Source organism: Rhamphochromis longiceps, linkage group LG9 (assembly GCF_057381845.1).
Source record: "Rhamphochromis longiceps isolate RC_006_pf linkage group LG9, R_longiceps_female_GT1.1, whole genome shotgun sequence".
In the NCBI taxonomy this organism is placed as follows: Eukaryota; Metazoa; Chordata; class Actinopteri; order Cichliformes; family Cichlidae; genus Rhamphochromis; species Rhamphochromis longiceps.
This window is the reverse complement of record NC_140565.1, coordinates 34,073,605-34,175,517: the sequence shown is the minus strand read 5'-3', so window position 1 is coordinate 34,175,517 and position 101,913 is coordinate 34,073,605. Positions and strand designations below refer to the sequence as shown.

Sequence of the window (101,913 nt, the reverse complement as noted above, 5' to 3'; positions counted from 1 at the left end):
GGACTTTACAATTTTACATTAAACCAGAACTTAAATAGAAAAAGACGAAATAGCACCATGGTTTGGACCCTGCGACCCACCGCGCCGCTATCCAAAAAAACCAAAAAACACTGCAATACACTCTCTCACTCTCAACGTGTTCACAGACACCGAGGAGAGCAGCAGAAGACCTCATTCAGGAGCTAAACTCAACATGAACTGAACTCACAGTAAAGTTAGCTCGGTGCTTACCTTTAGATGAGCCCACAAACCGAGAGAAACTCCGCGATGAAGCTGCAACTCTTTCCAAACACAGGAAACAGATCAGGGAGCGGAGACCCACGTGGTTCACGCTGATCTCAGCTACGATCCAGGAGACAAGGGTGGGCAGATCGATGCAGTTATCGATCAGGACGTTGGTAGTGGTTTATGATCGATACTTTAGTTTTTTTCTTTCCTCTAAGGTCACTACTTCACTCCCGCTTCATGAAAAAGCAGCTCTCTCTGCTCGACTACTCTGCTACTTTGCTCCGCCCCCTTCTTCCTGCTCTGCTTTAAATCGTTGCTGTGCGGTAACGTGACTTGGAAACTACATTTGGGCTACAGAGATGGAGGAGAATCGTGTGGAGATACTTTACTGCTGTAAATGCAAACGACAATCCAGTCAGAGGTCACTGACACTGACAGAGTCCTCTCAGAGAGTGAAAGAATATTCAGGTCGCTCATTTAGTGCTAAAAGTAAAGTTTCAGTTATGTCTCATGTTGGACCTTCATGGGCTGATTACCTATAAACTAAAAGCTAACATTAAAAGTAATGTCAGCTTTCGTGTCAATGTATAATTATTGTATTGGAATTTAATTAAAAATTTTCGGAATTCAAACTTTAATTGTTTTTATGTCCGAATAATGTAAACACTTTTTGTGTTTCTTGTAAAAATCATTCTTATTGATGTAGCACATTTAAAACAACAGAAGTTGATCCAAAGTGTTTTTCAGACAAACACATTTACATTCCACATCTCCAAAGATCACAGTTTCAAAATGTGAAAAACTGTGAAAGCTGCATTGGTTGTTTTAATCAACACAACTGTACAAAAGGCCCCATAGTTATGGTTTTATTCTGTTCAGTTGTTAGTTCACCTGTAGTTTTTAGAGTGGCCAGTAGAGGTCACCCCACCGCTTTGTATGAGAGACTATGTCCAGGGAGAAACGTGGGCAAAGCACCTGAGCTTTTCTGCTCCAGATTACCGGCAGAGAATTGGTTATTCCGTGAGAAGTGTGCGTTAATGAGCAACGTAAGTTGGTGATGTGTGAGGATGTGATAATAAGATGTGTTTGGGACTGTAACCAAGGTTAGGGGGGAAATGACTATTGTGGTGTAATTGCATTGTACAGTAGATGTTAATGCAGCCGGTCAGTGTAGTTAGGCTGATGGCAGCTAGAGGGCGAGACCGGTGTGTTTCTGTATAGAATGTTATGTTATGTGGGGCAGAGCAAGAACAAGAAAATAAAGTGTGGTTACGAATCGTACAGTGGACCCGCGTATAATTGAATAACACGACATGGTGTCAGAAGTCCTGTACTGATCCATATAACCTCGACTGAACGAACCTGTGTCTGGCGGAGCTCGCGGGATAACGAGGGGAGAATATGGCGGATGAGACTGCACAGAGAGCACCGGCGGGGCCGAGCGCGACATTCAGCATCCAGCCACCGGAATCCTTCGACTTTTCAAAACCGCAGGAGTGGTCCAAATGGATACGGAGGTTCGAGAGATTCCGTCTCGCCAGTAATTTGAACGTCAGCTCGGAGGAAAACCAAGTCAACACGTTGATTTACTGCATGGGAGATGAGGCGGACGATGTGCTTCGCGGTCTGAGTTTAACAGCGGAGCAAAGGACAACGTACGAGGGGGTACGTGATGGTTTCCAGGCTTTTTTCATTGTGAAGAAAAATGTGATCTATGAGCGCGCCAAATTCAATATGCGCCGACAGGGAGACAATGAGACAGTGGATGCTTTTGTGACAGCACTGTATGCGCTAGCAGAACATTGCAACTATGGAGTGCTACATGATGAGCTGATACGTGATAGGCTCGTTGTCGGTCTCACGGACAAACGGCTGTCAGAACGCATGCAGCTTGACCCAGATTTGACTTTGCAGAGGGCTATCAACATGGCGAGGCAAAGTGAAGAGGTAAAGCGACAACAATCCTCCTTGCGAGGTGACTCTAGAGGTGAGGCTAGCGATGCTAAGTCAGTAGATAGAGTGCATAAAATCAGTCGTAAGCCTGTTAGAACCAAACTGCTCCAGACTGATAGTCGTCAAGCTAAAACACGTGGTTTCCGAGAAGATGGCAGAAAAGGGCCAACCTGTCAGAAATGTGGTGGCACTCCATCCCATTCAAAGCAGGATTGTCCAGCGAATGAAGTGAAATGCCATGCATGTGGAAAGAAAGGACATTACAGGCGTGTATGCAGGGCACCAAAAACAGTGCATGAGGTTGAAGAGGATGAACATGGTTTGTTCCTGGGCAGTGTTAAGTGTGAGGGTGAGCCGTGGACTGTCGACTTAAGCATAAACAACAAAAACGTGTCATTTAAAATTGATACAGGAGCCGATGTGACAGTCCTACCCCTTAAGGTGTTTAAGGAGCTCTACAGACACAACCACCCCCCCCAGTCTCCACAAATCAACCAAGGCTCTGCTGGGTCCCGGGAGGAGTCGTTTGGATGTCGTTGGTGTCAGTGAGCTTGCACTGAGGAAGGGAGACAAAGAAATACTTGAGGATGTCTTTGTCATCAGACACCTGCACACTGCTTTGCTGGGGAGACCTGCTATTAGCAAGCTGGAGCTTGTGGCTCGTCTGGAGAGCATAACTATAGAGACGCTTAAAAAGTGCTACCCAAAGCTGTGCAGTGGTCTCGGTGAAGTACGTCAGCCGTACGACATCAAACTGAAACCTGGAGCTCAACCTTTTTCCTTGAAGACGCCACGGAGAATCCCGTTGCCTCTGATGGACAAAGTTAAGCAGGAGCTGGCCCGTATGGAAGAACTAGGGGTGATCAGCAGGATTGAGGAGCCAACTGATTGGTGCTCAGGCATGGTGGTGGTACCGAAGAAGACAGAAGATGTACGCATATGTGTCGACCTTACACACCTCAATGAGTCTGTGTGTCGAGAGAAGTACATACTGCCATCGGTGGCGGAAACATTGGGCAGATTGGCTGGTGCCAGCATATTCAGCAAGCTGGACGCTAACATGGGGTTTTGGCAGATACCTCTGACGGAAAACTCAGCCAAATACACCACTTTCATCACACCGTTTGGGCGTTATTACTTCAAGAGACTGCCCTTCGGGATTGCTTCAGCACCGGAGCATTTCCAGAACAGGATGGTCACAGAGGTCACAGATGGTATGGAAGGGGTGGTTTGCCACATGGACGACGTGCTGGTCTGGGGCAGAACGCAGGAAGAGCATGACTCTCGCCTACACGCTGTGCTGGGCAGGATCCAAAAAGCTGGCATCACCCTGAACATTAACAAGTGCGACATCGCGAAACAGCAGGTGACGTTTTTAGGGCATGTTCTCTCAGCCAGCGGTATCAGCCCTGACCCAAGCAAGACCCAGGCTGTGAGGGAGATGAAGGAGCCACAAAGTGTGAGTGAGTTAAGGAGCTTTCTGGGAATGGTTAACCAGCTTGGAAAGTTTATCCCACAGCTCGCAGAGAAGGACAAACCTCTAAGAGACTTACTGTCTAAGAAAAACTGCTGGAGATGGGACATTGACCAGGCTAGAGCATTTCAGAACCTGAAAGATGCGCTCACATCACCGCCAGTGTTGGCCATGTATGACCCAAGCCGTGACTGCAAGGTGTCAGCGGACGCATCATCGTATGGCTTAGGGGGTGTGCTGCTTCAAAGATGGGACGAGGAGTGGAGACCCGTTGCCTACGCGTCACGCTCCCTCACTGCAACAGAACAGAGATACGCTCAGGTTGAAAAGGAGGCTTTAGGTCTGACCTGGGCTTGTGAGCGGTTCCGCAACTTTCTTATTGGCAAACACTTTCAAATGGAGACAGACCATAAGCCGCTGCTAAGTCTGCTGGGGGCACAAACTCTGGATGCGCTCCCTCCCAGAATTCAACGCTTTAGGATGCGCCTCATGCGATATTCCTACTCGATTTCGCATGTACCAGGCAAACACCTGTGGACAGCTGACACGCTCTCACGATCTCCAGTGAAAGCAAAAGAAACACTTCAAGACAAGGAGTTGTTGGAGAGCACAAATATTTACGTGGACATGTTGATGGACAATCTGCCAGCTAGCAACAATTTCTTGGAGCAGCTGAGAGAAGAGCTGGAGAGGGACAGCGTATGTGCTCGCGTGATGCAGCTGTGTGAGGAAGGATGGCCCACACATTTCAACAGCGAACCAGCGCTAAGACTGTACTGGGCAGAACGGGCGTTCCTCACCGTACATGATGGTCTGCTAATCAAAGGGGACAGGTTGGTTATACCTGCAACTATGAGAATTGATGTGCTCACCAGACTGCACGAAGGTCACCAGGGAGTGGTTAAGTGCAGACAGCGAGCACGACAGTCGGTTTGGTGGCCAGGGCTAAGCCAGCAGATAAATGAGCTTGTCCTTAACTGTCGGACATGTTGCCAAGTGAGAGAAAACCACACAGAACCGCTGATGCCATCACAGTATCCGGGGCGGCCGTGGCAAAAGCTAGGAGCCGATCTGTTTATGCTGAGAGGGAAAACCTACCTTCTTGTCGTGGATTATGCCTCAAGATTTGTTGAGATTGCCCCTCTCACACCTTCAAGGTCAGAGGACGCGATCCATCATCTCAAAGGGATTTTTGCACGACATGGGATCCCCGAGCAGCTGGTAACAGATAATGGGCCACAGTTTTCAGGGGCAGCTTTTGAGACATTTGCAAAAGTGTATGGCTTCTGTCACATTACAAGCAGCCCGAAATATCCCCAAAGCAATGGCGAAGCCGAACGAGCAGTTAAGACTGTCAAGAATCTATTGCGGAAAGCTGTTGATCCACACTTGGCTCTGCTCGCTTACAGAGCCACCCCACTGCAGAATGGCTATAGTCCAGCCCAACTCTTGATGGGGAGACGGCTTCGCACCACAGTGCCAATACTGCCATCTCTGCTAGACCCCGCACTTCCTGATAGTGTGGTTGTCACCCGGAGGGAAAAGGAGAGGAGGACTAAAGAGGCACAGTCATATAACCTTCGTCATCGCGCACGCAGCCTCGGCAGGCTCACTCCAGGCCAAGAAGTGTGGATAACAGACCAGAGAGCCAGCGGCACCGTTATTGGCAGCCACTCCACACCACGATCATATCTCGTGGAGGGACCTCGTGGGACAATTAGGCGGAATCGTCGGCATCTTGTTCCCATGAAACACTCTCCAGACCAAACTGAGAGCAATAATGGGGAGCCAGAATCTGCAGAAGCCGGGGAGCAGTGCTCCACGGACATGCCAGAGACAGTTTCTCCAGAGCTTCCATCTACACCCAGAACCAGATCCGGAAGAGTGGTTGTGAGACCAACCAGATTGGACTTATAACGGATAAGATGGAAAGGACTGTTTTATACAAGAATACCCCTCTTTCGTAGTATTGTTTGCACAATATGGGTAAAAGTGTAAAAGCTAAAAGGTTGTCATTTTCAAATATGCATGTTCAGAAGTTGGGAAATGCAGGGGGTGTGACAAGTTAGCATGTAAGAATTTGTGTTACTTAACGGGTTAATTAGAGTTAAGATTTTCATTATATAGTATTCCTTACAGGTAAGCGCAGGACCAGACCTTCCAGCCACAGAGGCAGAATAACCCTCTAAGGTCTGGTGAGTCAATGGTAGTCTACCCATTGATTCTAGAAAGGGGAGATGTGGTGTAATTGCATTGTACAGTAGATGTTAATGCAGCCGGTCAGTGTAGTTAGGCTGATGGCAGCTAGAGGGCGAGACCGGTGTGTTTCTGTATAGAATGTTATGTTATGTGGGGCAGAGCAAGAACAAGAAAATAAAGTGTGGTTACGAATCGTACAGTGGACCCGCGTATAATTGAATAACACGACAACTATGTTTCTGTCTGTGCCGTTAGCGGGTGCTAAGCTAAGCTAAGCTAACTTTCCTGCCGTGTGGTTGGGTATAGCTGTGTACCTGGTTAGCTCTCTCAGGGGGTCTATGTGTGAGTCGTGGGTAATATATGGCCTATGGTATTAAAGGGGATGTTAGTTTATTTCCCGCCTGTGTTTATGTTGATGTACTCTGGAGATATTGTTGTGAACACTTTAGTAATGTAGTATTTTCTTTCTGTTCCGTTCAGAGACCACACACACACACACCCATGCCCACGCACCTAAACCTGTATGCAATACCTGCTCCTCTGACAATCCCTGTTACCTTCAACTGTGTGAAGTCAATACAAGAGTCTGCACTATCCTCGGTGTCTTCATTGTCTCCCTTCTGAACATTCATCCGGGCCTTGAGCAGTGTTCTGGCCGACACTCCGGGGAGTGGTAGCTGCAAACCTGAACTAGCACCTTACAGTCCTTCCAGTACAAGCTATCTACCCAACAACAACAAAACACACAAACAGTGGAAAGCAAAATTCACACACATTTCATTTATTTATTTCACACTTGGTTCAACAGTTTCAACAGTTTTCTTTCAGACAAACAAACCATACTTTCTTTCGGTATAGCACTGCAACCATGCGTGGAGTGGGAGCAAGAAGAAGAAAATATTCTTATTAAACCCTGCCCCCTGTCTGTGATCCAACTTATATTACAAGTGGACACCAAAAACCGAGGAACAAACGAACATATATCTCCAGGTCCTAACGCAGACAAAACAAATTTACAATCAGCAATATACCACATCACATAATAACAAGGAGAAAAGATAAGTGAATAGAATAAAATGAGGCAAAAAATGTAAAAAAAAAGAAAAAAAAGAAATCTTCAATTTTCAAATTTCAATCTTCAATTAACTCCAATTTCATTCATATTCTTCATATTGAATTATCATCTAACAATTTTTAAAACAATGTAAATTTGTACAATTCTTTAGATTATAAAGAAGAGAGTTCCACAGTCATATACCCCTAACCGTTGGACTCATTAATCTTTGTGTAGTCCTAGCTAGCTGATGCTTAAAATGAAATTTCCTTCTGTCTTCTCCCTCCAAACACATTGAAAATAAACTTTGTAACTTGAAAGGCAAAATATTATTTTTAGCCTTAAACATAATTAATGTTGTCTGTAGTTTCAGTAAATATCCTAATTTTAATAGTTTTTTTCTATAAATAATTTATTTGGATGTTCTCTATATTTAACGTTATGAATCATTCGTATCATTTTCTTCTGTATTAATTTTAGAGGGTTTTTAGTATTCACCAATGTATTTCCCCAGACTTCCACACAATAACTAAAGTATGAGAAAACCAACGAAAAACGTTGCTCATTGATTTGTAGTCTAATAAATCTTTTACATTTCTCAAAATATAAATGTTTTTGACCATTTTCTTTCTAATGTACTCAATTTGTGATTTCCACGTCAAATTTTCATCTACTATTACACCCAAAAAGCGAAACTCTTTCAATCAGTTCTCCATTAATGGGCATAATAACTTCTTCCTTTACACAATTGTCAAATATCATCAATTTCGTTTTTGTCAGATTCAAAGATAATTTATTTACATCAAACCATTTCTTAAAAATTTACATCTCAGAAACCATGATTTCATATCTTTCAAATTCTCTCCTGAGCAATTTGTGTCACCTGCAAATAAAATAAAATTTAACCTTTTTACCTTGAGGAATGCCCAATACAATCTTCAATCTTTCAGAGGTGTTCTCGAAACAATGTACATATTGCAGCCCATTTTCTAAATAACTCCTTAACCAATTCAATGCCACTCCTCTCACACCATAATTATACAATTTAGAAATCAAAATATAATGTTGTAACGTGTCAAAAGCTTTTTTGTTTAAATCAACAAATACCCCAACTGTTTATTTATTATTATGGGTTGCAGATTAAATATCTTCAATGAAAGTCAATAATGCCAATGCCGTTGATCTATTTTTACAAAATCCAAATTGATTTTCATTTATATGTTGTTTTTTCTTTTGTCAATAAAACTATCAAGTCTTTGCGCAAAGAGTTTCAAGCACTGTTACTACCTGGCTCAAAAGCCGCAACACAAAAAAGGAGATGAATACCAGAGTGTTAGTGAGAAGAGGTTTTAATCCTAAAATGCATAGCAGGTTGGCTAACATGGCTGCTACCACCCAGGCATGGCTAGTAAGGCTTCCTGAAAGCCTGCCTCAGATATGCTTTTACCAACACCTGCCTAGGTGGGGCCAATTAGCACCAGCTGAACATACTGAGGAGATTAGGGGATGCAGAGGGACGTAACACCTCCTCCCTCAAAAGGGTTCCTCTAGGACCCCTAATTTTTTTTGAAAAGCCCCTCTGGACCTTGATCCCTCCAAAATAAGCTTGAGCCAAAGCACAAACTTGAGTACTTTATTACCAGCTCTCCTAACACAACTAAATATTCATATGGTCTTAGTTGGCATTTTTAAACATGTCATCTTATCTGCACGATATGGCTTCTGTCAGTCTGCCCCAGGGCAGCTGTGGCTACAACTGTAGCTTCCCTCCATCATTGTGTGAATGTGAGAGTGAATGAATAGTGGAATTGTAAAGTGCTTTGGGTGCCTAGAAAAGCACTATATAAATGCAATCCATTATTATTATTATTAACACTATCACTCACCCACTTAAAAGTAAAACAAACTGATAGTGATGGTCTGCTTGAAGCTGACGCTCCGGTGCGTGTGTCAAAAAAATCAACACACTGCTTCAGAAGCTCTGTGTCGAAGCTTGATTCGTTTGGCCAGAGTCACGTGATCAGTGACGTCCGAAGCTTCGTTTAGAACGTGACTGCTTCGGTGTCTCGTTCAATGGTTTATAAGGAAGTGAATCTTTCACAGGATTTGTGGAGCGTTTTGATGGTGACAGATAGCAAACCACTGATATTTCTACTGAGAGACATGGAGCCAGCGAGGAAGAGAGGAGGTTCTATTGTGTGGGAGAATTTTGAGTTCATTTTGGTCAATCGGGTGGGTTTTCCAGCTTTGTGTTCTTGTTTTTGTATTTGCTTTGTGCGTTTTTATTTTATCTGAAAACGGGAAAAACTTAAGATGTCAACAAATCTGCTTTTCATAATATAAATATAATTAAATAACTTTAGAAAGACTTCTATTTGACTCGTTACATTTAATGTTATAGAAAGATATATTTAATTTATTAAATAATCTTAAACTGTTAGTCTGCAAAATGTGCAGCAATTTAATGTATTTAATCTCTTTAGCTGATAGTTTGTGGGGCCCAGGTAGACTGTATAACTGCATCTCTACCAGTTTCTCTGCACTCCAGCCTCCTCTGTTCCATGTGAAGGGATTTTCCTTAATGCAGGAGAAATTAGGAGCTGCTCTTTCTTTTTGGCTTACGTTTTACTTTATTGACCAACGCCTGAGTTTTGTTTGTTTTCTTAAATGGTCATAGTGGCTTGTCTGTCTCTTTTAGTTAGTATAAATTGAAACTTTAATAAAACTCTTTAATTTAACCCTTTTGCCTCCTTTTTCTGACCCGGTCACTTTTTGTTACTTCCCCCTCCCCGCCTAGACCCCTCAGGGGAACGTAACACAGCTTCACAAAAACAACCTTGAGAGCAAACTGCTGCTGAAGCGTAACCATCACCTCACTGAGTGAAGAAATGGCACATTTTTGTTAAATATGCAGAAATAGACACACACCCAAACAATTTATGGTAAACTGGGCTGCCTTGTATGTACATATGTTCAAGATGAATGGTTCTAATGTTTTCTGAGGCTGCTGTGCCATTTGGAGCAAAAATGAATATGAAGTTAACAGCATATCTTGTCACTGGAAATTGTTTGAACTGTTTATATATTTGTATTATTTACTGTCGGTATTAGTGAAAAAAAAGCTTCATGTTGTGAAAAACTGAAATCTGGAAATTAGTGCCACGCGTTGCTTAAAGGATCCACTTGCAGGACTCCTGGGTAGCGTTCAAACAGAGATGTTTATTACAGATCTTCACCAAGTGAATGTACAGACAGTGCAAGGTTAGTGCTATATACAAGACGTGGGGGGCAGGGGTCCAGGGCTCCAGGGAAAACGGGGAAATCACACACGTGCTCAGAACAGCCTCTCTCCACTCCGCTAGCGACCTGTCACACCTTCCACACGGGGAAAACACGGGGACGGGTCCGGGGAATCTAGGAACAAAGGAACACGTTAAGTCTGAGGCAGAGGCACGGCAAACTTGAGCTAGGTGTGTACTGACAAGAGCCTTCACAACAATCCAGCGTTGAACAGCTGATCTCCTTCTCATATACCGGCTGGTCTGATGAGGCCCAGGTGTGCACGATCCGGGAAGGCGTGGACCGAGGGCGTGAACCCGCCATGAGTTCTGCCCCGGCAAAACAGGGGAGAGGGAGAGGAAAAAGAGAAGAGAAGGGGGGCTAGGAGTGGAGAGATTCTGACCAGCGCCTTGCCGATCCCGCAGGTTGTGACAATAGTTTAAAAATAAATAAATAAATCTGACGTTTCAAACAGTTACTCGCTACTTGAGTAGTCTTTTTTACTCTTGAGTAACTTTTTTGACAACTACTTTTCAGTTTTACTTGAGTAATAATATTTAAAAGTAATGCTACTCTTGAGTACAATTTCTGGATACTCGACCCACCTCTGGTGAATGCCTTGTAGTGGAATTTGCTGAAAACAGCAGAAGTAGTAAAACTGTGTGCTGAAGGGAGGGGGAAAGAAATCCACTGAAAACTGGTGTAGAAGCTGAAATTTGTATTGAAAACAGTTAAAAAGTTTAAATGTTAAACTGAAAAAATTGTTACCATAAGCGGGATTTGAACCCGGGCCTCCCGCTCTGAGAACAGCTGCTCATCTCACCAAGCTAAGAACACAGCTCAACCCCACAAACAAAATCAGTGACCACACTGATTATGTGGTCCATTTATTTCAATGGGACCGGGAAAAAAAAAAAAAAAAAAAAAAAAAAAAAAAAAAAGCACAAAAACGAATTATCTCGAAAAGTATAGAAGTTATGAGCACCAAAAGTCATAGTCGGCATTAACAGAAATAGCATAATAGTTTAAAATTTGAATGGTGAAAATCGCACAAAAACTGCGAAAGTAGTTCCATGGCAAAGAAGAAAGAAGCAACTAGAAAAGTTTGCATTTCCTGCGAAAATGCCTTGTAGTGGAATCGGAAAACAGCAGAAGAAGGAGAACAATCTGCTGAAAAACTGATCTAAAAATTATATATATATATATATATATATATATATATATATATATATATATATATATAAAAAAAAAAAATGTATAACAGTTATGAGCACCAAAAGATATAGCAGGCTTCAACTGAAGGAGCTGAAAAATTAGCTGACAAAGTTGAACTTTCTGCAGAAATGAGGTGAATAAACTTAAATTTGTGCTTGAAACAGGTGAAGCAGAACTTTGTGCTGAAAAGAAGTTAAGACACTTAACCTTCTCGGTCATACTATGATTAAGCAAAAATACTACCATTTGGCACCAATACTATGCTTTGGCAGAATTACTATGTTTGAGCACAAATACTATGATTTAGCAGAAATAATATAATTTGGCAGTTTCTAGATCAGTCAACTGTGTGTCTGCTAAGTCATAGTATTTGTGTGAAATAGTATTGCTGCTATTGACAGAAATACTATGTTTTAGCCTATATACACTATGACTTGGCTCAAATACTACAATTTAGCAGTAATATTGTGATTTGGGTGAAATACGTTGATTGACCCAGCCCAATTTTTACTCTTTAAGTGTGTGTGTGTTCACATCATTTATGTTAATGAGAGTGTGGGGAGTGAGTTGGAGGGTGGGGTGGGCTGCTTTTAACTATGTAAAGCACTTTGTGCTACATTTTTTGTATGAAAAGTGCTTTATAAATAAAGATTGATTGATAGTGCTAAAAAAATAAAAATAAAAATACTTTGCAGTGTCAAATACTATGAATTTGCAGAAATACAATGATTTAGCAGAAACACTGACTCTGTAAAAATACTATGATTTACATGAAATACTTTGTCTTAGCAGAAAAGCTATAATCTAATCAAGCAAGTTTTAGCAGAATTTATAAAGTTTCTCATTCATTTCAAATGGGACCCAAAAAAAAAAAAAAAAAAAAAAAAAAAAACCCACACAAAACAAAAAACACAACAATCTCCAATAATCGTCCATCTGTGTTAGGGGGAGAAAAATAAAAAATAAATAAAAATTGGATTCAGACTGTTAAATGTTACCATTTGTCATGTCAGTCTTTACTCAGACGGTGGAAGTGAAATCATGGCTCAAATATTTGTTATGAAACCAATTATTTATTTTTTTTACACCAAATTAGTGTTACCTTAGTCATATTTGATGAACATCCCCAGAACATTTAAAAAGAAAAAAAAAAGTCTTCAAATCTTAAATTGGCCTAGAAATGTTAATAAATAAATTACACCCAGCATCCTGGACAAGTCTCAATGGAAGCGTTTGTGAGAAGACAATCATGTAATGGCAAAGCTGCAAAAGTAACAGGCTAACAGTAAACCACTAACATTAAACATCTACAATACTACATAAATTTTGTGATGAAAAAACGCCAAATTTTAATTTTTTCCCCCGTCAAAGAACTTGAGAACTCGCCACCCTTTCTAAATGTGTTTAAGTGTAATATGTCCCATTATTTGTAGTTTTCCCCTTCTGAAGCTCGTTGGCAAAATTGTCTCCCCAGAAGCGCATTGTCTTTTGTGATTTTGTATTCTACCGTTGTATCAGCAGTTCTCCCCATTCGCTAACATTTTCTTACGTTGCATTTGACCTTTCTGGATCAGTTCTGTGAAAAGTAGTGGGGATTACCACAGCAGGTTGAATAAGCATTTAAAAAGTTCTATACAAGATAAAAAATAAAATTAGTAGGAAATTTCTATTCATTTAAAGTTTAAAAAAAAAAAAAAACAATTCTTAAAGAAACTTGGGAACCTTCTCTTTGTGGAGAAAAATAGTATAAGCACCACACAGCCACACTTACCAATATTCAACTTTAATGGTAAGCAGGACAGTGTGTGGAGGTTATACCACATTTAATTCCTCAAAGATAAAACAAATTATTTACACTTTAAAATACTTTTAAGATCAAACTCCTGTTACACTAGTCACAGGTGTAGTTTTATGTGTTCTTTCATGAAAGTTACGAGTACTTGAATGTGAGAAGCTTTCCTCACAGTGACTGCACTTATATGGTTTCTCTCCCATGTGGATTTGTCTATGCATGTTAAGGTTACCTGCAGTGGCGAATGATGACCCACACTGGCCACAGAGGTACTTTTTAATGCCACTGTGTATAAGTTCATGATGTCGTAATTTACTTGGAGTGGGGAAGCCTCTCCCACATTCTTTGCAGTAGTTCATTTTGTGTCCAGTGTGTCTACGTTGATGTAATTTTAAGGTCCTTTCCTGGCTGAAAAGTTTTTTACAAATGTCACAACGAAATGGTTTCCCACCACCACAACGATAGCAGTGTTCAAAACTGGATCCTTCTGGGTTGTTCTGCTTCTAAACAAAGACAAATACATTTAACATAAGTTACACGTTTAAATAAACTTTAAAATAAATTTTGTTTCTATGACGTAGAGGAACAGAAACAAGCGTTGATACCCCAGAAAGAAAAAAAAAATAAAAAAAAATACATACCTCACAGTAACTGCACTTGTGGAGTTTCTTTCTGGTGTGGATCTGATGGTGCATTTTAAGGGACGATGAAAGTTTAAAAGTCTTCTCACACAGTTCACATTTATACGGTCTCTCCTCAGTGTGGGTAAACATGTGTTGTTGTAAGTATCTTTTTTCTGTAAACTGCTTGTCACACTGATCACAGCTGTAAACATCATGTCCCGTGTGAATGCGTTTGTGTCTATTTCTGTTCCCTAAATGGTTGAAAGTTTTCCCACAAATGTCACAGCTGTATGCCTTAATTCCAGAGTGGGTAACTCCATGCCTCCGTAAGCTACCACTTTGAGTAAAATCTTTACCACACTGATCACATCTGTATGGTTTAACTCCACTGTGGATGAACTTGTGGTTTTCCAGGCCTTCTTTCTGAGTAAAACGCTTCCCACAATGATCACAACGGTATGCTGTAATATCACTGTGAGAGACTTTATGCTTTTTTAGGGCACTTTGCTGAGTAAAGGACTTCCCACACAAGTCACATCTAAACTGTTTATATCCCCTGTGGATTAGTTGGTGTCTTTGCAATTTACCAAAGCAAGTAAAACATTTTCCACACAAGTCACAGATGAACAGAATCTCTGCAGTGTGGAAGTCTGTGTGTTTTCTTAGGGACTCCTTTCGAGTAAAAGCTCTCCCACACTCATTGCAGCTGTATTTTCTTCCCCCGTGGGGTTTGTCAGCCTCCTGAGAGGGCTGACATCTTTGCCCATTTCGATCCTGCAGTAACAGAAATACCAACAGAGGCATTGAGTTAAATACAGTCATGGAACAAACTGAACAGTCAAACTCCCTCCAGTTTTCTGTATAATTTTAAACCAGAGGCCCATTTCAACCATCTACTAGTGGTAGTACATTATATACAAATGGTCAGAAGAACCAAACAATAATTTGGTAGTATAGTCTATGGAACTATCAGATTTAAGTATTTAAATATTCTCACGTCATCGCCATTCCTAGTGCTTGTACACACAAATATTCAGTCTTGTTCTTGTCTTTGATTTGACTGCTTAGATTAGACAAATTTAGCTGAAAGCCAACAAGGATACCCAACGGATCATCACGGCCTTGCCGTTTTGGTCCATTTGATCAGCCTTTGTTGTTATTTTTCATTTTATTTTCAGTTGTTACAGACTGGGCAGACATGGCTGGGGGATAGGAAAGGGAGAGGTCTATATTTCTACAGGTTTTTAAATTGTATTCTAGAACACCTTAGACTGCTGACACCGTCATTACACCAGCATTTGTTTATCCCTAGAGTTACATTTAATGAGACTACTAGGCCAAACCCTAAAATAATTTCACATTATTTTGACAAGAATTTTATAAAGAATTACAATAGTAAAATGTGGAACTTTTGCAGGTTCTGGTTAGAGTGACCCTAAAGCATGTAGCAGAGCAGAGCAAGTACTACTGCCACCAGCTGCACTCCAACACAGTGGCGTTCAAGTCTGCTGAACTACAGGATGAGAGACTAGGGATTACAACAACTACTGTATAACATTTCCAAACTGTAATACAATAATATCTAATGAAGGAAAAGTAAATGTAATGTGTGCTACAACAGTAATTAAAATTATATTATAGAAAGAGTAATATATACAAATAACATTACATGATGTACTATTGGGGGCTTAATATAAACCTAGCCTGTGTTTTGGTGCCCGTTAAAATGAACTTTGTGTCATCTTTGTGTCAACTTTTGAGCAAATTGTGACCATCATCAAGCAAACCAACCGAAGACGATGAAGGGCACAGTTTCAATAGTAGTGAAACATATTTTCCATACCTTTTCTGTTGAAGTCATCGTTTCCTCTGTGGTGGCTAAACTGAGCCTAAATGACTCAAAAATGTTGCTCTGCTGCTTCGTCAGACTCTTCTCCACTTGCTAACCAGCAGGGACACAAACAGATCTGGTGGCATTTCAGTATCGAGGCATGTAAAAAATAAAAATACGAAAATATTTCAGACACATGCTTATTCTACAGAACAGACTTTAGACCCACCTACTATCCAATCACAGGTCTCAGTGATCTTCTACAGATTTTGACCATCATCAGAGAATTTATTGGTCTGTAGGCAGTGTTTCATGCTTATTTGCCCCCAAACTTGAACATAAATTGCTTTGAGCCAGTTAGTGACAGTATGCCAGTGTAACCCAGTAACGGGTGAACCACTCTTATGACACAGAAAACTTGGGTTTTTTAAAAACCTAACAACAATAAAAATCTTGCCTTTTAGTGCAGACTTCTGGAGAAGGCATGTATTCCTGTTGGATGCTGCGTTTTTAAGGACCAGTCATGATGATGACCACATGCTTCGCCATAACAGAGTGAACTCTCTGTAACTAAGACCCAAATAGATTCTGGCACATTCAGAAGTTCTTACATTGTCAGGGCTCAGCAAGGCATAAGTCAAAGCACAGGACTCACAGGGATACAGAATAAACACAAACTAACCTTTATTTGGGTTATCCACTCAAGTCCACAATGCAAGGAAAACGAAGAGCAACAGAATCTCAGGAAGCATAAACTAACATGTTAACTAAAAAGATATGAGACAGGGCTACAAATACTCTCTCACACACTCAGGGCTAATTGGGAACTGGACACAGCTGAACATAATTAAGGAAAATGACAGACAGAACTTTGAATCCTGACTCAAGTAAGGCTTGAGGTAGTCCTAGTGCCTGGACTAAAGAATAAACCTAAAACCTTCTTATGATGAGTTCACATTAATCCTACTCAATTAGACCAAAATTATTTAACCCTGTGATGGACTCGGGGTGGGCAGATACCGTGTAGGTGACCCTGAACTGGAACTGAACTGAAAGTTAAAACTGAGATATACAATGATTATTGTCAAAAGAGGCACATTTGTGGAATTTCTGAGTAAATAAATCACATACAAGAACATCACACATGACATTAAAAATCTAAACTTTCCACTCGACACAATTTAAGATAAAAAAAAAAAGTGATTTAGCTACTGGGAAAAAGGATGCTTTCATGGGTTTAAAAATAAAAATATATATGTTAAAAGATTATTTTGTGACCCAGAAAGATTAATAAGAGTAATATTAAAACTTAGTAGTGGCCGCCGTTGTTGGAAACTGGAATTGGCTGGGCCATGCTATGAATTCTGGAATATGGTGGACCACAAAGGACACAACGACCCATCCTTCAAATCTGGGGAAAAAAACAGGACACATTTGTCGGGCGGATTCGTAGGCTGGACACAGCTTATGTACCTTGATAGTTATGGATCAAATGTTTAAAAATGTTTGTTTGCATGTTCCTATGTACAGGCCCTGGAACAGCACCTTCTTAATGCTACAGCGCTACCTGATGAGAGGCAGACAGCTCAAGGACTTCGGGCATTCAATTCAATTCAATTTTATTTATATAGCGCCAAATCACAACATAAGTCGCCTCAAGGCGCTACATAGGTACAGAGAAAAACCCAACAATCATATGACCCCCTATGAGCAAGCACTTTGGTGACAGTGGGAAGGAAAAACTCCCTTTTAACAGGAAGAAACTTCCAGCAGAACCAGGCTCAGGGAGGGGCGGGGCCATCTGCTGCGACCGGTTGGGGTGAGAGAAGGAAAACAGGATGAAAGACATGCTGTGGAAGAGAGACAGAGGTTAATAACAGATATGATTCAATGCAGAGAGGTCTGTTAACACATACGGCATCACTCAGAACAGAAGTTAATCTTCTCTCTTCCAAGGACCATGAAAAATAGCATCTTATTTAGCATTGCTCAACCCATTTTACATGGTAACAGTGGAAATGTTCCAGCAGAAGAGAGTCACGGAGACATAGATAGACAGATAGATCTTTATTAAGATGGCCATAATGGGCAATACCACCAACATGACAGCAGAACTGATGGGAGAGAACATGTCCAAGCAATTCCTTACATTTGTTTGTGGTAGCAAAGCAACACCAAGCCTCATCAGTGCCATGAAGAAACTGTCAGCAAAAAATGAAGCAATTCTAAAAAGAGGAAAAAATATTATTTTTTAATAAAAACTAAATGTTCGGCACCTCATCCCTTCTCACACCCTGCCCTAGTTACATGAGCACACCATACCATCCCAGCACATCCTTCCTTCAGCTACAGTACGTACATTTACAGAATCAACTGACCAGTAAATCCATCTTTACACAAGTATATTTGTATCTTTTGCACAACCCCCAGTTATGCTTAGTACATGATTATTTAGACTTTTTTTTCCACTGTTTCCCATTTCGCCACTAGATGCGCTGAAACAAAGCATTGAATTAATGAACCCATTTTCAGTTCAGTTGATGAAATGGTTCTTTGCTTCATTTGCACATCACTATCCTATACCACTGTGTTGCCTAGATTGGTGGCACTGGGAATTCAACAGACAGTAAAAGAAAAAGACACAATAGAGTTAGTAACACAATCATCTTTATCACCTCTTTGCTAGACCGAAGTCTAACTGCGGTATAGATCATCTTATGAAATCCTTCTGAAGCTTCGTGTTTAAATGAATGTCAAAGAGCCTAGTCACATTCAGCTTCTTAAAAATTGCTATTAATGCCTTGTTCCTTTCTTGAACATAGACCTGACATTCTAATAGTACATGCTGAACAGGTTCCAGTTCACTGCAGGGCAAATAATAGTGCCGAAGGATTTTGATCTCCATTGCCGTTTACCTTATACACCTCAGATTTCTAGTAGAAAGCAGAAACATGCCACCTGTAAATGTTTATCTAATGACACTGCAGTGATTGGGTGTATTAAGAGTGGGAATATATCTATTTGTCTATTTATCAAGCCATGATGGTTACTGGTTATTAAACACCAAAAGCATCCATGGAAGTACTGAGACTAAACACTACTTTTTGTAGGGGGATAAGTGTTAAAATTCCTTTTAAAACACACACGCACACACACAAACTAATGTAAATATTTATACTTGTGCCTTCCTAGTTATAACATTCAGGTTTATTCACTGCAGGTCCAGATATCAGAGCTACCGCATCAGATCCAAGTGTGTCATCAGCTGACACTTTTTACAGCAGATTCCAGCTGAACTCTGTGGAGCCTGATCTCAAGGTTTTGAAGTCTGACCCTGAAACCAGAAGAGGATCTTCAGATTGATTGTGATACAGTGATTTCAGTCCTGCGTGATCACGCTGATGTTTGCACAGAGCAGAAAATGAAGTGAATGTTTTTGCACATTGGTAACAGTGAAACAGTTTATTTACAGCGTGGGATTGTTTATGTTCGGAGTATGAATCGAGATTCCTGAAGCTCTTGTCACAGCTGAAGTTCTCTTCCGTGTGTACCTTCATGAAGGTTACGACTACTTGATTGTGTGAAACATTTCTCACAATGTCTGCACTTGTATGGTTTCTCTCCTGTGTGGACTCGTTTATGTCTTTTAAGATCATCTGCAGTGAAAAATGATGACCCACACTGGTCACAGATGTTCTTTTTGACCCCACTGTGAATGAATTCATGGCGCTTTAATTCACTTGGAGTGGGGAAGCCTCTCCCACATTCTTTGCAGAAGTTCATTTTGTCTCCAGTGTGTCTACGTTGATGTATTGTAAGGTTCCACTGATGACTGAAAGTTTTTCCACAAAGGTCACAACAAAAGTCTTTCCCACCACCACAGTGATGACAGGGTTGAGAACTGGATCCATCTGTGTTGCTCTGCTTCTAAACAAAGATACAAAGAGTGTAAGTCAGGGAATTCCTTCAACATTTTTATCCTGAACGTCGCCTCAGATAAAGAGCATTTCTGCCAATATCCAATTACATTTTACTGTTTACATTATAACACTCCGCTCACTGGGCTACAATAAATGTCTTTGATGTAGAGGAACAGCAACAAGCACTGGTACCCTGTCTGCAGACATCCTTTCACCATACTATGAGGACATGTAAATAAAACTTACAGACCATTAAAAAGAATTTGATTTTGAGGGGGTCAGGTGGGATGCACTGATTGGTTTTAGTTAGATGACCCTCCTGTTGTTCAGTCAGTGAATACAAGTAAAATGGACTGGTTCTTACAGAGCACTTTTCTACTCTGTCTGAGCGCTCAAAGTGCTTTATGCAACATACCTCATTCACACTGTTAGATCCCAGTTACCCCTGTACAGGTGGTCTGGACAGCTCTCCATCCTTTGGATCAGAGTCGCTTACTCCCTACGGGTATTATCCTGATAGGTGAAGTTGAGACTAGTTTAAGCCGGCGGCGAGGAGATTCGCTCAGCCTCTAACTGCCTTCATCTAAGTGCCCGCCCTGCACTTCCTTTGACTCTATGCTCTCATTTGCAACCTTAATGAAACATATTTGTAAGCCACAGTTATTAACGGCAGCTCTCCTCTAATGATCTATAGCACTTGTTATTGTGCTGAGTAAAATTTTGTGACCTGGACAGTACATCCCAAGGACGTATTATAATGAAGTACTAGAATAACCTATAAGAACCTAAATCTGATGTTATGGGTTAACACACAAAGTCTTACCATTTACTGTTTTAAGAAGGTAATAGAATCAATGTCCACAATTCTGACTTTGAATTAAGATAAATAATTTTTATTAAAGCAAGATTTCAGCAGGCGTTAGCAAACAGCTTAATTGCAATTTAATCAATCAAATCCAAATAATCAATTTATCACACTATAAACTAACTATTTTGTTGCTGAGTGACTACAACCGTTGTTGAGGTGTGTCTTCTTTTAGGAGGGAAGGAGGATCATCGTGCGCACTGATAGAATCCAGTTTCCAGTACAAGGCTCCCCGACTTCACCTTCTTGACTCTGATCCTAACTCAGCATACGATGAGTACGCAGTTTAAAATTCATAATCCAATCAATCGATCCACAGTGAAGGGCTATGACTTCTCCTCTGTTGTCCCTCTCTCTAAGTCTTTTCACCGCAGATCTTCAGTCTTCTCGTATCCTACTTACCGGCTCGGGACTAGAAGAAAAAGCCCCTCTCTGCTTTTGCCTCCCATCTTTAACACCTCTACGGACACCATATAATACAGATAGTTTTTCTATACTTGAGGAATTTCTAGGGCAGTGGTTCTTAACCTGGGTTTGATCGAACCCTACGGGTTCGGTGAGTCTGTTTCAGGGTTTCGGTAAAGCCTCCGCCGTGACATGCACGGCTCATCTATGTCTTGAATTTGAAAAAAAAAATTGTATTTTATTTTTCGCTAAAGAGGTGCATATGGAACTGGTAGCGTTCGGTACCTCCAACAAGGTTAAGAACCACTGTTCAAGGGTGACTGTAGCTCAGAAGGTAGAGCAGGTCATCTACTTCAGCGGTCCCCAGCCTTTTTTGTGCCACGGACTGTTTGATGTCTGTGTATATTTTCACGAATCGGCCTTCAAGGAGGGGAGGATAAATGCAACAAAATAAAACCAGTACCCAAAAAAAAAAAAACGGGAAAAGACCCAGGGAAACCCAGTTAACGATAAAAATGATTAGTGGCGACTGCTGATCTACATAATCCACTCTGCATGTCACAAGATACTAACCCCAAGCTGTTCTCCGATGGATCCAATGGAGTGTGAATGTTAGATAGAAGAGGGAGAAATTTTCACTTTGTATTATATTAGGAATGTTTTAAGAGATTTGTGAGAGTTGACTGAATATTCTGTAAATGAAGTATTTTTATATCCCATTGAGATTTTAATTTAAGGTTAATTAACATAACGCTTCAAAAGAATTGCAACTGTAAATCCTCAAATATGGCTACAAGGTAACAGTAACCGTTGTTTTTAATTAGATGACTTATTATGTTCTTTACTGACACTGTCAAAATTCCAGCAGCCATGGCAAATGTAATGCGGGCCTAAATATGGTACAACGTGGATATTGTGAATACAGAAAAGTAATAATGAACTTTTTTCATGATCATGGATGAAAAGAAATAATGATTGAAATCTGATCATCAGCCAGCACTGCTGTTATAGCTAGCAGAATTACTAACTTGCTAACAAGTTACTTACTTACTGAGCAGAGTTGATCCAAACAGTGACACTGAAATTAGAAGATAAAAATATAAATACATACCTCACAATTACTGCACTTGTAGAGTTTCTTTCTGGAGTGCATTTGGTGGTGTTTTCTCAGGTAACGTGGAGATTTAAAAGCCTTATCACACAGGTCACATTTATAAAGTCTCTCATCAGCGTGGGTAAACATGTGGAATTGTAAGTGTGCATCTGTTGTAAACAGTTTCCCACACTGATCACAGAAGTAAACACCATTTGCAGTGTGAATGCGTTGGTGTCTATTTCTGTTCCCTAAAAGGCTAAAAGTTTTCCCACAAATGTCACAGCTGTACGCCTTAATTCCAGAGTGGGTAACTTCATGCTTTAGTAAGTTGCCACTGCAATTAAAAGTTTTACCACACTGATCACAGGTGTACGGTTTGACTCCACTGTGGACAAGCTGGTGTCTTTTTAAGTTTCCAGGTTGGGTAAAAGATTTTCCACACAAGTCACAGCTGTGCGGTTTATCTCCACTATGGATGAGTTGGTGTCTTTTTAAGTTTACTGTCTTGGTAAAAGACGTTCCACACAAGTCACACCTGAATGGTCTCATCCCAGTGTGGATGAGTTGTTGAATTTTCAGGTTAGACTTTCCAGTAAAATCTTCTCCACAATCATCACAGCTGTATGTTTTCTCTCCCTTTCTTCTGTGAGGTTTGTCGGCCTCCTGAGAGCGCTCACTTCTCGCTCCATGTTGGTCCTGCAGTGACAGAGATACAAACAGAGGCAGTGAGTGAAATGCAGTCCTGGAACAAACTGAACCTGCCTCCATTTTGGAATCAAAGATGTCAACAAACACATTGTAGGTGTGTTACCACCACCTTCTGGTGATAGTTTCACATTACAATTATGTGCTACAATGAGAGTTGGACTGAAAATGACATTATTAAAGAAATATTGATTACTTGAGAAAATCTTGTACTTCATAACAAATTCTGAGTCCAACTGATGACATTGTTGTTTCAATGTGTTCTGATAAAATGTGATCTTTGTATTTTCTTGTAACTTCTGTGGTTTTTGTTTGTGAATGTAGCTTCTCTATTTATGGAGGAGCCCAGGATGGAAAAGATAAAGCTGCTGTTAACATCCAGCTGTGCACAGTTTCAATAACAGCGTAACTGAGATATTTTTCTCACCTCCTGTGTTGAAGTCATTGTTTCCTCTGTAGTGGCTGAGCTGAGTCCAAATGGCTGAAACTGTTCCTCTGCTCCTCCACCAGACTCTTCTCCTCCTGTTACTCAGCTGGGACACAAAAGTATAGATATGCATTTTATCCCTTATGTGATAAGGCATGTGATCAAAAGTGGGTCAATTACACTTCTTTAGGGAGAACCCCTACCAGGGTTTAAAAAGCTGGTACTCTCCACCATCCACAACTGGACAATAAAGTTTATTGTGACCCTGATACTGCAGCAGATTGCTCTGATTGCCCATGTATGTCAATAAACAAACATTATGCTTGTAAATAATTAAATGTGCTACTACTGCCTCTACTTCCGCACACTTGGGATTTTTTTTTTCATTCTAATGTGAAGTGTTTGTTGTGTACTAAGAAATGATGGCATAACATCACCTGATTTATGGGTATCATCTAGGCAGAGTGGAATTAAGAATTACACCTACAGGCCACACTGACCTGTGGATGTGAACATAGGTAGCTCTTCTGTGTTGTGCCATCTGCATTGCCAGAGGTTGTTTGGTTTCCTCAATGTATAAATCACGGCATTCCTCCTGACACTTAGACTACATTTAGAAAAAAACATGTCTGAACTGTTTCAATACTGCTGACATGAGGGATCACTAAGAGTTTTCATTTAACCAGCAGCTGTCCTTCTCTACCGCCTGGGGCTTACTTTAGGTGCCTTCTCAGCTTAGGCTTTCCTCAACACTGTGAATGGGTTGGATAATGGCAGGTATTATGTATCCTGAAACAAGATAACATTCTTTAGTAGGGCCAGGACTCTCCAGTCAATTTGCACCTACAGGCCAGTGGGAACTCTTTCAATGATGAGACATCCTGGACCGGGAGGAACGCTAGTTTGAGCAGAGTCAAGGAGGCCATTTACGCGAAAATGGAAAGACCATCTCTGAATCGAGGAGGGGGCCTAAAGGCACATCTTTCATGATCACTAAATTTCCCCTTGTGGGACAACTAAAGGTTTATTCTATTCTATCTTACAATGTTGTGATTCCAGCCATTCCCCAACTCTCTGTGAATGGTACTCATGGCCATTGATCAGTGGTTTTTGGTCAGTGGTCATGAGAATTTGCATATTAATGATCAAGGAACTGACCTCCCAGCCCATTGTTTATTCAGTGGGTGAATTTCAGTCATTGTGCAAAAGTATTGTTTATGCAGTCAGCTGAGACTGAAGAAGTCACTTGGAATTAGTGATGAAACGTTTCTCCCGGTATGCAAAGGTTTTGGCACCCCTGATAATATTCAGGATTGTTCTTCATAATTCATTGTTTTTTTGGATCAGTAATTTCATTTAAATATATCATATAGCAGACAAACAGTAATATTGAGAAGTGGAATGAAGTTTATAGGATTTACAGAAAGTGTGCAATAGTTACTGAATTAGGCAGGTTCATAAATTTAGTCACCTCAACAGAAAAATGACATCAATATTTAGTAGATCCTCCTTTTGCAGAAATAACAGCCTCTAAATGCTTCCCATAGCTTCCAATGAGAGTCTGGATTCTGGTTGAAGGACCATTTGTCTATACAAAACATCTACATTTCAGTTGGACAACTCATAAAACTATGAAGTCATATACAGTGGGATGCAAAAGTTTGGGCAACTTGTTAATAGTCATTATTTTCCTGTATAAATCGTTGGTTGCTACAATTAAAAATGTCAGTTAAATATATCATATAGGAGACACACAGTGATATTTGAGAAGTGAAATTAAGTTTACTGGATTTCCAGAAAGTGTGCAGTAATTGTTTAAACAAAATCTGGCAGGTGCATAAATTTGGGCACTGCAAAAAAGGAAATAAAATCAATATTTAGAAGATCCGCCTTTTGCAGAAATTACAGCCTCTAAACGCTTTCTGTAGGTTCCAATGAGAGTCTGGATTGTGGTTGAAGGTATTTTGGATGATTCCTCTTTACAAAACATCTCTAGTTCATTCAGGTTTGATGGCTTCAGAGCATGGACAGCACTCTTTAACTCACACCACAGATTTTCAATAATATTCAGGTCTGGACTGAGATGGCCGTTCCTGAACGTTGTACTTGTTCCTCTGCATGAAAGCCTTAGTGGATTTTGAGCAGTGTTTCGGGTCGTTGTCTTGTTGAAAGATCCAGCCCCGGCACAGCTTCAGCTTTGTCACCGATTCCTGGACATTGGTCTCCAGAATCTGCTGATACTGAGTGGACTCCATGTGTCCCTCAACTTTGACAAGATTCCCAGTCCCTGCACTGGCCACACAGCCCCACAGCATGATGGAACCACCATATGTTACTGTAGGCAGCAGGTGTTTTTCTTGGAATGCTGTGTTCTTTTCTCTCCATGCATTACGCCCCTTGTTATGCCCAAATAACTTTTCGTTTCATCAGTCCACAGCACCTTATTCCAGAATGAAGCTGGCTTGTCCAAATGTGCTTTAGCAAACCTCAAGCGGCTCTGTTTGTGCTGTGGGCGGAGAAAAGGCTTCGTCATCTCCTTGTGTAAAGTGCGGCGAATGGTTGAACGATGCACAGTGACTCCATCTGCTGCAAGATGATATTGTAGGTCTTTGGTGCTGGTCTGTGGGTCGACTCTGACTCTTCTCACCATTCGTTGCTTCTGTCTATCCAAGATTTTTCTTGGTCTGCCACTTCGAGCCTTAACTTGAACTGAGCCTGTGGTCTTCCATTTTCTCCATATGTTCCTAACTGTGAAACAGACAGCTTAAATCTCTGAGACCGCTTTCTGCATCCTTTCCCTAAACCATGATGGTGAACAATCTTTGTCTTCAGGTCATTTGAGACCCTCATGTTGTTACTCTTCAGAGCAAACTAAAAGAGGGAAACTTACAATTGACCCCCTTAAATACTCTTTCTCATTATTGGATTCACCTGTGTATGTAGGTCAGGGGTCACTGAGCTTACCAAGCCAATTTGAGTTACAATAATTAGTTCTAAAGGTATTTTTAGTATGTTATTTGCAATTGTGTTTGTTCTGGGAAAGATATTGCAGACTGAGCAATAATGCATTTCGTGCATTTCTAATGGGTCTTAATGGGGGCCTTTCTTAAAATTATTGGTCCCAGTAACAAAGGCACTTGACTCAGAAATTGAGGGAAAACCAACAACACACCCGGCAGAACATTATGTTATTTACACGGGTGCACATAAGTGGTGCGCATTCGCTGTCAAAATAAAAGACGCACCAGATAAGAAGTTGCAGCGCGCGTTTGCGTACATATAAAAAGCACTGTTTTTGTCCACTAGAGTGGGATTTTCACGGCACATTCTGCACCACATCTCTGTGCGTTCATCATTTGTTTGAAGCCAGCTCACCTCCTGCAAATACTTTTCCGAGAATACGCGCTTCTTTTGTGGTTTGTACTCCTGACATTTCTTTGGAGGTGGAGGAAAACCAAAGTAATTGCTTAAAGGAGCTTCTTCGACATCTTTAAGAGTTCTAAACAAATGTCTGTCCTCCTCCAGAAAATCTTATGTACGCAAACAGGCGTTGCAACTTCTTATCTTGTGCACGTTTTTTATTTTGACAGCGAATGCGCACCTGCGGACCACTTATGTGCAGCCCTGGTTATTTAGCTCGTCATATTGCAGCCACAGAAATTATTTTGTCCATGAAACCATAAAGCTGCACTTTCTTTTTGCCTTATAGTCTGATTTGTCATAACTTTTCTGTTTTGTGGTAAGCTTTTCTTTGGCTGTCACTTCTTCACCCTGACCTGTCTTATTTGGCTCAGCAGAACTGAAATATATATCCTGCTGCTTTTACACACGCACTCACATACAGGGAGTGCAGAATTATTAGGCAAATTGTATTTTTGAGGAATAATGTTATTATTGAACAACAACCATGTTCTCAATGAACCCAAAAAACTCATTAATATCAAAGCTGAATGTTTTTGGAAGTAGTTTTTAGTTTTAGCTATTTTAGGGGGATATCTGTGTGTGCAGGTGACTATTACTGTGCATAATTATTAGGCAACTTAACAAAAAACAAATATATACCCATTTCAATAATTTATTTTTACCAGTGAAACCAATATAACATCTCCACATTCACAAATATACATTTCTGACATTCAAAAACAAAACAAAAACAAATCAGCGACCAATATAGCCACCTTTCTTTGCAAGGACACTCAAAAGCCTGCCATCCATGGATTCTGTCAGTGTTTTGATCTGTTCACCATTGACTCCATCCTCAACCCGAAAAGGTCTCACAAGCTCATCTTTGATGATACCAGCCCAAACCAGTACTCCACCTCCACCTTGCTGGCGTCTGAGTCGGACTGGAGCTCTCTGCCTTTACCAATCCAGCCACGGGCCCATCCATCTGGCCCATCAAGACTCACTCTCATTTCATCAGTCCATAAAACCTTAGAAAAACCAGTCTTGAGATATTTCTTGGCCCAGTCTTGACGTTTCAGCTTGTGTGTCTTGTTCAGTGGTGGTCGTCTTTCAGCCTTTCTTACCTTGGCCATGTCTCTGAGTATTGCACACCTTGTGCTTTTGGGCACTCCAGTGATGTTGCAGCTCTGAAATATGGCCAAACTGGTGGCAAGTGGCATCTTGGCAGCTGCACGCTTGACTTTTCTCAGTTCATGGGCAGTTATTTTGCGCCTTGGTTTTTCCACACGCTTCTTGCGACCCTGTTGACTATTTTGAATGAAACGCTTGATTGTTCGATGATCACGCTTCAGAAGCTTTGCAATTTTGAGACTGCTGCATCCCTCTGCAAGATATCTCACTATTTTTGACTTTTCTGAGCCTGTCAAGTCCTTCTTTTGACCCATTTTGCCAAAGGAAAGGACGTTGCTTAATAATTATGCACACCTGATATAGGGTGTTGATGTCATTAGACCACACCCCTTCTCATTACAGAGATGCACATCACCTAATATGCTTAATTGGTAGTAGGCTTTTGAGCCTATACAGCTTGGAGTAAGACAACATGCATGAAGAGGACGATGTGGACAAAATACTCATTTGCCTAATAATTCTGCACTCCCTGTATAGCTCAGCGATTCTCTGCGCGATCAACCTCTCACATGTTTAAGCTGCGGGAGATTTCACTCGTCATGTTTGCATAGTAAGCTAACGATTAATAAGACGACGTCAGAGGAATTGGTGCACAAATAATCGTCACTCACCAATCAGTGCTGTCGCTCTCTATACACAGTTCGCGCGATTGCAACGTGAAAGCAAAAAACAAGCGCAAATTCAAACGTGATTTCAATATGTCACATATTGGCAGTGGCTCACCGATGCCAAAGACATAATTACCCAGCTACATTTCCGAAAGAATGCAAAAGCATTGACATATATTTTTCCTTCCTATGACAGCCCGACGGGCAGAGATAGATTTTGTTAGCCCGACTGGAAAAATCGCTAGCCCTGCTTCCGTGCTTACCTTTAGATGAGCCCACAAACCGAGAGAAACTCCGCGATGAAGCTGCAACTCTTTCCAAACACAGGAAACAGATCAGGGAGCAGAGACCCACGTGGTTCACGCTGATCGCAGCTACGATCCAGGAGACAAGGGTGGGCAGATCGATGCAGATATCGATCAGGACGTTGGTAGTGGTTTATGATCGATGCTTTAGTTTCTCTTCTCTAAGTTCAGTCCTTTACGTCCGTTTCATGACAAAGCAGCTCTCTCTGCTCGACTCCTCTCCTGCTCACACACTTTGCTCCGCCCTCTTCTTCCTGCTCTGCCGTGGTTTGTTGGTGTCCGGTCACGTGAATCAGCTGCACAGCGCAACATCGTGGGGTGTGTTCCAAAGCGACCCCCTTTCTTCTTTTCCTTGTGTTCTATGAGAAAGTTATCGTTGGAAGTAGAATTGTTAAGGATTAAGGAAAAGAGAAGAGCGGGCTGAGAATTTGAACAGCCTTACTCTCATCTCTCTTTAACAATGTGACACCGGCTGTCCGCCCTGTTGAAACTACAATGTGCTGAAGATTACAAAACAAACATCTTATTTCGCCACAATATGTTCTAACCCTGTTGTTTTATGGTGGTCATATAAATGAGAACCGTCTCTTAAAAATATTCCTTTACAAAGTTTGAATTTTAAAGAGGAAGTAACATTTTGGGTCAGATTTACTAACGTCTGCAGCAGCAAAGACTTCTTTTGATGTTAAAAAACTTCTGGATTTACTGAAGCGGCTCAGTGTTAGTTTGCGACTAAAAGTTTTGGCATATGTTTTTGTAAGAGGTTCACTTTCAGGAGAAAAATAATTAAATAAGTCACACAAATGTAAATTACAAAGTCTGTGGCACACAATTTACTGCAAATTGCACAAAATCCAACATTGAAAAAAAAAACGTATCCTGTCTTATGCCTGTAGGTGTTAGGACAGTTTAACTTTATGATGGGAAATGTTTGTGGAACAACTGTGTAATTTGGCTTAAGTTTTTATTTCAGTTCCAAAACTTTGGCTCTGTCCTGAAATTCTCCAGTCAGTCCCAACGCTGAGTGTTTTGAGGCTAGCCCCATTTATTATTTCTTAATAACACAGTTTTTAATGAAATCAAGCAGAAATGAGTTACACTTCTTTTGTTTTTGCAGTGCACACAGCTAACTCTCTCTGCTGAATATGTAAAAAATAAAAGTTTTACTGTGTTACATGCCTGAATGTTGCTCATGGTATGATGGGAAATAATGTTTTCCATTCTTTAGCACATTGAACAGTCAGTTTTCATAGAGTTCAGGTTTATAGGATGAAACAGTTTGTACTGATGCATCTGTCCTCTGGATAAATCTGTACCTGGGTCCTAATCCTCAGAACACTTTGCACAGTGCTCAGGGATTTCTATCAGAACAGTTGTCTCTTATATCAAAAGCATTTTGGTTCTCCTTCAGCCTCCTCGTATTTATCTCAATTTCCTCGCTGTTGTCGGGGAGAGACTCATATATGAATCATGAGCTTATTCTGTATTGTTGAACCACTAAATTGTGCTGCTCTTTGCACACTTAGAGGTGAAGGGACCAGAGGCAGCAGCAGCAAAAACATCGGACAGCAACAGCAGCCCAAGCCTCATAGTACAGGAAGGAAGGCGCACACTGAGGGCTGTGAACCCCAGGAAGGCCGCCGGACCAGATGGGGTAACCGCAAGGGTCCTAAAAGAGTGTGCAGACCAGCTGGCTGGGGTCTTCACTAAGATCTTCAACACTTCACTGTCCCAGTCCTGCGTCCCGCCGTGCCTAAAGTCAGCCACAATTGTCCCACTGCCAAAGCATACTAATATTAGCAGCCTCAACGACTACCGACCAGTTGCTCTAACACCTGTTATAATGAAGTGCTTCGAGAAACTAGTCCGATGTCACAAAATGTCCTGCTTGCCACCCACACTCGACCCGCTCCAGTTTGCATACAGAGCTAACAGATCAACTGAAGATGCCATCGCTACAACGCTCCACACCACCATCTCTCATCTGGAAGTGCAGGGCCGTTACGCCAGGCTGCTCTTTGTTGACTTTAGCTCTGCTTTCAATACGATACTTCCAGACAGACTAATAGTTAAACTGCTGGAAATTGGACTTCCTTCTACCACCTGCCGCTGGATCAGAGACTTCCTCTCAGATCGTGTACAGAGAGTTAGGGTGGGGCCTCATCTTTTCTCAGCCCTCAGCCTCAACACCGGCTCTCAACAAGGCTGTGTACTGAGTCCCCTACTGTACACTCTGTACACACATGACTGTGTTACACATTCACAGCACATTTCTGTGCTTTCTTTCAGTGCTTCCCCCCCCCGAGATGTAATATGCTTTGAATTCTAGCCAATCATTTTACCTTTGCGAGCGTAGTAGGCGGGCCCAGGTACGTACGTTCTTTTAGAGCAGAGCTACAGAGTAAAAATGCCCAAGACGAAGCGGTCAAAGTCTGGCTGTACTTCACAGCAAAAGATGCAAACTCAGCAGCAACAAGTGCTTCAAGCTGACACTGTGCAAAGGAGGTAACTCCTCGAATCTGATGAAACACCTGGTGACGTATAGCATTTTGTTAAAAGCCGAGAAATGCGCCGTATTTGATAGCTTGCTGCGAGACCTCACACCGAGCACATCTACTGTGGGTGTGGTGCCTGTTATCGGACCCGGAGTTAGCAACATCCCCAAAAACCCGAAGAGGAGAGTCCTGGCCCCTAGCCCTGCCAGTGTAGCAGAAATGATGAGGATGATGATGCAGCAGCAGCCGTTCTTCTCTGCGTGGGCAGCTTAATGTTGTTTGTGTGTAATTTACGTTGAGTAGGCTAACCACGTTATTACATTAATGCATGTAAGGTGAACTAGCAAACACCATCATAGCTACATGCGGCTGTCTTCTTGTTTGATGGCAGATACTCCCTTCACCCTGGCCAAAAAGGCTAAAATGACCAAAGAAAAAGTGGAAAACAGCTAAACATGAGAGGTTTTTGGACAAAGTTTGTGTTTTTTTTCTCCATTGATTATGCACTACTTCCAGCCGAAAGTGATACTATTTATGCCCCATATCTGCAGAAAAGGTTAACATTGTTATCTTTTCACAAACCCCCCCCCCCCCCCCCCCCCCAGCTAAACGTGAGAGTTTTTTGGACAAATTGTGTGTTCTCCATTATTTAAGCACCGGCACTGTTTCAAAAGTACCGGTTTGGTACTGGTATCGGATTAAACCAAAACGATACCCATCCCTACTCCCTGTCCAAGATGTGTACATCCTCATCCTTGAAAGAGTGTCCACTGGCCTGTAGGTGTAAATAGACCAGAGGTTGTTTGGTTTCGCCGATGTATAAATCCTGGCAGTCCTCCTGGCACTTAACAGCGTACACTATGTTACTCTGTTTGTGTCGGGGGACCCGATCCTTGGGGTGGACCAATTTTTTGTGCAGCGTGTTTGGGGTTTAAAAGCCACAGAGACCCGGTGTTTAGAAAAAATGTGTCTCAACTGCTCCAATCCTCCTGACACATATGGGATCACTACAGGTTTTCGCTTAGGCAGCGGTTGTCCTTCTCTCCTGGATCAGCTGGAGCTTTCTTTAGGTGCTTTTCCAGCTTTGACAAAAGTCCAGCTGGGATAAACACATTTAGTCAGTCAAACCTTAAATACTGATCCGTATGTGTAGGTTTACGGTACACGTCAGCTTTTAGATGTCCCCCATACTGATGGAAGCTGGCGTGCACCGTAAACCTACACATACGGATCAATATTTAAGGTTTGACTCTCATCATCCACTGGAGCACAAACTGGGTGTCATTAGGACGCTACAACACAGAGCGAACACCATCCCCACTGACACAGCGGCCAGCTGCATTTATTGCATTGAAATGCAGCCAAAGCCGCGGAGTCAAGGAGGCCATTTATGTGAAAAGGGAAAGACCATCTCTGAATCGAGGAGGGGGCCTAACGGTACATCTTTCCCCATCTTACAATGCTGTGATTTCAGCCATTCCACAATTCTCTGTGAACGGTACTCATGGCTCGGTACTTTTTGATCAGTGGGTTTTGGTCAGTGGTTGTTGATCAATGGTCATGAGAATTTGCATAATCATGATTAAGGAACTGACCTCCCAGCCCATTTGTTCCTTCAGTGGGCTGGTTTCAGTCATTATGCAAATGTACTGTTTATAAGATTGGGGAAACCTGCAGTCAGCTGAGACTGAAGAAGTCATTTGGATGAGTGATGAAACGTTTGTTCCACAAAACGCTACGTCCAGATGAACAGAATCAACTGTTGGAGATACACACTTCTCAGTTACTCATTATATATGCTCTGGTATTGATTACTTTCTTATGAATGTAGTGAACAGGCATCAGAACAATTAGTCTTCTACCAACACAGCAGATGTCTCTGACCATAAGACAATCCATTTATCCAGGAGTAAAATGACTGATCATGAGTATACTAAACAATGAAAGTATTATAAAAGACACTAGGAGAGAAATCATTGGATATTTACAAGAGAATAAGAATAGCCTGGTTGAGCCCACTTTAGTTTGGGATGCAGTCAAGGTGATAATGAGAGGCTGGAGTATGATGAATGTCGCGAGAGAGGTGATATCCCAAGTGAAAGAAGTTAAACAACAGATCTAAAGAACAGACCCAATATTATGTCACAGAGCTTGTTAATGATATTAATTTATCTTCCACATAAGTAAATCCTAAAAAGTTTATCTGAACGTAGTGTTTTCAGCGGTAGAAACATTTAATCTCTCATCTAAGTGACTTCAGTCTCAGCTGAACAATATTCTGTGAGGTCAGTTCCTTGATCATTAATATGCAAATTATCATGTCCATTGATCAACAACGACTGATCTCATAAATGACTGTTTTATTTTCTCCCTCAAGCCTCCTTTCTACAACAGTCTTTTTACATATCCTCTCAGTACGCATTATTTTATTTCCTCCTCTGTCTTACCTGACATCAACAGGTTCCCATACCTTAGAATTCTTGCTTGTTTGACATTTCCTTTCATCTTTTTCAGTTCTCTTGATACCACAATTGGACTTAATCGTATGTTCTCATTCTTCTTCTTCTTAAGGTTCAATATTAATTTGAATTCCTCTCTTACTATTTGAAGCACTCGCTTCATTTGAACCAATTTCCCCTATCGCCCGTTTCCAACTTAGCGTTCCAACCAGACTTTCATTGTCGTCAATTCATTCATTGTAGTCCAGTCAAAGGCCAGCTTATGCTAACTGCTGTCTACCTTCTTCCTCCAAAATTAAGCCAGCCTCCACGAGAGCTTCTCTAGCTAGGTAGGTCACATCTGCTTCCAGCATCTCACCCTGGTAGAAACTCCGTGATGAAGCTGCAACTCTTTCCAAACACAGGAAACAGATCAGGGAGCAGAGACCCACGTGGTTCACGCTGATCTCAGCTACGATCCAGGAGACAAGGGTGCGCAGATCGATGCAGATACCGATCCAAATATTTGTAGAGGAACCAGAGGAAAAGGCAATGGTGACTGAAAGAATTGTGACTGGAATTCTTTGTGTTTCTTCAAGCATTTTCACCTATAATTTGAGGGACTTCTTCAGTTCTGAGACCAATTGATGGAGATCCCAGATTTTACGCTATAGTACAAGCGTTTCCTTTGGAGAGTCATTTACCAAAGTTGAAAGAGTAACCTTTATGTCACGGCTGGGGGCAGTCGTGTGGTGTATTGAAAAAAGGATCCAAAATGCAGGTACTGGCTGGGGTGCGAGTGAGTTTTTATTTACAGCGGTGAGAAGGTGACAAAACAGGAAGAGCAGAGCAGGGAGTAAACAAACCTAAACTGGGAAAACTAAAGAACAAAACTTAAAGCAGACACTCACGGGAGGAGGAGCAAAATGCACAAAGAGAGATGGCAGAGAGACGCAGAATGAATACCGGGTAACAGAATAATGCAGACTGACATGGAACTAAACAGACGACGTGACAGAGCACAGGAAAACACAGGGCTTAAATACACAGGGAGTAATCAGGGAATGGGCCACAGGAGGGAGACACAGCTGGGAGCAATTAGGCTAACGAGACAGGGAGAGGTAAAACTTAACACACTGACATGAGACATGAACTTTCAGAATAAAACAGGAAACTAACAGACACAGAGAACCAGACAGGACACTGAACTTGACAGGCAGACTCATGAGCAGACACAATAACACCATGGACAGACAGAGGGAACACAGAGAAGGGAGCAGCCAGGCAAAGAACAGAAACCTAACAAATGGCAAAATCACAACAGAATACATACTCGGAATGAACAAAAGCATAAGGAAACACAAAACACTGAGTCCTCAGACTCAGGACCATGACACTTTATCCTTCAAGAAAAAACAAAAAAGAAAAAAAAACCCTCCACACTGCACAATAAGAATATAGAAACTGATTTATTCATTTGACTACTGAAAAAATGTTTTAAAGATTTTCTTTAGCATCTTTATCACTGTCAGCTTTGCAGTTCTTTTGCTGACAGAGACATCACTCATGTCCCTCACACTAAACAATTAAAGAACCAATTAGAAATAAGCCCTGAGCTGACAAACAACAGTCCTCTGAGAACTTTAATCTCTAACAGTTCTTTGATGCTTTATCCAAATTTTCTAAAAATACTTTACCCTCTGCAGGCCAACACTGTATATATGAATGTGTTCTTTGCTTGATTAAATAAAGCATAAATAGACTCACTGCTCCACCTTGTGGTATAAATTTCTTTATAAATTATTGCATTGAAATGCAGCCAAAGCCAATTCAGATTCAAACAGAATTTTAAACAGTAAAATAGAAATAAAGACTTCAAAAACAATGAAAATATAAAACTAGAAAAATATTGAACTGATTAGATTATTGCAGTGTTCTTCTTTAAACATGAAGTTTGAACTTTTGCTGTAATAGTAACTGGATGTAAAATATATTTCTATAGATTTATATTACAAGCACTACTGCTAAACACTATTGTTTCCTGAAGGAAAATTATTTGAATGTAAGAGGGATAACATTTTAGAGCAATAAAATTTCCCACGCGTGGGACAAATAAAGGTTATCTTATCTTATTTATGCAAAATTAAAAGAAGGAAAATTGATGTGCATATCTTTACTTACACCTTCCCAAATTAAACATTCAGGATTACTTCCTGCAGGTCCAGAAATCAAAGCTACATCATCAGATCCAAGTGTGTCATCAGCTGACACTTTTTGCAGCAGATTCCAGCTGAACTCTGTGGAGCCTGATCTGATTTTAAGTCTGACCCAGAAACCAGAAGAGGATCTTCAGATTCATTGTGATCCAGAGATGGGAGTGATTTCATGATGACGCTGATGTTTGCACAGAGCAGATAATGAAGTGAACGTTTTTACACATTGGTAACAGTGAAAGAGTTTATTTGAAACGTGGGATCGTTTGTGATCGGAGTATGTAGTGAGATTCCTAAAACTCTTGTCACACTGGTCACAGCTGAAGTTCTCGTCCATGTGTCTATTTTCATGTTTGTTACGAGACCCTGGATGTGAAAAGCTTCTGTCACAGTGTCTGCACTTGTATGGTTTCTCTCCTGTGTGGACTCGTTTATGACATTTAAGCTCACCTGCAGTGGTGAAGGATGACCCACATTGGTCGCAGATGTGCTTTTTAACACCACTGTGGAAGAGTTCGTGTTTTTTTAAATCACCTAATGTGGGGAAGCCTTTCCCACATTCTTTGCAGTAGTTCATTTTGTCTCCAGTGTGTCTACGTTGATGTATTTTTAGGTTTCGTTGCAGAGTGAAAGTTTTTCCACAAAGGTCACATCGAAAGTCTTTCCCACCACCACAGTGACGACAGGGTTGAGAACTGGATCCATCTGTGTCGCTCTGCTTCTAAACAAAGACACAAAGACAGAGTAAGTCAGGGAATTCCTTCAACTTTATCATCCTGAACGTTGCCTGAAATAAAGAGCATCTCTGCCAACGTCCAATTACATTTCTTCTGTTTACATTATAACACTCAGCTTACTGGGCTACAATAACTGTCTTTGATGTAGAGGAACAGCAACAAGCACTGGTACCCTGGCTGCAAACAGAGGCTCACCATACTTTGAGGAAATGTAAGCAAAACCTATAGACTATTAAAAGTAATGCATTAAAGAATAAAGTTACATTGAAACCAAGCACACCATTGTTTTTCTTCTGACATTACCAATAAATCTGATGTGTCACATGGCCCTCTTCCTATTGAAAAAACAAAAGTTGCATCCAAGATGGCCGACTTCTAAATAGCCACTATGGTCACCTCCCATCTTGATGAGTTTGCTCCCTCACATATACTAATATGCCACAAACAGGACTTTAATATCACCAACCATTCCCATGTTATTACGGTGTATCCATATAAATGGCCCACCCTGTCTTTACATGTAACATTGTTATGAAGAAAAAATGTCAAAAGCAACCACTGGCCCCCGTGCATCTTCACTTTATAAAATTTGGCCCTTTTTACAAAAAGTTTGGACACCTGTGCTGTGCATAAAGCAGGGGTGTCAAACGTACGGCCCCCGGGCCGGATCAGGCCCACAAACGGGTTTAAAACGGCCCGTGAGATGATTTTGTAAAGTATAAAAATGAGCAGCAATTTTTCAATAAAGAAGCTGCTGTTCCAATTGTGTCCATTGGATGGCGCAATAGCAATTGTGAGCTACTTTGTTTTGCCCGCGAAATTTAAACCTGATGTGCTTTGGCACCCTTATTGCCCCAATATGTCTCTGTCAAAAAAGAGAAAAGTGGATGCAGAGTGCAGAGTGTTCCAAGAAAAATGGTCATCCTCCTATTTATTCACGGAAGTGAATGGGAAAGCTGTATGTTTGGTGTGTTCCCAGCATGTTGCAGTGCTGAAAGAATATAACCTCCGTCGCCACTATGTGAGTCTTCATGCCGACAACTTTCAAGGACAGCGGAGAAGAGAGAAGGTGAATGAACTGTTGGCGGGTCTGAAGAAACAGCAGTCTGTGTTTACTCACAGCCGAGACATCAGTGATGCTGCAGTGAAAGCTAGCTACCTCATTGCTAACGAAATTGCACTAGCTTCAAAACCATTTAGTGAGGGTGAATTTGTAAAAACATGTATGATGAAGGCATCGGAGATTGTGTGCCCTGAAAAGCGCCAGGCCTTTGCAAATATCAGCCTGACAAGAAACACAGTTGCCGACAGGGTTCCTGATCTTTCAGCGGATTTGGACAGCCAGTTGAAGCCAAAAATAAAGTCATTTATTGTGTTTTCAGTTGCAATTGATGAAGGCACGGACATTACAGATGTTGCACAACCGGCAATTTTCATCCGCGGAGTTGATGACACATTGACCGTCACCGAGGAGTTCGTGGAGTTGGTACCGATGACAGATACAACGACCGCAGCTGATATTTTCACTGCACTCGTCGGCGCGCTGGACAGGGTGGACTGGTCGCGCGCTGTTAGCCTGGCTACAGATGGTGCACCCTCAAAGCAGGCGTTGTAAAAAAGTTCAGAGATAAAGTGCAATCTGCAAATGGAGGACGTGATTTTTGGACTTTTCACTGTATTTGGCACCAGGAGGCTTTGTGTTGCAAGTCACTGAAAATGGATAACGTCATGAAAGTGGTCATCCAAACTGTTAATTTCATCCGATCCAGAAGCCTCAATCACCGTCAGTTTGACAGTCTTCTCAGAGAGAAAGACCACATCTATGGCCTGCCATGCCACACTGAGGCAAGATGGTTGAGCCGAGGTGCTGTGCTGAGGCGCTTCTTTGATTTACGAGAAGAAATTGAACAGTTTATGGAAGAAAAGGGCAAACCAGTGTTAGAATTTCATTCCGCAGAATGGATGCAGCACCTTGCATTTATGGTGGATGTTACAGAGGACCTGAATAACTTGAACAAACAGCTGCACGTTGTCACGCAGTATTATGACAGCATACGTTCTTTCAAGTTGAAGCTGTTATTGTGGGAGACGCAGCTCGCTGGTGGTGATGCAGCTCACTTCCAAAGTGTGGCAGATATGAAGCGGTTTAAAGATAAAATAACGGGACTGTTACTAGTTTGAGCAACGATTTCAGATTTTTGGTGAACTGGAGAAAGACTTCAAAGGTTTTTGCTCGCTGTTCACCGTGAATCCCTTTGATCTGCCTGTCAGGATCCAACTTGAAATAATAGACTTGCAGTGTGACTCGGATTTGAAGGGCAAATTTGCCGCAGCTGGCTTGAACACATTCTATCAGAATCTCTTGCCAGGTTACCCCAACTTGACAGCCCTCACAGCAAAACTGTTGTGCATGTTCGGAACCACGTATCTTTGTGAGCAAGTTTTCTCTGTAGTGAGCATAAATAAAACAAAACTGCGCTCAAGGCTCACGCACAGGCACTCGAATCACATCCTGAAGTTAGCTGCCGCTCAGGATGTGAAGCCTGATATTGATGAGCTGGTGAAAGCTAAAAGATGCCAGGTATTAGGAGTCAAATAAACTATGCAACCCCACTGAAAGTGCTGCATGAGACACCCTGATGTAGTTCTGTGATCTGTGATATACTTCTGTGAATCACTGAGGCACTGTGTGCTTGTGTGTTCTTAGTCCTCAGAATTTTCAAATAACTTGAGGTGTTTTGTAATTAATAGCTATGTTGTGCCTGTACTATTTTGAACATACTGTCCACAGGCTCTAGCTTTATTTTTATGTTGATCGTATTAAAACAAAGAAAACAATTTGAACTTGTTGTTTTTAAGTTAGTATATACAATGATTTTACCAGTCCGGCCCACTTGAGAATAGACTTTTCTCCATGTGGCCCCTGAACTAAAATGAGTTTGACACCCCTGGCATAAAGTTTTTATGTCCTGTTGAGATTTGAAAATTACAAATAATTTAAATAATGAATCAGAACAAGTGCAACTGTAAATCCTCAAATATGGATACAAAGTTACAGTAATGATTGTTCTTAGTTTGAAGACTTATTATGTTCTTTACTGACGTTTTCAAAATTCCAGTAGATGCCATTGAGTCCAGTAGAATTACTACATGCGAACATAATTTAATGAGCAGAGTTGATCCAAACAGTCAGTCTTAAATTAGAAGACAAGAATATAAATACATACCTCACAGTAACTGCACTTGCAGAGTTTCTTCCTGGTGTGGATCTGTTGGTGTTCTTTCAGGTAACGTGGAGATTTAAAAGTCTTCTCACACAGGTCACATTTATAAGGTCTCTCCTCAGTGTGGGTAAACTTGTGGTTTTGTAACCGTGCATGTGTTGTAAACAGTTTGCCACACTGATCACAGCACCAAACGTCATGTCCAGTGTGAATGCGGAGGTGTTTATTTCGGGTCTCTACACGACTGAAAGTTTTTCCACAAATGTCACAGCTGTATGCCTTAATTCCAGAGTGGGTAACCTGATGACACTGTAACTGGCTACTGCGAGCAAAAGCTTTACCACACTGATCACAGGTGAACGGTTTAACTCCACTGTGGACAAACTGGTGTGCTTTTAAGTTTCGAGGTTGGGCAAAAGATTTCCCACACAAGTCACAGGTGTATGCTTTAACTTCACTGTGGATGAGTTGGTGTGTTTTTAAGCTTCCAGTGTGGGCAAAAGATTTTCCACACAAGTCACAGTTGCATGCTTTAACTTCACTGTGGATGAGTTGGTGTCTTTTTAAGTTTCCAGGATCAGTAAAAGATCTTCCACACTCGTCACAGTTGTACACTTTAACTTCACTGTGGATGAGTTGGTGTGTTTTCAAGTGTTTAGAACAGGCAAAATCCTTCCCACACTCATCACAGCTGTATGTTTTCTCTCCCTTTCTTCTGTGAGGTTTGTCGGCCTCCTGAGAGCGCTGACTTCTCGCTCCATGTTGGTCCTGCAGTGACAGAGATACAAACAGAGGCAGTGAGTGAAATGCAGTCGTGGAACAAACTGAAACTCCATTAGTGGAATCAAAGATGTCAACAAACACATTGTAGGTGTGTTACCACCAGAGATGGGCAGTAACGCGTTACTTGTAACGAGTAAAGTAAGGGATTACTATTGCAAAAACGGTAATTAGATTACCGTTACTTTCCCGTAGGAACGCTGCGTTACTGCGTTACTAAAACTGTGATTTTTTGCCAGAATGTCTCATGACAGTGACGTAAGCGAGTGCGACGTTCGTGGCAACAGCTGTGTGCAGATCAACAATGAATAATATATCGAGTGCAGAGAGAGTATGAGCGTGCAGCGTTTAAAGCGTGGAAGTACTGACCTTACTTTGAGTTTGATTCCATAAAAAGTGACAAAAACATTAGCGTCCATCGTGCGTTGGAAGAAAACTTATTTTTTACAGCGAAAAAACCCCTAAACTTCCAAACAAGCACCGAGTAGCTACGACGTAATGGGAAACTCACAGAGAAAGTCGCGGATTCTTCCACTGACCGCGGCACACCTGCACCAGGGTAAACCTCCGCCTACCCCAGTCCTGCTATACAGGTGAAAATAGAGCAACAGGACCGCTGAGTCTTTGACTTTATTTATTTTCTGCTGTGTTTTACTTGCATCTATTTGAAAGAGTGAGTGTAAACAAAAAAAATATTTTATTTTATGTGCTGGAATGTGCAGAAAATAGGTTTAAATGTTAAACTCATTTATTCAACTCAGAGAATGTTGCAGATAATTACATTTTTGCTTGATGCATAAAGTTAAAAGATTAAAACTGATAAAACAAGTTTTAAAAAGAGACTTTTCCATTTGATCACATTTTGTATGATGGATTATGCAGAAAAAGTAGAATTGGGCTGAAAGATCTATCACTTTATCACCTCTTCAGGTTGTAAATCGTGTTTTTTTAAAAGTAACTAAGTAACTAAGTAATTAATTACATTTGAAAATAAGTAATGAGTAAAGTAACGAGATTACTTTTTTGGGGAAGTAATCAGTAATTAGTTACTGATTACTTTTTTCAAGTAACTTGACCAACACTGGTTACTGCCACCTTCTGCTGATATTATCACATTACAATTATGAGCTACAATGAGAGTTGTAACCTGCACACAGTTTCAATAACAGAGATATTTTTGCTCACCTTTTGGGTTGAAGTCATTGTTTCCTCTGTAGTGGCTGAGCTGAGTCTAAATGGCTCGTCTCCTCCTGATGATCAGCTGGAACAAAAAAATATATTTATATGTATTTCATCCTTGACCAAAAGAAGCTGAGATGGAAAGCTCAAATCCACTCAAACTAAATATCTTCAGTCAGTGTGTCAGCCTCCAGTTAACGACAGTGATGAGAAACTGCACTACTGAACCTCCACTGACTGAATAACTTTAGTTTGGTGCTTCATTTGAACCTCATAGATTTTATTAAACAAATTGGATAAAAACTTTGAAAAACTGAAGGTGAGCTGATAGTAAGAGGGTCATCATCTGACACTAGGGCTGCCACGATTAGTCGGCTAGTCACAATTACGTCGAAAATCAAAATCGTCGACGAGTCGTTTGAAGCTTTGTAAGATCCCAAAAGACGCAGGAATAAGTAGTAGGATTTAAGAGTGTAATAACGGACTGAAACAGAAGATGGCAGCACTGCATGTACAAGGATGCCAGCTGCCGTTAAACCCCGAAAAAGAGGTAGCTCTGTCCCAGAATTCATAGCGCAGCCCAGCTCAGTTTCCAACAATGGCAAATATTACTCTTATTATTCTTTCTGGGTCACAAAATAAACGTTTAACATATTTTCAGGCGAGAATGTAGCTGTGGAAACCTCAAATATCTGCTCAGTTTATCAAGACACCACATGTTTTCAATAGCTAGCCGGGGGCAAGGCTAACTAGAGCCCGTGGGAACACCGGACTCCCGGCAAATCGTTTTCAAACCCACCGCCGTCTTTCGCTACTCAGGTTAAACATGATATATAAGTCACTTAGATAACTTAAACATGTTATTGTTTGGCTTTTTTTTAGTATTTTATTTGTTCCTGAGTAAATCGGTTTGGCTGAGATTAAAGTTATAGTTTTGTTTTTTTTTACAGCTGAATAAACGTCAAGCAGACAACTGATTATCAGAAGTGTGAGATGCTCGAGAATATACTCCGGTGTCCCGTTATATTTTAGATAGCAAGGAGTTTATTAAACTTCACCGAAACAATCTGCAAATTTCATTAAAATTTGATAAACTATCATCTTGTCTTTATTTTTAGTTAGCACATACCTTAAACACTTAAAGCTATAAGCTAATGATAGTTATATAAGAGCAGATGCTGCTGGTGCAATAAGCTCCACGTTTTACGTCCAATGGATGCATGATCTGATTAGTCGACTAATCGCAAAAATAATCGGTGACTAGTCGACTATCAAAATAATCGTTTGTGGGAGCCCTACCTGACACTACATCAAGATTCTTAGAGCATGTCATGGTTCACTTGATCCCTGCAAGCAGGCACAAACTGAAACTGTCTAAAGCTTTTGTGAAGACACTGAAGCAGTGGACTGATGAGGCTGTGGAGAATCTGCAGGTGTGTCTGGACTGCACCGACTGGCAGGTTTTCAGGATTGTTATTAACAGTTTGGATTATTATAGAGATACTGTGACGTCCTGTGACATCAGCATCTGTGAGGAAGCTGCACAGCATCACACACCAGGGTGAGTTAGAATAATGGCCAGCCCTGGTTCTCTAATATATTCATTGGGCTATAAAGCTGAAGACATGATCACTTCAATGAACCTGACCGAAAAGGAGGTGAGTGAGTACCACACTCTCAAAAACAAACTTAAGGCACACTTTGTAGTCAGAAGAAACATTATCTTTTAAACGTGAAAAGTTCAACCGAAGGCAGCAAGAAGTGGGAGAGACGGCAGATCGGTTTATTACATCCCTATATGCCTTGGCGTAGCATTGTGACTACGGGGCGCTGTACAGTGAAATGATAATTGACAGACTCGCTGTCGGAATGAGAGACAAGAGGCTCTCGGAGGAACTGCAAGTGGATGCAGAGCTCATGTTAGAAAAAGCAGTGATAGGGATTCCCCAAAGTGAGCTTGTTAAGAAGCACCAGCATCTTCTTAAAAACAACTTCAAGCAGGAGAATCCTTGCAACGTGGACATCATTAGCAAAGATAAAACATTTCAAACCAGAACAGACTGTGCCACAAAACACAGAGAGGAACATGAAACATGACACAAGGCAATGCAATCGATGTGGAAAGACAACACCTCACAGCAAAAAGCTGTGCCCAGCCAAAGAGGTAGTCTGCAATCAGTGTAAAAAGAAAGGTCACTATGCAAGAGTGTGCAGGTCGGGGGCACTGGGAGAAATATGGGCAGCAGGTGGTGACATTGAAGAGAGGGAAGTAGCACAGTAGCATCTGATAGAACTGAGGATGCATGGATGACTAAAAAAAAAGTTAACAATATAGACCTGTTGGCTCAAAATTGACAAAAGAGCGGATGTAACAGTCTTGCCTGAAAGAAAAAAGCAGTTACAAAAGAAAGCAGTTAGCAGTTACAGAGAAATTTACAGCTAACCTGAGTACTCCGGGCAACACTACAATACTGTGTATGTAGTAGCAGACCTGACACAAGGGTTACTTAGCTGCCCAACAAGTGTAGAGCTTGGGTTAGTGGACAGAGTAGAAGCAGCGTCACTCCCTTCAGCAGAGGCGGTAAAGCAGCACTTTCTGAAGCTACTTAGCTGTTTAGGACAAATGGAGGGGGAATACAAAATTGAGCTTAAAGCAGATGCTAAGCCATTTACCTGTTGACCCCAAGAAGGGTCCCACTTCCCTACTGCCTAAAATCAAAAAGGAGCTAGCTTGTATAGAAGAGTTAGGGGTAATCTCCAGAGTGTAGCAGTCTACTGACTGCTGTGCAGGAATCTTTCCAGTACCCAAACCAAACAGAGAAGAAGTGTGTGTATTGACTTGACCAAACGTAACAATTCTGTGAAAAGAGAAAGACACATGTTGCAATCAGTATAGCACACCGTAGGACAGCTAGAAGGCGCGAAGTTCTTCTCAAAACTCGATGCTAACTCAGAATTGTGGAAAATACCTTTTTCCAAGCAGTCAGCTCTTTTCACAACCTTCATCACGCCATTTGGAAGGTATTGTTTCAATAGACTCTGTTTCAGCATATCTTCAGCTCCTGAGCATTTTCAAAAATGAATGTCTCAAGTAGGGCTGGGTATCGTCACTGATTTCTAGAATCGATTCAATTCCGATTCACAAGGTCCCGAATCGATTCGATCCACGATTCGATTTAATTCGATTCGATTCAATTTAAATCTGGGAAATTTTGACAGTCAGAAATATAATTCAGATCAGTACATTTACATATTTTTGTATCTATAAAAAGGAAGCTGACACTCGCAAGACTTTATCCAAGCTGTGAGCATCACAGCAGATGCCTTTGTGTCAAAGTAGCTGAAGATAAAACACAGAAAAACATGTAGGTGATTTTCCTGGCCTGGGATTTTATAAAAAATATTCTGCAGTACATCAAAAATGAAAGAAAACCATTAATTAATGAACATTACCTCTGACGTTACAGCGGTTTTATTAGAGACACGGCTAAGCATTTTGCATTTTGAATAATTTTAAAAAGTTTAAATTTGTTCAGTATTGAACAGCAGAAATGAGGTTTTCTTTTCGGAAGAATGTAAAAGGGAAAAAAACAGTGGCCGACAGCGCTGTAAGCAACAGTAGACTTGTGTGTAACAAGCAAGCGAATAATGAAGAAAGCGAAACTGTTCGAGAGAGAGGGGGGGGAGAGAGGGAGAGAGAGAGAGAGCTGCGCATCGCAATGGAAGCAAAACAGTAAAAGAGTGAATTCATGACGATGTTTATGTGAAGCGTTTGGATCTTCTTTTGCTGCTGGTTCGGTCAATATTGTTTGGAGAGAGATCAAACTAACAGCCTTAGAATCAGCGCATAAAGGGCGTGAACACAAAGCGCGGACCCGGATCAGCGAGCTGTCGGCTTTCAGCCCCGACTGTGAGAAAGGCGACATCTAACTGATTCAGATCCGCGGGTCACGCCCTGTGTTTAAGTCTATGTGAAGAATCCCTGTACCTGCTCTCATTTACTGTTTGGTGGTTCTTGAAATTTTGTGAGATGTCACCAGAGATTCTGGCATTTCGGACAAAATAAATTTATATTAAAAAATCGATTCAGGATTTTAATGAATCGATTTTACGTTATCCAAGCCAGAATCGATTTTAATCGATGAATCGATTATAAAAACCCACCCCTAGCAAGTCTTGGAGGGGCTGGACGAAGTTGTCTGCCAAATGGATGACATTTTGGACACACAGGCCCAGCACGACAAGAGACTAGTCGCAGTCCTTGTGTGGTTCACAAAAGCAGGTGTGACATTGAAAAGTGAGAAATGCGACTTTGCAAAAACCTTGATCAAGTTGCTTGGACAGATCATTGACAGTACAAGCGTCAAAGCAGACCCAGAAAAAGTGAACATGGTCAGCAACATGGAGGCTGATGTAAGTGGAGCGAGACAATTTCTGAGAATGGTTAATCATCAAGGCAATGTTTCCCCACCAAGCAGAAAAAACACAGCTATTGAGAGAACTACGCCGTAGCAAAAAAGTACTGTTGGAGTGAGGCTCAACAAACAGTGTTTGACAGCATTAAGTCAGTACTGAGTACCTGGCAGTCTACAGTCCCAAAGCACAAACAACAGTATCAGCCTTAAGCATCCTCCTATGGACTGGGAGCAGTGCTACTTCAGAAACAAGAGGAAGACTCAACCAAGGTAGTGACCTTCACTTCAAAAGCATCAACCCCCACACAACAAAGATATACTCAAATAGAGAAGGAGGCATTAGCCGTTAGGGCTGCCAGGATTTGTCAACTAGTCACGATTACTTCGACTATTAAATTTGCTGACAACTAATTTAATAGTTGACGCATCCTTTGAAGCTTTGTAAGATCCTGAAAGACACAGGAATACGTAGGATTCAAGAGTGTACTAACGGACTGAAACAGAAGATGGCAGCACTACATCTACAAGAATCCCAGTTGCCGTTAAACGCCAAAGAAGAAGAAGCAGTTTCCAGTATCGTAGGTGATAACAAAGGCTGTCCAAACTAGAAGACTTCTCCAAATGCAGTCGACAAATGCGTGCTTCATTTCACTAGATTTGAAGGATGGGTCAGGTGTATTCTTCGTGACCAGCCTATCCCAGAATTCATAGCGTGGCTCAGCCAATTCCAGTTTTCAACTATGGTGGCAGCTACTTAGTTTTAATTGTGTGAATGCCACACGGCATTCACACAATTAAAACAGCAGAAGTGTGAACGATTGTGTTCCTGTTTCTCTTTATTCTTTCTTGTGTGAATGCAGCAGCTTTCAGAAAAAATCAGCTTTTACGCAGTGTTTTTTCAGCGGTTTCTCCTTCTTCTGCTGTTTTCAGATTCCACTACACGGCATTCACACTGGATTTTCGCAGGAAATGCAACTTTTCTAGTTCTACCTTATTCTAGTTGCTCAGACATTTGCTGGTTAACTACTCCCTCAGTTTTCATCTGATTTTCACCATTCACACTTTAAACTGTTCTGCTCCTTCTGCTAATGCCTGCTATATCTTCTGGTGCACATAACTTTTATACTTTGAGATATTAAGCTTTTTATGCAATTTTTTGGCCCACTTTGCTGAATGGGACCACATTATCAGTGTGATCACCAGTTTTGCTTGCACAAGTATTTGGCCCCTTGAACTTTTACCCATTTTGTCCCATTACAGCCACAAACATGAATCAGTTTTATTGGAATTCCACATGAAAGGCCAATACAAAGTGGTGTACATGTGAGAAGTGGGACAAAAATCATACATGATTCCAAACATTTTTTTTTTTTTTTTTTTACAAATAAATAACTGCAAAGTGGGGTGTGCGTAATTATTCAGCCCCCTGAGTCAATACTTTGTAGAACCACCTTTTGCTGCAAGTACAGCTGCCAGTCTTTCAGGGTCTGTCTCTACCAGCTTTGCACATCTAGAGACAGAAATCCTTGCCCATTCTTCTTTGCAAAACAGCTCCAGCTCAGTCAGATTAGATGGGCAGTGTTTGTGAACAGCTGTTTTCAGATCTTGCCACAGATTGTCGATTGGATTTAGATCTGGACTTTGACTGGGCCATCCTAACACATGGATAGGTTTTGTTTTAAACCATTCCATTGTTGCCCTGGCTTTATGTATAGGGTGGGTGCCCTGCTGGAAGGTGAACCTCCGCCCCAGTCTCAAGTCTTTTGCAGACTCCAAGAGGTTTTCTTTCAAGATTGCTCTGTATTTGGCTCCATCCATTTCCCCATCAACTCTGACCAGCTTCCCTGTCCTTGCTAAAGAGAAGCACCCCCAGAGCATGATGCTGCCTCACCATATTTGACAGTGGGGATGGTGTGTTGAGAGTGATGTGCAGTGTTAGTTTTCCGCCACACAGTGTTTTGCATTTTGGCCTAATCTTTTTGTATAACTGGAAAATGCCAAGTATGGACAGTTGTTGTGAGATACCAAATCTCCTTTTCAAAACACTGAAAATTACCTCCATTATATTTTCCCACCAATTCCGAAGTCCCGAACAGCTCCATAAGATATGTAAAATCGAAACATTTTGACCATCACATCTCCAACATTCGTCCGTAGAGGCCAGGTTCCATTTATACAATTGTTGCGGTGTTCGATGCCACCAATGGATTATTTTAAGTTGAATAAATCTACTGCCTGTTTCTTTATAACTAGTATTAACATTTTGAAAACATGAATCCCATTCAACTGAAGATATGGCCAATGCCATGTCCTGGGCCCAGTAGCCCTTAACTTTAAGGAGAGGGTCAGCCGACCGTTCTTGCGATAAATGATAAATCTTAGAGGTAATGGTCTTGAGAGCAGGACTTCCACAGGGCTGCCCACAGGACAGGTTCCCAACCACTTTGATAATGAACTATGTATTTGGACATATCTCCAGAATTGATTACGCTGCAACTTATATAATTCCACAATTTTATCAAAGCTTAAAAAACATTTAGTCCCACAATCAAATAAATCTGATACATTAAGGATGCCTGCCTTACACCACTGTAACCAGTCAACCGATGTCCCTCCAATTAAAATTATTTTATTTCCCCATAAGGATGCCGAAGGAGATTTAATAAAGTCCCAGCGACCCACCCTATGTAATTTACACCACAATGTCTTTGCATTTGCAATTATAGGATGGGTACGTTTATGACTGGTATCAAACAGCTCCCTCCAAGGAGAAATACCGCCATTAACTTCCGTCTCCATATGGGACCAGATGGGTTTAACTGGTGCAGTAGGTAACCAAGCTCTAAGTCGTTTCACATTCATCACCCAATAATACCACTGGAAATTAGGCAATGAAAAACCTCCTTGTTTTGTACTCGCTTGAAGTTTCTTAATACTTAAACGATGTGGTGAGCTACCCCAAAGAAACTGCCGAATCAAAAAATCTAGATCTTTGAAATACTTATCTGGAATGTGTAATGGAATATTGGATAAAATATAAAAGATCATGGGTGCAGTCATCATCTTAATACAACTCATTTTACCACATATTGTGAGACGTATTCCGGACCATCTACCAAATTCCATTTTTATTCTTTCAAACATTGGCTCCATATTTGCTCAGACCATCTTAGTGTAATCTGAGGTCATTTGTATCCCCAAATACCTCAAACCATTCACAGACCACCCAAACTCCCACTGTTTAAATAAAGTATGAGGGCAGTGTCCTGACATAGGCATTGCCTCTGATTTATCCCAGTTGACGCAATACCCTGAAAGCAGCGTAAAGCTTTCTATACATTCTAATAGGGCTGGAATTGACTTCCCAGACTGGGTCATAAGTAACAACATATCATCTGCAGTGTTGGTCAAGTTACTTGAAAAAAGTAATCAGTAACTAATTACTGATTACTTCCCAAAAAAGTAATCCCGTTACTTTACTGATTACTTATTTTCAAAAGTAATTAATTACTTAGTTACTTTTTAAAAACACGATTTACAACCTGAAGAGGTGATAAAGCGATAGATCTTTCAGCCCAATTCTACTTTTTCTGCATAATCCATCATACAAAATGTAATCAAATGGAAAAGTCTCTTTTTAAAACTTGTTTTATCAGTTTTAATCTTTTAACTTTATGCATCAAGCAAAAATTTAATTATATGCACCATTCTCTGACTGGAAGAAATTTTTTTTAATATTTAAACCTATTTTCTGCACATTCCAGCACATAAAATAATTTTTTTTTTGTGTTTACACTCACTCTTTCAAATAGATGCAAGTAAAACACAGCAGAAAATAAATAAAGTCAAAGACTCAGCGGTCCTGTTGCTCTATTTTCACCTGTAAAGCAGGACTGGGGTAGGCGGAGGTGTGCTCTGGTGCAGGTGTGCCGCAGCGGTCAGTGGAAGAATCCGCGAGTTTCTCTGTGAGTTTCCCATTACGTCGTTGTGCACTCGGTGCTTGTTTGGAAGTCTAGGGCTTTTTTTCGCTGTAAAAAGAATTTTTCTTCCCACGCACGATGGACGCTAATGTTTTTGTCACTTTTTATGGAATCAAACTCAAAGTAAGGTCAGTACTTCCACGCTTTAAAGGCTGCACACTCATGCTCTCTCCCGCACTCGATATATTATTCATTGTTGATCTGCACACAGCTGTTGTCACGAACGTCGCACTCGCTTACGTCATTGTCATGAGACATTCTTGCAAAAAATCACGGTTTTAGTAACGCAGCGTTCCTACGGGAAAGTAACGGTAATCTAATTACCGTTTTTGCAATAGTAATCCCTTACTTTACTCGTTACTCGAAAAAAGTAATCAGATTACAGTAACGCGTTACAAGTAACGCGTTACTGCCCATCTCTGATCATCTGCATATCATAGAAGCTTATGTTGACTATTAACCATCGAAATTCCAAATACGTCCGCACCTACACGGGTATGTTTGAAAACGCAGCTGTTTCGTCCACACGTAAACGGCGTTTCGAATCACCGAAAACAGATTTTTTTTAAAACTCATTTTTTTCTGTTTACGTGTGGACAAGGAATACAGAGGTCAAAGGTATGTGCCTTTTTTTCACGTCACGCTGTGCGCCACGTTATTGTTTACAGGAGATGAATTGCAGAATGGCAGGTAGTCAGATTAACAGTATTTTGTCTCTATCTTCAGGTTTTACATTGGGTTTTTTTGGGTTTTTTCCCCCCTTTTCATACTGCTCTCCCCCTGCAATGGCTCTGTGACCCCCTAAGGGCGGGCCCCACACTTTGGGAAGGTCTGTCTTAAACAAATAATCCTACTCAACACAATCAAAAGCTTTAGCAGCATCCAGCGATAGGGCCACTTTTGGATATACTGAATCATATATATAATTTTTTCGCCATTACTACTTTTAATCGACCCACGAAGACCCTTGACAAGATTTTTTGGTCAGAATTCAGCAAAGATATGGGGCTCAACCACTTGGGTCTAAAGGGTCTTTCCCAGTTTTAGGAATAAATGTTATAAGTCCAGAGTGCATTGACTGAGGTAATGAGCCTACTTTAAAAGCCTCATTAAAAACATCAAGCAACAGGGGACTTAACATATCCTCAAATGCTCTATAGAAATCCAATGGTAACCCATCTAATCCTGGAGCTTTATTAAGTGGCATACTGTTAATTGCATGGGTAATCTCCTCCACTGTAATTGGAGCATCTATAATCTGCTGGTCAGTAGCAGAAAGCTGTGGCAGGTTTAAATCAGTAAAGAATGCTTCAAATTTCTGTTCATCTAAACTACCTCGTGTAGAATAAAGATTATTGTAAAAATGTTACCGTTTGGTAAATCGGTTTGGCTGAGATTAAAGTTACAGTTTTCACACAGCTGAATAAACGTCAAACAGAAAACTGGTTAAACAGAAGGGTAAGATGGTAGAATTTACTCCAGTGTCCTGCTATTTTTTAGACAGCAAGAAGCAGGAGGCTGAGGTTATTGAACTCCACAGAGGCAATCTGCAAATTTCATTAAAAGTTTAATAAACTGTCATCTTGTCTTTATTTTTGGTTAGCACATACTTTAAACACTATAAGCTAATGATAATTATATAAGAGCAGATGCATGCTGGTGCAAATAGCAGTTCATTTTCCATCCAATGGATGCATGACGTGATTATCGCAAAAATAATCTAGTCGACTATCAAAAGAATCATTTTTGGCAGCCCTATTAGCCATAACCTGGGCGTGCAAGTGATTTTCTCATCAGCATCAAGTTTCATGTTGTGACAGATCACAAGCCTTTAGAGCTACTTTTAGTCTCCAAGAACTTAGATGAACTACCGCCACGAGTACAAAGACTGAGAATGAGATTACCGTATTTTCACGACCATAAGGCGCACTTAAGTCTTAGATTTTCTTCAAAAAGTACGGCACGCCCTATAGCGCAGTGCGCCCTGTGTGTTGTAAGGAGGACGTAGTAGAGAACACCATGAGAACGCTAAAGGGTGAAGTGTGGGCGTTGATCGTATATACCGGAAAATCGCACATACCTGTATAAAAGGACAGGTATGTGCATTATGTGGAACATCGTTGTTTTAACAACCCTGAAAATGGCAAAGAGACACGTTTATTAAGCACAGTTTAAACTGAAGGCCATCAGCTATGCGGAGGAACATGGAAATCGAGCAGCGGCGAGAGAATTTAAGATTAACGAATCGATGGTTCGCAAATGGAGGAAGCTAGAAAACGAGCTCCGGCAGGTCAAGAAAACGCAGCTGAGTTTCCGTGGACATAAGGCGAGGTGGCCCGAGTTGGAGGAAAGACTCGAGCGGTGGATCATCGAGCAAAGAGCGAGCGGGAGAAGCGTTTCGACGGTCACCATTCGGCTAAAAGCAGTTTCACTAGCTGAAGAGATGAACATTGAACATTTCCAAGGAGGTCCGTCTTGGTGCTTTCGTTTTATGAAACGGTGCCATTTTTCCATCCGGACCAGGACTACGGTAGCGCAGCAACTTCCAGCGGATTATAAGGAAAAGCTGGCCATCTTCCGCTCCTACTGCAGCAAACACATCGGCGACAAAAACATCCAGCCCAGCCACATCACTAACATGGACGAGGTCCCGCTCACTTTTGACATCCCGGTGAGTCACACTGTGGAGAAGAAGGGGACCAGCACGGTAGCGATACGCACAACGGGGCACGAAAAGTCTTCTTTCACTGTTGTGCTTGGCTACCATGCTAATGGACAGAAACTGCCGCCTATGGTGATTTTTAAGCGAAAGACTTTGCCTAAAGAGAAGTTTCCAGCAGGAATCATCATTAAGGCAAATGAAAAGGGCTGGATGGATGAGGAAATGATGAAAGACTGGCTGAGGGAGGTGTATGTAAGGAGACCAGGTGGTTTTTTCCACGCATCACCATCGCTCTTAATCTGTGACTCTACGCGTGCCCATCTCACAGCCGATGTGAAAAAACTAGTGAAACAAATGAACTGTGAGCTTGCTGTCATTCCGGGAGGCCTGACAAAGAAACTCCAACCGCTGGGCATCGGTGTGAACCGCCCATTCAAAGTAAGGCTGCGAGCGGCCTGGGAGCGATGGATGACCGATGGAGACCACAGTTTCACCAAGAGTGGAAGGCAGCGCCGGGCGAGTTACGCCACAATTTGCCAATGGATTGTAGATGCTTGGGCTAACATGTCTGCTGGCACTGTTGTTCGAGCTTTCGCAAAAGCCGGCATCATTTCCGAGGAGCCGCACGGCACGGAAAGTGACTCTGACGGTGAAGACAGTGAACCTGGCATGTTTGATGGAGATTTAGCGCAGCTGTTCAATTCAGACACAGCGGATGAGGACTTCGATGGGTTTAATTGATGATAAAAATGTGAGTACCAAACTTTGTTTTGCTCCTGCTTTATTTTTAAATATGCACACTTGTATGCTTGTGTGTTGTTGATGATGACGATTACCGGTAATAGAAATGTGAGTAAGGTACCGAACTCAGGTTTGCTCCCGCTTTATTTTTAAATACGCATACGGTACTTGTATGCGCCCTATAATCCAGTGCGCCTTATGTGTGTGTTAAATACAGTAATGGCACACATAACTGAGACTGCGCCTTTTAGTACAGTGCGTCTTATGGTCATGAAAATACGGTAATGAGGTTCTCTTTCACCATCTCACATGTCATACACACAGCAACTGCAGACGTGCTGCCAGAGTGCCAGAAAGAGCGGTTTCTAACACGACATTAAGAGATGAAATGGACTTGTATGCACATCAGGCCTTCCTGAAATAGAGGACAGACAACAACAAATAAGACAGCAGCAACACAGAGATGAAACAATAAAACATGTCCAACTCTACTGCAAAATCTTTTTGACTGGAGTAACAGCCAGTATTTGGTTGTAGTGGACTATTTCTCAAGATACACAAAAATACCTGAGCTGTCTTCTAACACATCAGCAGCAATGATTGAACACTTAAAGTCCGTATTGGCACGCCACAGCATACCAACATAATTAAAGTCAGATAATGGCCCACAATTCTCCTCAGAACTCTTCCCAACGTTTGCTCTAGAGTGGGGCTTTGCCCACACCGCTTCCAGCCTGAGATTCCCTCAGAGAAACGGTGAGACTGAAAGAGAAATGAGAACAGTAAAAAGCCTTCTACAGAAAGCAGACCCATCTCTCACCATCATGGCATATTGCACCACACCACTTGCCAATGGACATAGCCCTGCAGAGATTCTAATGGGGAGGAAACTTCGTACCACAGCCCCTATACTTCCATCCTGCCTCAAACCAGGCAGGATAAACATCACTATGCTGAGAGACATAAAAAAGAAAAAAAGAGAGAGAGGAGAGATAGAAACAGTGGAAATGGTTCAACAACAGAGAGCACAAGACCTCACTGGACTACAACCAGGAGATCAAGTTTGGATCTGGGACATGAAAGAAAACGGGACAATATAAAGCAGAGCGGAATTCTCCACGATATTATCTCATTGAGACAATCCCCCACCCACCCAAGTCTCATATACCACCAAGTAACCAAACTACGGAAAGAAGATATCCTAGAAGCCAAATCACAACAACAGTCGCCTTGAGGATTTGGTGCTATATAAAAAAAAAATATAAATATAACTGAATTGAATACTCAGAGGAGGGGTGTTATGGTAGGGACTAATTAAATGGTTCATGCAGCACCGTCTGGTTTTTTGTGTTGTGGCCTGCCAATAAAGGGACTCACTATGTTAAGACAGAGCTGTCCTTGTCTCATTAATACTGCTGCTATTATAAACCCCAGATCTACAAAAACAACGTGTTCATCCACAGCACCTGGACAATAAAGTTATAGTGACCCTGATACTGCAGCAGATCGCTCTGGTTTCCTGTCATCACTTCAAATAGAAACGAGGCTGTAGAGGTTTGGTGCAGGCAGAAAAACAGCTGCAGGGACAATGAAAAGACTTTTCTGCTCCAACTTCTCCCAGCATGCTGAGCTAATGATTAGTTGGTGTTTTTCTCCAAACACTCTCTCACTCTTCTCTCAACGTGTTCACAATAAACTGTGAACAGACACCGAGGAGAGCAGCAGAAGACCTCATTCAGGAGCTAAACTCAACATGAACTGAACTCACAGTAAAGTTAGCTCGGTGCTTACCTTTAGATGAGCCCACAAACCGAGAGGAACTCCGCGATGAAGCTGCAACTCTTTCCAAACACAGGAAACAGATCAGGGAGCAGAGACCCACGTGGTTCACGCTGATCTCAGCTACGATCCAGGAGACAAGGGTGGGCAGATCGATGCAGATATCGATCAGGACGTTGGTAGTGGTTTATGATCGATACTTTAGTTTGTTTCTCTCCTCTAAGTTCACTACTTTACTCCCGTTTCATGACAAAGGAGCTCTCTCTGCTCGGCTCCTCTCGTGCACACACACTTTGCTCCGCCCTCTTCTCTTCTTCTTCTTCTTTGTGTTTAACGGCGGTTGGCAACCAACGTAAAGGAGCATTACCGCCTCCTACTGTTCCGGAGTATGGGTCAGACAGTGAGTTTACAATTTGTATCCAAAAATAAATAAATAAATAAATAAATTTCCCAATTCCCCGCTCCTTCAATCTATTCTGCAGAACTGACCTCTCCACATCATAACCCTTACACCGCAGTATTACATGCTCTACTGTCTCCATCTCCTCCTGGCATACTCCACAAAGCCCCGTCTCATATTCTCCTATCATCTGTAGTGTTTTATTTAATGCACAATGTCCCAGTCACGTGCAGTCACGTGACTCAGCAGCACATTTTAACCACATGGGGTATGTTCCAAAAGTTCCTCCATTCTCCTTTTTTCCTAACTTCTTTTCATTGGCCTTGATGAAAACGTCATCGTAGGAAGAAGAATTGCTAAGGACTCAGGAAAAGCGAAGAGTGCTGCTGAGAATTGGAACAGCCTTACACCCGTCTCTCTGTAACAATGTTACGCCCGGAAGGACTCTTATGGAGGACTGCAAGAGACACACACATGGAATTAAACAATTCTGTCCTTCAGGTCCTTGAGGTGGTCGAATCGATGTCTATGGTCTTTTGTGTGTATTTTCTGATGTGTAGAACTGAAGAAGCTTCTCGGATGAGAGGTGAAACGTCTTCAAGCAGCTTAAAGAAGTCCAGACGCTTTTCTTTGCAAGCTCCTTTGACTACGATGACCTGGATGACTGAGAACCTTCACAGACATTTTCTGGTCTTCTTAGTATCCATTTTAGTGTGGTTTCAGCTAACCAAGAATAAGAATTACGTTGTCTGGAAAATGCAATATTTAGAATTAATAAGCGGAGCTGGACACACCCACTACTTCACTCCATGCAGCCGGAAGCGGAAGTGAATCATTTGTAGTGATGCCGCCTCTTTTAATGACTTTACTCAGGGTTATCTGCAACCGCTGTAAATAGGCAGAAGGCTTTTCACCTGAGTTCTGGTTTGTGCTCAAGAATTTGGCAAAAAGCTCATCCCCATCATCAACAGTGCCATAGGATATGTCAAGATATGTCAAGTTTGCGGACGACACAACGGTGGTGGGTCTCATTAGCAACAGGGATGAGACCGACTACAGAAGTGAGGCGAGACGCCTGGCCACGTGGTGTGTTGACAACAATCTCTCTCTGAATGTGGAGAAGACGAAGGAGATTGTCGTGGACTTCAGGAGAATGCACACCCAACATGCTCCTCTGACCATTGACGGAGCGTCTGTGGAGAGAGTGAGCAGCACCAAGTTCTTGGGTGTGCACATCACAGAGGATCTCTCCTGGACGTACAACACCACAGCACTGGCCAAGAAATCACAGCAGCGTCTCTTCTTTCTCCGCAAACTAAGAAGAGCAGGAGCTCCAGCCCCCATCATGTACACTTTCTACAGAGGCACCATCGAGAGCATCCTGTCGAGCTGCATCACTGTGTGGTTTGGAGCCTGCAATGCGTCCTGTCATAGAACCCTCCAACGCATAGTGAGGGCTGCAGAGAGGATCATTGGTGTCTCTCTCCCCTCCCTCCAGGACATTTACAGCACCCGTCTCACTAAAAAAGCCCTTTGCATAGCGGCTGATCCCACGCACCCAATGCAAAGCTTCTTCAAGCTGCTGCCGTCAGGGAGGAGACTGCGGAGTCTCCAGGCCAGGACCAGCAGACTGAAGCTTCATCCATCAGGCTGTCAGGAAGCTTAACTCCCTCCCGATTCTGCCCCCTCTCCCCTCCATGGTCTCACTGAACTCTGTCTCACACACACACACACACACACACACACACACACACACACACACACACACACACACACACACACACACACTCTCTCTCTCTCTCTCTCTCTCTGACTCACTCACTGGCCTGCACCAGTTACCAGTCACTTTGTGGAGCATTGGACTGCCATTACCTCATAAGACTTTGTTGTTACACTATCTCTTACCGTATATTACTAAATCTCCATTTGCACTATTTGCTTATTTGCACTACTCTGCCTGGTTTACACTCAATGTCATTTACCCTTACTTGAATATTGTATATTGTATATTGCATAGCTTTCTTGTTATACGTAAAATTGTATTGTATTTATTAAAATTTTTACTCTTTAATTATTTTATTTGCATTTTTTAATCACTCTCTTATATTTAAATGTTCATTTGCTATTTCATCTAGGGTTTGAGAGTGACGAAATTTCTATTCTCTGTATGTCCTGTACATGTGGCAGAATTGACAAATAAAGTTGACTTGACTTGACTTGACTTGAAAAAGAAGGCTGATATAATCAAGAAGCGTTAGGACCAAGGTGCTTTGCAATGTCAGCAGTTGGCGGAAGAAGGCTCTCAACTACTTTCGTTACCTTAAGTTTGTCAGATATGGTACGATCTGTGAGGGGGAATTCAACATTATTGCGCCACGTATCATAATCAGCTTCGAAAGTAGAGCAAGGGGTTTTCTCCGAGAAGGGCCTTTGCGTGACCTTGAGAAGGCATTTCATTGTTCATAATGACATCCTTAACTACTACTCTCTGTACTTCAGGTGGAGTGAGCTGTTCAGGTGGTAAGTAGATAGTGGTTGTTCTGTGCGAGGCAGTCACCTCTACACTTGGAGAGGATGAGTGAGAGCCATGCTCAGGCGAGTGGGTTGAACCACTGCCCAATTTAACAGGACTTTGATCCTCAATGATGGTTGGTTCATCTCAGTCTGTGTCACTAGTGAACTGCGGATTTTGACTAGGCACTGATGCATTTGGTCCAACTGTGGGGTTACTCTCAGTGGACTTCTTCATTTTGGCCAGCTCACCTAACAAAACCTCAAAATCTGCACCACTCAGTTCGGCAAGACCTTTTAGTTCAGTTGGGTAAGAATGGATTAAACACGAACCCCTGTCTGCAGCATACAGCCAGACAGCAGCTGGATATGATGGACAACACTTGGGTTACGGCTTTGTCTTTTGCAAGGTAAGCTATCCTTAAGGAACTGGACTGGTTCACCTGATTGGAACTCCACAATGGCTGTGTTTTTAAAATGTGCCTCTGTGCTAGTTATTTTAATTACTCTTCCAATGGAACCAAACTACCCTAAGTAATCAATAACCTCATTGTCAACCTCATCACCTGTTACCCTCCTACTAGGACAGAGTTAGGTACTTTGACACCTTCAGTTTGGATTACATCCATGTTCTTATTACTCCAACCCAGAATGTCATTGACAAATGTAATGATTTGACCCAAAAGGCATGAAAGCACCAGTTGCTAAACTTCCAAAAATAAAAGGAATTAAACCTCCTGGCTGGTGCGCCACATTTGTGTAGCACCTCTACTCAGGACCAGTACACTTTCACTTCAAATAGAGACCCTAAACATCTTACTAGGTTCAGAAGGAGGTTTTGTTTTGGAGACTCACAAAAGGAATTGGCTTGGAAATGAACAACTGAGACCTTTATTGCCTCAGTACCATTCATAAACATATACAGCACAATAAACCAAACTGCACACTAATAGTGCATTTTAAAGGTGAATAGATATAAAGCAGAACAAATAAAATAAAGACAGTCGAATGAAAGACTTATACTGAATTGTATCAGAACTCTTTTGAATGAATAAAACGGATGGAAGTATTCCCGTTGTGAAGTTTGAATTGTCCAGTCTGAATTGTCCTTTAAAGTCGTTGAAACCCAAACAGGTGTACTGTAGCGGAAGTGTCAGTGTGCAAACCCTATTATCTGGGATAGGGCTTGTCTGAAATACAGGGATGCTTGAATCAGTTTCTCAGGCAAATCCTACAATCCGATCGCATGGCTGGCCACATCATTTCATGATCATTCAGGATCTCATTTGGGCTGTTCTCGCCGTCAGTGGTTCTCCAGAATCCTTTCTAGTACAAAAAAACAATCTACACAAACAGTGCAGAACAATGAATTTCTTTTCCATCTTGTGTTCTTAACATGAGCTCATGAACTTCTTTTCCAAATGTATTAATAACAAATGGCATTCCATTTAGCTTTACCAAGTTACAAGAGTTACAGTAACTTGTTTGTACCAGTATCAACTATTTTATCACAATTATATCACAATAAAGAACATCAGCAGCTTAAACAGTAATGTAAATAGTCATCGCAATCAAGGTTACATTCATCCATAAGGCTAACAAGCAAATGCAACTTAATTCACAGTGCAAGTACTAATGAACTTGAAATATGCTCATTTCTATTAAGACTTAACCATTCTAATATAAACAGAGCTAGTGCTTCTATCCGAATACCTCCCCGATCGGAATATGGCTTCGTGGGGGTAGGGTAGCTAACAGCTATTAGCAGCTAGCATCGGCAGTAAAACACCTTTAGCTCAAAGCATTCAACACTTATAACACACTGTGAAGAACAACAAGAAAAGTAAAACAACACACCAAATTTGATGAACAAACGGCATGTCACTCACTGGGATATTCCAACACAAATAACTGGACAGACGTTATTCCCTTTGTGGTCAGAGTTCGGGGCCTAATAAAAGAGTAGCTTATTAGCATTTATACGTAAAACAATCTGGTCTCATTAATCAGGTTGCAGCATTGCATACCAAATACTTTTCGGTGAGCTCCGACACACACTTGACTGCCATCAGAGAGGGAAGATCTCATAGGAAGAGACAGGTAATGCTTCCTGCGCACTAGACGCACGGTTGTCAGAACACAAAACTGCATTACAGCACCCCCTTCTGACAATAACAGGCTATAGCCTTAGATAAAAAAAAGAAGGGGGGGGGGGGATTTTACGGCCCTGTATTTCACATGGGTTACACTATTATCTAACAATTCTCAGCCTGTAATTTTGTACTTACTATATAAGTCTAGGATATTCTGTTCAGACTAATTTGGCGCAGGAAAATTGCACCCTGACTTAAACTGGCTATGATATCTAAGCATGTTTGGAAATCCCTCTGCAGCTCTACATGTCAGTCTCAATAATTCAGTTCAATCATAGAGCCAAATTCACTCTTTTACCCATTATTACATGGAGGGCCAACTCTTAATGAGAACCATTGCAATGTATATATATATAAAAAAAATTTAAAAAAAAAATTCACTAAATGAACTTTATTTAATCACTATATTCCTAACATGCACAGACAGTGAGTGACTTCTCTCTGCATGTCTTATTTTCACCTTTGACCTTCACTGCGATGTCTGGGAGCCCGTCCCCTTCTCTCTGCCTCTCACACATCCAGTAGCAGGCCATGTTTGTGCCTTCATGAGCTGTACCATCCAGTGTTTTGCTTTATTAAGTCTTTATTATCAATTTTTTTGTCAGTCTCGTATTTACATTTTTCTTTATATCCGGGAGATCTCTCAACCTTGCCAAATCCCATTACACACAATGTACATATGTTTGCACTTCACATCTCCTTTAGCCCATTTTTAGAGACTCAAGTTCATTTATCAACACTTAACTGTTGGAATATTTCCTAAAAATAAACTGAACGTTGAAACCAAATATTTCCTTGGATTTATTGAAATGAATATTTGCAAAGCAATCAAAACAGCACAATCTTCACACCAGCATTGACACCAAAAATATCACCTCTTTTATACTCCTTGTATAAATTGTATCCTACCTACACCCGTTTTCACACCTTCTCTTGTGCGATTAGGTAGAGGATCATTAGGAGGTCCCTCTAAGGGGGACGCTCCCACAGAGCTTAAATCTGGAACTCTCCACCATTTGACCTTAGACCTGAAGAAGATTCTCGGTTGAGAGGTGAAATAATCTTCAAGCAATTTAAAGAAGTCCAGATTTTTAGGGTCTGTTGCAGAGTGAAAGTTTTTCCACAAAAGGTCACAGTGAAACTCTTTCCCACCACCACAGTGATGACAGGGTTGAGAACTGGATCCTTCTGTGTTGCTCTGCTTCTAAACAAAGACACAAAGACAGTGTAAGTCAGGGAATTCCTTCAACATTTTAATTCTGAAAGTGGCCTGAAATAAAAAGTAAGCTGATTCTGAGGGGGTCAGGTGGGATACACTGATTGGTTTTAGTTAGATGACCCTCCCGTTGTTCATTTAGTAAATACAAGTAAAATGGATTGATTCTTATAAAGCACTTTTTTACTCTGCCTGAGCACTCAAAGTGCTTTATACAACACGGTAAAGCACTTTGCATGCTAGAGTAAAGTGACCTGGTACTGAGACTCAATAAATGTCTTTGTTGTAGAGCAACCTTTCTACCAGTGGTAGGCAACCTTTCTGATGATGAGTGCCATCTAAAATTTCCTCAAAAGTCAATTTACCATATCAACAATTGCATTAACAATAAATTTAATAATGCTGCATATCAACAGTTACATAACTGCTAAGTGCTACATAACTTTGCACTTTTGCTGTAACGAGACAAATTTCCCACCTGTGGGACTAATAAAGGTCATCTTATCTTACACACTATATAGAACAACTTCATAGAAATAGATTTGCTATATTTCAAAAAAATTTTTTTTATCCATAACAAGAACACCATAACAGCAAAGGAACTATACAAACAGAAAATGCAGATGCTATTAATGGTCGCCTCACAACAATGGTAAATGGCCTGTATAGCGCTTTACTTAATCCCTATGGACCTTGACACTGCATTCAGTCATCCACCCATTCACACACTGGTGATGGCAGCTACATTGTAGCCACAGCTGCCTTGGGCGCGCTGACAGAGGCAAGGCTGCCGGACACTAGCGCCACCGGGCCCTCTGGCCAACACCAGTAGGCAACGGGTGAAGTGTTTTGCCCAAGGACACAACGACCGAGACTGTCGGAGCCGGGGCTCGAACCGGCAACCTTCCGATTACAAGAAGAACTGCCAACTCTTGAGCCACATTCGCCCCAAAAACAATGATAAGAAAAAATAAACTGGGCTAATATGACTTATCTTTATACAAGGATTTGCAGATTAATGTGATCCCTGCCGCTGCTTTGTATTTGAAAGTTGTGTTATCTGGGGATCATATTTTGTAACTCGTTGAGGTGTCCCGTTATATCAGCGAGAAAGAAACATTGTCAACCCATCTTGATGCATGCTCAATCATCCAGGTAAGTAAACCTCCAAAAATTGATTCTGTTCATCTGGACATATAATTTTGTGGGAGAAACGTTTCGTCACTCATCCAAGTGACTCCTTCAGTCTCAGCTGACTGCAAGTTTCCCCCAATCTTATAAACAGTACATTTGCATAATGGTCAGTGGTTGTTGATCAATGGTCATGAGAATCTGCATAATTAAGCTTAAGGAACTGAACTCCCAGCACATTGTTCCTTCAGTGGGCTGGTTTCAGTCATTATCTAAATGCACTGTTTCCAAAATTCCAAAATTGAGTCCAGTAGAATTACTAACATGCGAACACAATTTAATGAGCACAGTTGAACGAAACAGTCAGTCTTAAACAAGAAGATAATAATATACATACATACCTCACAGTAACTGCACTTGCAGTTTCTTTCTGGTGTGGCTCTGTTGGTGGATTTTAAGGTAACGTGGCGCTTTAAAAGTCTTCTCACACAGGTCACATTTATAAGGTCTCCCCACAGTGTGGGTAAACATGTGGCGTTCTAAGTCTTTATATCTCACAAACAGTTTCCCACACTGATCACAGCAGTAAACGTCATTTCCAGTATGAATGCGGAGGTGAATATTTAGGCTGCCTAGCAAGTGGAAGGTTTTTCCACATATGTGGCAGCTGTACGCCTTAAATCCAGAGTGGATAACTTGATGACGCTGTAAGAGGCCACTGTGAGTAAAAGCTTTACCACACTGACCACAGCTGTATGCTTTAACTCCACTGTGGCTGAGTTGGTGTCTTTTTAAGCTTCCAGCCTCGGTAAAAGATTTTCCACACAAGTCACAGGTGTAAGGTTTAATTCCACTGTGGATGAGTTGGTGTGTTTGTAAGTTTCTAGGCTGGGTAAAAGACTTTCCACATAAGTCACAGGTGTAAGGTTTAATTCCACTGTGGATGAGTTGGTGTCTTTTTAAGCTTTCAGCGTGGGTATAAGATTTTCCACACAAGTCACAGGTGTACGGTTTAACTCCACTGTGGATGAGTTGGTGTCTTTTTAAGCTTTCAGCGTGGATATAAGATTTTCCACACAAGTCACAGGTGTACGGTTTAACTCCACTGTGGACGAGCTGGTGTGTTTGTAAGCTTCCAGCGTGGGCAAAAGATTTTCCACACAAGTTACAGGTGTACGGTTTAATTCCACTGTGGATGAGTTGGTGTCTTTTTAAGTTAGCAGCCAAAGTAAAACTTTTTCCACACAAGTCACAGGTGTATGCTTTAACTCCATTGTGGATGAGTCGGTGTGTTTTTAAGCTTTCAGCGTGGGTAAATGATTTTCCACACAAGTCACAGGTGTACGCTTTAATTCCACTGTGGATGAGATGGTGTCTTTTTAAGTTAGCAGGAAAAGTAAAAGATTTTCCACATAAGTCACAGGTGTACGCTTTAACTCCACTGTGGATGAGTTGGTGTGTTTTTAAGCTTCCAGCCCGGTTGAAAGATTTTCCACATAAGTCACAGGTGTAAGCTTTAACTCCACTGTGGATGACTTTGTGTCTTTTTAAGCTCCCAGCCAGGGTAAAATCCTTCCCACACTCATCACAGCTGTATGTTTTCTCTCTCTTTCTTCTGTGAGGTTTGTCGGCCTCCTGAGAGCGCTGACTTCTCGCTCCATGTTGGTCCTGCAGTGACAGAGATACAAACAGAGGCAGTGAGTGAAATGCAGTCGTGGAACAAACTGAAACTCCATTAGTGGAATCAAAGATGTCAACAAACACGTCGTAGGTGTGTTACCACCACCTTCTGCTGATATTATCACATTACAATGATGAGCTACAATGAGAGTTGTGACCTGCACACAGGTTCAATAACAGATATTCTTGCTCACCTTTTGGGTTGAAGTCATTGTTTCCTCTGTAGTGGCTGAGCTGAGTCTAAATGGCTCGTCTCCTCCTGATGATCAGCTGGAACAAAAATATATTTATATGTATTTCATCCTTGATCAAAAGAAGCTGAGATGGAAAGCTCAAATCCACTCAAACTAAATGTCTTCAGTCAGTGTGTCAGCCTCCAGTTAACAACAGTGGTGAGAAACTGCAGTAATGAACCCCCACTGAGTAACTGCAGTTTGGTGCTTCATTTGAACCTCATAGATTTTATTAAACAAAATGGATAAAAAACACACAGTACAAAACAGAAGGTGAGCTGATGGTAAGAGTATCATCATCTCAAACTACATCAAGATTCTCAGACCATGTCATGGTTCACTTGATCCCTGCAAACAGGCACAAACTGAAACTGTCTAAAGCTTTTGTGAAGACACTGAAGCAGTGGACTGATGAGGCTGTGGAGAATCTGCAGGTGTGTCTGGACTGCACCGACTGGCAGGTTTTCAGAATTGTTATCAACAGTTTGGATTATTATAGAGATGCTGTGACATCCTGTGACATCAGCTTCTGTGAGGAAGCTGCACAGCATCACACACCAGGGTGAGTTAGAATAATGGCCAGCCTTGGTTCTCTAATATATTCATTGGGCTATAAAGCTGAAGACATGATCACTTCAATGAACCTGACCGAAAAGGAGGTGAGTGAGTACCACACTCTCAAAAACAAACTTAAGGCACACTTTGTAGTCAGAAGAAACATTATCTTTTAAACGTGAAAAGTTCAACCGAAGGCAGCAAGAAGTGGGAGAGACGGCAGATCGGTTTATTACATCCCTATATGCCTTGGCGTAGCATTGTGACTACGGGGCGCTGTACAGTGAAATGATAATTGACAGACTCGCTGTCGGAATGAGAGACAAGAGGCTCTCGGAGGAACTGCAAGTGGATGCAGAGCTCATGTTAGAAAAAGCAGTGATAGGGATTCCCCAAAGTGAGCTTGTTAAGAAGCACCAGCATCTTCTTAAAAACAACTTCAAGCAGGAGAATCCTTGCAACGTGGACATCATTAGCAAAGATAAAACATTTCAAACCAGAACAGACTGTGCCACAAAACACAGAGAGGAACATGAAACATGACACAAGGCAATGCAATCGATGTGGAAAGACAACACCTCACAGCAAAAAGCTGTGCCCAGCCAAAGAGGTAGTCTGCAATCAGTGTAAAAAGAAAGGTCACTATGCAAGAGTGTGCAGGTCGGGGGCACTGGGAGAAATATGGGCAGCAGGTGGTGACATTGAAGAGAGGGAAGTAGCACAGTAGCATCTGATAGAACTGAGGATGCATGGATGACTAAAAAAAAAGTTAACAATATAGACCTGTTGGCTCAAAATTGACAAAAGAGCGGATGTAACAGTCTTGCCTGAAAGAAAAAAGCAGTTACAAAAGAAAGCAGTTAGCAGTTACAGAGAAATTTACAGCTAACCTGAGTACTCCGGGCAACACTACAATACTGTGTATGTAGTAGCAGACCTGACACAAGGGTTACTTAGCTGCCCAACAAGTGTAGAGCTTGGGTTAGTGGACAGAGTAGAAGCAGCGTCACTCCCTTCAGCAGAGGCGGTAAAGCAGCAGTTTCTGAAGCTACTTAGCTGTTTAGGACAAATGGAGGGGGAATACAAAATTGAGCTTAAAGCAGATGCTAAGCCATTTATCTGTTGACCCCAAAAAGGGTCCCACTTCCCTACTGCCCTAAAATCAAAAAGGAGCTAGCTTGTATAGAAGAGTTAGGGGTAATCTCCAGAGTGTAGCAGTCTACTGACTGCTGTGCAGGAATCTTTCCAGTACCCAAACCAAACAGAGAAGAAGTGTGTGTATTGACTTGACCAAACGTAACAATTCTGTGAAAAGAGAAAGACACATGTTGCAATCAGTATAGCACACCCTAGGACAGCTAGAAGGCGCGAAGTTCTTCTCAAAACTCGATGCTAACTCAGAATTGTGGAAAATACCTTTTTCCAAGCAGTCAGCTCTTTTCACAACCTTCATCACGCCATTTGGAAGGTATTGTTTCAATAGACTCTGTTTCAGCATATCTTCAGCTCCTGAGCATTTTCAAAAATGAATGTCTCAAGTCTTGGAGGGGCTGGACGAAGTTGTCTGCCAAATGGATGACATTTTGGACACACAGGCCCAGCACGACAAGAGACTAGTCGCAGTCCTTGTGTGGTTCACAAAAGCAGGTGTGACATTGAAAAGTGAGAAATGCGACTTTGCAAAAACCTTGATCAAGTTGCTTGGACAGATCATTGACAGTACAAGCGTCAAAGCAGACCCAGAAAAAGTGAACATGGTCAGCAACATGGAGGCACCCACCGATGTAAGTGGAGCGAGACAATTTCTGAGAATGGTTAATCATCAAGGCAATGTTTCCCCACCAAGCAGAAAAAACACAGCTATTGAGAGAACTACTCCGTAGCAAAAAAGTACTGTTGGAGTGAGGCTCAACAAACAGTGTTTGACAGCATTAAGTCAGTACTGAGTACCTGGCAGTCTACAGTCCCAAAGCACAAACAACAGTATCAGCCTTAAGCATCCTCCTATGGACTGGGAGCAGTGCTACTTCAGAAACAAGAGGAAGACTCAACCAAGGTAGTGACCTTCACTTCAAAAGCATCAACCCCCACACAACAAAGATATACTCAAATAGAGAAGGAGGCATTAGCCGTTAGGGCTGCCAGGATTTGTCAACTAGTCACGATTACTTCGACTATTAAATTTGCTGACAACTAATTTAATAGTTGACGCATCCTTTGAAGCTTTGTAAGATCCTGAAAGACACAGGAATACGTAGGATTCAAGAGTGTACTAACGGACTGAAACAGAAGATGGCAGCACTACATCTACAAGAATCCCAGTTGCCGTTAAACGCCAAAGAAGAAGAAGCAGTTTCCAGTATCGTAGGTGATAACGTTACAGTGACGCAACAAAGGCTGTCCAAACTAGAAGACTTCTCCAAATGCAGTTGACAAATGCGTGCTTCATTTCACTAGATTTGAAGGATGGGTCAGGTGTATTCTTCGTGACCAGCCTATCCCAGAATTCATAGCGTGGCTCAGCCAATTCCAGTTTTCAACTATGGTGGCAGCTACTTAGTTTTAATTGTGTGAATGCCACACGGCATTCACACAATTAAAACAGCAGAAGTGTGAACGATTGTGTTCCTGTTTCTCTTTATTCTTTCTTGTGTGAATGCAGCAGCTTTCAGAAAAAATCAGCTTCTACGCAGTGTTTTTTCAGCGGTTTCTCCTTCTTCTGCTGTTTTCAGATTCCACTACACGGCATTCACACTGGATTTTCGCAGGAAATGCAACTTTTCTAGTTCTACCTTATTCTAGTTGCTCAGACATTTGCTGGTTAACTACTCCCTCAGTTTTCATCTGATTTTCACCATTCACACTTTAAACTGTTCTGCTCCTTCTGCTAATGCCTGCTATATCTTCTGGTGCACATAACTTTTATACTTTGAGATATTAAGCTTTTTATGCAATTTTTTGGCCCATTTTGCTGAATGGGACCACATTATCAGTGAGATCACCAGTTTTTCTTGCACAAGTATTTGGCCCCTTGAACTTTTACACATTTTGTCCCATTACAGCCACAAACATGAATCAATTTTATTGGAATTCCACGTGAAAGGCCAATACAAAGTGGTGTACATGTGAGAAGTGGAACAAAAATCATACATGATTCCAAACATTTTTTTTATTTTTTTTTTACAAATAAATAACTGCAAAGTGGGGTGTGCGTAATTATTCAGCCCCCTGAGTCAATACTTTGTAGAACCACCTTTTGCTGCAATTACAGCTGCCAGTCTTTTAGGGTCTGTCTCTACCAGCTTTGCACATCTAGAAACAGAAATCCTTGCCCATTCTTCTTTGCAAAACAGCTCCAGCTCAGTCAGATTAGATGGGCAGTGTTTGTGAACAGCTGTTTTCAGATCTTGCCACAGATTGTCGATTGGATTTAGATCTGGACTTTGACTGGGCCATCCTAACACATGGATAGGTTTTGTTTTAAACCATTCCATTGTTGCCCTGGCTTTATGTATAGGGTGGGTGCCCTGCTGGAAGGTGAACCTCCGCCCCAGTCTCAAGTCTTTTGCAGACTCCAAGAGGTTTTCTTTCAAGATTGCTCTGTATTTGGCTCCATCCATTTCCCCATCAACTCTGACCAGCTTCCCTGTCCTTGCTAAAGAGAAGCACCCCCAGAGCATGATGCTGCCTCACCATATTTGACAGTGGGGATGGTGTGTTGAGAGTGATGTGCAGTGTTAGTTTTCAGCCACACAGTGTTTTGCATTTTGGCCTAATCTTTTTGTATAACTGGAAAATGCCAAGTATGGACAGTTTTTGTGAGATACCAAATCTCCTTTTCAAAACACTGAAAATTACCTCCATTATATTTTCCCACCAATTCCGAAGTCCCGAACAGCTCCATAAGATATGTAAAATCGAAACATTTTGACCATCACATCTCCAACATTCGTCCGTAGAGGCCAGGTTCCATTTATACAATTGTTGCGGTGTTCGATGCCACCAATGGATTATTTTAAGTTGAATAAATCTACTGCCTGTTTCTTTATAACTAGTATTAACATTTTGAAAACATGAATCCCATTCAACTGAAGATATGGCCAATGCCATGTCCTGGGCCCAGTAGCCCTTAACTTTAAGGAGAGGGTCAGCCGACCGTTCTTGCGATAAATGATAAATCTTAGAGGTAATGGTCTTGAGAGCAGGACTTCCACAGGGCTGCCCACAGGACAGGTTCCCAACCACTTTGATAATGAACTATGTATTTGGACATATCTCCAGAATTGATTACGCTGCAACTTATATAATTCCACAATTTTATCAAAGCTTAAAAAACATTTAGTCCCACAATCAAATAAATCTGATACATTAAGGATGCCTGCCTTACACCACTGTAACCAGTCAACCGATGTCCCTCCAATTAAAATTATTTTATTTCCCCATAAGGATGCCGAAGGAGATTTAATAAAGTCCCAGCGACCCACCCTATGTAATTTACACCACAATGTCTTTGCATTTGCAATTATAGGATGGGTACGTTTATGACTGGTATCAAACAGCTCCCTCCAAGGAGAAATACCGCCATTAACTTCCGTCTCCATATGGGACCAAATGGGTTTAACTGGTGCAGTAGGTAACCATGCTCTAAGTTGTTTCACATTCTTCACCCAATAATACCATTGGAAATTAGGCAATGAAAAACCTCCTTGTTTTGTACTCGCTTGAAGTTTCTTAATACTTAAACGATGTGGTGAGCTACCCCAAAGAAACTGCCGAATCAAAAAATCTAGATCTTTGAAATACTTATCTGGAATGTGTAATGGAATATTGGATAAAATATAAAAGATCATGGGTGCAGTCATCATCTTAATACAACTCATTTTACCACATATTGTGAGACGTATTCCGGACCATCTACCAAATTCCATTTTTATTCTTTCAAACATTGGCTCCATATTTGCTCAGACCATCTTAGTGTAATCTGAGGTCATTTGTATCCCCAAATACTAGGACTGAACGATATATCGCATTTGCGATAATATCGCGACATGATCAAGTGTAATTTTCTAACCGCAAAGGCTGCGATTATACTCTGGACATGTCCAAATTCATGGGCTGCATCCTCCTGAGGCCGCATTTGTAGACCGATTACGTCACAGCGACGCGCCGAAGGCTGTCCAAATTACTACCATATCCCAGAATTCATAGCGCGGCCCAGCCAAACTCCAGTTTCCAACAATGGCGGCCGCTACTAAGTTTTAAAATTACTCATACTAATCTTTCTGGGTCACAAAATAAACTTTTAAAATATTTTCAGGCGAGAAAGTAGTTGTGTAAACATCAAATATCTGCTCGGTTTATCAAGATATCCCATATTTGCAAAAGTGCTTCGACGTTTTCAGAGGCGTCTGCTACCCACCAGCTCGACAGCTAGCCGGGAGCTCGAGGGTTACTGATGCGGCCGAGAACGGCACAACTCCCGGCACATCATTTTCAGATCACCGCGGAGTTTCGCTGCTCGGGTTAAACGTAATATATAAGTCACTTAGACAACCTAAAAATGTTATTGTTGGGCTTTTTTCAGTGTTTTGTTTGTTCGTGAGTAAATCGGTTTGGCTGAGATTAAAGTTATTAGATTAGATAAAATAAAACTTTATTAATCCCCCGGGTGGGTTCCTCCTTGGTTTTCACACAGCTGACTAAACGTCAAACAGAAAACTTATTAAACAGAAGTATGAGACAGTCGAGAATTTACGCCAGTGTCTGGTTATATTTTAGATAGCAAGAAGCAGACGGCCGAGTTTATTAAACTCCACCGAGACAGCGGTGACGCTAATCAGAAGGCTAGACCGTCCAATTTCACGCCTTTAAATTTTAAAGGCGTGTTTGTGTGTGTGTTTATACAATTGCTATTATGTTTGCACTTTATGTGTAATGTTACTGACTGCAGAGATCAGTAAGATGTGTGTATTTTTTATTTATTAGTTTTATTTATTTAATATTATTTTTTAATTGAATGACTGTCTAGTAGTTCACAGATGTCGAAAAACTGAGTGTGGTAAAGCCACTGATGTTTTTTATGTATATTTCTGCAATCTGCACATTGTACTGACTTTCATTTTAATGTTTACACCAGGGTTCCTTGTCAGCACTTTATGCTCAGATGTTTGTAAGCTAAAAATAAACTATTGTGTATGTTCAAATATACTGTTGTGATTGAAGAAGTTAAATAAAAATGTCAGTCATCAATTCATGCATCACCTCATGTTATCATAACAGAGGTCTGTCTTCCAGGAAAGAACAGTTTAAAATTAATGTAATATAGTATTGGCCATACTATATGATGTATTGCTTGTCTTTGTTTAATAATACAGAAGACAAAGACCTTAAAAAATAATCGCATATCGCATCGCAATCGCAATATTGGGGCAAAAAATCCCAATTAGATTGTTTTCCATAATCGTTCAGCCCTACCAAATACCTCAAACCATTCACAGACCACCCAAACTCCCACTGTTTAAATAAAGTATGAGGGCAGTGTCCTGACATAGGCATTGCCTCTGATTTATCCCAGTTGACGCAATACCCTGAAAGCAGCGTAAAGCTTTCTATACATTCTGATAGGGCTGGAATTGACTTCCCAGACTGGGTCATAAGTAACAACATATCATCTGCATATCATAGAAGCTTATGTTGACTATTAACCATCGAAATTCCAAATACGTCCGCACCTACACGGGTATGTTTGAAAACGCAGCTGTTTCGTCCACACGTAAACGGCGTTTCGAATCACCGAAAACAGATTTTTTTTAAAACTCATTTTTTTCTGTTTACGTGTGGACAAGGAATACAGAGGTCAAAGGTATGTGCCTTTTTTTCACGTCACGCTGTGCGCCACGTTATTGTTTACAGGAGATGAATTGCAGAATGGCAGGTAGTCAGATTAACAGTATTTTGTCTCTATCTTCAGGTTTTACATTGGGTTTTTTTGGTTTTTTTCCCCCCTTTTCATACCGCTCTCCCCCTGCAATGGCTCTGTGACCCCCTAGGGGCGGGCCCCACACTTTGGGAAGGTCTGTCTTAAACAAATAATCCTACTCAACACAATCAAAAGCTTTAGCAGCATCCAGCGATAGGGCCACTTTTGGATATACTGAATCATATATATAATTTTTTCGCCATTACTACTTTTAATCGACCCACGAAGACCCTTGACAAGATTTTTTGGTCAGAATTCAGCAAAGATATGGGGCTCAACCACTTGGGTCTAAAGGGTCTTTCCCAGTTTTAGGAATAAATGTTATAAGTCCAGAGTGCATTGACTGAGGTAATGAGCCTACTTTAAAAGCCTCATTAAAAACATCAAGCAACAGGGGACTTAACATATCCTCAAATGCTCTATAGAAATCCAATGGTAACCCATCTAATCCTGGAGCTTTATTAAGTGGCATACTGTTAATTGCACGGGTAATCTCCTCCACTGTAATTGGAGCATCTATAATCTGCTGGTCAGTAGCAGAAAGCTGTGGCAGGTTTAAATCAGTAAAGAATGCTTCAAATTTCTGTTCATCTAAACTACCTCGTGTAGAATAAAGATTATTGTAAAAATGTTACCGTTTGGTAAATCGGTTTGGCTGAGATTAAAGTTACAGTTTTCACACAGCTGAATAAACGTCAAACAGAAAACTGGTTAAACAGAAGGGTAAGATGGTAGAATTTACTCCAGTGTCCTGCTATTTTTTAGACAGCAAGAAGCAGGAGGCTGAGGTTAGAACTCCACAGAGGCAATCTGCAAATTTCATTAAAAGTTTAATAAACTGTCATCTTGTCTTTATTTTTGGTTAGCACATACTTTAAACACTATAAGCTAATGATAATTATATAAGAGCAGATGCATGCTGGTGCAAATAGCAGTTCATTTTCCATCCAATGGATGCATGACGTGATTATCGCAAAAATAATCTAGTCGACTATCAAAAGAATCATTTTTGGCAGCCCTATTAGCCATAACCTGGGCGTGCAAGTGATTTTCTCATCAGCATCAAGTTTCATGTTGTGACAGATCACAAGCCTTTAGAGCTACTTTTAGTCTCCAAGAACTTAGATGAACTACCGCCACGAGTACAAAGACTGAGAATGAGATTACCGTATTTTCACGACCATAAGGCGCACTTAAGTCTTAGATTTTCTTCAAAAAGTACGGCACGCCCTATAGCGCAGTGCGCCCTGTGTGTTGTAAGGAGGACGTAGTAGAGAACACCATGAGAACGCTAAAGGGTGAAGTGTCGGCGTTGATCGTATATACCGGACAATCGCACATACCTGTATAAAAGGACAGGTATGTGCATTATGTGGAACATCGTTGTTTTAACAACCCTGAAAATGGCAAAGAGACACGCTTATGAAGCACAGTTTAAACTGAAGGCCATCAGCTACGCGGAGGAACATGGAAATCGAGCAGCGGCGAGAGAATTTAAGATTAACGAATCGATGGTTCGCAAATGGAGGAAGCTAGAAAACGAGCTCCGGCAGGTCAAGAAAACGCAGCTGAGTTTCCGTGGACATAAGGCGAGGTGGCCCGAGTTGGAGGAAAGACTCGAGCGGTGGATCATCGAGCAAAGAGCGAGCGGGAGAAGCGTTTCGACGGTCACCATTCGGCTAAAAGCAGTTTCACTAGCTGAAGAGATGAACATTGAACATTTCCAAGGAGGTCCGTCTTGGTGCTTTCGTTTTATGAAACGGTGCCATTTTTCCATCCGGACCAGGACTACGGTAGCGCAGCAACTTCCAGCGGATTATAAGGAAAAGCTGGCCATCTTCCGCTCCTACTGCAGCAAACACATCGGCGACAAAAACATCCAGCCCAGCCACATCACTAACATGGACGAGGTCCCGCTCACTTTTGACATCCCGGTGAGTCACACTGTGGAGAAGAAGGGGACCAGCACGGTAGCGATACGCACAACGGGGCACGAAAAGTCTTCTTTCACTGTTGTGCTTGGCTGCCATGCTAATGGACAGAAACTGCCGCCTATGGTGATTTTTAAGCGAAAGACTTTGCCTAAAGAGAAGTTTCCAGCAGGAATCATCATTAAGGCAAATGAAAAGGGCTGGATGGATGAGGAAATGATGAAAGACTGGCTGAGGGAGGTGTATGTAAGGAGACCAGGTGGTTTTTTCCACGCATCACCATCGCTCTTAATCTGTGACTCTATGCGTGCCCATCTCACAGCCGATGTGAAAAAACTAGTGAAACAAATGAACTGTGAGCTTGCTGTCATTCTGGGAGGCCTGACAAAGGAACTCCAACCGCTGTACATCGGTGTGAACCGCCCGTTCACGAGTGGCCTGGGAGCGATGGATGACCGATGGAGACCACAGTTTCACCAAGAGTGGAAGGCAGCGCCGGGCGAGTTACGCCACAATTTGCCAATGGATTGTAGATGCTTGGGCTAACATGTCTGCTGGCACTGTTGTTCGAGCTTTCGCAAAAGCCGGCATCATTTCCGAGGAGCCGCACGGCACGGAAAGTGACTCTGACAGTGAAGAAAGTGAACCTGGCATGTTTGATGGAGATTTAGCGCAGCTGTTCAATTCAGACACAGAGGATGAGGACTTCGATGGGTTTGATTGATGATAAAAATGTGAGTACCAAACTTTGTTTTGCTCCTGCTTTATTTTTAAATACGCACACTTGTATGCTTGTGTGTTGTTGATGATGACGATTACCGGTAATAGAAATGTGAGTAAGGTACCGAACTCAGGTTTGCTCCCGCTTTATTTTTAAATACGCATACGGTACTTGTATGCGCCCTATGATCCAGTGCGCCTTATGTGTGTGTTAAATACAGTAATGGCACACATAACTGAGACTGCGCCTTTTAGTACAGTGCGTCTTATGGTCATGAAAATACGGTAATGAGGTTCTCTTTCACCATCTCACATGTCATACACACAGCAACTGCAGACGTGCTGCCCAGAGTGCCAGAAAGAGCGGTTTCTAACACGACATTAAGAGATGAAATGGACTTGTATGCACATCAGGCCTTCCTGAAATAGAGGACAGACAACAACAAATAAGACAGCAGCAACACAGAGATGAAACAATAAAACATGTCCAACTCTACTGCAAAATCTTTTTGACTGGAGTAACAGCCAGTATTTGGTTGTAGTGGACTATTTCTCAAGATACACAGAAATACCTGAGCTGTCTTCTAACACATCAGCAGCAATGATTGAACACTTAAAGTCCGTATTTGCACGCCACAGCATACCAACATAATTAAAGTCATATAATGGCCCACAATTCTCCTCAGAACTCTTCCCAACGTTTGCTCTAGAGTGGGGCTTTGCCCACACCGCTTCCAGCCTGAGATTCCCTCAGAGAAACGGTGAGACTGAAAGAGAAATGAGAACAGTAAAAAGCCTTCTACAGAAAGCAGACCCATCTCTCACCATCATGGCATATTGCACCACACCACTTGCCAATGGACATAGCCCTGCAGAGATTCTAATGGGGAGGAAACTTCGTACCACAGCCCCTATACTTCCATCCTGCCTCAAACCAGGCAGGATAAACATCACTATGCTGAGAGACATAAAAAAGAAAAAAAGAGAGAGAGGAGAGATAGAAACAGTGGAAATGGTTCAACAACAGAGAGCACAAGACCTCACTGGACTACAACCAGGAGATCAAGTTTGGATCTGGGACATGAAAGAAAACGGGACAATATAAAGCAGAGCGGAATTCTCCACGATATTATCTCATTGAGACAATCCCCCACCCACCCAAGTCTCATATACCACCAAGTAACCAAACTACGGAAAGAAGATATCCTAGAAGCCAAATCACAACAACAGTCGCGTTGAGGATTTGGTGCTATATAAAAAAAAATATAAATATAACTGAATTGAATACTCAGAGGAGGGGTGTTATGGTAGGGACTAATTAAATGTTCATGCAGCACCGTCTGGTTTTTTGTGTTGTGGTCTGCCAATAAAGGGACTCACTATGTTAAGACAGAGCTGTCCTTGTCTCATTAATACTGCTGCTATTATAAACCCCAGATCTACAAAAACAACGTGTTCATCCACAGCACCTGGACAATAAAGTTATAGTGACCCTGATACTGCAGCAGATCGCTCTGGTTTCCTGTCATCACTTCAAATAGAAACGAGGCTGTAGAGGTTTGGTGCAGGCAGAAAAACAGCTGCAGGGACAATGAAAAGACTTTTCTGCTCCAACTTCTCCCAGCATGCTGAGCTAATGGTTAGTTGGTGTTTTTCTCCAAACACTCTCTCACTCTTCTCTCAACGTGTTCACAATAAACTGTGAACAGACACCGAGGAGAGCAGCAGAAGACCTCATTCAGGAGCTAAACTCAACATGAACTGAACTCACAGTAAAGTTAGCTCGGTGCTTACCTTTAGATGAGCCCACAAACCGAGAGAAACTCCGCGATGAAGCTGCAACTCTTTCCAAACACAGGAAACAGATCAGGGAGCAGAGACCCACGTGGTTCACGCTGATCTCAGCTACGATCCAGGAGACAAGGGTGGGCAGATCGATGCAGATATCGATCAGGACGTTGGTAGTGGTTTATGATCGATACTTTAGTTTGTTTCTCTCCCCTAAGTTCACTACTTTACTCCCGTTTCATGACAAAGGAGCTCTCTCTGCTCGGCTCCTCTCGTGCACACACACTTTGCTCCGCCCTCTTCTCTTCTTCTTCTTCTTTGTGTTTAACGGCGGTTGGCAACCAACGTAAAGGAGCATTACCGCCTCCTACTGTTCCGGAGTATGGGTCAGACAGTGAGTTTACAATTTGTATCCAAAAAACAAAACAAAAAACAAAAACAAAAATTTCCCAATTCCCCGCTCCTTCAATCTATTCTGCAGAACTGATGAAAACGTCATCGTAGGAAGAAGAATTGCTAAGGACTCAGGAAAAGCAAAGAGCGCTGCTGAGAATTGGAACAGCCTTACACCCGTCTCTCTGTAACAATGTTACGCCCGGAAGGACTCTTATGGAGGACTGCAAGAGACACACACATGGAATTAAACAATTCTGTCCTTCAGGTCCTTGAGGTGGTCGAATCGATGTCTATGGTCTTTTGTGTGTATTTTCTGATGTGTAGAACTGAAGAAGCTTCTCGGATGAGAGGTGAAACGTCTTCAAGCAGCTTAAAGAAGTCCAGACGCTTTTCTTTGCAAGCTCCTTTGACTACGATGACCTGGATGACTGAGAACCTTCACAGACATTTTCTGGTCTTCTTAGTATCCATTTTAGTGTGGTTTCAGCTAACCAAGAATAAGAATTACGTTGTCTGGAAAATGCAATATTTAGAATTAATAAGCGGAGCTGGACACACCCACTACTTCACTCCATGCAGCCGGAAGCGGAAGTGAATCATTTGTAGTGATGCCGCCTCTTTTAATGACTTTACTCAGGGTTATCTGCAACCGCTGTAAATAGGCAGAAGGCTTTTCACCTGAGTTCTGGTTTGTGCTCAAGAATTTGGCAAAAAGCTCATCCCCATCATCAACAGTGCCATAGGATATGTCAAGATATGTCAAGTTTGCGGACGACACAACGGTGGTGGGTCTCATTAGCAACAGGGATGAGACCGACTACAGAAGTGAGGTGAGACGCCTGGCCACGTGGTGTGTTGACAACAATCTCTCTCTGAATGTGGAGAAGACGAAGGAGATTGTCGTGGACTTCAGGAGAATGCACACCCAACATGCTCCTCTGACCATTGACGGAGCGTCTGTGGAGAGAGTGAGCAGCACCAAGTTCTTGGGTGTGCACATCACAGAGGATCTCTCCTGGACGTACAACACCACAGCACTGGCCAAGAAATCACAGCAGCGTCTCTTCTTTCTCCGCAAACTAAGAAGAGCAGGAGCACCAGCCCCCATCATGTACACTTTTTACAGAGGCACCATCGAGAGCATCCTGTCGAGCTGCATCACTGTGTGGTTTGGAGCCTGCAATGCGTCCTGTCATAGAACCCTCCAACACATAGTGAGGGCTGCAGAGAGGATCATTGGTGCCTCTCTCCCCTCCCTCCAGGACATTTACAGCACCCGTCTCACTAAAAAATCCCTTTGCATAGCGGCTGATCCCATGCACCCAATGCAAAGCTTCTTCAAGCTGCTGCCGTCAGGGAGGAGACTGCGGAGTCTCCAGGCCAGGACCAGCAGACTGAAGCTTCATCCATCAGGCTGTCAGGAAGCTTAACTCCCTCCCGATTCTGCCCCCTCTCCCCTCTTCTCCACCACGGTCTCACTGAACTCTGTCACACACACACACACTCTCTCTCTGACTCACTCACTGGCCTGCACCAGTTACCAGTCACTTTGTGGAGCATTGGACTGCCATTACCTCATAAGACTTTGTTGTTACACTATCTCTTACCGTACATTACTAAATCTCCATTTGCACTATTTGCTTATTTGCACTACTCTGCCTGGTTTACACTCAATGTCATTTACCCTTACTTGAATATTGTATATTGTATATTGCATAGCTTTCTTGTTATACGTAAAATTGTATTGTATTTATTAAAATTTTTACTCTTTAATTATTTTATTTGCATTTTTTAATCACTCTCTTATATTTAAATGTTCATTTGCTATTTCATCTAGGGTTTGAGAGTAACGAAATTTCTATTCTCTGTATGTCCTGTACATGTGGCAGAATTGACAAATAAAGTTGACTTGACTTGACTTGAAAAAGAAGGCTGATATAATCAAGAAGCGTTAGGACCAAGGTGCTTTGCAATGTCAGCAGTTGGCGGAAGAAGGCTCTCAACTACTTTCGTTACCTTAAGTTTGTCAGATATGGTACGATCTGTGAGGGGGAATTCAACATTGTTGCGCCACGTATCATAATCAGCTTCGAAAGTAGAGCAAGGGGTTTTCTCCGAGAAGGGCCTTTGCGTGACCTTGAGAAGGCATTTCATTGTTCATAATGACATCCTCAACTACTACTCTCTGTACTTCAGGTGGAGTGAGCTGTTCAGGTGGTAAGTAAATAGTGGTTGTTCTGTGCGAGGCAGTCACCTCTACACTTGGAGAGGATGAGTGAGAGCCATGCTCAGGCGAGTGGGTTGAACCACTGCCCAATTTAACAGGACTTTGATCCTCAATGATGGTTGGTTCATCTCAGTCTGTGTCACTAGTGAACTGCGGATTTTGACTAGGCACTGATGCATTTGGTCCAACTGTGGGGTTACTCTCAGTGGACTTCTTCATTTTGGCCAGCTCACCTAACAAAACCTCAAAATCTGCACCACTCAGTTCGGCAAGACCTTTTAGTTCAGTTAGGTAAGAATGGATTAAACACGAACCCCTGTCTGCAGCATACAGCCAGACAGCAGCTGGATATGATGGACAACACTTGGGTTATGGCTTTGTCTTTTGCAAGGTAAGCTATCCTTAAGGAACTGGACTGGTTCACCTGATTGGAACTCCACAATGGCTGTGTTTTTAAAATGTGCCTCTGTGCTAGTTATTTTAATTACTCTTCCAATGGAACCAAACTACCCTAAGTAATCAATAACCTCATTGTCAACCTCATCACCTGTTACCCTCCTACTAGGACAGAGTTAGGTACTTTGACACCTTCAGTTTGGATTACATCCATGTTCTTATTACTCCAACCCAGAATGTCATTGACAAATGTAATGATTTGACCCAAAAGGCATGAAAGCACCAGTTGCTAAACTTCCAAAAATAAAAGGAATTAAACCTCCTGGCTGGTGCGCCACATTTGTGTAGCACCTCTACTCAGGACCAGTACACTTTCACTTCAAATAGAGACCCTAAACATCTTACTAGGTTCAGAAGGAGGTTTTGTTTTGGAGACTCACAAAAGGAATTGGCTTGGAAATGAACAACTGAGACCTTTATTGCCTCAGTACCATTCATAAACATATACAGCACAATAAACCAAACTGCACACTAATAGTGCATTTTAAAGGTGAATAGATATAAAGCAGAACAAATAAAATAAAGACAGTCGAATGAAAGACTTATACTGAATTGTATCAGAACTCTTTTGAATGAATAAAACGGATGGAAGTATTCCCGTTGTGAAGTTTGAATTGTCCAGTCTGAATTGTCCTTTAAAGTCGTTGAAACCTGTAGCGGAAGTGTCAGTGTGCAAACCCTATTATCTGGGATAGGGCTTGTCTGAAATACAGGGATGCTTGAATCAGTTTCTCAGGCAAATCCTACAATCCGATCGCATGGCTGGCCACATCATTTCATGATCATTCAGGATCTCATTTGGGCTGTTCTCGCCGTCAGTGGTTCTCCAGAATCCTTTCTAGTACAAAAAACCAATCTACACAAACAGTGCAGAACAATGAATTTCTTTTCCATCTTGTGTTCTTAACATGAGCTCATGAACTTCTTTTCCAAATGTATTAATAACAAATGGCATTCCATTTAGCTTTACCAAGTTACAAGAGTTACAGTAACTTGTTTGTACCAGTATCAACTATTTTATCACAATTATATCACAATAAAGAACATCAGCAGCTTAAACAGTAATGTAAATAGTCATCGCAATCAAGGTGACATTCATCCGTAAGGCTAACAAGCAAATGTAACTTAATTCACAGTGCAAATACTATTAAACTTGAAATATGCTCATTTCTATTAAGACTTAACCATTCTAATATAAACAGAGCTAGTGCTTCTATCCGAATACCTCCCCGATCGGAATATGGCTTCGTGGGGGTAGGGTAGCTAACAGCTATTAGCAGCTAGCATCGGCAGTAAAACACCTTTAGCTCAAAGCATTCAACACTTATAACACACTGTGAAGAACAACAAGAAAAGTAAAACAACACACCAAATTTGATGAACAAACGGCATGTCACTCACTGGGATATTCCAACACAAATAACTGGACAGACGTTATTCCCTTTGTGGTCAGAGTTCGGGGCCTAATAAAAGAGTAGCTTATTAGCATTTATACGTAAAACAATCTGGTCTCATTAATCAGGTTGCAGCATTGCATACCAAATACTTTTCGGTGAGCTCCGACACACACTTGACTGCCATCAGAGAGGGAAGATCTCATAGGAAGAGACAGGTAATGCTTCCTGCGCACTAGACGCACGGTTGTCAGAACACAAAACTGCATTACAGCACCCCCTTCTGACAATAACAGGCTATAGCCTTAGATAAAAAAAAGAAGGGGGGGGGGGATTTTACGGACCTGTATTTCACATGGGTTACACTATTATCTAACAATTCTCAGCCTGTAATTTTGTACTTACTATATAAGTCTAGGATATTCTGTTCAGACTAATTTGGCGCAGGAAAATTGCACCCTGACTTAAACTGGCTATGATATCTAAGCATGTTTGGAAATCCCTCTGCAGCTCTACATGTCAGTCTCAATAATTCAGTTCAATCATAGAGCCAAATTCACTCTTTTACCCATTATTACATGGAGGGCCAACTCTTAATGAGAACCATTGCAATGTATATATATATAAAAAAATTTTTAAAAAAAATTCACTAAATGAACTTTATTTAATCACTATATTCCTAACATGCACAGACAGTGAGTGACTTCTCTCTGCATGTCTTATTTTCACCTTTGACCTTCACTGCGATGTCTGGGAGCCCGTCCCCTTCTCTCTGCCTCTCACACATCCAGTAGCAGGCCATGTTTGTGCCTTCATGAGCTGTACCATCCAGTGTTTTGCTTTATTAAGTCTTTATTATCAATTTTTTTGTCAGTCTCGTATTTACATTTTTCTTTATATCCGGGAGATCTCTCAACCTTGCCAAATCCCATTACACACAATGTACATATGTTTGCACTTCACATCTCCTTTAGCCCATTTTTAGAGACTCAAGTTCATTTATCAACACTTAACTGTTGGAATATTTCCTAAAAATAAACTGAACGTTGAAACCAAATATTTCCTTGGATTTATTGAAATGAATATTTGCAAAGCAATCAAAACAGCACAATCTTCACACCAGCATTGACACCAAAAATATCACCTCTTTTATACTCCTTGTATAAATTGTATCCTACCTACACCCGTTTTCACACCTTCTCTTGTGCGATTAGGTAGAGGATCATTAGGAGGTCCCTCTAAGGGGGACGCTCCCACAGAGCTTAAATCTGGAACTCTCCACCATTTGACCTTAGACCTGAAGAAGATTCTCGGTTGAGAGGTGAAATAATCTTCAAGCAATTTAAAGAAGTCCAGATTTTTAGGGTCTGTTGCAGAGTGAAAGTTTTTCCACAAAAGGTCACAGTGAAACTCTTTCCCACCACCACAGTGATGACAGGGTTGAGAACTGAATCCATCTGTGTCGGTCTGCTTCTAAACAAAGACACAAAGACAGTGTAAGTCAGGGAATTCCTTCAACATTTTAATTCTGAAAGTGGCCTGAAATAAAAAGTAAGCTGATTCTGAGGGGGTCAGGTGGGATACACTGATTGGTTTTAGTTAGATGACCCTCCCGTTGTTCATTTAGTAAATACAAGTAAAATGGATTGATTCTTATAAAGCACTTTTTTACTCTGCCTGAGCACTCAAAGTGCTTTATACAACACGGTAAAGCACTTTGCATGCTAGAGTAAAGTGACCTGGTACTGAGACTCAATAAATGTCTTTGTTGTAGAGCAACCTTTCTACCAGTGGTAGGCAACCTTTCTGATGATGAGTGCCATCTAAAATTTCCTCAAAAGTCAATTTACCATATCAACAATTGCATTAACAATAAATTTAATAATGCTGCATATCAACAGTTACATAACTGCTAAGTGCTACATAACTTTGCACTTTTGCTGTAACGAGACAAATTTCCCACCTGTGGGACTAATAAAGGTCATCTTATCTTACACACTATATAGAACAACTTCATAGAAATAGATTTGCTATATTTCAAAAAAAAATTTTTTTATCCATAACAAGAACACCATAACAGCAAAGGAACTATACAAACAGAAAATGCAGATGCTATTAATGGTCGCCTCACAACAATGGTAAATGGCCTGTATAGCGCTTTACTTAATCCCTATGGACCTTGACACTGCATTCAGTCATCCACCCATTCACACACTGGTGATGGCAGCTACATTGTAGCCACAGCTGCCTTGGGCGCGCTGACAGAGGCAAGGCTGCCGGACACTAGCGCCACCGGGCCCTCTGGCCAACACCAGTAGGCAACGGGTGAAGTGTTTTGCCCAAGGACACAACGACCGAGACTGTCGGAGCCGGGGCTCGAACCGGCAACCTTCCGATTACAAGAAGAACTGCCAACTCTTGAGCCACATTCGCCCCAAAAACAATGATAAGAAAAAATAAACTGGGCTAATATGACTTATCTTTAAACAAGGATTTGCAGATTAATGTGATCCCTGCCGCTGCTTTGTATTTGAAAGTTGTGTTATCTGGGGATCATATTTTGTAACTCGTTGAGGTGTCCCGTTATATCAGCGAGAAAGAAACATTGTCAACCCATCTTGATGCATGCTCAATCATCCAGGTAAGTAAACCTCCAAAAATTGATTCTGTTCATCTGGACATATAATTTTGTGGGAGAAACGTTTCGTCACTCATCCAAGTGACTCCTTCAGTCTCAGCTGACTGCAAGTTTCCCCCAATCTTATAAACAGTACATTTGCATAATGGTCAGTGGTTGTTGATCAATGGTCATGAGAATCTGCATAATTAAGCTTAAGGAACTGAACTCCCAGCACATTGTTCCTTCAGTGGGCTGGTTTCAGTCATTATCTAAATGCACTGTTTCCAAAATTCCAAAATTGAGTCCAGTAGAATTACTAACATGCGAACACAATTTAATGAGCACAGTTGAACGAAACAGTCAGTCTTAAACAAGAAGATAATAATATACATACATACCTCACAGTAACTGCACTTGCAGTTTCTTTCTGGTGTGGCTCTGTTGGTGGATTTTAAGGTAACGTGGCGCTTTAAAAGTCTTCTCACACAGGTCACATTTATAAGGTCTCCCCACAGTGTGGGTAAACATGTGGCGTTCTAAGTCTTTATATCTCACAAACAGTTTCCCACACTGATCACAGCAGTAAACGTCATTTCCAGTATGAATGCGGAGGTGAATATTTAGGCTGCCTAGCAAGTGGAAGGTTTTTCCACATATGTGGCAGCTGTACGCCTTAAATCCAGAGTGGATAACTTGATGACGCTGTAAGAGGCCACTGTGAGTAAAAGCTTTACCACACTGATCACAGCTGTATGCTTTAACTCCACTGTGGCTGAGTTGGTGTCTTTTTAAGCTTCCAGCCTGGGTAAAAGATTTTCCACACAAGTCACAGGTGTATGCTTTAACTCCACTGTGGATGAGTTGGTGTGTTTGTAAGTTTCCAGGCTGGGTAAAAGATTTTCCACATAAGTCACAGGTGTATGCTTTAACTCCACTGTGGATGAGTTGGTGTCTTTTTAAGCTTTCAGCGTGGGTATAAGATTTTCCACAAAAGTCACAGGTGTACGCTTTAACTCCACTGTGGATGAGTTGGTGTCTTTTTAAGCTTTCAGCGTGGGCAAAAGATTTTCCACACAAGTCACAGGTGTATGCTTTAACTCCACTGTGGACGAGCTGGTGTGTTTTTAAGCTTCCAGCGTGGGCAAAAGACTTTCCACACAAGTCACAGCTGTATGCTTTAAATCTACTGTGGATAAGTTGGTGTGTTTGTAAGCTTCCAGCGTGGGCAAAAGATTTTCCACACAAGTCACAGGTGTACGGTTTAATTCCACTGTGGATGAGATGGTGTCTTTTTAAGTTAGCAGCAAAAGTAAAACTTTTTCCACACAAGTCACAGGTGTATGCTTTAACTCCACTGTGGATGAGTCGGTGTGTTTTTAAGCTTTCAGCGTGAGTAAACGATTTTCCACACAAGTCACAGGTGTACGGTTTAATTCCACTGTGGATGAGATGGTGTCTTTTTAAGTTAGCAGCCAAAGTAAAAGATTTTCCACATAAGTCACAGCTGTATGCTTTAACTCCACTGTGGATGAGTTGGTGTGTTTTTAAGCTTCCAGCCCGGTTGAAAGATTTTCCACACAACTTACAGATGTAAGCTTTAACTCCACTGTGGATGACTTTGTGTTTTTTTAAGTTTCCAGCCAGGGTAAAATTCTTCCCACACTCGTCACAGCTGTATTTTTTCTCCCCCTTTCTTCTGTGAGGTTTGTCGGCCTCCTGAGAGCGCTGACTTCTCGCTCCATGTTGGTCCTGCAGTGACAGAGATACAAACAGAGGCAGTGAGTGAAATGCAGTCGTGGAACAAACTGAAACTCCATTAGTGGAATCAAAGATGTCAACAAACACGTCGTAGGTGTGTTACCACCACCTTCTAGTGATAGTATGACATTACAATTATGAGCTACAATGAGAGTTGTAACTTGCACACAGGTTCAATAACAGAGATATTCTTGCTCACCTTTTGGGTTGAAGTCATTGTTTCCTCTGTAGTGGCTGAGCTGAGTCTAAATGGCTCGTCTCCTCCTGATGATCAGCTGGAACAGTTAACAACAGTGGTGAGAAACTGCAGTAATGAACCTCCACTGAGTAACTGCAGTTTGGTGCTTCATTTGAACCTCATAGATTTTATTAAACAAAATGGATAAAAAATACTCTACAAAACAGAAGGTGAGCTGATAGTAAGAGTATCATCATCTCAAACTACATCAAGATTCTCAGACCATGTCACGGTTCACTTGATCCCTGCAAACAGGCACAAACTGAAACTGTCTAAAGCTTTTGTGAAGACACTGAAGCAGTGGACTGATGAGGCTGTGGAGAATCTGCAGGTGTGTCTGGACTGCACCGACTGGGAGGTTTTCAGGATTGTTACCAACAGTTTGGATTATTATAGAGATGCTGTGACGTCCTGTAACATCAGCATCTGTGAGGAAGCTGCACAGCATCACACACCAGGGTGAGTTAGAATACTGACCAGCTCTGGTTCACAGCTAAGCTAAAGGAGCCTGAGGCTGGAAAAGCAGGAAGTGTTTCAGGCAGAGGCGGAGGCAGACATTTGATACACCCAGGGCTTAGCCCTAAAGGGTGGGTGGGGGGGGGGGGGGGGGGGTTTTAGAAATGACTGAAAGATTAATAGGCTCCGTTTTGGCAGGCAAGGCAGAACAAAACCAGGGCTGTATCATGACACGCGGACTAAACCCCAATTCAACCAGACCCAGAACTGATCCGGAATTAAAACAGGACTAATGAGGATTTAACCAAGACAGAACCAGAATCAGAACTAGATGATAGTAGAACTAAAAATCATCATAGACCTGCACTACACTTATTTTTTAATTCTACCAAAGTCCACTATTTAGATTGAGAAAAGTTTATATAATTATTTAGCCTTGTTGTGCAAACAAGCTGCATAACTTAATAAATATAGAATTTGAAAAATAACAAACCTAAAAAGAAACACTAGGTACGAGATACATGAGGACCTATGATACAGTGATACTTTTGGTAAACAACCATTTGACTAACACAGGGGTGGGCAGTCTCAGTCCACGAGAGCTGGTGTCCCTGCAGGTTTTAGATGTGTCCTCGAACCAACACAGCTGATTTAAATGGCTAAATTAGCCCCTCAACATGTCCGGAAGTTCTCCAGAGGCTGGTAACGAACTAATCATGTGATTCAGGTGTGTTGACCCAAGGTGAGATCTAAAACCTGCAGGGACACCGGCCCTCGTGGACTGAGATTGCCCACTCCTGGACTAACATGTGTGTCTCACCTGCTCTTGTTCCATCTCTGTTCTGTCCTCATTCTCCTCTCTCTCCCTCTCTGTGCTGACAATCAAGCCAAACACCAACATCATCAAATATACAGTGGAAACCAGATATTTACACACTCTTCGGATAAAAACACTTTCTTAATTCTAACATCAAATCAGACTAAATGTTTATTTTTTTAGATTGATAAATATAAAAAACATATTTGTTAACTTTAAGAGTAAAGAGAGAAACTATCTGTATTAATTGTAAATGGCACCAAATTGTATTCAAACTTGAGCCACACTTATGGAGCTCCACAGTTGTCTTCCTGGGCCCTATTTCAGGAAGCCGGTTTAGTGGAAAATCTGAGTAAGTATACCCTGAGTTAACGAAAACTCTGGGTTTTCGGTTTCACAAAGCGAGTTTAGATTAATTCTGAGTGAGTCACTATGACGACACACTCCGTGAAGCTAACCTGCCCCCTAGCAGGTTTACTACAACTAACCCTGACTGTCTCCGCCCCTTTGTCGGAAACCTGACAGTAGGAAGTGTCGGACATGGCGTGCCCCGTCCTTGAAGAGCCAGTAGATCGTGAAGCCCAAATTCTCCGCAGAGCTCTCCGCCGGGAGAGAGTGATCAGAGCGCGTTTGGACATTTTATCATTTCCTGATGATTTCCTGTGTGAACGTTACCGTTTCTCAGCACAATCTATAATTTATTTGGATAACATCCTCAGGCCATATATTACGCATGTGACATCGCGGACATCCTCTCAGTTCTGTACATATTATTTGTATCGCACTTCGGTTTTTTGCAAACGGGAGCTTTCTGTATAATATTGGTGACGCTGAGCACGTTTCCAAGGCTACCGTCTGTCGGGCAGTCAGGAATGTTACAGTTGCACTGAAACGTCTCCTGTACTCGTTTGTGGTGTTCCCCGGTCATAGACCCACAAGATTCATCAAAGAGGGATGCCACAAAGTTGCAGGTATCAGGATGACCAAAACTTAATTTATGATGTGGTGATACTTGGACTACTACTTAAATTTTACATTTATTCTCACGGTTCCCAGGCGTGATTGGCTGTATAGATGGCACTCACATTCCAATCATTGCTCCTTCAGTAAATGAAGGAGACTATGTGAACAGGAAGTCTTTCCACAGCATTAATGTACAGGTACATAGTTCCCTGTAGCATTTCAAACTAACAAATTATTTCATTATAGTAATGGATGCTAATTTGTGTTCTCTGCACTGTGAAGATCATATGTGATGCTGCCAACATTATCACAAATGTGGAAGCCAAGTGGCCAGGCTCTGTCCATGACTCACAAATATTCCGTGAATGTACACTGAGCACAAAATGTGGACATGGTGAGTTGAGAATACTTTAAAATATATAAAGACCAATTGCTTCAGGGACATTTGAACTGAAGTGTATCCTTCTGTCTTAGGAGAGTTCACTGGCTACTTGCTTGGTGATAGGGGGTATCCATGTTTACCCTATTTGCTTACCCCTTACCCTGACCCGGGCCCACAGCAGCGATATAATCTGGCTACCGTATTTTCACGACCATAAGGCGCACTTAAAAGTCTTAGATTTTCTTCAAAAAGTGCGGCGCGCCCTATAGCGCGGTGCGCCCTCTGTGTTGTAAGGAGGACGTAGTAGAGAACACCATGAGAACGTTAAAGGCTGAAGTGTGGGCGTTGATCGTATATACCGGGACAATCGCACATACCTGTATAAAAGAACAGGTATGTGCATTATGCAGGACATCGTTGTTTTAACAACCCTGAAAATGGCAAAGAGACACGCTTACGAAGCACAGTTTAAACTGAAGGCCATCAGCTACGCGGAGGAACATGGAAATCGAGCAGCGGCGAGAGAATTTAAGATTAACGAATCGATGGTTCGCAAATGGAGGAAGCTGGAAAACAAGCTCCGGCAGGTCAAGAAAACGCAGCTGAGTTTCCGCGGACATAAGGCGAGGTGGCCCGAGTTGGAAGAAAGACTCGAGCGGTGGATCATCGAGCAAAGAACGAGCGGGAGAAGCGTTTCGACGGTCACCATTCGGCTAAAAGCAGTTTCACTAGCTGAAGAGATGAACATTGAACATTTCCAAGGAGGTCCGTCTTGGTGCTTTCGTTTTATGAAACGGTGCCATTTTTCCATCCGGACCAGGACTACGGTAGCGCAGCAACTTCCAGCGGATTATAAGGAAAAGCTGGCCATCTTCCGCTCCTACTGCAGCAAACACATCGGCGACAAAAACATCCAGCCCAGCCACATCACAAACATGGACGAGGTCCCGCTCACTTTTGACATCCCGGTGAGTCACACTGTGGAGAAGAAGGGGACCAGCACGGTAGCGATACGCACAACGGGGCACGAAAAGTCTTCTTTCACTGTTGTGCTTGGCTACCATGCTAATGGACAGAAACTGCCGCCTATGGTGATTTTTAAGCGAAAGACTTTGCCTAAAGAGAAGTTTCCAGCAGGAATCATCATTAAGGCAAATGAAAAGGGCTGGATGGATGAGGAAATGATGAAAGACTGGCTGAGGGAGGTGTATGTAAGGAGACCAGGTGGTTTTTTCCACGCATCACCATCGCTCTTAATCTGTGACTCTACGCGTGCCCATCTCACAGCCGATGTGAAAAAACTAGTGAAACAAATGAACTGTGAGCTTGCTGTCATTCCGGGAGGCCTGACAAAGAAACTCCAACCGCTGGGCATCGGTGTGAACCGCCCGTTCAAAGTAAGGCTGCGAGCGGCCTGGGAGCGATGGATGACCGATGGAGACCACAGTTTCACCAAGAGTGGAAGGCAGCGCCGGGCGAGTTACGCCACAATTTGCCAATGGATTGTAGATGCTTGGGCTAACATGTCTGCTGGCACTGTTGTTCGAGCTTTCGCAAAAGCCGGCATCATTTCCGAGGAGCCGCACGGCACGGAAAGTGACTCTGACGGTGAAGACAGTGAACCTGGCATGTTTGATGGAGATTTAGCGCAGCTGTTCAATTCAGACACAGAGGATGAGGACTTCGATGGGTTTGATTGATGATAAAAATGTGAGTACCAAACTTTGTTTTGCTCCTGCTTTATTTTTAAATACGCACACTTGTATGCTTGTGTGTTGTTGATGATGACGATTACCGGTAATAGAAATGTGAGTAAGGCACCGAACTCAGGTTTGCTCCCGCTTTATTTTTAAATACGCATACGGTACTTGTATGCGCCCTATGATCCAGTGCGCCTTATGTGTGTGTTAAATACAGTAATGGCACACATAACTGAGACTGCGCCTTTTAGTACAGTGCGTCTTATGGTCATGAAAATACGGTAATGAGGTTCTCTTTCACCATCTCACATGTCATACACGCAGCAATTGCAGACGTGCTGCCCAGAGTGCCAGAAAGAGCGGTTTCTAACACGACATTAAGAGATGAAATGGACTTGTATGCACATCAGGCCTTCCTGAAATAGAGGACAGACAACAACAAATAAGACAGCAGCAACACAGAGATGAAACTGTCACGGATTGCCGGGGCAAGCCGTGTGGAATGTAGGAAGGACCCAAAAGGCAGCAGCTCTGGTGCAGATGAGTATTTATTTAACAAAAGAAAATACAAACAGCAATGGCGTGGGTGAAGGTGAAACAGGAAAACCTAAACTGGGTAAAACTAACAAAACAAACTAGAAACGAAGATGCAGGGAGGTCCGGGGAAATACATATGAAAAGACGCAGGGAGACCGAGGGGAAACAACACAGACGAACCAGCAATTACTAAGACAGAAAATACAACTTAAATACACCCAGAGAACACAGGGAGATTACACGCAGGTGGGGAACACAGCTGGGAGTGATTATCGTGACGAGACTAGGGAGGCAAACTGAAAACACTCACATAAGACGCAGACCTTCACAATAAAACAGGAACACACGGGCAGAACAGAGTAAACACTAAACAAAGGAAGAACAGAACCAAAATCGAAGAGAAAACACAAAATGCTGGGTCAAAAGGACCCAGGATCATGACAGAACCCCCCCCCCCCCCCTCAAGGGCTGGCTCCCGACAGCCCAAAAACAAAACAAAAAAAAAACCAGAAAACAACCCGACCAGGGCGGGCGGAGGGGGTCCAGGACGGAGGGCTCGAGGCAAAACAAAACAGGAGCACCAGAAGGCCAGAAGACAAAAAGAAAAACAAAACACAAGTCCAAAACCAAAAGAAAAGCACACCAAAGCACAGGAAAACCGAGTCCAAAACAGAAAAGACCAGGGGGCCGGCCAGGGGGCCGACAGCACAGGAGTCCAAACAGTTCAGGGTGCCGGCCGTGCGGAAGGCAACGGCGGCCACTCAGGCGATGGCGGTCCGGGGGCCGGCCGTGCGGAAGGCAGCGGCGGCGGCTCTCCAGTGTCAGGCGTACTGGCCGAGGCCCGGTGGGCACAGGACCAGTCGAGGCGGGACCAGTCAAGGCGGGACCAGGCGAAGCACAGGCTGAGGCTGCAGCAGACGAAGGCTCTGAGGCTGCAGCAGACGAAGGCTCTGAGGCTGCAGCAGACGAAGGCTCTGAGGCTGCAGCAGACGAAGGCTCTGAGGCTGCAGCAGACGAAGGCTCTGAGGCTGCAGCAGACGAAGGCTCTGAGGCTGCAGCAGACGAAGGCTCTGAGGCTGCAGCAGACGAAGCACAGGCTGGAGCTGCAGCTGACGAAGCACAGGCTGGAGCTGCAGCTGACGAAGCACAGGCTGGAGCTGCAGCTGACGAAGCACAGGCTGGAGCTGCAGCTGACGAAGCACAGGCTGGAGCTGCAGCTGACGAAGCACAGGCTGGAGCTGCAGCTGACGAAGCACAGGCTGGAGCTGCAGCTGACGAAGCACAGGCTGGACCAGGCGTAGCAGAAGGTGGCTGGATGGGCTCCTCGGGCCCTCCAGCTGATGTGGCATGGTGCTGGTGCGGTTCTCCTGAACCCCCAGCTGACGAGGAAGGTTGCTGAACGGGCCCCTCGGACCCTCCAGCGGAGACAGGAGGCTGAACGGGCCCCTCGGACCCTCCAGCTGACGAGGTAGATGGCGGCGTGGGAGCCGCGGAGTCCTGGATGAGCTCATCCGAGCTCCCAGCAGGAGCTGATGCAGAGCCAGAGAGATTTGAGACCCCTGGCTGAATGTTAAGCTGACCAGCGAACCGTACTGCTATCGGGGCCTGCGCTACAGGCGGCACTGGAGCTACTGGGGCCTGCGCTACAGGCGGCACTGGAGCTACTGGGGCCTGCGCTACAGGCGGCACTGGAGCTACTGGGGCCTGCGCTACAGGCGGCACGGGTGGTACTGGAAACTGAGCTGAGGGGGACGCTGGAAACTGAGCTGAGGGGGACGCTGGAAACTGAGCTGTGAAGGACTGCGGGGGAGCTAACTGAGCTGGGAGTAGCTGCGGGGGAGCTAACTGAGCTGGGAGTAGCTGCGGGGGAGCTAACTGAACTGAGGGTGGCTGCGAGGGAGCTAACTGAACTGAGGGTGGCTGCGAGGGAGCTAACTGAACTGAGGGTGGCTGCGAGGGAGCTAACTGAACTGAGGGTGGCTGCGAGGGAGCTAACTGAACTGAGGGTGGCTGCGAGGGAGCTAACTGAACTGGGAGTAGCTGCGGGGGAGCTAACCGAGCTGGCTGAGCAGAGTGTGTCTGCGGGGCGGCTAACTGGGCTGCTGGTAGCTGCACAGGCGATAAGCAGCTCGCGTTGACATCCGCCACACAAGACACAGCCCCCGAATGAACAGTCACAACGTCTGGAAAAGACACAGAGTCCTCACTCACCACAGCCAGCGAATTAGAAGTCCGAACGTCCGGCTGTGGGGTGGCGCGCCCGCGGCGCGATCGGCGTTTCTTCCCCACAGATGGCACCGACGGGCCGGGCAAGACCACATCCGGCGAGTCGGGCAGCGAGGCAGGAGTGGCTGAGAGAAGGTGCGGTGTGAGCCGGAAAAAAGTCTGCATGGTCGGAGGAAGTGACTGCAGAAGCCATGGCAGGCCAGAAAAGAGCCGTTGTAGCCGACTTTCCACGGCACGACGAAGCTCCTCTGGAGGGTTCTCTAGCCATAGCCCGAGGAGAATCTCCACATTATACGCGATGTCGTCCTGGAGCTCCTCGGACGGATTTACTGCCGCTGGGTCCATGGTGGCTGGTTCGTACTGTCACGGATTGCCGGGGCAAGCCGTGTGGAATGTAGGAAGGACCCAAAAGGCAGCAGCTCTGGTGCAGATGAGTATTTATTTAACAAAAGAAAATACAAACAGCAATGGCGTGGGTGAAGGTGAAACAGGAAAACCTAAACTGGGTAAAACTAACAAAACAAACTAGAAACGAAGATGCAGGGAGGTCCGGGGAAATACATATGAAAAGACGCAGGGAGACCGAGGGGAAACAACACAGACGAACCAGCAATTACTAAGACAGAAAATACAACTTAAATACACCCAGAGAACACAGGGAGATTACACGCAGGTGGGGAACACAGCTGGGAGTGATTATCGTGACGAGACTAGGGAGGCAAACTGAAAACACTCACATAAGACGCAGACCTTCACAATAAAACAGGAACACACGGGCAGAACAGAGTAAACACTAAACAAAGGAAGAACAGAACCAAAATCGAAGAGAAAACACAAAATGCTGGGTCAAAAGGACCCAGGATCATGACAGAAACAATAAAACATGTCCAACTCTACTGCAAAATCTTTTTGACTGGAGTAACAGCCAGTATTTGGTTGTAGTGGACTATTTCTCAAGATACACAGAAATACCTGAGCTGTCTTCTAACACATCAGCAGCAATGATTGAACACTTAAAGTCCGTATTTGCACGCCACAGCATACCAACATAATTAAAGTCAGATAATGGCCCACAATTCTCCTCAGAACTCTTCCCAACGTTTGCTCTAGAGTGGGGCTTTGCCCACACCGCTTCCAGCCTGAGATTCCCTCAGAGAAACGGTGAGACTGAAAGAGAAATGAGAACAGTAAAAAGCCTTCTACAGAAAGCAGACCCATCTCTCACCATCATGGCATATTGCACCACACCACTTGCCAATGGACATAGCCCTGCAGAGATTCTAATGGGGAGGAAACTTCGTACCACAGCCCCTATACTTCCATCCTGCCTCAAACCAGGCAGGATAAACATCACTATGCTGAGAGACATAAAAAAGAAAAAAAGAGAGAGAGGAGAGATAGAAACAGTGGAAATGGTTCAACAACAGAGAGCACAAGACCTCACTGGACTACAACCAGGAGATCAAGTTTGGATCTGGGACATGAAAGAAAACGGGACAATATAAAGCAGAGCGGAATTCTCCACGATATTATCTCATTGAGACAATCCCCCACCCACCCAAGTCTCATATACCACCAAGTAACCAAACTACGGAAAGAAGATATCCTAGAAGCCAAATCACAACAACAGTCGCCTTGAGGATTTGGTGCTATATAAAAAAAAATATAAATATAACTGAATTGAATACTCAGAGGAGGGGTGTTATGGTAGGGACTAATTAAATGTTCATGCAGCACCGTCTGGTTCTTTTTGTTGTGGCCTGCCAATAAAGGGACTCACTATGTTAAGACAGAGCTGTCCTTGTCTCATTAATACTGCTGCTATTATAAACCCCAGATCTACAAAAACAACGTGTTCATCCACAGCAGCTGGACAATAAAGTTATAGTGACCCTGATACTGCAGCAGATCGCTCTGGTTTCCTGTCATCACTTCAAATAGAAACGAGGCTGTAGAGGTTTGGTGCAGGCAGAAAAACAGCTGCAGGGACAATGAAAAGACTTTTCTGCTCCAACTTCTCCCAGCATGCTGAGCTAATGATTAGTTGGTGTTTTTCTCCAAACACTCTCTCACTCTTCTCTCAACGTGTTCACAATAAACTGTGAACAGACACCGAGGAGAGCAGCAGAAGACCTCATTCAGGAGCTAAACTCAACATGAACTGAACTCACAGTAAAGTTAGCTCGGTGCTTACCTTTAGATGAGCCCACAAACCGAGAGAAACTCCGCGATGAAGCTGGAACTCTTTCCAAACACAGGAAACAGATCAGGGAGCAGAGACCCACGTGGTTCACGCTGATCGCAGCTACGATCCAGGAGACAAGGGTGGGCAGATCGATGCAGATATCGATCAGGACGTTGGTAGTGGTTTATGATCGATGCTTTAGTTTGTTTCTCTCCTCTAAGTTCACTACTTTACTCCCGTTTCATGACAAAGGAGCTCTCTCTGCTCGGCTCCTCTCGTGCACACACACTTTGCTCCGCCCTCTTCTCTTCTTCTTCTTCTTTGTGTTTAACGGCGGTTGGCAACCAACGTAAAGGAGCATTACCGCCTCCTACTGTTCCGGAGTATGGGTCAGACAGTGAGTTTACAATTTGTATCCAAAAAACAAAACAAAAAACAAAAACAAAAATTTCCCAATTCCCCGCTCCTTCAATCTATTCTGCAGAACTGACCTCTCCACATCATAACCCTTACACCGCAGTATTACATGCTCTACTGTCTCCATCTCCTCCTGGCACACTCCACAAAGCCCCGTCTCATGTTCTCCTATCATCTGTAGTGTTTTATTTAATGCACAATGTCCCAGTCTAAGCCTGGTAATGACCACCTCATCTCTCCTATTACCCCTATACAACCTACTCACTGCCACCTCCTTCTTAAGATGATACAATTGCCTGCCCGTACTCCCTGTATCCCACCGCTTCTGCCACTCCTGAACAACCTGCCTCCAAACAATACCTTTCGCTTCAGATCCGCTGCTTGTAATTTCCATCTCAGTCCTATTTTTAGTCAACACTCTTTTTGCCAACCTATCCACCTTTTCATTTCCACTGATCCCTACATGAGCTGGCACCCAAAGAAAGTGAATATTGCCACCACAACACCTTATTCTGCTTATAGTCTCCAGAATACTATACAGCATGCCCTGCCTTGTCTTCGAACAAAATGATTGTAGACTTGAAAGAACAGCTGCCGAGTCAGACCACACAACCACCTGCCTGATTTTTGAACACTCTACCCATTTCAATGCTACCAAAACTGCTACCATTTCAACCGAGTACACTGCCAGTCCATCTGAAGTGCGTCTGTTTATTTCAATATTTTTCGACGGAACTGCTATTCCAAACCCTGTACTTCCAGTATCTGGACTTTTAGCACCATCCGTGAACACATGAATACACTCAGGGTATTCATTCAAGCTTCCGCCTTCTTCTTACTGCTCTACTGTGACTTATTGTTGTGCAGTCACGTGACTCAGCAGCACATTTTAACCACATGGGGTATGTTCCAAAAGTTCCTCCATTCTCCTTTTTTCCTAACTTCTTTTCATTGGCCTTGATGAAAACGTCATCGTAGGAAGAAGAATTGCTAAGGACTCAGGAAAAGCGAAGAGCGCTGCTGAGAATTGGAACAGCCTTACACCCGTCTCTCTGTAACAATGTTACGCCCGGAAGGACTCTTATGGAGGACTGCAAGAGACACACACATGGAATTAAACAATTCTGTCCTTCAGGTCCTTGAGGTGGTCGAATCGATGTCTATGGTCTTTTGTGTGTATTTTCTGATGTGTAGAACTGAAGAAGCTTCTCGGATGAGAGGTGAAACGTCTTCAAGCAGCTTAAAGAAGTCCAGACGCTTTTCTTTGCAAGCTCCTTTGACTACGATGACCTGGATGACTGAGAACCTTCACAGACATTTTCTGGTCTTCTTAGTATCCATTTTAGTGTGGTTTCAGCTAACCAAGAATAAGAATTACGTTGTCTGGAAAATGCAATATTTAGAATTAATAAGCGGAGCTGGACACACCCACTACTTCACTCCATGCAGCCGGAAGCGGAAGTGAATCATTTGTAGTGATGCCGCCTCTTTTAATGACTTTACTCAGGGTTATCTGCAACCGCTGTAAATAGGCAGAAGGCTTTTCACCTGAGTTCTGGTTTGTGCTCAAGAATTTGGCAAAAAGCTCATCCCCATCATCAACAGTGCCATAGGATATGTCAAGATATGTCAAGTTTGCGGACGACACAACGGTGGTGGGTCTCATTAGCAACAGGGATGAGACCGACTACAGAAGTGAGGTGAGACGCCTGGCCACGTGGTGTGTTGACAACAATCTCTCTCTGAATGTGGAGAAGACGAAGGAGATTGTCGTGGACTTCAGGAGAATGCACACCCAACATGCTCCTCTGACCATTGACGGAGCGTCTGTGGAGAGAGTGAGCAGCACCAAGTTCTTGGGTGTGCACATCACAGAGGATCTCTCCTGGACGTACAACACCACAGCACTGGCCAAGAAATCACAGCAGCGTCTCTTCTTTCTCCGCAAACTAAGAAGAGCAGGAGCACCAGCCCCCATCATGTACACTTTCTACAGAGGCACCATCGAGAGCATCCTGTCGAGCTGCATCACTGTGTGGTTTGGAGCCTGCAATGCGTCCTGTCATAGAACCCTCCAACGCATAGTGAGAGCTGCAGAGAGGATCATTGGTGTCTCTCTCCCCTCCCTCCAGGACATTTACAGCACCCGTCTCACTAAAAAATCCCTTTGCATAGCGGCTGATCCCACGCACCCAATGCAAAGCTTCTTCAAGCTGCTGCCATCGGGGAGGAGACTGCGGAGTCTCCAGGCCAGGACCAGCAGACTGAAGCTTCATCCATCAGGCTGTCAGGAAGCTTAACTCCCTCCCGATTCTGCCCCCTCTCCCCTCTTCTCCACCACGGTCTCACTGAACTCTGTCACACACACACACACACACACACACACACACACACACACACACACACACACACACACACACTCTCTGACTCACTCACTGGCCTGCACCAGTTACCAGTCACTTTGTGGAGCATTGGACTGCCATTACCTCATAAGACTTTGTTGTTACACTATCTCTTACCGTACATTACTAAATCTCCATTTGCACTATTTGCTTATTTGCACTACTCTGCCTGGTTTACACTCAATGTCATTTACCCTTACTTGAATATTGTATATTGTATATTGCATAGCTTTCTTGTTATACGTAAAATTGTATTGTATTTATTAAAATTTTTACTCTTTAATTATTTTATTTGCATTTTTTAATCACTCTCTTATATTTAAATGTTCATTTGCTATTTCATCTAGGGTTTGAGAGTAACGAAATTTCTATTCTCTGTATGTCCTGTACATGTGGCAGAATTGACAAATAAAGTTGACTTGACTTGACTTGACTTGAAAAAGAAGGCTGATATAATCAAGAAGCGTTAGGACCAAGGTGCTTTGCAATGTCAGCAGTTGGCGGAAGAAGGCTCTCAACTATTTTCGTTACCTTAAGTTTGTCAGATATGGTACGATCTGTGAGGGGGAATTCAACATTGTTGCGCCACGTATCATAATCAGCTTCGAAAGTAGAGCAAGGGGTTTTCTCCGAGAAGGGCCTTTGCGTGACCTTGAGAAGGCATTTCATTGTTCATAATGACATCCTCAACTACTACTCTCTGTACTTCAGGTGGAGTGAGCTGTTCAGGTGGTAAGTAGATAGTGGTTGTTCTGTGCGAGGCAGTCACCTCTACACTTGGAGAGGATGAGTGAGAGCCATGCTCAGGCGAGTGGGTTGAACCACTGCCCAATTTAACAGGACTTTGATCCTCAATGATGGTTGGTTCATCTCAGTCTGTGTCACTAGTGAACTGCGGATTTTGACTAGGCACTGATGCATTTGGTCCAACTGTGGGGTTACTCTCAGTGGACTTCTTCATTTTGGCCAGCTCACCTAACAAAACCTCAAAATCTGCACCACTCAGTTCGGCAAGACCTTTTAGTTCAGTTGGGTAAGAATGGATTAAACACGAACCCCTGTCTGCAGCATACAGCCAGACAGCAGCTGGATATGATGGACAACACTTGGGTTATGGCTTTGTCTTTTGCAAGGTAAGCTATCCTTAAGGAACTGGACTGGTTCACCTGATTGGAACTCCACAATGGCTGTGTTTTTAAAATGTGCCTCTGTGCTAGTTATTTTAATTACTCTTCCAATGGAACCAAACTACCCTAAGTAATCAATAACCTCATTGTCAACCTCATCACCTGTTACCCTCCTACTAGGACAGAGTTAGGTACTTTGACACCTTCAGTTTGGATTACATCCATGTTCTTATTACTCCAACCCAGAATGTCATTGACAAATGTAATGATTTGACCCAAAAGGCATGAAAGCACCAGTTGCTAAACTTCCAAAAATAAAAGGAATTAAACCTCCTGGCTGGTGCGCCACATTTGTGTAGCACCTGTACTCAGGACCAGTACACTTTCACTTCAAATAGAGACCCTAAACATCTTACTAGGTTCAGAAGGAGGTTTTGTTTTGGAGACTCACAAAAGGAATTGGCTTGGAAATGAACAACTGAGACCTTTATTGCCTCAGTACCATTCATAAACATATACAGCACAATAAACCAAACTGCACACTAATAGTGCATTTTAAAGGTGAATAGATATAAAGCAGAACCAAATAAAATAAAGACAGTCGAATGAAAGACTTATACTGAATTGTATCAGAACTCTTTTGAATGCATAAAACGGATGGAAGTGTTCCCGTTGTGAAGTTTGAATTGTCCAGTCTGAATTGTCCTTTAAAGTCGTTGAAACCTGTAGCGGAAGTGTCAGTGTGCAAACCCTATTATCTGGGATAGGGCTTGTCTGAAATACAGGGATGCTTGAATCAGTTTCTCAGGCAAATCCTACAATCCGATCGCATGGCTGGCCACATCATTTCATGATCATTCAGGATCTCATTTGGGCTGTTCTCGCCGTCAGTGGTTCTCCAGAATCCTTTCTAGTAGTTCAAAAAACCAATCTACACAAACAGTGCAGAACAATGAATTTCTTTTCCATCTTGTGTTCTTAACATGAGCTCATGAACTTCTTTTCCAAATGTATTAATAACAAATGGCATTCCATTTAGCTTTACCAAGTTACAAGAGTTACAGTAACTTGTTTGTACCAGTATCAACTATTTTATCACAATTATATCACAATAAAGAACATCAGCAGCTTAAACAGTAATGTAAATAGTCATCGCAATCAAGGTTACATTCATCCCTAAGGCTAACAAGCAAAGGTAACTTAATTCACAGTGCAAGTACTAATGAACTTGAAATATGCTCATTTCTATTAAGACTTAACCATTCTAATATAAACAGAGCTAGTGCTTCTATCTGAATACCTCCCCGATCGGAATATGGCTTCGTGGGGGTAGGGTAGCTAACAGCTATTAGCAGCTAGCATCGGCAGTAAAACACCTTTAGCTCAAAGCATTCAACACTTATAACACACTGTAAAGAACAACAAGAAAAGTAAAACAACACACCAAATTTGATGAACAAACGGCATGTCACTCACTGGGATATTCCAACACAAATAACTGGACAGACGTTATTCCCTTTGTGGTCAGAGTTCGGGGCCTAATAAAAGAGTAGCTTATTAGCATTTATACGTAAAACAATCTGGTCTCATTAACCAGGTTACCAAATACTTTTCGGTGAGCTCCGACACACACTTGACTGCCATCAGAGAGGGAAGATCTCATAGGAAGAGACAGGTAATGCTTCCTGCGCACTAGACGCACGGTTGTCAGAACACAAAACTGCATTACAGCACCCCCTTCTGACAATAACAGGCTATAGCCTTAGATTTAAAAAAAAAGGGGGGGGGGGGGTTACGGCCCTGTATTTCACATGGGTTACACTATTATCTAACAATTCTCAGCCTGTAACTTTGTACTTACTATATAAGTCTAGGATATTCTGTTCAGACTAATTTGGCGCAGGAAAATTGCACCCTGACTTAAACTGGCTATGATATCTAAGCATGTTTGGAAATCCCTCTGCAGCTCTACATGTCAGTCTCAATAATTCAGTTCAATCATAGAGCCAAATTCACTCTTTTACCCCATTATTACATGGAGGGCCAACTCTTAATGAGAACCATTGCAATGTGTGTGTGTGTGTGTGTGTGTGTGTGTGTGTGTGTGTGTGTGTGTGTGTGTGTGTGTGTGTATATATATATATATATATATTAGGGGTGCAACGATATTCGTATCGATATTGAACCGTTCGATACAGTGCTTTCGGTTCGGTACGCGTATGTATCGAACAATACAACATTTGTAATTTATTTTATCAACTTTCCTTCTGACGATGCTGTCTGTGTGGAGCGCTCAGTGAATCTGCGTTCGACTACTCCGCCTAGGCTGCACTGTCGAGCGCAGATCCACTGAGCGCTCCACACAGACAGCATCGTCAGAAGGAAGAGCGCAGGGCACCTCCCCCACCCTCATTCAGATGTGGTGTTTGGAATTATTTTGGTTTTCATGTGACGTATGACCCTGAAAGTAAGTGCGTCATGGACTAAAGTAAAACAGTATGTTGGATGTGCCATGCAATGCTCAATTACATGGGTGGGAACTAGTGTGTTAGCGCAGTTAGCTCGTTAACGTGTTGGCCGTCTAGCCCCATGCACGGGGCGATCGGCGGTAGCTCGTTAACGGAGATTTGCCGTGTTGTGGCGTTAAGGTCATTTCAACGAGATTAACCTGAAAGCACTAGTGGGAACACAACGAATATGACTGCACATTTACGCCGACATCATCCTAGTGCAAAGACAAAAACAACAAGCATGCTACTAACTTTAGCCGAGTCATTTAGACAGCTGTTAGCACATGATTCTCCTTATGCTGCTGAGAATATAACCCAGAAGAAGCGGATAGTATAGCTTTTATTTTGGAAAGAGACATTTCTCTGTAATAAACTCTCTTTTCCAAAGATGCATGATTCCTCAATCAGATACAGGGCTCGCAATATCGCTAGCCTGACGTCCTGGGGCTAGCGATTTTTTCAGTCGGGCTACCAAAATCTATCTCTTCCCTGCCCGTCGGGCTATTGTAAGAAGGAAAAATATATGTCAATGCTTTTGCATTCTTTCAGAAATGTAGCTGGGTAATTATGTCATTGGCATCGGTGAG

The 101,913-nt window shown here is 42.3% G+C and overlaps 4 protein-coding genes and 1 pseudogene across 12 annotated transcripts; all 5 read right to left on the bottom strand.

The window, feature by feature from the left end:
• Nucleotides 1-12,221: 12,221 nt before the first annotated feature.
• On the bottom strand, nucleotides 12,222-18,912 carry LOC146662734 (uncharacterized). Of its 2 annotated transcripts, none has more exons than XM_085419381.1 (5): nucleotides 16,331-18,912; nucleotides 16,106-16,218; nucleotides 15,661-15,784; nucleotides 13,836-14,591; nucleotides 12,222-13,694 (listed from the first exon to the last, which is right to left on the bottom strand). In XM_085419381.1, the coding sequence occupies exons 3-5, from the start codon at nucleotides 15,676-15,678 to the stop codon at nucleotides 13,278-13,280; spliced, it is 1,191 nt and encodes a 396-aa protein (XP_085275507.1). In that variant the 5' UTR covers nucleotides 15,679-15,784; nucleotides 16,106-16,218; nucleotides 16,331-18,912; the 3' UTR covers nucleotides 12,222-13,277. The 2 variants fall into 2 exon arrangements, with proteins under 2 accessions (XP_085275507.1, XP_085275506.1); XM_085419380.1 differs by having other exon boundaries at nucleotides 12,224-13,697.
• A 126-nt stretch (nucleotides 18,913-19,038) lies between these two features.
• Nucleotides 19,039-28,823, bottom strand: LOC146662733 (uncharacterized). Its single transcript, XM_085419393.1, has 4 exons — nucleotides 28,534-28,823; nucleotides 23,067-23,172; nucleotides 21,950-22,630; nucleotides 19,039-19,575 (listed from the first exon to the last, which is right to left on the bottom strand). Exons 2-4 carry the CDS (start codon nucleotides 23,082-23,084, stop codon nucleotides 19,171-19,173), a joined length of 1,104 nt encoding a protein of 367 aa, XP_085275519.1. The 5' UTR covers nucleotides 23,085-23,172; nucleotides 28,534-28,823; the 3' UTR covers nucleotides 19,039-19,170.
• A 5,480-nt stretch (nucleotides 28,824-34,303) lies between these two features.
• Nucleotides 34,304-44,249, bottom strand: LOC146662732 (uncharacterized; annotated as a pseudogene). Its single transcript, XR_014913410.1, has 3 exons — nucleotides 41,648-44,249; nucleotides 39,686-40,450; nucleotides 34,304-36,442 (listed from the first exon to the last, which is right to left on the bottom strand). The product of XR_014913410.1 is annotated as an uncharacterized LOC146662732 (transcript).
• A 14,748-nt stretch (nucleotides 44,250-58,997) lies between these two features.
• On the bottom strand, nucleotides 58,998-76,823 carry LOC146662731 (uncharacterized). 3 transcript variants are annotated; one of them, XM_085419367.1, is made up of 4 exons: nucleotides 76,522-76,822; nucleotides 64,504-64,579; nucleotides 63,051-64,297; nucleotides 58,998-61,486 (listed from the first exon to the last, which is right to left on the bottom strand). In XM_085419367.1, exons 2-4 carry the CDS (start codon nucleotides 64,519-64,521, stop codon nucleotides 61,276-61,278), a joined length of 1,476 nt encoding a protein of 491 aa, XP_085275493.1. In that variant the 5' UTR covers nucleotides 64,522-64,579; nucleotides 76,522-76,822; the 3' UTR covers nucleotides 58,998-61,275. The 3 variants fall into 3 exon arrangements, with proteins under 3 accessions (XP_085275493.1, XP_085275494.1, XP_085275495.1); XM_085419368.1 differs by having other exon boundaries at nucleotides 61,349-61,486; nucleotides 63,031-64,297; nucleotides 76,522-76,821; XM_085419369.1 differs by having other exon boundaries at nucleotides 61,362-61,483; nucleotides 63,031-64,297; nucleotides 76,522-76,823.
• Nucleotides 76,824-79,987: 3,164 nt separating this feature from the next.
• Nucleotides 79,988-97,531, bottom strand: LOC146662730 (uncharacterized). 5 transcript variants are annotated; one of them, XM_085419339.1, is made up of 5 exons: nucleotides 94,880-95,309; nucleotides 86,881-86,935; nucleotides 85,566-85,641; nucleotides 84,007-85,357; nucleotides 79,988-82,461 (listed from the first exon to the last, which is right to left on the bottom strand). In XM_085419339.1, the coding sequence occupies exons 3-4, from the start codon at nucleotides 85,581-85,583 to the stop codon at nucleotides 84,008-84,010; spliced, it is 1,368 nt and encodes a 455-aa protein (XP_085275465.1). In that variant the 5' UTR covers nucleotides 85,584-85,641; nucleotides 86,881-86,935; nucleotides 94,880-95,309; the 3' UTR covers nucleotides 79,988-82,461; nucleotide 84,007. The 5 variants fall into 5 exon arrangements, with proteins under 5 accessions (XP_085275465.1, XP_085275466.1, XP_085275462.1 ...); XM_085419340.1 differs by lacking the exon at nucleotides 86,881-86,935 and having other exon boundaries at nucleotides 79,988-82,458; nucleotides 94,880-95,315; XM_085419336.1 differs by lacking the exon at nucleotides 86,881-86,935 and having other exon boundaries at nucleotides 94,880-95,308.
• Nucleotides 97,532-101,913: the final 4,382 nt, after the last annotated feature.

What these genes read in the sequence shown, in the direction of transcription:
- LOC146662731 (XM_085419367.1), bottom strand. An exon ending in AGCCACACCAGAAAGAAACT is followed by an intron (nt 61,487 to 63,050) that starts GCAAGTGCAGTT and finishes GTCTTTGTTTAG; the next exon opens with AAGCAGAGCAACACAGAAGG.
- LOC146662730 (XM_085419335.1), bottom strand. Translation starts at nt 93,030, where the DNA reads ATGGACCCAGCGGCAGTAAATCCGTCCGAGGAGCTCCAGGACGACATC.
- LOC146662733 (XM_085419393.1), bottom strand. An exon ending in ACAAGTGCAGTAATTGTGAG is followed by an intron (nt 19,576 to 21,949) that starts GTATGTATTTAT and finishes ATCTTTGTTTAG; the next exon opens with AAGCAGAGCAACACAGATGG.
- LOC146662734 (XM_085419380.1), bottom strand. An exon ending in ACAAGTGCAGTTACTGTGAG is followed by an intron (nt 13,698 to 13,835) that starts GTATGTATTTTT and finishes GTCTTTGTTTAG; the next exon opens with AAGCAGAACAACCCAGAAGG.